Source organism: Callospermophilus lateralis, chromosome 13 (assembly GCF_048772815.1).
Source record: "Callospermophilus lateralis isolate mCalLat2 chromosome 13, mCalLat2.hap1, whole genome shotgun sequence".
In the NCBI taxonomy this organism is placed as follows: domain Eukaryota; kingdom Metazoa; phylum Chordata; class Mammalia; order Rodentia; family Sciuridae; genus Callospermophilus; species Callospermophilus lateralis.
Window position 1 is genome coordinate 55,312,791 of NC_135317.1, and position 139,802 is coordinate 55,452,592.

The 139,802-nt window shown below is 38.6% G+C and overlaps 2 protein-coding genes across 2 annotated transcripts; one reads left to right on the plus strand and one right to left on the minus strand.

Annotated features, from left to right (window-relative positions):
• The first annotated feature begins 688 nt into the window (after nucleotides 1-688).
• Desi2 (desumoylating isopeptidase 2) lies at nucleotides 689-50,596 on the plus strand. The gene is made up of 5 exons (XM_076831701.1): nucleotides 689-996; nucleotides 30,724-30,796; nucleotides 33,609-33,702; nucleotides 35,484-35,625; nucleotides 47,199-50,596. The coding sequence occupies exons 1-5, from the start codon at nucleotides 955-957 to the stop codon at nucleotides 47,430-47,432; spliced, it is 585 nt and encodes a 194-aa protein (XP_076687816.1). The 5' UTR covers nucleotides 689-954; the 3' UTR covers nucleotides 47,433-50,596.
• A 26,967-nt stretch (nucleotides 50,597-77,563) lies between these two features.
• Nucleotides 77,564-77,962, minus strand: C13H1orf202 (chromosome 13 C1orf202 homolog). The gene has a single exon (XM_076872904.1). The coding sequence runs from the start codon at nucleotides 77,960-77,962 to the stop codon at nucleotides 77,564-77,566; it is 399 nt and encodes a 132-aa protein (XP_076729019.1).
• Between the last annotated feature and the right edge of the window lie 61,840 nt (nucleotides 77,963-139,802).

Genomic DNA, 139,802 nt, shown 5'->3' on the forward strand with positions numbered 1-139,802 from the left:
TGCTGAATGAATGTACAAGCGCCTTCTGTTTCCTAGGATTCTGCTAATCTACGAATGCAGTACTATTCCCATTGGGCAGAGTAGTCTCACAAAACGTAAATTCCACCCTGAGAATTAACTGGATACGTGTCACACCCCACCCTACACCAGCAAATTGCCTCCTCTATTTCTTCACTCCTGCCCTGGGCGGGGGGAGGTGTTCGAAGGGATTTAGAAATTTTAGGATCATCACTTTAGTCTTTTGTCACATTCCGTTGACTTCATCAGACTCAATGCGACGTTAACAGGGGCAGAGGTAGCGCTTGAGAGCTTTAAGGCAGCAGAGTTCACCGCTCGTCAAGGACGAACAGCAAAAAAGGATCCGAAAGCAGATCCAAAGCAGTGCATGCTGGGATCTGTAGTTTCCCAGGGAGAGCTGCCAAGGCTCGGGACCCAGAAGCATGCTGGGAGTTGTAGTCGAGACTGTAAAGACTCCGCCTCTGTGCTTTCATAGCGAAGGGGGCATCCCGCTCTGCATGCTGGGAATTGTAGTCTCTCTGGGACCTCGCGCCTCCAGGGTGGAGAGGCTCCGAGGCTTGCCGCCATTTTAGGTCCCAAGGTGCAGCGACCAAGAACTAGAGCGCAGGCGGGCTCAGCCCCGGCGCCGGGCCGGCCCCGCCTCCGGGGCGCCTGGCGCCCGCCCCTCTCTCAAGCCCCGCCTTTCCCCACGTGTCTGTCGCCGAGGGGAGGTGCCTGAGCCCGAGCGGGCCGCCACCGGCCCGGCCCGGTCCTCGCACAAGAGTCGGCGGCGCCCGGGAGCGGCCCGGCTGCCCGATGCTTCAGCCCTGGCTGCGGCGGGCCGGGCTGTACGTTTAGTGCCCGGCGCAGGCCCCCTGAAGCGCCCGCGGGGGTGGGAGCGGCCTCCGCCCCGCGGAGACTGAGCGGCTCGAGGACGAGGCGGCGGCCGCGGGGAGGATGGGGGCTAACCAGTTAGTGGTGCTCAACGTGTACGACATGGTGAGTGCGGCCCCTGGCGGCCCCGGCCCAGCCTGGCGTCCTCTCGCGGGTCGGGTTCGGACCCCGGCCCCGGGTGCTTCCTCTCTGGCATCCCCGCCTCCAGCTTAGTTCTCAGGTGGGGGGGGGGAGGGGAGAGTAGTAATATTTTCTAATCCTTGCATTAGTCGACGCTCCTGTTAGTGCTGCCCGGTCAGCCGAGGGCTTCTGCCCAGGTACGGGAGGCTTAAACCGCTTGCTTCCCCTCAGCTTCCCTGGCCCTGGGCCCGACCCCTGGGCGTCTGAGCAGTGTCCTTTCCGCAAAGCTTCCGTCGTGCTTCCGACCTTTGTGCCACCTCCTGGCCCGCGGGATGCCCCAGTCCCGCGGTCTTGATCCGCCAGCGCATCCTGCTCCTCTGCTTCTGCGGAACCGTACATTCTAAATGCTCTCAAGTCTTCAAAAACTCCCGAGCCCCTCTAAGTCCAGAAAGTCGCAGCTGTCGATATCCCTGGTAGCTTCTCCCCAGGGGTGAACCAACACATCCTTGCCTCCAAGGCAACCTTATTAAAATTAATGAGGCTAAAATTTATCAAGAAAATAGCCCGGCTGAATTATTTAGAGATCACAGTGGGGCTCCTTTCCTAGATTCTGAAGACCACTTTCCAGGTGATGCAACAGGTGGATGACGTGACCACAGGAGAGGGAAGGGAAGAACTTGTTTATTAGGTTATCCAAGTTTGAAGTACTGTGAGCGTACAGACTTGAATGCAAGGACTGGTTCGCCTGATCATTGCTATTGAAGTACCTCCAAAAAAAAAAAAAGCATCCGGTAGACAATTATCTTTCCAGTTGGATGCATGCTTGGGTTTGTTGGCTTGCCTTTGGTTACTTAGTTTTTGTTTGTAAAGAATTACCTCCGCCAGCACCGTATAAAATTTCTTGTAAGTGGACTGACAGATGAAAAATTTCCCGTCATTATTTTTGTTGGCTTAAAGATCCAGAAAAGCAGAAACTCTGCAGTCGAGTCTTGATTCTTATTTACAGATCTAAACTTTTTATTCTCTCATGTTCTTGTGTTTCGAATGTAATATAGAAAGGGATTCTGCATGCCACATCTGGGAAGTATGTCAACGGGGCATAAGGTTTACCTCTTTAAGCCTGGAGGTGAAAAATAGTGGGTTAACATACTAAGAAAAATGAAGCGTGATAAGAAAATTAAAGAATAATCAAAAGATCCTAAAAGCATGGCACTTCGTAAGGTCTATAGCCTGTTGTTGCTTAAGAAATAAGTTTTAAGATTTAAACGTCTTGTGTTATCTGGATACCTTTCTTTATTAAAACTTTATATTACTCTTCTTTATTTTAGTGCTTCCCATCTGAATTTGGTTCCTTTTTTATTCATAAATACTATAGCAACTTGACCCTTTAGTATATATTCTACTCTTGAGAGTATATCTTGAGATATGTCTTATTTTTTTGTAAACAGTTCATCAGTGGTCAGAGACTACTGTTTCAGAGCCCAAATTCTGTGAACTTAGAGGGAGTATTGCTTTTTAAATAAAATTAATTATACTTTCCTTAGCATATATTGGGGTATTCTGTGAATCAGGAAAACAATAGCTAATTGTGGTAAACTGGGAAAGGCTAAAGAGTATATCCAAGTCTATTTTTTAGGGGAAAAGTGTTTCGAACAATGTTAAAATATCAACTTAATTTACAAAACTTTATTTCTCCATCACTTTTGTAAAGTAGGTAGGTAAACAGGAAGCAGGCAGAGAAAAGGGTGAGTTGGCCAGATAGCTAAAAATAGGATCTAGAATTTCCAGACTATAATCTTGATGCATTATTTTCTCTACTGAATAATTCTGGTGATTATTTTTTATATATTGCTTTTTCTATCAATTGGAAGAGACACTTAGTATGAATCAGAATGATAGATGAATTATTTGATTTTAAGAAAACCTGCCCTTATATGTTCCTTTCAGGAATTTTGGTCTGTTGAGTTTTTTATTTCACTAATTCAGCAACTTACCATTACTTATTTAATTTTGACCCTGAAGAAGCCATGGGATGAATTAGTTATTCATTCTTCTTTAAGGAGTTTTGAATATCATAAGGGTGCCACAATAATAATAACAGTTTAAGACACACTGACCTGATTTTGATAAGAGCAAAGGATACTGATAGATAGGTGGAGTGAAACTTGCTGAAGGGTTGGTAGGATCTCCAGGGGCAGAGAACAATCAGAATGAACAAAATGGCAAGAAAAGGGAAATATTATTTGATCCAGTATAACTAGAGTCAGTTTGGGATGCATGAAAGAAGACAAGCTGAAAGTTACACAAGAACTTTATTAGATGGTGGACTTGAGTGAAGGGCTGAGGGAGCTCTGTGAGCCAGGAAAAACCATTTTAAGGTTTTCCTGGATCAGTTTTGTTTTAGAATGAAGACCAATGGGTTGAGGTACAAATTTCTGTCTGTTATATTCATTTTGCTCAAATCTGTTTTCGTTTTTGATATAGTTTTGTTTGATGCCAAGGGCAAATTACTTACATCTTTGGATATAATTCCTATTCTTCATTGTGCATCAACCATGTGTTCCAAACTTAACATGAAAAGTTAACCATTGGTTTGCAGATATAATCATAGTTTATAGGGACCTGTTGCTGTGTAGCCTCATGCGTTTTTGTCAGATTGGAACCTCTTCAGCTATATTTTTCCTGTTCACTAGAGAGAATGTCTGTGGGTCAGACCTTTCTTCTCTAGCCTCCACATGTAAATGGTTGTGTTGGGGTCACCTGTATTAACTTCCTTCTCATGGTGGAAGAGTATAATCCTCAAAAGATTACTTAATCATGCATAGTGCTGCTAAATTATTACTTGTTCTGTTCTCAGTGATTATATTTCTGTGTACTTTGGAATAATCTACCATTAATAAAATACATACTGGAGTTATTTTCTGAGTCTTGGGAATGAGGTTATTCACCTATTCCCAGTTTAGTAACATACATAGCAAAGCAAGTGATTCAGATTAGTTTCAATTACTGGGACAAATCTCAGGTATAGTTGCTTTAACTTAAAGTCTTCATTTCTCATAGATTAGGATTTTGTGCATTTCATATTATTCTGGCAAGAAGTGAATTTCTTAAAAATACACAGGTGTTTGGTAATGTTTTTAAATTCATTCTATTAACAAGATTCCTCCTGTTTTTAAATAGTACCTATACATCTTCAGAATCTTAAAAGAATAGAAAAGAAAACACTCTCTAGGACTTTCAGGTAAGGACATTTTTACCTGGACTCCATTCTTTCAGCCTGCATGTCTCCATTAGGCTGCTCCAAGAGAGTGTGAGGTTATGTAGACACGATAGGTCTGATTTCTCATATATCCATAACTAAATTCAGACTTTGGAGCAAGTTCCAGATTCATACATGTAAATATTTTCATTACCTAAGTGATTCCACAATATCTCCAAATCTACATGGTCAGGAACAATCTTCTTCCCTCCTTTCCATACCTCATACTCTTGCTTCTCACCTCAGGCCACCCCCCCAAAAACACTTCCACTTTTGTTGTAATTTTATCTCGATAAATAGCACTTTGGTTTACTCAGTTTCCCAAATCAGAAACTTGGGAGTAAATCTAAATTTCTCTTTATTACCAACCCTTCACAGTCAGCAGGCCTGGGCTCTTTTAGTTTGGTTGATTTCTTGGCATATAGTGGGTAATCTGTGATCAGGAAATCATTGCAATTGTGGAAACTGGGAAAGGCTAGAGAGTATACTTAAGCCAATATTTTTTAAGAGAAGAAAGTTCTGAATGATATTAAAATATCACCTACTTAACAAAGCGTTATTCTTCTGATCACTTGTGTAAAGTAACAAAATTTTATAATCAGTGCCTTAAACCAGAAGTATGCTTAAACCCAGAGGTAAATTGTCCCAGGATTATTTCAGTAGTTCAGTTATGTCATTAAGAGCCAAGATTTTCCATGCTCCTACTCATGGATAACTATACTTATTGGTCCTTGTCCTTGGTTTGTCCCCTCATTGTTGTAAAATTATTACTGTAACACTGAACATGGTATCTTCATTCCACAGCACAATGTAAAGGAAGATAGAAAGGTGGAGCCTTTCTCTACATGTACCTCTCTCTTTTAACAGAAAGCAGAAGCCTTTGTCAGAATCATCCTTCCCCAAGAAATTGTCCAAAATTTAGTCACATGTAACTTCTCAAGCGAGTGAATATCTGGCTTTTCTGGCCTGTATGGTAAGTTGCAAGGAAGGAAGGAAGAAAGACTGTTGGAAATGACAGTAAGGATGTCTGTCACATATTTTACTTTATGAATATTCTTTAAATTGGTTATTCAAGTTTCACTGTTGCTTATCAAGTTCAGGCCCTTGTTATTGCTCTTTGTATAATGATGGCCTTCTGACTAGTTTCAATCTCTGGTATTGCTTTTTTTTTTTTTTTTTTTTTTTAATTTATCTTCCATTCTGTTACCAAAGCAGCCTTTCTGAAACACAAATGATTGTGCTATTCCTCTGCTTAAAATTCACCTATAAAATAAAATTTAATGCTTTTTATGTTGGGCCCCTACCTGACAATAAAGGCCCATCTTCTCTCCCTGTGTGTGTGTGTGTGTGTGTGTGTATACACACACTCTGTGCTCTCACAATGAAAGTTTTTAGTTATCCAAAAAGGATATCTTATGCCACTTCACACCTTGGTGTCTTGACACTGCTAGTCCTCTTGTCTGGAAATGTCTTGGTCCAGTATTGATGAGCTGTACCTCCTGCTCCTTCTGGCTATGGCTACATTGATCAGACTTGGGTGTATTTCTGTGCCCTAGTTGTCCTTTCTGCACGTCTCAATTGCTGCATGTATTATAATCCTGAGCATCCTATTATACTATAAATTCCTTGATAACATCATGATCACCACCAGTATCTGGAATAATGCTTGTCCTTAGAAGATGTTCTATAAATATTTGCCAAATAAATGGAAATTTAATTAGCCATTTTTTATCAGAATTGATAGTACTTAAATGGCATGAAAAAAATCACATGATCCTCCTCTTTATGCCAAATACTTATTTGTGGGGTGTTTTGATTTGTTTTGTTTTGTTTTTAATTGATTAATTTATTCTAATTAGGTATATATGACAGCAGTATGTATTTTGATTCATTGTACACAATTGTAGCACAACTTTTCGTTTCCCTGGTTGTACACTATGAAGCATTGCATCATATGTGCAGTCACACATGTACCTCAAATAATGACGTCCATCTCATTCCACCATGCCCCCATGCCCCCTTCCTTCCCTTTAATCCCCTTTGCCCAATCCCCCCATCATGGATCAGCATCTACTTGTCAGAGAAAATATTTGGCCTTTGGTTTTTTGGGATTGGCTTGCTTAGCTTAGCATAATATTATTCTCTTTCAATGTTGAGTAATATTTCATTGTGTACCTATATCACAGTTTATTTATCCATTCATCTATTGAAAGGCATCTAGATTGGTTCCTCAGTTTAGCTATTGTGAATTGAGCTGCTATAAATTGATATGGCTGCATTACTATAGTGTGCTGTTTTTAAGTCATTTGGATATAGACCAAGGAGTGGGATATCTGGGTCAAATGGAGGTTCCATTTCAAGTTTTCTGAGGAATCTCCATACTGCTTTCCAATTTGCAGTCCTACCAGCAATATGTGAATATCCTTTTCCCCCACATCCTTGCACATTCTTATTGTTGTTTGTATTCTTGATAACTGCCATTCTGACTGGTATGAGATGAAATGTTAGAGTAGTTTTGATTTGCATTTCTCTTATTACTAGAGATATTGAACATTTTTTTCATATATTTTTTGATAGATTGTCTTCTTCTGAGAAGTATCTGTTCAACTCCTTAGCCCTCTATTGATTGGGTTGTTTGTTTTTTGGTGTTAAGTTTTTTGAGTTCTTGATATATCCTGGAGATTAGTGCTCTATCTGATGTGCATGTGGCAAAAATTTACTCCCAAAATTTAGGCTCTCTATTCACTTCGATGTTTCTTTTGCTGAGAACCTTTTTAGTTTTAAGCCATCACAATTATTGATTCTTGATTTTATTTCTTACGATTTAGGTATCTTGTTAAGGGAGTTGGGGGCCTAAATCAACATGATGAAGATTTAGGCCTACTTTTTTCTCTATTAGGCACAGGGTCTCTTGCCACTGTCTGGCTGGGCACAAAATCACAAGCCACTCACAGCTTTGTAGATTCAAACAGCAATTCTTTATTCCCGAACTCACACCGGCCCTCTCCAAACACGTTCTGGGGAAATCCACGTTCTCTGCCCAAATCCACACCACCACTGGGCTTCTGTCTCCCAAAAATACTGTCTGAATCCCATGAGAACTCAAGAGGAACTCAGGCAGCAGGATACACCCTATTCCCAGCAAGAATAACCTTAAACCTGGAACCACCCTAAACCCGGATTGTCCTAAACCGGGAATGCCCTAAATCCAAGGAGAGCCTTAAACCCTGATCCGCCCTGGTCCTTGAGCAAGGTCACCTTACATGCAGTGTCACTGCAAAATGTCCAAGGCAGGTCCATTTTACCACGAGTCCTTCCTGTAAGCAACATGGGGTACGCTGGCAAGGAAATTGACATATCTACTTGGCTAATGGCTCTCAGCAGTCTCTGGTCTAATGCCTAGGTCTTTGATCCACTTTGAGTTGAGTTTTGTGTATGGTGAGCTATAGGGATTTAGTTTCATTTTGCTGCGTAGGGCTTTCCAGTTTTCCTAGCACCATTTGTTGAAGAGGCTATCTTTTCTCCAATGTATGTTTTTGGTGCCTTTGTCTAGTATGAGATAACTGTATTTATGTGGGTTTGTCTCTGTGTCTTTTATTCTGTACCATTGGTCTACATGCCTATTTTGGTGCCAGTATCATGCTGTTTTTGTTACTTTAGCTTTGTATTATAGTTTAAGGTCTGATATTGTGATATGTCGCCTGCTTTACCTTTCTTGCTAAGGATTGCTTTGGCAATTCTGGGTCTCTTATTTTTCCAGGTGAATTTCGTGATTGCTTTTTCTATTTTTATGAGGAATGACATTGGGATTTTAATTGGAATCACATTGAATCTGTATAGCGCTTTGGATAGTATGGCCATTTTGACAATATTAATTTTGCCTATCCAAGAGCATGAGAGATGTTTACATCTTCTAAGGTCTTCAATTTCTTTCTTTAATGTTCTGTAGTTTTCATTGTAGAAGTCTTTCACCTCTTTTGTTAAATTGATTCCCAAGTGTTTTATTTATTTATTTATTTATTTATTGAGGCTAATATGAATGGGGTAGTTTTCCTAATTTCTCTTTCAGAGGATTCATCATTGATGTATAGAAATGCATTTAATTTATGGGTATTGATTTTATATCCTTCTACTTTGCTGAATTCATTTATTCTAGAAGTTTTCTGGTAGAATTTTTTGATTCTCTAAGTATAGAATCGTGTCTTGTTAAGGAAGTTGGGGCCTAATCCTATATGATGAAGATTTGGGCCTACTTTTTCCTCTATCAGGCACAGGGTCTCTGGTCTAATGCCTAGATCTTTGGTAATAATGATAGTTTGAGTTCTTCTTTCCTGTTCTTATCCCTTTAATTTCTTTTGTTGTCTAATTGCTCTGGCTAGAGTTTCAAGGATTATGTTGAATGGTTTTAGGTTTTTTTTTTTTTAACCCTTGTATCTTTTCTTAGTATACTGCTAGACTTTAGCTTTGATTATGGGAAATGAAGGACCAAATGAAAGAATGAGGAAGAAAAATATTTGACAAAACATTTTGGTGGATTAAAAAACAACAATGGAAGTGGCACATACCTCTAATCCCAGCAACTCTGGAGGCTGAGGCAGGGGGATCACAAGTGTGAGGCTAGCCTGGACAACTTAGCAAGACCATATCTCAAAATAAAAAGGTCTGGGTATGGAGCTCCATGGTAGAGCACCCCTGACTTCAGTACTCCATACCACCAAAGGATGAGGGGTGGACTGAGGAAAAGGAAATGTTTTTAATCTGTTTATATTTTGAAGTTAGATCCTACTTAAAAGGTAACCTTTCTAAAAAATATATTGTTAGTTCTTGAATTTTAGCATAGATTAGTTCTTAGGAACTAGTCTTAATTTTCTTGTAGCAAGTATGTTTCTTGGACCAGTGCCATTTCCCATCACTTGCCATAGAAACAGTTACCAATTAGTCTAGCTAAGCAAAAAGGACAATAAGAAATCTGCCTGCTCTGCCTTCCTCTCGTATTCATGGCATCATGGCATTATCATTTTTCTTTTATTCTTTCTTTTTTGTAGTTTAGTATATGAGAAAAGGCTTTCAGTCTCCTTTTTTTTTTTTTTTTTTTTCCTTCTGCTACAGTTAAATTGACAGGAACTTAAGAGATTTAAGACAATACAAATTTGTTTAGCTCACACTTCTATAAGAAGTTCAGGTAGGCTAGATTGGTTTTTCTGTTTCAGACTTCACAGACCAAAATCAAGGTGTTAGACCTTTGCTGCTTCTAAGCTTCTTCAAAACGTTAATAGAAGTCAGTTGCTTTTAGTTTTAAGTCTTGGGTTCCATTCCTTGATGGCTGTCAGCTGATGAAGTGGCTCTGTCTTCAAACCAGCAATGGCATATTGAGTCCTCACACTTCAAGTATCTGTGACTTTTTCTGCCATCTCTCTTCTACCTGCAGCCAGAGAAAGTACTCTGCTTTTAAGAGCATATGGTAACAAATGGGACACAGCCCAATACTTCATTTTATTTACCTATTTTTAAAAATTAATTATATTTGCAAAGTCATTTTGCCATGTAATGTGACATATTCACAGATATGGATGTACTTTGGAGTCAGTCTTTCTACCATTCCAGATATGAAAGGTATATTATAAAACCAAAAATTTTAGTGTTCCCTTTTAGCAGTTACTTGACTTGGTAGAGGATAAATATTAACTAGTAACTTAAAATAGAAAATGCAAAGTATTGAAAAAGTATAAAAACTTTTATGGTTGGCAACTACTCAGATGTTAATAGGGTCCAAGCCTATGAGTAACTAAAGCATCAGTAGTATAGTGTATGTCATGTTTATGATAATGAATAAAATTAACAAAATAGAACTTTTAAAACTTGAAAATTCAGTGCCTCTAAAATACTAAATAGCCTTTTGTTTAGGTTAACTCTTTAATAGGTTTTCTTAAGACTCAACATTATACTTTCCATTTGCTGACTGTCAAAGATTACTTAAATTCATAGGAACATTATTGTTCAAGTGTCTCCAGCCAATTGGTAAATGGGATGTAAAAGGAAGACCTCCAAAATAATTTTATTAAACTAAAAGAAAAGCAGAATAACAATAAAAAGAAATGAGGAAATGGAATACATGAAAATAATTTCAACTCCCCATTCCCCCCTTTCTCTTAGCCCCTGATACCTACCATTTTACTTTGGCTCTCTATAAATTTAACTAGGTACCTCATATAAGTGGAATCATGCAGTATTTGCCCTTTTGTGACTGGCTTATTTTACTTAGCATAATGTCCTCAGATCTATCAGTGTCATAGCATGTGTCAGAATTTTGTTCTTTTTTAAGGTCAAATAGTATTTCATTATATGTATGTACCACATTTTGTTTATCCATTCATCCATTGATGTTACTTCCTTCTGCCTTTTGGATATGGTTAATAATTCTGCTATGAATATGGGTATACAAATATCTATTTGGATGTATGCTCAGAAGTCTGTAGGTTTTTAAAAATTGAACTTGGGCTAAACCAATAATTAATTTGAGAGGCATTGGCATTTTTATATCTTACTCCTTTTCCTCCCTGTTGATGAAAATGGGATTTTTGTTTTGAAATTTTAATCCAGAAAATACATGCAAAGAGTTAAACAAGTTTAATGTAAGCTCCCCTATCTAAGCCACCTGTTATAAAATAAAGCTAATAAATAAGTAAAAGACATGGTATATTAAGAAGCAATAAGTGCTGATGAGGAAACTGGGCAGGAAAAAAAGAGAGACAATGTAGGTAAGGCTAATATAGTTGTAATTTATCCTGCAGTTTTAAATAGAGTCAGAAGGACCTGACCAACAGGAAAGAAAGACAAAAGAGTGCATCATGTGGGTACCTAGGAAAAGAGCATTCTGTCAGGGGAAAGTGAGCTCAGAGGTACTCAGTCAGGTCACATGGTGCCTTGTAAGTATAAATGTACAGAAGAAATAAAAGTTTTTAGAGGAATTTCTGACTTGTATTCCCAAGTAGATTCATGAGGATCATTGAAAAAAGGGCAAGCAGTACCAAAGAGGGAAACAATCATAAATTAGATTTAGTAGATTCCACAAACAAAACGAACAAAAAAATTGCTCAATTTAAAACTAGTGGTAGTCTGTGAACAGCTATTCAGAACCAAAGAGAAACAGGATTTTAAAAGTTTCTTAGAACTCTGAGTAGAGGATGAAAAGGATTAAGCACTAGGCAGAATTTTTTTTTTAAGTTAGGAAAAGTAATTAAGACCTGATTTAATTTTCGGATTTCTAGAATAAAACAAAAAAGTTTATAAATACACAATGGCAAAAAAAAGTTATTATAAAGGGATTAAAACCAATCCAATTTTAAATTTCTTTTTCATGGTACCATAGCCTCAAAGTCTCTGATTATATTGACCAAACCTTGAGTGAGTGGGAAAATAAAAGCAATGAGCAACCCTGCAGAGGCAAAGGTTAGTCAACAAGTGATTCTTGTTGGTATTAGAAAATTATATTTGAGTATATGTGTAAATTTTTTTCACTAAAATATAAGTAGTGTTGGGATAAAATCAGACCAAGAAAGAGCATAGAAAACATTTTCATATGACAGAGAAAATATAAAATGAAGACAAGTAGGACCAAGCATTTAAATTATGAAATAACAATAATAAATTTAAATTCCCTATTAGATTGTACAATTATATTTATACTGTGTTAGTCTGCTTTTTGTTGCTGAGAAAACCTGAGAAAAATAACTTAAAGGAAGATTGATTAATTTTGATTCACAGTTTTAGAGGTTTCAGTTCATGATTGACTGGCTGCAAGGGAAAAACATCATAGTGGAAGGGAGCAGGTAAGAAAAGCTATCAGCTCATGACAGCCAGGAAGCACACACAGACTGAGAAGGAGAAGAAGCAAGCACATTGAGCATACATGGGAGGAGCCAGGGACAAGATATTGTCCCCAAATTCACACCTACAGTGACCTATTTCCTTCAACCATGCTCTGCGTGCTTGCAGTTTCCACCATTTCCACCACCTCCAGTAGTCCGTTCAGCTATCAGTATATTAATGCGCTAATGCGGTCAGAGCCCTCATGATTAGCTCTCTTCCCTAAAGCCCCACTTCTGAATATTGCTGCATTGGGGTCCAGCCTCGAACACATGAGCTTTTGGTGTACAAACCACAAGTATCCTCTGCATTACAGAAGTTTTAAAATGTATATGATCAAAACTCTTGGCCTTTTATGAGCTTTTAGCTTCTTGTCATCCGTAGGAAGATTATCTCTTATATAAAATTACAGAAATAATTTGTTTCCAAGTAGAACACCAATTATCCCAACAGTATATTGAATAATCCATACCTCCCTATATTAATTTGAGGCACAACTACATTTCTCCTATATTAATTACTGTGGATATATAGATCTATTTCAAGATTTTCTGTATTCTTTGTTAAGTTAGTTGCCTCTTTCTGAACTATTATTAGATGTTTAATTGCAGTAATCTTCTACAGTGTTTTGGTATCTGCTTATGTCAGTTTCTCTTACTTCCTTTCAGAATTGTCTTTATTTTTCTCATATTCACTTTTTCAAAATGAATTTAGAAGCAGTTTGTGGGGAGAAAAAGTGTAATAATAAGTGTAATAATACTACAGTTAGGAATAATTTGAGGGAATGAATTGATAGAATTATCATATTGAGTTGTCCTGTAATAACAGTTAACATTTTTTAATGTTTTCTGTTTGCCAGCCATTGTACTAGGATATTCCCTAATATTTTCATTCCTTTTTAAGACGATGAAACTGAGGCTTAGCTGAAAAACCTGCTCTTGACACTAAAACTGTACTCTTAACCACTATATTTCTCCTTCCTCATATCATCCCATCTCTTAAGAAAGTATTATTAGAGGGAATAGGGACGTAGCTCAGTGGTGGAGTGCTTACCTGACATGCATGAAGCCCTAGGTTCAAAACTCAGCACCTCAAAAAAAGAAAAAGGGAGAGTGCCTTTATTTGTCCTACCCTCACATCCTTTGAAATAATTTCTGCAGCACTCTTTGGAACTCATGGATAGACAGTGCAAAAACAGATAAGTCCTACATATCCTAAACCTTTTCTATGAATATTTCTGCTATAGTTGATGTAAGTGTCAACTTGTCTAGGGCATGTTACCCATGTCTGATGTTGCTGTGGAGGTATTTTTTTTGTATATATGATTAACATTTAAGTAAGTAGACTTTGAGTAAAGCAAATAATCTTCCATTATATGGGTCTCATCCAATCAGTTGAAGGTCTTAATAGAAAAGACTGAGATCCCCCAAGAAGGAATTCTGCTGTCAGATAAGTTGCAGTATCAACTCTTCCCTACAGATTGGAGACTTGCCAGTCCCCATATTCATGTGAGCCAGTTCCTTAAAATAGTGACACCCTTATTTTCCCCTCTTTATCTGGGTTAGATTCTAGGTCTACCATTATAATCAGTCCTTCTATCATATACTTATCTAGCAACTCTAGTTTAAAAGCAACTGTCCATTCTACACCCCAGCAGCTGGATGCAGCTAGAGAAAAACATACAAGCAATCCTAACTGATCTCACTTTAAAATTGTGACCACAAATCCTAAGAGGGCACTAAATGCTATCTGGCAATGCTTCTTTATTCCTGTGGTCAATTTACATTCCCACTCTCCAAAGCAACTACAATATTTTTCGTACCCTCTTCTCATTTCTTATACCTAACTTACTTTCAGAGATGACCTCAAAGTTTATTTCTTTGAAGAAGGAAAAAAAAAAAAGATAAATGAGAATTTTCTCATGCTTTCACCACCACTGTTTTATTATAATCTCCCTTTCCTCCTATGATATGGAATGAATTGTCCATGTTCCATGTGGGTGAAACCTTCCAGGAAGGTATCATAGATTCCATATCTTGCATATCTATGCAAGCATTTCTCAGAATTGTTAGCACTCTATCTGCCTTATCAGTTTTTCTTTTCTAGTATATCATCCCATTGGCAACTGAATATACTGTAGTATTTTCCAGTCCTCATCCCTTTAAACAGAATTAGTGGTATACTTTAGCATTACCTTTACTTACTATCCCCATATTGTAACATGCTTACATGGAGGTTTGTCTTTTTAAATCAACTTCCTCAAAAATGTTGAAAAAAGTTAAATGTTAGTCTTTATTTTAAAAAGACTAACAAAAAAGAGAAAGACCTGTTGTTGTTTCAATTCCATCTTTCCTAACCTGTTGTTCTTTATCTGTGGACACCAAACAATAATGTAGTAACAGATTTTTAAGTTTCTCACTCTGACCTTGAGGCAGATACTTACTGTTCTTTTTCTCCCTAGAAGCATAGTAATTGCTTTAAAAATGTTTGTTGCACTTGCTTGACTTTCCCTAGAACTTGTCATCCTGAAACAATTCCTTCCCCTACTGTGTCTTTCTGTTAGTCCCTTGGTGCTTCTGGGAGGCTGCTGTAGAAGTCTGCTGATGGGGATCATCAGTGGCTTATCTTCCCCCCCCCCCCCCCCAGCGCCTTTCTGGCTGACTCCTCACCGCTGGAGGCCTGCCCCTCTCTACTATAGTGTTTACATGTTTACTTTTTTTTTTTTTTTTTTGAGATTAGGTCTCTCCATGATCCCCCAGCTGGTCTCAAACTCCTGGGCTCAAGTAGTCCTCTTACCTCAGCCTCCCAAGCACATCACCACTAGCCTCTGCTGTTGTAATAAATCTTCTTACCCTGTCAGGTAGCAGATGATAGCCCTTAACCATCTGCATGGGTTCGGAGTAAGAGAACTAAAGAGGAATAAGGACTGAGGAAGGGACAGCAAGAGGCTATAGATGACCTTCTCACTCGTCAAATTTGCCCTCTGTTATCTGTTACAAGAGGTGTGGTATAATACAATTCTTAGTGGTATAACCTGGAATCAGGATGCATAAATTTTTATCCTACCTTCTGCTTTATAGCTTTGTGACCTTGGGAAAGTTAAATAGGAATAACAATTGTTTCTAACTCATAGGGTTATTGTAAGGATCATGTGAGTTAATTTAAGTAAAATACATGGAATGATAATTGACACATGATAAGCACTAGAAAGTGTTAGCTCTTGTTATCACTAGTGTTATTTACAGGATTATATAAAATAAGGGAGCTTTCATTTATATGCTTTAAACAGTTGCAACACTTAGTAACTTGATGTTTAGAATTTTCTCATTTAAAGGAGTGTTACACAACAGAGAATACTGCTACTCAAAATGAAGTGGTAAAATTAGGGTTGTTTTATGTTTGACATTAACTCTGAAATCTCCATAGTATGTAAAGTTAGGGTTAATTGGGATTTATAATTCTTTTGAATATTTGTGGATCTCGCAGAAACAAAACAAAAAGCATCCTGAGATTGGTTCATGTATACCGTGATATAATTTCTAGCTCTTTATTCAATAGTAAGTTAAAAGAACAACAGGTAATGTATTTAACATCTTTATTCTGTCTCAATATAATCTTTGTATTCTAATTTACTGAATAGAGTAAAAAAAGTTGTGCAGTTGAAGTATAGTTGAAGTTCTAGTTGCCAAAAGGAGCATATCTTCTAGATTTTCCTTCTCCTTTAAATTTGGAATTAAGTTACTGGAGTAGAGTTTCTACATTATTAAATTAGTGATAAAGTGAGCAGGTTATATGATATTTAGACAAATAGTAGGTGATAGCAATTTCTTTTTATTTCTGTGGTACATGAGGGGCCACCATAATTTTGCATTTCAGGGATGATGATGAATTAACTTTCATCTAATGTTGTTCGGGATATTTCTAGATCATACAAAGAAAATTAGGGTCATTTAAGGATTTCTATTAGAAAGTACAGCTGTATTATAGAAAATCAGTAAGAAAAAGCTAAGAATCCTGAGCTGTATTGTGACCACTCGTTATGTGACCTTGAGTAAGCTGTCCAAATATCCCTAGCATAATTTATATATTTTACATTGCCAAAAAAAAAAAAAAGTGAAACTACCTTTTAGAATGACATCCCGAAAATAAGTTGTCAGTTTACTGTATGTGTACATGCTTCTACTTTGTTACCAAATTGTGATTATTTATATTCTTAATGAGATCCTTATGGAAAAAGACTAACTTAATGATCCTTGTATCTCCACTCTCTCTGATACAATGTAGGAGGTATGTGTATATTTTGCTGAATCAAAGTTGCTTTGTTTATAACTTTGCTGGTAAGTAGACCTTTAAAATGAGATTTAAACTAAGATGCAGTATAGAGGACTCTTCTAGAACTGTTGTTTCTCAATTTTATCCTGAATCAACTAAGAAATACATTTTATATCACACACCCATTGTACATACTCATAACTAAAACCACAAGTTTAGAGAATGCCTTCTTGTTTGTCCTCAAGTTCTGTTCTATTATGTTTCTTTCATTTAAAATAATGCTGGTGCAGCCCACTGAAATAATTTCAGGATTCACTGATGAGTTGTGACCTGCAGTTTAAAAGATACCGCTCAAGAAAGTGAGCTCCATGAGAACAGGGACATTTTGTCATTTTCACTTTGTATTAATAGTGCTTGGTACATAGCAAGTATTCATTAAATATATGTTGAATGGGTCAAAAAGGGAGTTTTCTTTTCCATAGGTCACATTTAAGGACAAGGGGACTCAGGGTGCTCTCCAGTGGTACAGCATATGGTTAGCAGGCATATGACCCTATGTTGGATTCCTAGCACCACAAAAAAAAAGAGAGCGAGAGAAAGGACAACAAGGGGATATTACATCCTTCTTGCTAATTTCAAATCATTAGTATTTGAGTGGTCTACTAAGTATAATACAAAGCATTAAGCAATAAGGAGGATACAGAATTTAAATAAGGCTATCTCCAGCCTTCTGCAGTTTTCCACCTAATCCAAAGGATTAGGCCTTTAAAGAAATTTCAAGATTTTATCAAAAGATTTTACATCAACCCTAGACACAACCAAAGTGAGAAAGAGTTTCCAAGAACTTGGTTGACAATATCCTGCCCCACCTATTTCTCATTACTAGTAGAGTCAAATTATGAATTCCATCAAATAGATTTAGTCTTAAAAATAAGGGACACTTGATTTGCTGTTAACTAGATTTTTTTTTTATTTTAATTTTTTGCAGTAGTGGAGTTTGAACCCATTGGTTCTCTACCACTGAGCTACATCCCCACTTCTTTTTGTTTTTAATTTTAGGATCTTGCTAAGTTGTCTGGGCTGGCCTCAACTTGTGGTCCTCCTGCCTCCTGAATCACTGGATCACAGTCCGTACAACTGCACCTGGCTTCATTAGACCATTTAAAATCTGTTCTTTAACAGTTTACAATGATCCTGGGTCTGGTTTATTATAGGTCCTAAAAATTAGATTCTTTGACAAATATAATTGGTTTTTAAAAATTAATTTGCCTAATGACTAAAGAGAAGGAAACTCTACCCAAAATATACAGGAGCCCACTTCCTTAATTTTAGCCTATCATGTAAAAATAATGTGTCATTTTGTGTACTTCCCCTCATGAATTCAGAACAAGAGCTTTGGCACTATTAAGAGTCAAAGTTGAAAAATTTAAAAAAAAATTTTTTTTAAAGACTCAAAGTTAAGGTACAATTCTTAAGAAGACTGACTTCAAATTTGTCATCAGACTTGGGTCTTGAGAATAAAATAGGGTGCAGGCTGAATAATTATTCTAAAACAGGTGTAAATGGGGTTAGTCCCAGCAAATAAGGGATTATGATACACACACACACACACACACACACACACACCCACACACACCCACACACACCACACATTTGTAGTCTCAAAAGGAAAAAAAGAAATACCAGAGAACATTTGCAAAACTTAAAATAACATCAACTAAAAATTTACTGCAAATAATTTATAATCAGAAGTACAGCAAGTACTTTCAAACATTAAGGCGTTTTAGTACTGAAAGTTATCAATGATATATAAATAACAAATTAATGAGACTGGTTTTTGTTGTATATAAAGATTTTTCCCCAAAACTGATGGTCTTACTCAGTGATAGAGTACTTGCCTACACATTGCAATGTCCTAGGTTCAATCCCCAGTACCACAAAAACAACAAATTTTCACCTAAGACCTAGCAAGTGATGCACTTATTTTCAATAATATTCTTTGGTAATGAAAAAATTGGACATTTTCTTAGAAATAGTAATGATAGAATAGGATCTGCATGTGGTGTAAAGCAGGTTCATAGACATAGCCCTATGTGTTTATGATTTCATCTCAAAAAGGTACTAGTGAGTTTTTTATTAACTGATCTATGATTAGCCTTATGCTAAGACACCCTAGGTAACATTTTAACATGATTTACTATTTATTAAATAGCCTTTGCTGTAAGATTATCTTGGACTCAATCCAGTGGTACCAAAAAAGACCTCGTAAGGTAGATTAATAATGTGAACTTTAAGGACAGTTTAAATGAGACAGCAATGAAGTAATTAGCTCACAATCTCCATTATTCAAAATTTATTTGAGGTTTTTAAACTCAATAGTTGAAAATTATTAGCGAATGCCTTCTCATGTGTCCTCAAGTTCTGTTGAAAGTGTTCTGTCCCCTAAGTACCTTTTCAAAGATCAATCACATGCTTTAACCTACTTAGTATATAACATAAACACTGGTTCTAGTATTTTGAGGGAAATAAATCATACTTTTTACTTATTCAGATTATTTAAATACTGCCTTTTATATGAAATTAGGCCTAGGCCCTAAGTGGTTAGTATTTTAAGTTCCACACTAGGAAGATAGCATCATTATCACTTTCAAACTGGAAGCATAACATTTTTATAAATTGATACATCATTGACTAAAATGAAATTTAGTGAAAGTTCTCTATCCAAGAATAACATGATAGTAATATAACACAATCAATTTGCTTTTGTACACAGTGCTAAAAAAAAAAAAAAAAAAGAATAGGAATATTTAGGCCATTTTTTTCCATTGAGGCAAGACAGAGCCCAAAAGCAATTGTACTAATTTATGTTTTTCTTGCTTTCCCACATACTATCCCCATGAAGAGTTTCCTTTTTTTCCTATTGGATTAATAGTTTGGTAGAATACCTTTTTAAAACCTTCCAGACTTCAGTGACACTGGTTGGTATTAGAGGAGATGAAGTGTGTATGAGAGCTCAAGCTGCCAGTGTATAGTAAAATGTCTAAAATCTCTGTTTAGTGCTCCAAATTCTTTTTTTGGAAGGGAACTGGTAAACAGTATTCTGGGGCATTTGTAGGCCTGGGACTAAAGTCTCAAAAAGAATTTTATTCTAATTCGAAATCCTGGAGCCAGAACACCTTGGCTCAGATTGTGATTTCACCGTTTACTAGGCGTGTGATCTGAAGAGATTTATAGTAGGTTGCATGCCTGATGTATGGATTTTCTCAGATATTTTATGAGTATATTCTTTTACTTTACAAACAAGATCACTATAAGGGAAGTAGCCAGCTTCCCCTCTCTATTTCCTTCACTTTCACATTTTCTTTAGAGTCCTAGGCTCTACTGATTAAATGTTTAACCCAAAAGACAGATTGAGTACCTTAAAAAAGTTATCAAACATATGTAAAAACTACAGCAAGTTCAATGCTTATATTCATGTTCATTATAATATTAGATAATTTTTTAATCCAAGCAATAATCTTTGAGATTAATTCAAACGTTGTAGAAGAAATGCCCTTGTGATCTAAACAGGAGTGGAGAAACACTGTGGACTTCCCAGTTTGAGCACCAGGGAAACAGATCCTTAGATTAAACTGACCGTATGATAACCTCAGCTCAAATGGTTGAGATAGGTGGTTAACATGGGATAGAGTGGTGACTCCTTTGTTGTTTAGTGGTTTGAGAGAGACTATTTTGTGGTAGCCTCTGGCTGGTTCACTGTTTTTCCTTCGGTATGATGTTCAGAAGGGTTTGAGAAGAGTCAAACTGTAAACTAACTTTCATATGAAGATGTATGATTTCTCTTATTATATCTGAGGGTTTATATAGTTGCCAGTACTGGGTAAATATGTACATAGAACCTCTGTTAGTGGATCTGCCCCTAATGTTCTGTTTTTTGCACAGCACTGCCTTTTTTTTTTTTTTTAATGCTTCTTTATTTAAATAACCTCAAATTCTAAACCACTTAGAATTTGACTTTAGAGAACATTGCATTTCACTGCATGCAAAAGGAGAAACCAAGGTATAATCTGCAGTCCTGGGTTACTTCTCCCCACTGTGAGGCAGTTAATGTCTGTACAATGGTTAGGCAAAGCTGCTATGCCAGAGTGCCTCTTTGTTGCCAGACATATGCCAAATGAGTGGGCTGTGAACATTAGCACAGCCAGACAGCGCTGCCTTTGTGTAACCAATTTCTTCTGCAAGGCTGGCCCTTGATATTTCATGTAACTGTCACCCTTATTGTCATTATATATAACTCTTCATCCTATCTTCTACAGTTGTTTCAGAGCAATAGTCCTTAAAATAATCTATTAAACACTAATTGTACTCTTAAACTTGGACCACCACACTCTAGGAATAAAAGTGGTCATTCCCTGAAGTTAGCTTCTAGGCCTGTTGTTCTACCCCAGGGTTGCAAATGGCCTGAGAATACTGATTACTGATCCCAAAAAAAAGAACTTGAAAGACTTAACATTATATTTTTATTTTGTACATTTTATTACTCCTCAGCAACAGACCAGGATACAATGGAGGGCTGCACTGTACCTCCAAACAGCAGGAAAGTATATAAGATATTGTTGCGTGCACACTGCGCAGGTAGATTTCTTGCAGAGGTTTTATATTTTACTTTATAAAAAAAAGTCACTCTGTTTAGATCCTCACCTAAAGATTGGAGATGAGGGAAATTGGCCAGCTTCCCCTCTCCATTTCCTTCATTATGACATTGTTTAGAGACCTTCTTATCTCACTGCAAGCTTTCCTGGTCACTGATTAGTGTTTAATGCAACAACTGTATTTGGATAAAATATCCTAGATTATTTGTTTTTCCCCAAGTATGTATTTTTAAACTTTTGACATCTGTTACTATTGAGACAACAAAATAAAGACACTTCCAACACAAATTAACAGGAATCTTGCTAACATCCAGTCATAGCTACTTCAGTTTGTTTGTTTTTAGTGGATACATGTTCTTGGCCATGATTTCATTTTGCATATTTATAATATTTTCATATTTTCTGTTAGAAAAAATTGTTTGTAGTTTGTAAAATGGAGTTAAGCAGATTGGTGTTACATGGTGTTCTACAAAAACATGAATTTCCACATAGCAAATATGAGATGGCTCTTTGAGCTTTTTAGGGAAACAATTGCTCAAGAAGTGCTATGTGAAATGTTTTGATAAAGTAAAATAATTCATGAAATGACAAAGAATGGAAACAAGTTAGAGCATCATTGGAAAGCACTACTACTAATTTTCACAAATTTTAACGGTATAGCAATTACTTCGGTGTGAATAACTAGCAACAGTCATTATCCTAGGGGAGTTCTACAACTGGAATCATTCAATAAAAGCTTGGTCTTCATATGTTTTTTTTGTTTGTTTACTTAAAATAGGTACCATTCATGTTGTCTACATAGCCTTGGCAGGACTTAGAAGCATGCTGACCTTGAATTAAACTCATGTCTTCTGCAGGCAACCTGCCCAGTGTATAAAGATTGAGCCTTCCAGGCGTGTTCTCTAATAATAGATCTAGGAGCAGAAACATTTGGAGGGCATATCTTTATGTGACCAATTCTCCCTGAAGGGCTTACTCTTTTTTCTTAATCTGTCACATCAAATAAAAGCATCTAATTTACTCACTTCACAATGTAAATTCTAAAAATTTCTTCAGAAATGTGCTGCTATTCATGTATGAAAATGTGGCACACCAGAATATATATTTAGAATTGTTTTTTTCCTGCAATTGTTGAAGTGTTACTTTTTATTATATCCTGTTTTCCTTGTAACTAAAAGCAAAGGTTGAAGGCAGCTAGTTAGAATTGGAAACGCATTCTATAAGAAGTAATCTATCTAACGGCTTTTGACTGGGAATAGAGAATTCAAGAAACAACTTGTGGTTTTTCTTTCATTGTGTTTTTAAAATGTTTTAGGGTACCTAGTACTTTTGTTTTTTCACCTTTATTTTTTTTTTCTTGAGAGTTCCATGTCCATAATCTGCATATAGGCATACATTGTTTAACAAGGGAATACACAATTAATTGCCTGTTTGTATTATCAGGCATTTTTGTTGTGCAAACATCATAGAGTATACTTACACAAACCTAAATGGTTCAAGTCAGTCACTCAGTCACTGGCCTGTCTTTTGGAGGTTAAGGTGGAACCTAGGGCCTTACGTCTGATACAAACTAAGCAAGAGATGTATAAGACTCCTGTCCATGTAACAGGGGATCTGATTTTTTATAGTAAACCTTTTTTCTTTGAAAAATAGTAAACCCGGACTGGGGTTATAGCTCTGTGGTAGGGTGCTCACCTCACATGTGGAAGTCACTGGGTTCGATCCTCTGCACCACATAAAAATAAAATAAGGTATTGTGTCCATCTACAACTTAAAAAAAATTTAAAAAAGGGGTACACCCTAATATAATAGTAAAGAGTATAGTATAATAAAAATGTAAGCCAGTAACTTAAGCCAGAGTCATTTATCATCATTTATTTACAATGTAATAATTATATGTACTATGCTTAAATACAGCCAGCAACTCAGGTTTGTTTATACCAGCATCACAACAAGCATGTGAATAATCTGTTGCACTGTGACCTTAATATGGTTACGATGTCACTTGGTAATGGGAATTTTTCAGCTCTCATAAAATCTTTGGGATCACTATTATATATGAGGTCTGTCTTTGAAGCTTCGTTATGAAGCGCATGACTGTCCCCCTCATAGTAAAGTTTACATTGGAATGCATCTTATAATAAGAACAAGGAAATGGAAACTTTTTTCTTCATGACTTTCTTGGTTCCCATTTTGCTGAAAGTAGAAAAACCTAATTATGATGCCAAATTATTTTTTTAAGAATAAAGAATGTATTGTATAGGAAGGAAATTGTATCTTTGAAGGGACTTAGGATATACATAAAATACTTTTTGTTTAGTGAAATATATAGTTTGCCAGTTATAAAGCAAAAATGAAAATTAGTAAATCCTTTACTTCAATAAACTAATGTTGCTTTTTATTAACTTCTTTATTAGTTCATATAGCATTCATATACCAGTGGATTTTAGTATATTCAGAATTGTGGAGCCATTATCACCAGAATTTTAGAAAATTTTCATCACCCAGGAAGAAAAATGCATACCCATTAGCAGTCACTCCTTGTATCTCCCTCTCCTGCCCCACAAACTTTCAGTCATAAGTAACCGCAAATCTGTATTGATTTATCTATTTTGGGTATTTCATATACATAGAATTACAATATGTGGTCTTTGATAATTAGCTCATATTGTAGTATACATCAATACTTCATTTTTTTTTAAAGAGAGAGTGAGAGGAGGAGAGAGAGAGAGAGAATTTTAATATTTATTTTTTAGTTATCAGCGGATACAACATCTTTGTTTTTTGTATGTGGTGCTGAGGATCGAACCCAGGCTGCACGCATGCCAGGCGAGTGCGCTACCGCTTGAGCCACATCCCCAGCCCCAATACTTCATTTTATTGAGAAATGGTACTGTATTGTATAGATGTGTCACATTTATTATTTCCACTTTTGGACTGTTATAAATAAATGTTTTTGTAAACATTGGTTGCAAATTTTCATGTGACTATTTATTTTCATTTCTCTTGCATATATACAAAGAAGTAAAATTGCTAGATGACATGGTAATTCTAAGTACAGTTTTTTAACAAATTGCCAAACCATTTTCCAAAGCAACTGTACCATCTTACATTCCAACCAGTACAGTGTAAGGGTTCTCATTTCTTAACATCCTTGCTAACATTTTTTTATTACTTGCCCTTTAAAAAATTATACTCTTCTGAATGCATGTGAAATGATACCTAATTGTATTTTTGATTTGGGTGTCTTCTTTGGAGAAATGCTTATTTAGATCTTTTGCCCATTTTATTTTAGCAGTCCCTTATCAGAGATATGATTTGTCAATGTTTTCTCTCAATTTGTGCATACCTTTTCACTTTTTTGTTGTTTTGTACTAGAGATTTAATCCAGGGGCACTCTACCACTGAGTTACACTCCCAACCCTTTATTATTTTATTTTTAGACAGGATCTAACTAAGTTGCTGAGGCTGGCCTTGAATTTACAATCCTCCTGCCTCAACCTCCCCAGTTACTGGGAATATGGGTGTGCGCTATCAACGCACCTAGGTTGCCTTTTCACTTTCTTGATAGCAACATTGAAAAAAAGTAAATTTTGCTGGCATCCAGTTTAACTACTTTTTCTTTTGTTGCTTGTGCTTTTAGTACCAGAGCTAAGAAGCCACTGCATAATCCAGTATCATGAGGATATGCTTATGTTTCTTCTGTTTTAGTTTTTACATTTAGGCCTTTGATCCATTTTTAGTTAATTTTTGTATATTGTGTTAGTGTAGGACTCCAACTTCATTCATTTGATGTAGGTATCCAATTCTCCCAGTTCCATTTGTTGAAAAGACTGTTCTTCCACCCACTGAATTGTCTTGGTAGCCTTTATAAAGATAATCTATAAATGTAAGAATTTATTTCTGAACTGTGAATTCCATTCTGTTGATCTATATGTCTCTCTTCATGTCAATAACATACTGTCTTGATTACTATAATTCTGTGCCAAGTTTTAAAATCAGAAAGTGAGAGTTTCCAGTATTTTCAAGATTATTTGGCTATTCTTAGTCCTTTGAATTTCCACATGAATTTTAAGATTAGTTTGTTAATTTCTGGGGGGGAAAAAAAGACAGCTGGGATTTTGATTAAGATGGCAGTGAATCGTCAGCTCATTTGGGGGAATATTGCCAGTATTAAGCCTTCTGGTACATGCACATAGGTTATTTTTCCATTTAATTCTTTAATTTCTTTTGATAATGTTTTATAGTTTGGGGTACAAGTTATATAAATTTATTCAACTTTGGTTTTTGATACAACTATAAATGGAATAACTGTTAATTTTATTTTTGGGTTATTTGCTAATATATAGAAATAGTTCGATTTTTTTTTTTTTAAAGAGAGAGAAAGAGAGAATTTAATATTTATTTTTTAGTTTTCGGCGGACACAACATCTTTATTTGTATGTGGTGCTAAGGATCGAACCCAGCGCCACACGCATGCCAGGCGAGCGCGCTACCGCTTGAGCCACATCCCCAGCCCTGATTTTTTAATATTGATCTTGTGTTACAACCTTGTTGAACTTGTTTTATTACTTGTGCTACAACCTTGTTGAACTTGTTTTATTAGTTTTAATAGTTTTTCAGTGGATCTCTCTCTTTTCTTGTACATAAGATGTCATCTGCAAAGATAAGTAAAATTTTACTTCATTTTTCCCATCCTTCTGCCTTTTACTTTTTCTTTTCTAATTGCCCTGGCTAGAATCGCCAGCACATGTCTAATAAACTTGGCAAGAACAGGCATCCTTCCTAATCTTAAAAGGAAAGTATCCAGTGTTTCACTGTTAAGTATGATGTTCTGCATCTGTTGAGATGTGGGCTATTACATTGGTTTCTTTTTTTTTTTTTTTTAATGTTAAATCCTTCATTCTTGGGATAAATCCCATTTGTCAAATCCAGGTTTGATTTGCTAGCATTTTGCTGAATGTTTTTAAATCTATTTTTATAAGAGTTATTTGTGTTGTGATATCTTTGCTTCAATATCAACTTAATGTTGGCTTCAGAATGAATTGTGAAGCATTCGCTTCTATATTTTAGAAGTTTGTGAAGAAATGGTATTCATTCTTATTAATCTGATAGAATTTGCCAATGAAATCATCTGGTCCTGGCCTTTTCTTTATGGGTAGTTTTTAAATTACTAGCTCATTTTTCTCATTTGAAGTCTTTTCAGATTTTCTGTTTCTTCTCAATTTAGTTTTGGTAGTTTGTGTCTTTCCAGGAAATTTGCCCATTTTGTTCATTATATAATTTCTTGGCATTCCATTGTTTATAGTATTCCTTATAATTCTTTATATTTGTTAGGCTAGTAGAGCTATCTCTTCATAGAGATGGTTAATTCCAACCAGTAAGTAAATAGTTACTTTAACCTCACAAAGAAATTACCTCTTGGGCTGAGGTTGCAGCTCAGTGGTAGAGTGCTTGCCTAGCAAGTGTGAGACATTGGGTTCAATTCTCAGCACCACATACAAATAAATAAAATAAAGGTACATTGACAACTAAAAATATTTTTTAAAAAAAGATTACCTCTTAAAATTTAGAGGCCTTGCTAGAGATAGAAAATTCAAAGAAAATGTGAAAAAACAAAGAACTATTATTGCTACTAGTGAATAAGTAACATTATTAATTTCTGCCTAGCCCAGAGTATTGAAAGAGCCATCAAAAAAGAAAAATCTAGATGTGGGCAGTGTACATCATAGGTCTTTAATTCTACCCAAAGGATTATCTGGGTTAAAAATACTTTCTTATCAACTTGTAGGCTTTCTATAACCTTGGACAAAATAGTTGGCCTGATTGTGCAGCTTTCTATCTGAAAATGGAGAAAATACTACTACTTGCAAAGCTATTCATTTCTTATTGTACTTTTTTTGTACTGTACTTTATTGTACAGTTCATTTTTTAAATTGTACTGACTCAGAAATTCTTTAGCAACTTTATATAGGCCAGAGCTAATTATAGTAAATTGAAAGTACTGACCAAATTTAGGGAGATACCTTCTTTCTTGTGCATAAGTTTCTTCCATTTAACAGAAAGATGTGTCAACACATACCATGTTTTTAGAATGCAGAGTCCTTTTTTTTCTTTTTTTTCTTTTATGCAGTCCTGAGAATTGAACCCAGAACCCCACACTCACAACAAAAGTGCTCTACCACTGAGTTGTATTCTTCCAACCTGAATGTGAGGTCTTGAATGCAAGGAAATTTCCAACTGAAGTCGTATAGTACCCAGGCAACATTTAGGGAATTCTAAGCGTAGGATCCCTGAGAAGAGAATAGAGGAAACTAATTTGTAAAAAAAAGAAGAAAATAAAAATTTTGTGAGTTCACGGTCCCCATTCTGACAAGAGCGTTTCCATCTAATCAACTCTTGCCAAAAGTCACCATTTTTTCCCATGAAAATCTTTAAAAAAACATTTTAGATTCCCTGTATCCCTGTATAGAAATATGTTATAAAGCACTTTTAGAAACTGTATACTGCTTAATTAAAAGATTGTTAAAATTAAGTGATTCTAAACAGTAAATGGAAATGGAGTTTGAAACCTTTCAATTATTGCATGCAAACCATTATGTATATATCTCTTTTAGGGGGAAATATTCTGTATTTGAAGAAGCACATATGAAAAAAAGAGGAAAAGCTACTTTAAAATAGAGCTGTCTCCTCCCAGAACAAAAATCCTGTTAGTGTTATTGTTAAGGAAGGCAGTAGCAAAGTATTGGTTGCAAGGTGTATAAACAATGGGATTTCTCCATGGTGGGGGCTGGAGGGATATGAGTCCTAGAAGCTGACTGCCAAGGAAACCACTGACAAGAGGGAACCAGGCTAATTCTTTGTGGTATTTTCTGCTCTCTTAATTTGAAATGGGGGAGAAAATAGGAAGATAGTGAGAAACTTAGAAAGTTATCTCTTCTATTTTAAGGAAACAAAGGACTAAATTATTCTCATTAGTCTCCCCCTTTTTATTTTGAAAATTTTTAAACCTACAGAAGTGAAAGAAAAGCACAACCTATATGCCTTTCACTTTGATGGATTAGTGTTTAACATTTTGTTGTATTCGTTTTCTTATACATATACATAGAAGGGAGTCATATAGAAAGTAAATCACAAACACAGTAATTCTCTAACTACTTTAGCATGTGTTTTCTGAGAAGACAATCTATGCCTAAACACAGTACTTTTATCACACCCAGGAAATTTTTAATTACTGCAATATTATCTACTATATAGCTTATATTCTTCTTTCCCCCAGTTGTCCCAATAATGGTCTCCTTAGTTTGCTTTTTTTTTTTTTTTAAATATAGGATCCAGTCAAGGTTTATTCATTGCATTTAGTTGTCTTAATAGTCACCAGGCTAGGTCTGATAGTGCATGCCTGTAATCCCAGCAACTCACTCAGGAGGCTGAGGCAGAAGGATTGCAAGTTTGAGGCCATCCTCAACAATTTAGAGAAGCCCAAAGCAACTTAGCAAGACCCTGTCTCAAAAATAAAAAATAAAAATTTAAGGACTGGGAGTATGACTCAGTAGTTAGGTGCCGCTGGTTCAATCCTGGACACTGAAAAAAAAATGTAAAAAAAGAATAGGGGCTGGGGATGTGGCTCAAGCGGGAGCGTGCTCACCTGGCATGCGCATACACCACTGTGCCCAGCTTTTTGTGGATCTTTATTTTTCAACATCCATATATATTATTACTTTATTCCTTCTGGTAATTGTATGATAGATACATTTAGATATGATAAATATTTAGATTATTTCTACTTTCTTAGTATTATAGGCAACTACAGTTAATATTCTAGAAGATGTCTTTGCATGTTGATCTATAGAATAGATCCCAAGAAGTGAAATGGTTAAATAGCCCTTACTGATTTGCACTTGTGCAAGGTCTTCCTCATGTCTTTACCAACACCATTAACATTTTTAATGTTTTTCTGTTTACTAGTAAGATTGTTACTTCGTTTTGGTTGACTACTAATTTCTTCTAAGATTGCTCACATCTGTAGGAGTTATTTTTTTCTAGTTGAGGTTTTATTTACAGGTATATTTGGCTGTCTGAACTTTTACTGCCCAAATTCTGGTATTAAATATGTTTGGGTAAATGTTTTATGAAATTTCTTCCTATATGCATTAGTGATATACTCCCTTTAAAATTGCTTTGATTCACTTTCCTAACTTGCTTTTCAAATTCTGACTGTCTAAAATCAGGAATCCAATAGGTTCACATAGGGAAGAACACTTTGAAGTCTCATATTAATCTTTGTTACATGTATTAAATTTTTCCCCTTCTATGTTTTGATATTATATGTATAGTTTTACACAATAAAAAGTTGTGCATTTTATATTAAATGTCTTTTGATGTTTTTCCCTATAAGTTCTAGGTTTTTTCGCTTTATTTAGGTTGGCCTTTCTTATCTAGCATTTTTTTCTAATCTTTTATTCTAGTGTATGGTTATTTGTAGATACACTAAAATCTTTTGGATACATGAAGTTCATTTTTACTCATCAGTTTTGTCAATACATTTTTAATAATTTATCCTTTGTCATTAATTTTAAATACTGTATTATACACCATGTTTTTATATATATACAAGGATTGTTTGAGGATGTTCTTGCAATAGACCATATTGTTGAAATGAATATTTTGATATCTAGTTGGGAAAGTCCCTTATTGTTTGTCAAATATTTCTAATCATGTAATTTTATTCCCATTTAAAAGGGGGAAAAATCAACTTTTCCATTTATGCTTCCTCCAACAATATGAGAATGTATAGTTTTCCAGACCTGGGAGAAACTTGCTAGAATATAGAGCCAAGGTTAAGTAAGACTTGAATAAACTTATAAAAATTAAAGATGTGTTATCTATCTGCTAAACCAGAAGAAATCAAATAGGTTTTTAATATTGTTGAAGTGTTACCCTCTTGTTTAATGAGCTGTTAACTACTACCCCTTCTAGTTTTAATCCTGTCTGGTAATTTGGAATCGTATTACCTATATACATTTCCTTTCCCCTTCCAGCTTCCTAGCATTTCTTTTTCCTCTTCCCCTACCCAATCCATCCAGTTTTCTGTTTAGAGAAATCTCATTTGTTCCTGAAGACCCAGTTTGGATAGTGCCTTTTCTAGGAAGTTTTTCTTTATGCCAATGATAGGAAGATTGTTCTAACCTCTGTGCTTCATATTATTTATTCCTGTTCTTTATCAATGTCAAAGTTTAGGCCAGGTCAGGATATATGACACATGCCATAAAGTGATTGTTGAAAAGAATAAAATATCCCTGCCTTCAGAGAGCTCATTAGAGAATGAAACTAAAAGCTTAGAATTAAAGAAAAATAGATAACAAAAGCAGACATTATATATTTTTAAAAAGCACTGACAGATGAGATTTTATGTAAAATTTTTGCCGACCTGAACCAGGTTTATATTTTATTGCTTATGTCCGAAGCTTTAGATAAGGAAGGCCTTCCAGATGAGATGTGGCACAAACCTTAAAGACATGCATGGGTCCAAATGAGTTGTTATCGTGGGAGTTTCAGAGTTGTAAAGGAAAATACTAAGAAATGAGATTACATGCTTCTTATAATGTGTAGTTGAGTTGTAAATGAATGGATATTTGGAATCTTTTCTGTTTTTTTTCTTAGTACTGGATGAATGAATACACCTCATCTATTGGAATTGGAGTTTTTCATTCAGGAATTGAAGTATATGGAAGAGGTATGTGTACACACAGTTTAAATACTTTTCTGAATATTTTGTCCTTTAAAAAATTGCAAAATCATAATTATAACTTTTTTCTTTTTTTTTTAAACCACTCCCATATGTTATTGCAGAAAGTGAAGTGAGGGTGGAGGGAACATCCCCATATTTGTTTGTACTGTTGTGGAAAATTTTCCAAAACAGAATGTATCTAGGGAGAAAGTTCTCAAAATACAGAGGTGTACATTCATTTTATCATCTTTTATTCTAAATACTATGTGTTAACAAAATACTTCCCTGTTGAGATCATTTTACTATGATAGTTTGTTTTGCTCTAATGTGTATTGTTAAGAGTCCCTAAGAAACTTTGCATTATGAAAACAATCATTTTGTCTGGAACAAAGTGTTGTGTTAGACAATGTCAAATTTGAAATACCAATTTCCTGAGGGAATTTCAGTAATAAATTTGGTTTTGTAAACCTATAAATACACATCTATAAAGTCTAAAGACTTTGCTGAGCAAATCCTGCTTTAGATTACATCTAGATTTTGCTCAAGAATGATGGCCTTTGTCATAAACTCAGCCTTTTTCATTCTTGTTACCTTTATTATGCTTCATTATGATAAACATGACAGGAGCTATTTAAACCAAGCAGCTGTGTTTTCAACAGCTTTTTTCTTTGTTCTGGTTCCCACTCTCGGTAAAAGATGATCTATTTCGGTAAAAGATGATCTATTCCTGATCAGGTTGTAACTGGTAACTAGTAATGATCTGTCCTTAAGATAGATCACATTGCCCACTTCATGAGGGTTATGATAATATACCAGTTTGAAGCATAAACTTAATCTACAGCAGAAATGCCCGTATTTACATCAGCGAAACAGTCTTTATAAACTCTAAGAATGTTATTATGGCTTTCTCAGAGTTACTCCTGAGATTACATGTCAGCTTTAGCTAAAATAAATAATGACCCATTTTCTTAAATGTACCAATCCGTTTGTTTTTTGTTTTGTTTTGTTTTGATGGTGAGGATGGAACTCGGCCTGGTCCATGCTAAGCAGGTGCTCTAGCACACAGCTATATCCCCAGCCCTGCCCCCTTTTTTATTCCACATTAGCTTCCTCTAGATACAGTTTAGCATATTAAATCTGAGCTATAAAGATCTTCTATTTAAGCTCCATTTTATTTGAAAGGCTGCACCTACAAATAATCCCAAGAAACAATGAGATGTTTGGGCTGAAAGTTTTAATGATTAGAGTATTGCTATAGGTGCTATCATGGTGTGTGCATTTGTTCTCTTGATTTGTGTGGCTTTCACCAAAATTGTACTTGTATTCCTTCTTGATTGAAATTTTGGTTCATATGCTACAGTTAAAGTGCCATCAAGTTTTGAACCACATGAACTACTGTGCAGTAGTTGATGGCATGTAGCATTTTCTGTTTTTCAGATGAAGTAACTGAGGCTCAAACCTGCTGAAAGAATTTGAAAATTTGAACCCAAATGTTCTTATATGCTGGGCCATTGTTCTGTTACCTGCATAATTATTGTTCCTCTTCATAAAATGATTTAGGAATAATTAGAAGCATGATTCAAAACATGTCCATGTAAACATAGCAAAACTATGACCAAATATATTCTTGAAAGTGGATGATTGCTTCTTTTATAAAAGAATAAGTGGATCTTTGTCTTTCCTTACTATAATTGAAAGAGTTAAATCTAGATGTGATTTTCTTATGTCCAATCTGATTATCTACAATATCTCTATAAAATTCTATCATTAAAAAGTGTGAAATTTGGGGCTGAGGTTGTGGCTCAGCAGTAGAGCACACACCTAGCATATGCAGGACCATGGGTTCAATCCTGAGCACCACATAAAAATAATAAATAAATAAAGATATTGTGATCAACTACAACTAAAAAATAAATATTTTTAAAAATTTAAAATTTATATTTCAGAATTGAATGCTAAATACTTTCTCATCTATGTAATTTTTTTCTGAAAGATCTAAATCCAGAGTATACTTAGTATCTGCCTTGTTCTTTCCTATGCTTTGATCTAAGACCATTTAAGATTATATTTAATAAATCTTAAGTGATGAGATTAATTTAAATATTGTTTGGAATTCTTTGTATCTACTAAGACTTAACCACTTAAAAATCTGCCTGAGAAAATAGAACTGTGGTCAGAAATTTTTCCTCCTTTCTGATTTGAAACTATTCTCTGCTTTTGTTCTAGAGGAGAATTTATATCTGATGAGGTGGTCATACATGCAGTGTCCTCCTAGCTAAAAGATTATTGTGCAGAGTGTGACTGTATGAGGGGTGGGTGTATATGTTAATTTTGATAGCTTATTTTTGGAACAAGGGGAATTAAATTCACTGTTTTAGGTTTGATGTTTCACCTTTACTCCAGCATAAATCCAGTCTTGATCCCAGGAACCATGAAAACTCATGCCATTAGACAGTTTCTCCACTCAAGTGTAAATTTGAAAAGTGACAAAACACTGAGCTGACCATCTACTTAGTTTGGCATGATGCTTTTGCAGAGAGACTATTCACTTTTGAGTGTTAGTCACGCTCCTTTTTTGTGAGTACAAAGTAAATATAATAGTCAAGATTACCTTTGAGTATCTTTTATTATTCAAGTTTCAGATCTTTGTGACAACTGTTTGTCTACCAGTAATAGTTAAATGAGATGATCATGAAAGCATTTAATAAACTGAAAAATATTTAGATGTTATTATCCTCATCATTGATTAAAGCTAATTGAGCATTCTGGTTAAATTTTATGTAATAAATACTAAAAATCATGAGTTTTCTCTTTGCAGAATTTGCTTATGGTGGCCATCCATATCCTTTTTCTGGAATATTTGAAATTTCCCCAGGAAATGCTTCTGAACTAGGAGAAACATTTAAATTTAAGTAAGTAGGGAGGATAATTTTCATTACACTGTCTTAGGAACCAAAGCTTGTTCTTTAGGCATATAGAATTCATTCTTTAAAATTGAAACCTAAAAAGTTAAAATGTTTCTTTGTTTTATTTGCTGACATAATATATGTGTATGTATTTATTTAAGTTGTTTTGCAAAGGTGAAAATTAGTCAAATAAAGTGTCTAAAATAAACTTCTATTGGTTTTCTTCAGGACCTATATAGGTTATTCTGTCTGGTTTTTAAATATTTGTGTCTTGTATAACCCAGGTTCTGCCTCAGAAAACTCCTACCCAATTATCAGTCCCCATCTCCTAAAACGGGAAAAGTTTTATTGTGACCTACCTATCATTATTTAAAATACCTTCATCTTCCCAATGAAAGTAACACTATACATTTGAAATAACTAAACATCTGATTAGCCTGGAAACTATAATTAAGATACAGGTGTCACGTATAATGATAAACCTCAAACATGTGGATGTATGTAATCCCATCAGCTCGGGAGCCTGAGGTAGAAGGATCCCAAGTTCAAAGCCAGCCTCTGCAACTTAGCAAGGCCCTAAGCAACTTAGTGAAACTCTGTTTCTACATATAAACTGGAATGGGAATGTGACTTAAGTGGTTAAGCGCCCCTGGGTTCAAGCCCCATTTGAAAAATAAATAAATAAATAAGTGTTCTCCAGAGCCTTACAAGTGATAAACAGCAATGAAAATGTAAATACTAATAATCAAATTTTCTATTTCTTAATTAAAGAGAAATAATTTATACTAATATTTAGAATCTTAGTTTCAAGAACCTTTAAAGAAACTTGTGGACCAACTACAGTAATCCCAGTGACTCAGACAGCTAAGGCAGGAAGATCACAAGTTCAAAACCAGCCTCAGCAACTTTATGAGGCCCTAAGCAACCTAGCAAGACTCTGACTCAAATTTTTAAAAAGGACAGGGATGTGGCTCAGAGGTTCAATCCTGGTACCCAAGGAAAAGAAAAGAAACTTGTGGGCCTATGATAGTTAACTTGCCCAGTGAAAAATAATAACAAAATGAGGTTGTAACATACAGAAGTTCAGTACAGGGCTTACTGCAAGGTTGTAACTCTTAGCTTACCACTGAATCAAACCATTTAGGTATAGAAGTGCTATAATGTATCTTGAATCCATTCCTTAGGTCTCCTTTAAGCAAAACTGCTTGATAATAAAACAACTTTCTAATTATTTTCAGCTTTCTTTGACACCTTGTATCTGACTAGAATTCTGCCTTTTACTGAATGAATAATGTCTGTTGCATTTTCCAGGGTAGTACTTTCTGGTTATTTTTGTTTCATATTTTTTATAATGCTTTTAAAAACGTAGTCAGGTTTGACAGTTCATCTCACTGCATAGTGGCAGCAGATAAGTTAAAAGATTATTTCTAAGTGAAAATATGGCCAGCCCTTTGCTGATGAGTATAATTAAGCAAGAATATTTTTAGCATGGAACTCGTTCTCTAATGACATATATTGTTTCATAAAGAAGACAACTTGTATATTTGTATAATATAGAAAATATTGTACTTCAAGCTTGTTGCGGAAAAGTTGGAGCTAAAATAATTGAAATTTTAAAAATATTTCATTTACCTTTAGTCTTATTGATCCTGATTTATTACTTCAATCATAACATTCCTGGAAATAAACAAGCTTTTAAATATGCTTATAAATAACTGAACCTCACACAGCTATGTTCTCTTTTTCTTCCATTTTTTCATTTTTATCTTTTCTTTCTGTTCTTTAAGAGAAGCTGTTGTTTTAGGGAGCACTGACTTCCTAGAAGATGATATAGAAAAAATTGTAGAAGAACTGGGAAAAGAATATAAAGGCAATGCATATCATTTGATGCATAAAAACTGCAATCACTTTTCTTCAGCTTTATCAGAGGTAAATTAAATTTTATTCTAAAAGTTCTTTGGATAAATAATAATAATAATATACTTGCTGTCCCACTATATTCAATCTTGTTTCATTTCTTTTTCTGATTACCTTGTTGTATGAAAAATAGTATTTGTATTTCTTTCTCTTGTATGATCTTTTCTGAGTTGGCAACTTCAGAGTTAGTACATCTTTAAATGGTAATTCTTTTCATTCCATTACCATCAGGACAGGGTACAAGTAGTTGTCTCTTATTCTTACTCATTTTATTGCAATATCATGTTAATGTTCCTTGGAAGTGACACATATCCAAGAAAAACAACTTTAAAATAGGAAAGGTTTATTTTGGCTCATGGTTTCAGTCCATGGTAGGTCAGCCCTTTTGGTTTTGGGCCTATGGCAGCATAGCACATCATGACAGGGAACATGTAGTGGATTGAGCTGTTTATCTCATAGTGGCCAGAAAGCAGAGAGAGAAAAAGAGGGCCAGGTCCTATGTCCTCTTCAAGAACATACCCCCAATGACCTGATAACCTACTAATAGGACCCACATCTTAAAAGATTCTGCCACCTCCCAATAGCACCTCACACTGGTGACCAAACACATGAACCTTTGGATATTTAAGATCCAAACATATCTTACCTGAAATTTTCACTTTAAAAAAAGAAATGCTGGCCAGATGCAGTGGCACATGCCTATAATCCCAGAGGCTGAGACAGGGAGAGTCACAAGTTCGAAGCCAGCTTTAGCAACAGCGAGGTGCCAAGCAACTCAGTGAGACCCTGTCTCTAAATGAAATACAAAATAGATCTGAGATCTCAGGGTCGATTGCTCCTGAGTTCAATCCCCAGTACTTTAAAAAAAAAAAAAAAAAAAAAAATGCCGGGCTAGAGTTGTAGCTCATTAATAATGTGCTTGCCTGGCATGTGTGAGGCACTGGGTTTGATCCTCAGCACCACATAATAAATAAGTAAATAAATAAATAAATAAAACAAAGGTATTGTGGCCATCTACAACTAAAAAATAAATAATAAAAAGAAATGCCAAGACTTCTGTTTCTTAGCTACTAGGGTTTTGCTGAATTTCACTTGCCAAGTGAAGAATAAATTTTAAAATGAGGTTATAATATAGAAATTCAGTATAGGGCTTAAAATTTTGCTAAATTTTAGTTGCCAACATGAATTTTTTTTTCCTGGCTCTTATTAACAAGAATTCATTTCTCCTATCTTGATTTTATTCTGCAAACCTATGATAGGCACTTGCCTTTCCAATCCTTGAATCCCAAGCAGAAGACCAAAACTATATAAAATTAAAGGACCATAAAGAGAAGGTGGAGGGAAGGAATAAAGAAGATTATAAAATAAGATCTAGAGAATTAAACAGCACTTGAGATGGCACTCCAACTTTATCTCTCAGATCATTACAGTGACAGCATCAAGGTAACACAGAAATTGTGGAAGGTGTAAAGGAGAAAATGAGCTGCTATTTCAGTGACCCTCTCTACTGAAATGCTTGGCTCCTGGCCTTTTTCACTTGCCTCATGGCTTCTATAGCCTTGCTTTCGAAGAGGGCTATAGGGATCTGTAACTGTGCAAGCCAAAGTATGTGTCATTAGCTAGCAGTATTACCCATGACTTTGAAACGTGGTATCCTTGCCCCACTATGAATGTACTAATCCAGGTCTTATTTTAACAAAATCCTCAGATGACTCACATGAAAATAAAAGTTTGAGAAGCACTACCAATAATCTAGTACTTGTATTAATACCGTAGAGGTGACCTAGTTGATTTTCAGGAAAGGGAGGGCAGGTGGATCTGAGCTGCTTTTTTTCTCCTTCCCAGTACTGGGGATTAAACCCACAGGTACTTTACCACTGAACTACATCCTCAATCTTTATTTTAAGAGAAGATTTCATTAAGCTGCTGAGGCTGGCCTCAAACTTAAAATCCTCCTGTCTCAGCCTCCGTAGTCACATCACAGTTGTAAGCTTTTTTTACTTCAGATATTACATTTTTAGGGAATGCATTCAAAGATTCATAGGATGTTAAAATGGGCAGAGATAATAGCATCTAATTCATTGTTCTCCTTTTATAGGCAAGGAAATGGGCTCCAATTAGAAAAAGACATATCAAAGATTGTTATGAAGAACTCATTAGATCCTGACTTCTTATTCAAGTGCTTGTTGGGCTTTATTATTACTTCCTCTGATTCTGATTTGTTCTCTCTCCCAAATAAATTGGTAACTTTATTGAACACCTATACTACCACCTCAGCCAGCCCTGACTTGCCCCTGAAACCATGTTAAGGTTGGGAGCCATCGTTGTAGGCCACAGTTTTCATGTTTTCTTTATGAAGAAAGTTAAGTGATTTAACCAAGGCCACCCAACTTGTTTCTGGCAGTGCTGAAATTAGAACTCAAATGGGAAGAGATATAAGAAGCTATTTTAGTGAACCCCATATAAATGGAAGCAAACAAATTTAATATTAGGGCCTTTAAAGACAGGTAATAAAACTGTTGTGCTTTTACATTATTAACAACATAGTTGAGGAGGTGTGTGTCATATAACCAGTTGCAGAGAGACAAAATCATCGGCAATTATATTTGATTGTTTATATGTGTACTTTTAGGTAGACGTTCCAAAAATTCTAAGCATGATCACCATTTAAATACAATGTTAGCAGTAAAGGTACTTTCTGTCCACAGGGATTAGCAAACTATTACAGCCTGCTAGCCAATACCAGCCTGCCATTTATGTTTGTGCAGCCTATGAACTAAGGTGGTTTTTACATTTTTCAGTTATTGACAGATCAAAACAGGGATATTCAAATAATGACACATATAGAATATGTGAAGTTCAAATTTCAGTATCTATAAAGTTAACTGAAATACAACCATGTTCATTCATTTCCCTGTTACCTTGACAGCTCTCATGCTGCAATGGGAATTGAGTAGTTACAACAAAGACTTTATGGCATTAAATGTAGAACATGTATTGTTTGGGCCTTTACAAAAAAAGTTTGCCAACCTTTAGTCAATAACTGAGATCCATTTTAATCTGATTTAGATTGGCTTAAACATAGAGGAAACATTTTATCTCCCAAAACACGAAGTCCAGAATACGACAGGCTTCCTGTCAATACGGTCACTGTCTCAATTTTAATGTGACAAGAGGCCCCTAATGTCTTTCCATCTCTTGAAACTGCAATCCTTAGACCACTGACTCTGCTCTCAGGCTGTGGCTCCCCTTACAGTTTTCAGGTAGCTGTAGTAATATTAGGCACAACATCCAGTGAATGAAAAAAACTGTCTCTTCCTTTGGTTCTCTCTCAGAAACAGTGAAACTCCACCCCCAACCCTGTTTATCCTCCTCTTCCAAAAACAGGCCATATTTCCTGAAATTGGGGTGAATGGCCAATTCTAAAATAGTCATTAGCATTACCATAACTAAATGCCACTGGCCTAATCTATTTTACTTTTAAATATATATAAAAGTAGGATAGTATAATAATGAGTCCTATATGCCTGTTATTGCTTCAAAAATTATTACTTATGGCTAACTTTGTTTCATCTATGAGCTCCCCACTCCAGAATACCAGGACCAACCTCAGATTTTGAGAAAAATCCCAAATATTGTTTTATTTCAGTTATAAATATTCACTCATAACTCTCTAAAAGATGATTATTTTTAACATCAAAATGTTAGTTATTGGACCTAAAAAAAAAATGTTCATTCCTTAATACTATCCAATTATACAATGTTCAAATTTCCCCAGTTGTCATGATTTTTTAATAGTTAAGTTTGAATCAGAATCTAAACAAAGTTCATTCAACTGCACTGTGAGTGAGGTATAGTCCACATAGAAAAAACAGGATAGATCTTTGTTTCTTTTTCTTTACTTATTAGTTTTCAAAAAATAAGTTGGGAAGTGGAGGGAAAGAAGTACTAGGGACTGAAATGGAACAAATTTTATTCCGTGCATGTGTGATTATGTCAGAATGAACCCCATATTATCTGTAACTATAATGCACTAATAAAAAATAATAAATTAAAAAGGAAAAAAAAGTCAGTTTCTATGCAGGAGTGAATTAACATCCCAGACTACTGTCCTTAGAAAGGCCTGCCTATAATGTTGACCCCCCCAGTCTGGAAACTTGGATTTCAGGAGGGTTCTCAGTTTCTAGAACTGGTGGAAGTAACTTCATTGCACCTAAGCTATTTACACAAATCACTTGGTTTATGGTATATACTTGCTTTTTATCTAGGAATCTAGAATTTTGTTCTAGATTCTGTCCACAGGGATTAGCAAAGTATATGACCAGGACCCTACAAAAACCTTAGGCACTAGTCTGGAGGAGGGAACAAAAAACCAAACATATCGCCTGGGGTGATGGTGCACACCTATAATTCCAGCTACTCAAGAGACTGAGGCAGAAAGATCGAAAGTTCTGGGCCTGCCTCAGCAACTTAGAAAGACTTAGGGTAGAGTATTCAATCCCCAATACCAGAAAAAGAACTAGCAACATGTTCCATCAACCTAGCTGCTGCTGAGATCCACATGCACACCCACCCACACAATTTCATGTAGAATTTCCCAAAGCAGCTATGTTAAACCTGTAAATACTAAATTTACTGTTAGAGGTTTGAATACATTTGCAATGGAAAAAAAAAGTAGGGAAGTTTTGTTTTTGTTTTTGTTTTTTTTAATGGTTTTGTATTTTGTGGTTTATTGAATCATGAATATATGATAGAAATTGATGTAAAATGTTTCATGCTTATAATTTTACAAGTGCTAGAGGGATTTTCTCACCAAGGAATATTGCAAAGCGAAAGTGTTAGTAGGACAACTTCCTTGTTTGCTGCTGTAGGGTAGATGGAAGTTAAATCCTTTGAGTATTAAAAGCAAAAAATGTCTGCATGACCCATGATTTTTACTGGATGCGGGGGGGGGGGATTCTTTTGTTATTGTTTTGTTTTGTTTGCCTATTGGAGCAACTGGGAAAAGAAAGAACATGAAAATAGAGACACTCTCCAGATGTAAATATTATTAAAAGTTTTTAAAAGCAGTTTTCAGTTGTTAATAAACTTATAAAATCTAATGGTGATTGACCATCCCAATATGCCTATGATGTGCCTATGTTTTAGTAGATTTTAAAAAGGGCTTAGGAAAACCTTATTTAATCACTTGAACTTAGAAACTTGGCTGTGTAGCCCTCTCACATCTTTTGGCAGCTTTTTTGTTTGTTTGGTATCCTGAATTCACAGATCCTAATTGCCTAGACTTGGTTCTTAAACTAAAACCTGACATTGATTGTTATATTGTTTTGGCCTCAGCACAAGCTGAATTAAACTGAAAGGTACAGACTCAGGGAACAAACTTCTATTTGGAAATCACTGTAGATTTAGAACACCCTTCTGTGAGGCTCTAACATGAATGTTGGCTGAACCATCTGGGCCATTTGCAGGTGTCCATAGGAAAGGCCTTCCCTGGTGAAATCAAGCTGTTAATTAGCTGGGTATTTCTAGTACAGGGACTAATTGCCTTTCTGACTTTTGATTATTGCCCAAAGTTACAAGGAATAGGGAAATCCCACATCACCAGAACTGTGACCCCTGCACCCACTCCTCACATGGATGTTTCACTGCAGTCTAATCTAAGGACTTTCTAGATTAATTGCTGTGTACTGATAGCTAGCTTTCTTCCTTCACCTCTACCTTTCTCCTGGTACATATACCTTAGTAAGATGATTACTAAATGTAACTTCCCCAGAAACAGAATAATCTTCTATTGGCTATTCAGTGAATATATTTATCAGGAAGAAAGTGGAGCAGACGATTCTATAAACCCATTTTGAAATTTTCTGAAAATTCAGGATTTAATTCTGACCCATCCCTAATGGGTCAGAATGATAGATGGATCTTTTCTGATTATAGTACATAAAAATATTTTCCTATAAAAGCTTTTACCTCTTTAATATGTCCCTTTCAGACAAAAGGTCTCAATGAAAGTAAAGAGACCATTTTTAAGATGTGAAGTTATAATGTTCAATGAGACATACTGATTTTTGTAACAACATCAAAAAACCAAAACCCTGGTACCTGAGGAGGCTCTAAGGAAGAAGACTTGTCTTTCAATACTGAGTCTTTGTCTTTCAATATGCTTCTTCCTAAAGAAAACCTTTCCATGCTGCCTTTATAAATTCTACATGACTTGGAATTCATACAGACTGCTGACCCTGTGCACACACCTTGCTGCTCACTGCAAGACAGCAGGGTGGCTTCAGCTCCTGCACTTCCCACACAACACCTATACATGTCATCCACACTCTGAAGGGTATTAATCTAACAGATGGAACTGGAACTCACTGCCTTTGAGTAGTCCATCTGAAAAAAAAAAAAAAATTCAACCTGTTTTTCTATCTGAAACAAAGACTCAACCAATTTTTCAACTTGATTGGAAACCTAGAGGCTTCTCCAGGCTTTACCCATGTTCCTTTTCCTTGCTAATTTTGTTTTATGTTCTTTTATATCCTTTCACTGTCATGCTGTAATTACAACTACATGCTGAGTCTTAACGTATCTTAGCATATCAAATACTCTTAGCATATCATCAAAACTAAAGGTAGTTTTTAGGAACAGTTCCCTCCCTAGAATTCTCCAAAGGTTACCAGTTTTATTCTTGACCCATCTTTGATCAATGGGATCCTCTTTGAGAAGGCTCCTGGTTTGTTCTAAATAATCTTTGATTACCTTTTTGTTTCCTAGTATAACAAGATATTCCAGGCTTATTTCTGATAAGAAATACTTAGAAACTTTAATCTGCTCATTACTACTAAATTGCTAGTAGGTTCTAGATTTCTTTTTTCCCCTAGTAGATAGAAGGTAGGACTTTTTGTAGATTCATGGTAATGTTTTTACCACAAATTCAGGCCATAGGGCTTTAACTTAACCTCATCAGTATAATATCTGTGTGTTCTCTATCTCAAGTCAAAAAATCCAAGTTGTCAGCAACAAGAACATAATTACTCATTTTGTTTTATCTTTCCATACCTAAAGCAGCTTTAGAATAATAGCATCACCACTGCAGCCAACAACAATATCATTTCTAGAAAGTTATAGGTTTGGGGAGTTTATTCAGTCCTTAAGAGTATAACTTATTAAAGACATACAAATTTATGTTTCACAGTAAATTAGAATCATTTCTCTCTTTGGTTTCACCACCAACTCAACTCAGTAATGAATTAATCTCCTTTGTTCTGTTACCCCTTTGTTTTTTTGCAGATCAAACCCAAGATTTACACACGCTAGCCAAGTGCTTTACCACTGAGCTGCAGATTTATCTGTTTATCTTTTTTTAAGAAATAGGGTTTTAAAGTTTAATTTTGTTTTATATAAATTCTTTCCATGGTTCCAATGTCAGATCTAAAAAATGTGGTAGTATATTCATGGAAATCTAACTTCCATTTCACTCCCCTGTACCCTTCTTTGACTTCCAGAACTTTAATTTATTTATGGTATTTTTTTTTTATTTGTCACATTTTAATCTACCAAGTTTCTGTAATTTGTTAAAGCAGCCATAGGGTGCTAGTACAAATGTCAGTACCTGGAAGTATAGGGTGCTATAATAAAAAATACCTAAAAACATACAAATAATTTTAGAATTATTAAGGGAGATATAAAGGCTGGAGTTTGAAGTGTTTGACAGAAAAAAGCCTAACCTTGTATAGACTATTAATAGAAACATGGATATTAAAGGTGCTGCTAGTCAAGGCTCAGAAGGAAATGAGGAACATGCTATTGAAAACTGGACAAAAGGGTATCCTTGATACATGGTGGCAGAAAGCTTAACTGAATTTTTCCTTATAGTTGTATGAAAAGCAGAACTTGTTAGCAGTAAACTCAGATATTTAGCTGAGATTTCCAAGCAAAATATAGAAGTGCTACCTATTTTCTTTTTTTTTAATATTTTTTAGTTGTAGATGGACACAGTACTTATTTATTTAGTTATTTTTATGTGGTGCTGAGGATTGAACCCCAGTGCCTCACATATGCGAGGCACAATCCCAGCCCCCTACTTTCTTCTTAATGCTTATATTAAACCATGAAAAGATGGATAAGTTGGGAAAACTGGTAAGCAAAAAAAGGAATCATTACTTGATGATTTGGGAATCCTCATCCTATGCAGATTGCAAAAGATGCTAAAATCTAGAACTTTACTGTTAGGAAAGCATGCTATAGAAAGAAGTCTAAGGTTATACTGAACTGCCTTTCCAGCTGCTACAGGGATTAAATGTATAATTCATGGATCCTTTCAACCATCTCAGCAGAAACCAAAAATAGCGATGAATTATCCAGAAAAGATCTGCAAAGGGATTCTCTTGTCTAATGGAGGCGATCCCATGACAAACAGGAGGTCTGCTGGGCACAGTGGCACATGCCTGTAATCCCAGCAGCTCAGGAGGCCAAGGCAGGAGGATTACATGTACAAAGCCAGCCTCAACAATTTAGCAAGGCCCTGAACAACTTAGTGTTCTCAAAATAATTAGTTAATTAATTAAATAGGTCTGGGGGCTACTGGTGGCTCAGTGGTTAAGACCCCTGGGTTGAATCCCTGGTACTCCCATCTCGTCCACCCCACCCCACCCCAAAACAACAACACACAAGAGACCTATTACATTTATATTAACAGGAACACTGGCAGCTTGGACTGAAAGTATAGAGGGAGGACAAAATGAAAACAAGACTCGAGACTCTGAAAATTCTAGACATAAAATAGACCAGAGAAAGTTTGACTCCAGGGACAGGATCAGGGGCCAAAAGGGCAGAGTGAGAAACCTATGGAGGTTATGCAGTTGGACTTCAAAATTATTTGGAACAAATGACTCCTTTATTCCTTTCCTTTTCTCTCTTTTTGATTTAGAATGTCAGTTATTGTTCTTCTGTCCCAACATTATATTTTGGGAGCATCATAGTCACAGTTTTCTTCACTTTTTTTTTTTTTTTTTTTTTTAACTTAGCAATACAGCAATACCCCATTTTCCAAGGGAGATACATTCCCAGAGCCTCAGTGCATGCCTGGAACCACAGATAGTAACAATTCCTCTACTAGTTTTCCATATGATCAAGTTTGGTTTATAAATTAGGCATAGTAAGGGATTAACAATACAAATAAAATAGAACATTTGGGATAGTATACCATAATAAAAGTTAGGTAAACATGGCCTCAAGACATATGTTAATATTTTCAGACCTCAGTTGACCACAGATAACTGAAACTGTGGAAAGTAAAACTATGGATAAGGAAGGACTCCTAAACAGCCTAGATTCATTCTGCAACAGAGAAATTTCTCATTTCTTTTCTCAGCTGAATAGTCCTATGTGGATGTACCACAATTTATTCAACCAATTCCCATTAATGTTACTTAGGTTATTTTAGTCTTTTTCTATTGCAGAGAGTGCTGTAATGAATATCTTATGCATAACTCTTTATTTTTGCCAGTATATCTCTGAAATGGATTCCTAGAAAAGAGATTTCTGGATTGAAACTTAAAAGCAAAAGTGGTCATGTTGTTTAAAACAAATACTTTTTGAATCCTAGCCATATAAGAAGTAAATTTTATATTATGACTCAGTTTATACATATAATATCAGTTTCATCACTATCAACAACAGTTTTTGTTTTGTTTTAAAAATTCAGGTTGTAATGCTAAGTGACCTACTAATAGATCTTGACTCAAAGCTTTCAAAACTTGACCCAGGTGTTGTCACTTTTTTTTTTTTAAGAGCCAGATAGTAAATATTTTAGGCTTATAGATGAACTGTTGTTCATGGTCTCAACTCTGCCTCTGCCTTAATAGTCCAAGAATCAGAAGCAGTACCTAAATGAGTTAGACATGGCTATTCCAATAAAATTTCATCTAGAAAATAGGTGGCTGTATATTACGTAACTGTTTCAGGCTAATCAAGCCAAAGATTGGGATGAAGTCAGCTTTGCCTGTAACACATGGAAAAATATGAAAGAATAAAATTCACACTCAAAAAGATGAATGATGAGGGAAATGACTTAAACAGCAGTGGCTAACACATTAAATATTTTTAGTCACAAATTGATTAATCTCAAGGTATGTAGATATCCCTAAATACCTTTCAGGTTTACCACTGCTTTTAAGAATAGACAGATGTCACAAGGCCCTAGTTTCAATTCCTAACACCACATTAAAAAAAAAAAAAAAGAGTAGATAAGGCTAGGATTGTAGCTCATTGATAAAGCCCTTGCCTAGCATGTGTGAGGCACTGGGTTCGATTTTTAGCACCACATATAAATAAATTAATAAACAAAATAAAGTTCCATCAACAATTTAAAAAAATTTTTTTTAAAAAAAAGAGTAGACAGGAATGGTATCATATAAGGTTGTTTCCCCTTTTCTCCCAGATCTAGTCCGTGTACACATTCTTCAGACATTTTAAATACTGTCTGCCTCTCTGTACTCTCAGGCACTGGGATGGGTGTTAAATAATCAAAAATTAGCAGAACACATTCCCTTCCCTCAAGTGAAATTATCTCACTTTTCCTATTCAAAATACCTGTAGTGACCATTAAGGGGTACAGCTAAATCTCTGGTGGGGTGGTGGGATAATGTTGCATAATTACTGATGCCCATCTTTTTTCTAAGTTTTAACTCATTTTTGGACATAGATATTTTGAAACTCCTTTGCAAGGTCATTAACTAAAGATACACAGATATTTAAGATGGCAATTTCAGATCACATGATCATAATCTTTGGCATGACTGGAGGCAAAAGCACCAAAGTGGAAGTGGAACCAGGGACTCAATTAGGGTTGTGTGCAAGAGGGAGAGGATAATAAAAAGTAAATTTAGCATTATAAAAAACCTAGCTTACTGTTTGAAGTGAGGGGAAAGGGCTCTAGGTGCACTGAAGACAAGAGAAAGATGATAAATGGGCAAAGAGATGTAGCAGATCATCAGGTGAAAGAGATTCCTCCTGGCACTAGAGCTTTAAGACAAACCATGGCTTATTCTGACCATAATATTCACTGGGGACATTTCTTTATGGAATAGTATGAGCTTCTTTCAAACAAGTGGGTCAGGCACAGAAGTAAATGGGCTGGGGAAAATGGGGTGATACAGGCTGGAGGAATGTAGTAAAGAATCTATGAAAAAGGAAAATACCCAAGATTAACTCTTCCAACTGCCTGGAGCTTTAATTGCTCTAATAATATCTTGTATTAACGAGTGTCTCTTCTGTGTTGTTCAAAGTACTTTTAAAGAAAGAAAGGAAGAAAGGAAGCAGCCCAGTGGAATTAACTAGATTTTACAGACGTAAAAAGTAAGCAGCTTGACAAGGCTCTTCAGAAAGGAAGGAGTGGAATTGACAGAAGGGACCCCAAGCTCCTGAGTTAAGGAGCTGCTTCTCATCAAAAGCCAGGAGTGACAGCACTGAAGGCTGGTCTGCAGTGGCTTTTCTGTACATTCACCTTCTTCCTCTCCTCTGCTTCCTTGGCAGTTGACCAGATAACCTTGACCTCTCTTACCTAATACAGAACTCTTTCTCCTCGGTAGATTCTTTGTGGCAAAGAGATTCCGCGCTGGATCAATCGACTTGCCTACTTCAGCTCCTGTATACCCTTTCTACAGAGTTGCCTCCCAAAGGAGTGGCTCACTCCTGCAGCCCTGCAGTCTAGTGTCAGCCAAGAGCTCCAGGATGAACTGGAAGAAGCAGAAGATGCTGCAGCATCTGCTGCCATGGCAAGTGCTACAGCAGGCTCCAGACCCGGGCGCCACACTAAACTATAAATGTCTCCAAAGTCACACCTTCAGAACTGTCACTGGCAGTTGAATATCACTAGAGAAAAGTAAACAGAGTAAGCATCCTTTGGATATTTCGTATGCAAAGATGGCTCTCCCCCAAATCCCAGTTTTTCAGCTCAGGATTATATTTGTAATCAAAAACAAATCACTTGGCGCAGGAGGGAGAACTTTGTATGAAGCTGCCCTCAGTTTTTTTTACCCACTTGTAAATTTGGAGTTACTTCTTGTTTTATACAAGCTCTGTTAAGTTATGTTTACAGTATTTTGTATTGCTGTTTACAAATCTTGCATGGACTTCTGCCACCGTGAAAGAAGAAAATCTTCGTCTTCAAAAATTAGGCAGGTAATCTTTGTACACTTCCTGATAAATACCAGAGCTACAGCATAAATTTTAGGCACACAAAAAGGTACTTACACAATTATAGTTACCATCACCTGCTTAAGAATTGTCTTTTAGACTTGTTTTTGTTTTATTAACATTTTTGGCACCAGGATGCAGAGAACCAAACTGGCCTGATATGAAGGAGCACATACAGCCCCGAGGGCTCGGGACCCTGGGTCAGTTCCTTTTTACACTCCTCCCACTCTGAGTAGCACAGTTCCCAAGGTGCCCATGGAACCATTGGTTTCATCCCAAATATCCATCCGCCTGGGCAGGGTGGAGTTCTTGTGTCTGTCTGGCTTTGATGCCTCTGATTCTATAATTAAGATGTTTTTGTTGAAGATAGTCTTCTTGTAACTGACAAGTGTTTTTGCACATGTGTTGGGGGAGGGGCTTCACTTTCATTTTAATACATTATAATTTCCTCCCCACACAGGTTTTTGTTGATGGGGTAGGAATATCCTAAGTGGTAGCCTTCGAGTAGCAGTTTGAGTTGACATTCAACTGCTCTTAACTATTCAGGCTGCCTTTTATACTAGACCTTGAAAACTAGAGTCTAAAGAAACACACCCCAAAAAAGGTAATTCTTTGATATTTCATACTTTTTTATGTACTATATCAGAAAGGGTATGTCATAGTTTGTTAGTTTGTCTTGGGAGTAGTTTCACCTCATAATAGAATGCCTGTTCTCATTGACCTCTTACTAAAACCATATTTGTATGTCTCAAATCTATGTTCTTTCAAATGTCTGTCTCTTACCTAACATACTCTAAGAATGAAACTGTTGCCACAGACAAATCCTCATTAGCAAGGAAGAGCTGTCTGCTCGAGTCTACTCCCAGTTTGACCCTTGGATGTAAGAAGCAAGTCATTACATGTCAAATTCAATTTTTCTGCCTTAAGAATGAATGTCCTAGGTAAAATATTGGATGTAGTATATAAATGATCCAAGGCAGTGACTTCAGCTTTATATATATTGTTCGTTTTGAAGTTATTTACATTTATTTAAACTTTCAGATTCGATTATTTACTATTGCTCTATGTGACGATACATAGCTTTCAGTAAACTACATTTTTAACTTTTACATAAGCTAATTTTGATTGATTTTTATCAACTTAAGCACACCCTCTTAATAGGGAAAATAAACCTTGGGTTATAAGCATTGGCCTGAGGAAAATGAAGCCACTCTACTTTTTGACTGTTCTGTTTCCAGAGAGGAAAGTCTTTACAAATTACTCTCAGTAATTTAAGCACCTCTTTCAAAGATGTGATAGAAAGAAGAAATATATGATCTTTATGAAGTGTTGACTTGAAAAAACATTAAAGCTCTAACAGGAAGTTGTTCACTGAAAGTACCAAAACCCATGTTAGTAAGAAATGTTTGATGCAGTTGGCTTGGGATTTTTATAACAATGCGGATTACAGTTTTCTAATCTATTCAAATGTACATGTTTTAAACCTGGGTACTGACCCACAGGACTAGGCATTAGTTGGATACCTCTTGGTGAACAGACAGAAACATCCCATCTGTGTTTATCCATATTTCAGCAACACAGCACACAAATGAATTTATTGTTATTTTGTTGTATTTACTTTCATCTGCATCTGCAGCATTTGGAGTTTAAAAATAGTATAAAGGGTCATTGTAGAAATAATTAGTGGTCTTGGGCCACACTATCAGCAGATAAAATTCTGGACCTGAGGTTCCTTGCAATCTAATTGTACTTGAGTTTGAGAGAAAGAAATATATGTTACTTCAGAAAATCTCTGAAGGTCCTTCTCTACAGTTCAAATTGAGAATGAATTTAATTAATTTAACCTACTTTTCCTCACCCTTAGAGGAAACAAATCTTGTTCTCAATCTGATCTCTAAGAAGAAATCTCATGTCAAAAATCTAGTTATTAATATACATGCAATCAGTTTAGTGGAATATACTTTTTGTTGTAACCAAGTGAAACATATCTCTCCTGGTGGGTTAGACGGTAATAATAGTATTAGGTCAAAAGTTTCTGGTTTCTGCTGTTTGTTTTAAATACCCTATGGGTTCTTTAACCCTAAGAAGGGAGCATCAGCTTTGGAAAGTGTGACTTGTGGAAGTGTAGAAGGCGGTGTACAATCCTAGAGCGCCTCCACTTGACGCCTGAACTCCAGCCAACTATTGCTCTGACCCACAGCAATAGCATAAGTTACCCATCACCAGCATTTGTACAGAGCAGGGAATTCTGGTTTTAGTCAATTGATAGCATTGTGTGTATGGGGAGATTCAGCACCACAGACAGCTGCAGGACTATTTCCATGGCTTCTTCCATCACAAAACGGGTAGAAACACATTCGCTGCTTCAGGGTTCTAATCTGTATGTCTTATGGCTCCATTTCTGTAAAATACCCTTTAATTTTGATACATGCTATATTTTCATTAAATGACTAAGTTTAAAAGATTTCAGATTTATTCAACAAGTTGGCCATCTGCCATTGTATCCTCTTTTCTTCAGTATGTTTTAAGAATGCAGCTCAATTGTTAGACTTTAATTGTCTACTCGGTCCATACACATACATCTTTACTATCAAAAGGTGTTACAGCTGTCAAAGAATCTTCATAGACCTGAAGATAATTTCTTGTGAAGTTGAATGCAAACGTACTGTCATTCATAGTGTTTATATAAAAATACCAGGAATCTTCACTTTTGCTACCTTGATATAGCATTGGGCTATCATGTTACAACATTGAAATACATCAATTTATTAAAAAATACTTTTATAAGAAATGTTTTATTGTGCTTTCTTACTTACAAGAGACTACACTGTTGTGTATTTGTGTTGGGGGTGGAGTGGAGGTTATTTCTAAAATCCAAGAATCCTATCTACAGGAACATGGCCACCCCCTCTCCATCATGTTTTCCTACTCTATTTATTCACATATATTCCTCTTGCTCTCCCTCAAGCCCAAGGGGCCATCACCCTAACTTTCAAAGAGCACATAGCCACACCTGCTCACAAGCCACAGATGCCTGCTCAGACTTCTTGAGGAGTAGAGGCAAGTGGGCAGGCTGGGACTCCCCAAGAACACAAGGAGAGACCTACAGAGGAAGAGCCCTACACACTCACCCATCTTAAAGTAGCAACTGAGTAGGAGCCTGGGTGACTTTCCTGTGAACCTGTTGTGCTTGACCCCTCCAACCTGACTCTCTTCCTTTCTCCCCCACTGACTTTTGTACTAGCTGTCTCCACTAATTTAAAAACTTCCTTTGAACTAAGTATTGTTAAGTAAACAAATAGCAGTCTTGTGGTCTGTCAATGCTCATCCATTCTTTGCTAGGTAAGAATGAGTTTCAATTCATCAATTCTCCCCTCAGGAAGAAGAACTAAAGGGGACCTGTCACCCTAGTCTAATATAGTTTTTTAAAAGACTGCAATAAGGTTACCAACTCAGATCTGGTAAAGCAACTTCAGTATCTTGCCTTCAGAAATGATGTCAAGAATACTGAGGAACAATAGCCTTCCCCTGCCCCCATTATTATGTTTCTGAAGTTCTTCTTATCACCCAGGTATTAACTTTGTTCAAACCTTGCAGAAGTGTGTACTAGTAAAAATTAATGACTTCTTGCTATACTTTGCAAAAGGTAAGTTGGTGACAAACAACTACTTATTTCTTTATAGATTCAGAATCCAGAGAAATACGAAACCTTCTCAAGTCTGTCCACTTTAATCTCTTCCTCAAAGGAAGAGTCTTTCCAGAGAGGATCATAACTCAAAACTACACTGGCAATTTGAATAGTTACCCTCCTGTCAAGGCCAAAGGGAACATGAAAGAAATGTTAGGAACCTCCTCTCAACCAGGTCAGGGAGTCAATTCATTTTCCAGAGACCCTATGAGCCCACCAGTACTCTGCAGCCTTGTCCTGATCTGGAAAGATTTCAAGGTCCCAATAAGAATTTACCCACTCCTATACTGTTGGATGGAGTAGGTAGGGCTGCCATCTTTAAGATCCCCTTTTTCAGGAACCGTTGCATGGTTCTACATACATTCACTCCAACCCCCTTAGCAGCCCTTATTGGGGAAGTCATTGGCTGCCATGTTGTTTCTATAAAAACATCCCAAACTCCCAGGTGGTCTGTGGGATTTATTACCTGGAAAATCTTCAGGTGCACCAGCCATAGCTATACATTAGGCTGTCCTTAGCACCTTATAAACATGTAGACTCAGGAATAAAATTATCAGTCACAAAGCCAGACTTCTCAAGTGGCATGAGTGAGGCCTGCTTTACTCATTCTGCACTGGAAGAGTACTGCTCCATAGGAATGAAGAACAAATCAGGAAAAGTAATTTTCGTCTAGGTGCAAACGGATATCCAAACAATTTGGAACTTTTGTACTGCAAAGCTAGAATGATGTCTTAAAGAGAAGCAGGCCTTCCATGCTTGCTCTAACCAAGGTAGAAGAAAATTCATGTCTTTCTCTTCTGCCAGATCAGTGAGTGCGTGCCACAGAAATGCCTTGGCATTGTCCCCTGGCAGGCAGTTGATAATCCACAAAAGGCTGATGTCCCCACAAATATAGAAAGGTCATCATCTCAAGTTTAGAAACAGCTGGTTTTGAGGACAAAGGAGAAAAAAAAAATTGTCTGGACTGTATTGTGCTATCTATGTGCTTGGGGCTTTGCTGGGTCCTTCATATCATTAATTGGCACAACAGCTTCTGACATTATCCCTGCTTTACACAAAGAAAGTTGGAGATTATTAGTGCAAGACCCTCTAGATGGCATAGAAAGAGTCCATATATTTAAACCTAGCAATTCTTTTTTTAAAAATATTTTTTAGTTGTACACAATACCTTTATTTATTTTGTTTTTATGTGGTGCTGAGAATCAAACCCAGGTCCTCACACGTGCTAGGCGAGCGCTCTACCTCTGAGCCACAACCCTAGCCCCTAAATCTAGCAATTCTAAAGCTTTATATTCGAGCATACTACTCTTTCGAAATGGAGACTGGCTCACTGCAAGCCTAGTGAATTCAAATCAGCATCTTAGCAAGATCCCTGAGTGACTTGTGTGTACATAATCCAAGCAGTGCTGCTTTGTTCCATAAGACTTGATTCTATATGACTTAAGCCAACTCTGCCCAGAGAGAATTTCCTGGATGAAGTGACTGTCAGGCAATTTGGACAGGAGAATATCTGAAGGACCTTATAGTTGGTTCCTCTCCAAATTTCAGTAGAAGTGTGGTTAAATTCTCTAAATCTCTACTGGGTTTAACTCAACCCATAAAAAATTCTTAAAAGAAGTAACAACCCCAATAACAAAGCATGAACTTGAACCCTCTTGAGTTGCTACAAAAAAAATAGTTACTGGTCCCTGACCCATGCTCTAAGGTTTCTGGACTATTGTTTCAATTGATAGTCACCTTCCTTCCTGTGAAAGACGTCATGTACCCAATCCTCTTTACCTCAGTCAACACTGAAGAAGCCTGAGGGAGGCCTGCTTTACTCACTCTGCACTGCAAGAGTACTACTCCATAGGAATGAAGAACAAGTTAGGAAAAGTAATTTTGGTCTGGGTGCGAATGACTATCCAAACAGGCCATCCTGCCCTGAACCCATGTGCCCACCTATTCTGTACATGCCCTCATGTGGCCAGCACTCTATTCATTCTTTACTGTCCCATTTTCCACTGTGCCCCAGAAGCTAAATCCGCGACAGGCAATACCCCCACTGATAATCACTTTTTTAAATGCTTCAAAAAACATTCTGCTGTATCTGAAACCTGGCTATCCTCCAAGCAGCGCTCTCCCTCGGCACCTGTGCCCTCCGTCTCCATCGCAGCTTCCATAGCATTGCCCTCTCCCTCAAAATCTCCAGGCCCACTGAAACCGTGCTGTCCCATTCTTCCAGCTGCTCCTCCCACCCCTACCATTGTTGTCACCTGCTGCTCCCCGTCTTCCTGCTCTTATGCCTTCTTCTCCAGCCTTTTTCTGTCACCGTTCCTCAGTGACTGCATTCACACAGATGGCTCACCCAACCCTCTAGCTTGGTGTTTCTCAACTGGGCTCTCAGATGGCAGGACAGTTTGTAGTAGGCAGTCCTGCACATGACAAGACTTCTTGTCTTCTCTACACCCTGTCCTTCAGTTACCAGCATTTCACTTCCTCCACAGTCATTGCCATAGTGAATGTCCCCTTTACCCCTTTCACACATCCCCAGGGGGAGGCAGTCCTGTCCTCAGTTGAGAACCACTGTCAATGTCCCAGTCTATCTTCTCAAGTGGTGCACTGAAAATTTCAACTAGTCAAGTTCTAAACCACTTCCGAAATTTTAGTTTCAAGCATTTTGCTCCACTAATTTCCTAGTTCGCCCCAGCACCCTACGTTGGTCTTTGACCTTATCAAGATCCCAAATTCATTAAATCCAGCACTTTACTAACATCGCCTCTCTCCCCACCCCCATTATTTTTCTTCTCCCCCAGACTCAATTTCATGATCAATGTGTTAGTCACATTTTTGTCACTGACTAAAATACCTGGTAAGAACATAGTGGAGGAGGAAATGTTTACTTTGGCTTACAGTTTCAGAAGTCTCAGTCCGTGTCAGCCAATTCCATTGCTCTGAGCCCAAGGTGAGGCAGAACATCATCACAAAAGGGTGTGAAGGAGGAAAGCTATCAGTCATGGCAGCTGGGAAGCCAAAAGAGAGACAGGAGAGAGAGGAGGAGCTGGGACAAGATCCTTCCAGGGCTTCCTTCTACTTCCTCCATTGTTGAGAGCTGAGTCGGAATGGCCCCTGGCATTTTGCCAGAAGTAATGGTTGAGAGGTGATGCCAGTGAGCCATTAAGATGATGATAATTAAGTTAAGCTGTGTATAATTGCTGTGACTGGATGATGCTGGATTGAAACAGTCTGTGTATTTAGTTGTATATTAGACCCCTGCTGTCCGGCAATATGGCGGCTCCTGCTGCCTCAGGTGCCCGCTACTTTTGAGTTCTCGCAGAGTTCCCGTTGTTGAGTTCCGGTTGAGCTCTCGCGGGGGATTCCTGGAGAGATCGCAGTTGGTTGGTGGAGTTCTGGTGGAGGGAGTTCCGGTTGGTGTGTGGTGTTCCTGGAAGGGCCACGTTGGTGGTGTTCACGGGAGTTCGGAAATAAAGTTTGTTCCTGTTTGAGTGGCTCGTGATTTGTGCCCAGCCAGACTGCAGCACTCCATCTGGGCCCATCTCCCACTATATTATTCAGCTATCAGTGGGTTCATCCACTGACGAGGGACGAGCCCTCATGATCCCATCACTGACTCAAAGCCCCACCTCTGAACCTTAGTGCACTTGGGACCAAGCTTTCAATACGTGAACTTCTGAGGAACATTCCAGTCCAAACTGCAGCAGTCAATAATCAAATCATTTCCTTCTCGGGACCCTCCATCTACATCAGCACCCCTTTGTAAATTATAGTGGCAGGCTCTGCATCTAAGGCGGATGAGCTGAAAGTTGCTAGAGGAAAATCACACAACGGGGCTGACTGTCTTAATTTGAACAAGCTTCAAATGGGCACTCAACACCATGGTTTACTCCAGCTCCCTGGTAGGGCTGCCTTCCCATTCCCCTGGATGTCAATCAGACCTCTCTCTCCAAGTCTCACACATGTTCCACACATACCTTTTAGTTGAGAACCTCACTTTATACCTCCATAAAAATATAGAGATAATTTAGGCAGTTGACCTCCAGTCTCCCAATCTACAAATTCACCAGACTTTACCTCGAGTCACTAGGCATGTTTCCATGGGAGAAGCTTCCGACTGCTGTCAAGCCAGCCCCTTCCTGCCCCTGGATCACCTCTCCTCCAGGCCTTGGTTTCAACAGTTATTTCTTCTGTCCTTTGAACATCTGATTTCTTCTCTCCACTAGATCATTCCTATCAGCATTAAACATGTTATATGGTAAAGCATTCGCCTAGCATGCCCAAGGACCTGGGTTTGACCACCAGCACCACACACACACACACACACACACACACACACACACACATAGACACACACACACACACACAAAAAAAAGAATGTGGGCTGGGGTTGTGACTCAGTGGTAGAGCGCTCGCCTAGCATGTGTGAGGCACTGAGTTCAATCCTCAACACTACATTAAAAAGAAAATTAGAGGTATTGTGTTCACCTACAACTAAAAAAAAAAATTTTTTAAATACAGAATGTGTATGTACAATTTCACAATGATAAAATGAGCACTTCTCAGAATGTTATGAGCTAACCGCATGTTAGCAGGAACCTGTAGAGTGCACCTAAGGCACCCAGGGACTTCCTCTTCCCTCCACCAGAAGAATGACCCCTATCCTGAAGTTTGTGTTAGTCCTTCCCACATACGCATGCCTAGATAATAAATGACTATTTTTGAACTTATAAATGGAATCATATTGTATATATTCTCCCATGATTTGAAAATTCTTTATTTTTGTAATTCATGCATATGAGTATGATAATTATAATTCATTTTCACTGCTATATCATATTCTGTTGTATAAATACTCCACAATTTTTATTTATGTTTTACCTCTAATGGACATTTGGAATATTGTCATGTTTTATCCCAATGATGAGCAGTTGTTCTATAAACATCATACTGTATGTCTCCTGCTACAGATGTGAGGATCTTTCTAGGAAATGGAGCTGCTAGGGTGGGAAATATGCATGTTCAACTTTATTAATGTAGAAAAACAATATACTCTCATGACACTTTTATTAAATAAAATCCCATTCAGTCCTCTCTCTATCTGCTAACCAAACAGAGCTCCAAAGCTAGTTATTCCCCTGTAATGTCATATAATGAAATTTCTCAGACTTGCCTTAAAAATATTTTTTCATAATTAACTAAAAAAATCAAAGAGATGAAAACCATGCCAACCTCCCACACAGCCACCGGGAAAGATAACATTCAACAACAATGAGCAGTCTTTAAAAATCTGAATGTCTTGTTTTTCAATGTAGAGTGGACACCCAGGTGAATGCTTGTTATTATTTTCAACTCTACCTGAACAACAGAGTCTGTTTAGCCTCCTAAAACTTTAGGAAATAAAAGTAATAAATAAAAAATAATTGTGAATATAACCTCCAAAAGGAACCTCCATTTGACTGCTTATCTTCTGTGATAATTCACTGCCTTGGTTATAACGTTGTAAATGACATCTGGAAAGTTAAACCTACTTGCAAGCCTTCTCCCACAGATCAGAAGAGGGCTGCACACTTTTCTTCCATACACATGATGTAAAAATCAAAGCCCTTGACACTCTACAAGATGTATTATTTATCACATCATCTGAGAACCTGTGTTTCATCTGATCCACACTAGGTAATCTAATCGTTCTTCAAAGTAGCTGTAACACTCCCACCAGCAAATTTTAGTCCCCATTACTCCATAACCTCACCACCTGATATTGGCTGAGTCTTTAATATTTGCCAGTCTGGTAAGCATAAATTGGTATCTAGCTGTGCTTTTGATTTACATTTTCCTGCTTATTAATAAGGTTGCAAGTCTGGGCTACTTAAATGTTTTCTGTGAAATGTGTCTCCTGTCTCCTAATAGATTATTTATCTTTTTTGTACAGATTTGTAGGGATTCTTCACTGGCTACCACTCTTTAACAATTCTGTACCTACAAATACCTTCTTCCCAATTTTGAGGCTTGTATTTTTAGTGTCTTCAAGGTGTTTTGATAAACAGAAGTTTCATTTAAAGTAGTCAAAATATCAATATTTTCTCTATGAGAAATAACTTTTGTATCTTAAGAAATCTCTCTCTGGGGAAACTGAGGCAGGAAGATCACCAGTTCAAGGCCAGCCTGGGAAACTTAGCAAGACCCCATCTCAAGATAAAAATTAAAAAGGGGTATGAATGTAGCTCAATGGTAAAGTGCCCCTGAGTTCAATCCCCAGTACCAAAAAGAGAAAGAGAGAGAGAGAGAGAGGGAGAGAGAGAGAGAGAGAGAGAGAGAGAGAGAGAGAGAAATCTATCTCCTTCTAAGTCATAAGTCTCCTATAATTTCTTCTAAATATTTAAATGTTTTATTTTGGATTTAAGTCTCAAATCTGATCAAAATTGGTGGGGTCAGGGGGTAGGTATATAACCTACTTGTTTTTTTCCAAATGGATAACTATTTGTCCTAACATAATGCACTGAAGTCTGTACTTTACCCACTAATCTAAATTTCTGTTTTTCCATTAGTCAGATTTCCGTGTATGTGTGACTGTTTTCAGAGCTGTCTGTACTCCTTCTGATCTATTTACTATCTCCAGATCACTGACACACTATCATTAATTTTTAAAGCTTTTTAAATGTCAATATGATGCAAGAAATGATAGTGCACACCTGTAGTCCCAGCTACTCCAGAGCTTGAGGCACTAGGATCGTGAGTTCAAGGCCAGCCTGGGCAACTAAGCAAATCCCTGTCTCAAAACAAAAAAAGTCTCGACATATCATAGATCAAGTCCCCTAAATTTCTTCAGGGTGCCTTTGACATTCTTGGCCTTTTATTCTCCCATACAAATTATTTATTTATTTATTTATTTATTTATTTATTTATTTATTTATTTATTTAATATATGACAGCGGAATGCATTACAATTCATATTACACATATACATACAAATTTTGAATCAGCTTCTCAAGTTAAACACACACCCTATTAGAACTGCACTGAATGTATAGATCAACGTGCAAACAATCAACTTCTTCATGGTATCACATCTTTATCCAACAACATGATGCATATTGGTATCACTCCACATAAACTGATTTTCATGTGATGTGTGATGATGGGGTTCAAACTGAGGGCCATGCACATGCTAGGCAAGCACTCCACCACTGAGCTACACCCCCCAGCCCAGGAAACTTATATTTAATGTCTTTCAATAAAGTTTTATAAGTTTCTCTATAAAAGAGCTTTCATGTATTTTATTAGCTTTATCCGTAAGTCTCTTATATTTTTTGTTGCTAGTGTAAATAGTACTTTTGATTTCTTAATTATATTTTCTAGCTGTCCCTTATATGTAAAGAGTGCAGTTGATATTGTTTTCTTAAAAAAAAAAAAATAGTCCAGATCTAGGTCTATAGAAAAGTTGAGCAGATAGTATAGAGTTCTTGTATGCCACCTCTCCCCTGCACACAATTTCCACCATTGACATCTAGCATGAACCAATATTAATACATTATTTTTTACTAACATCCATAGTTTACATTAAATTATTTGTGTTATGGAGTGCTATAGATTTTGCCAAATACATAGTATATTCACCATACAGAACAGTTTCACTGCCCGAAAAATGCCCTCTGCTCCACCCATTCATGCCTCCTCTACTCCCAATCTCTGGCAACCACTGATGTTTTTACCGTTTATACAGGTTTGCTTTTCCTAAAATGTCACATTGTTGAAATCATACAGTGTATAGCTTTTCCAGACTGGCTTTCTGGGAGCAATAGGCACTTAAAGTTCCCCCATGTTTATTTCTGCCTTGGTAACTCATTTCTCTTTATCACTGCTTGATATTCCATTGTATGGATGAGCCACAGGTTGTTTTCACCAGCCACCTGTGGAAGGACATCAAGCCACTATAAACGTTTATTTGCAAGTGTTTGTGTTTATGTATGTCTTCAACTTATTTGGATAAACACCAAGGAGTTCAGTTGCCAGTTCAGGTGGGTCTAAGGTAAAGGCACAGTCAGCCCTCTGCACTCACAGGTTCTATATCCATGGTTCTATATCCCAAGCCATAGATGGCTGGCTCCATTCCTTGGATCTCAAGTGAGGCAGAAAATCATGGCAGAAGAATGTGGAAGAAAGTGGCCCAGGACATCACACCAGGAGGCAGAAAGAGGCTAAGCTCAGCTCACCCCAGGGACCCACCTCCTCCAGGCACACCCTAGCAGCCTACAGTCACCACTCAGTTAATCCCTGTCAGGGCATTAATGTACTGATTGGGTTACGACTCTCATAACCCAATCATTTCACTTGTAAACCTTCTCGCATTGTCTCATACATGAGCTTGGATTAGGTAGAGATAACAACATATAGAGGAAGATGTACATAGTTTAATTGCAAGTGCTCTAACATTTTCTATGAGGGACTAAGCATCCACAGATTTTGATGTCCTGGGATTTCAGTGTCCTGGAAGCAATCCATCATGGAGACAAAAGGACAGTGGTATGTTTAGTTCTGTTAGAAATTGCCAAACTGACTTCCAGTATGGCTGTACTATTTTGAATTCCTACTAGCAATCAATGAAAGTTCTTGCTACCCCACATCCTCACTGGCATTTAGTGTTGTGTTTTGTATTTTAGACATATTCCTAGGTGTGTAGCGTTTTATTTTACAATTCCCTAAGTACACATGATATTGAGCATCTTTTTATATATTTTGTGTTTTGTAAATCTCCTTTAATGAGTTATCTGTTCAGATCTTTTGCCAACTTTTTAATTTGGAGTGTTTTGAGTTCTTTATACATTTGATATAAGTCCTTTACAAGATACATGTTTTGCAAATACTTCTCTCAGTCTGTGGCTGCAGTTGACTTTTATAAATAGTTTTCTGTTAGATTAGTAATCCAAGATTCTCTGGAGTTTTCTATTTAATTTTATCATCTGCAAATAAGGGCAGTGCTATTTCAATCCCTATACCTTTAAAAAATATTATGTACTTTTATATTCATTATTATTTTAATCTATGCCTTGAGTTAAGACCTCTAAAACAATACTGGCTTCATCTTAAAAGGGGAACATTTTCAACATTCAACTTTTTGTCAATTTTTTTGACATTTTGAAGCTCTGTTGTTGGGTACTTACACATTTAGAATTTTATCTTCTTAATAAAGTGACCCTTTCATTATTATGAAAATCTACATGTTTATCTCTGGTTATATTCCTTGTTCTTAATTCTATCTTATATATATATATGTATCTCCACACTAGCTTCATTTCTTTCTTTTTTTTTTTCATTCTTTATTTTCAATCTATGAGGGCCACTGTATGTTAACGGGGTATTTTTGTGTACAACACATTTGAATATTGTATTTTTATTCCATTCTGACCATCTCTGCCCTTTAGTTGCAGTCTTTAGACATTTACATTGAATGTAGTTACCAATATAGTTGAATCTAAATATATCATACTTGATAATTATGGTCCTATATTTCCTTTGTTCTTCTTTTCCTGCCTTATTTTTGGTTAATTCAATATTCTTTTATTGGTTCCTTAACAGTAGAATCCATTTTGACATAATTATAAAAGCATAAAATACCTGGGTACAGTGGCACACCACCGTAATCCCAGCAGAAGGATCTCAAGTTCAAAGCCAGCCTGAGCAACAGCAAGGCACTAAACAACTCAGTGAGATCCCATCTCTAAATAAAATACAATATAGGACTGGGGATGTGGCTCAGTGGTCAAGTGCCCCTGAGTTCAATCCTCAATACCCGCCCCCCAAAAAAAGCATAAAATGTATCTTGTTCTAATTCACTCCTCACTACCTGTCCTTCCCTTGCCCTCCCTGACCCCTTCTCCTTGCTCTCTACTGATCTTTCTGCCATTTACTCAGTTATTTTTTAATTAATTTCTTGTGTATGTACACAATGGTGAGATTCACTGTAGTATACCCATATACATACATCGGAAAGTTATGTCAGATTCATTCCATCGTCTTTCCTTTGTCTATCCTTCCTTCCCTCCTTTCATTCCCCTTTGTCTGCTCCACCGAACTTCTTCAATGCGTTTTAGTCTTCCATTGCATCTACTTTATTAGCTAAAAGTCTCTTTGTTTTAGTGGCTGCCCGTGTTTTTCAGTGTACATCTTTAGCTTATCACTGTGCTTTCAAACACTCTCATACTCTTCATGGATACTGTTAGGTCCTTAAAATGGTGTCCTTCAGGTCCTCTCCTCCAGTCTTTATGCCATTTTTATACATTTGACTTCTACGTAAGTTAGAAGCCACACAGTGCTTTTCCTTGTTTTGGCTCTAGTCAACCATCTTTTAAAGACATTTTCAAATTTTCAAGCAAATTTTGTTCAAAAAACAAAAAAAATATGTCCTTCCTACCTTCCCACATATTTACCATGTCCAGTGTTCTCTATCCAGTTCTTTTTCTGCCCAGTTCCACTCCGCCCGCCTCCCCTCTCCTGAAACTCCAGTTTCAAATAAATTAGAGTATTTGATACCACCTCAAGATTCATGGCTCACGGATGCTCTCTTTTCTTTTTCTCAATCTCTTTTTTTTCTTTGTGTATGGATACTTTCTATTACTTGTCACAATGATGACTGATAAATTCTTCTGCATGTTTCATCTTGTATAAATTCCATCCAATGAAACTAAAAAGAACAAATAATTTTTTTTAAATCCCATACAATGAATTTTTTATTTAAAACATTATAGATTTTTATCTCTGAAATTCTTCCATTTGTCTTCCTATTCTGTTCCTGTTTTCTTTTGAATCTTTAAGCATATTTACAATAATCATCTTGAAGTTCTTATTTGCTAATTCTATCACACTTTTCATTTCTGGATCTATTTTAACAACTGATTCCTTTTCTGATTATGGGTTGTGTTTTCCTGCTGATTGGCATATAGAACGATTTTGATTGGATGGTGTGTGTGTGTGTGTGTGTGTGTGTGTGTGTGTGTGTGTTGGTACTAGGGATTGAACCCAGGGGCAACTCAACCACTGAGCCACATTCCCAGCCCTTTAAAAAAAATATTTTATATTGAGACAGGGTCTCACTAAGTTGCTTAGGGCCTCACTAAATTGCTGAGGCTGGCTTTGAATTCCCATCCTCCTGCCTTAGCCTCCTGAGCCATGGGATTACAGGGATGTGCTACAGCACCAAGCTGAAGGCTATATATTACAGAGGATCTGTTGGGATATTTTCTGATTGTCAGTTAAATTATTGTAGCCCAGCTTTATCCTAAGACCTTTTTTTTGTGGGGGGGGGGGGGAGGGGTACTAGAAATGAAACCCAGAGGTGCTCTGAGCTACATCCCCAGCCCTTTTTTTTTTTTTTTTTTTGGAGATAGGGTTTTGTTCAATTATGGAGATGGCCTCAAACTTGGATCCTGAATAACTGGGATTACAGGCCTGCATTGTGCCCCAGTCCTTCTTCAGCTTTTTAAAGCTTTATTGAAGCAGGTTCACAGTAGCCTTTGCCCTAAGAACTGGTTTAGCCTGCTGTCCAGATATGACCCTTCAGAGGTTACTGTTGAAAGCCCCGGACAATTAGCAAGGCCTTTCTAGTCTGGCTGTTCATCTCAGTCCTGTGGAGCTCTGGGGATTATTCATCTTAAAACTTTCAGCTCATTCTCTTCCTGGAGTCACCAAGCTTCACCCTACTCCTTTGTCCCGTAGTATTAACAGTCTCAGGGGGACTCCTTATGGAGACTGTTGCTCCTCTATTTTTATGTGGCTTTCTCAAGTTGTCTGGGATTCTGCCTCACAGTTTGTAGCATTCTCTGCTACATTCAGAGCTTGGTTTTCTACTGTCACCTCAATAATACCACCAATCTCTGCTTGGGTCCCTTCTCCTTGCACATGGGCCAGAATGCACTTGGCAGGAGTCCAAGACAAATATAGGGTTCACCTCACATTTCCTCCCCTCTCTCAGGGATTACAGTCCTGCACTGAGTAATTTTCCAACGTCTGAAAACAGGTTTTCACAGACTTTGACCCGTGTGTCAGTTGTTTACAACAGAAGAGCAAGTTAGGACTCACTATTCCATAATGTCCTGAATCAGACACTCTTTAATGTCTTAATATGGTGAATCATATTATTTGATTTTCTAAATAATTGATTTTCAACTCACATTTCTTGCGTACCTGACATAAACCCAATTTCCAACTTGGTCGCAATATATTAACATAGTACTACTTTAAGACACATGGAGGTGTCTACAGATATTCTATAGTCTGAGTGAAACTGGCCTGTGATATTCTTTGTCTAGTTTTGGATTTAAGCTTGTGCTAGCCTTATAAAATTAATTTTCTAGAAAAGTGTGTGTATGACTGGAATGTGTTCCTTAAATTTAGTTTTGTAGAACCAGACTGTCCAGCTGACTAAACCTGATGATTTTTTTTTTTTTTTTTTTTTTTTTTTTTTGGTGGTGGTGGTGGTGTGGGCATTGAACCCAGGGCCTTGTGCATGCGAGGCAAGAACTCTACCAACTGATTCAACTTCATTAATAATTATGAGATTATTCAGACATTCCATTTGTTTCTCAAGCATTTTTTTATTTTTTATTTTTTTAGTTGTAGATGGACATAGTATCTTTTATTTTATTTCTTTGTATGTGCTGCTGAGGATAGAACCCAGTGCCTCACACATACTAGGCCCTTTGCCACTGAGCTACACCTCAGCCCCTCTCAAGTATATTTTTATAAGTTACATTGTGTAGGAATACATCCATTTTACCTTATTTTTCAAATACAGACTGAGAATCTATTCTGAAAATCTGAAACCCAAAATTTGACACATTGCTCAAAATATGTCAGGGTTTGGAGCATTGTGGATTTGGGATTTGGGGCATAGGGCTGCTCAACCAGTAAAGTCTATGCAAATAGTCCAAATTCAGAACCCTCCAAAATATGAAATGCTTCTGGTCTCATGCATTTTGATAAGAGATACTCAACCTGCATATTGAATAAAACTAACAATATTCTTTTGTTACCACTTTAATTTCTGCTAGATATATAGTTATATCCTATTTTCACTATTTATTTATATTATTTATATTCACAATGTATTTGTGTTTGGGTGTAAACATGCTCTCTGTTGCTCTCTCCTGACAGAGTTTGGTTGGTTTTACTAGGGGTTTTTTCCCCAAATAATTAGCATTTGGTTTTATTTGCACTCTATTGTTAGATTATTTTCTTTCTTTCTTTCTTTTTTAATTAGACACCATACCTTTATTTGTTTATTTTTCTGTGGTGCTGAGGATCCAACCCAGCAACTTGCACATGCTAGGTGAGCACTCTACCGCTGAACCACAACCCCAGCCTCATAGATTATTTTCTTTGTCATTAATGTTTAATTGATTTTTCATTTAGTCATATCATAGCCCAATAATGTTGACTACATACCAATTCTTGAAAATTGTTAAGATTTATGAACCAGGTACAGTGAGACATACTGTAATCCCAGTGACTCAGAAGACCAAGACAGGAGGGTCACAAGTTCGAAGCCAGCTTCAGCAACTTAGAGAGGCCCTAAGCAATTTAGCGAGACCCTGTCACAAAATAAAAAATGAAAAGGGGCTGGGGCTCAGTGGTTAAGCGCCCTATTCAATCCTTATACCAAATATGTATATATACAATCTACACACACACACACACACACACACACACACATATTCTTAAATGTTCCACATGTATTTACTCCCTAATTGTTGGGTACATTTTCCTCTACATGTCAATTAGATTAGGTTTGTTAAATGTGCTGGTCAAATCTGCTGTAAATTTACTGAATTTTTTTACCTACTCAGTTAATTACTAGAATAGATGTCTTTAAGATCCCCCATTATTTTGATGGTTTTTTAAACCTTTTCTGCCAGATTTTGCTTTATATATTTGGAAATGTTATTAAGCACCATGCATACTTAGAATTTTTATAACTTTCTGGTGAAATACACCCTTCATCAATAGGCGGATTGTTTCTACATAATACTCTGTTTCTTTCTTATGAAGTTTCTTTGCTTGAAAGTCTACACTGGCAGATGCAGTAGCACACACCTGTAATCCCAGCTACTCAGGAGACTGAGGCAGGATGACCATGAGTTTGAGACCACCCTGGACAATTTAGTGAGACCCTGTCTCAAAATACAATTAAAAAGCCTGGGGATGTAGCTCAGTAGCAGAGCACTTTCATAGCATACACAAGACCCTGGGTTCAGTCTCCAACCTCTTCTCCCAAAACACACACACACATACACACACACACACACACACACACACACACACACACACACCAGGCTTCTTTTGGGGTAGTATTTGCCTGGTGTTGGAAGTTGCCGCATAGGAGCTCGGCGCCCCCTAGCTTTGAGCGTTGGAAATGTGGAGAGTGGCTTCCCTGGCCGGGAAGCAGGTGAATCCCCATCTCTGCTCAGCAGGGGAGCAAAGCTTTGGGAGTGGGCTGCCCCTTATAACATTGCCCCTCTGCCTTATATGGATGGAATGTTCTTTCAAACAGCCTCCCCCAATAAAACCAGGGTTTGAGGCGTGCTCTCTTTCTTTACAACGGACCCCTAAGGTCGCAGAGCCATCCCAGATTTTGAAAAGGTTTGCTTGTGTGCTGTCTTTGCCATTTTCTAAAGTTATTGGAGTAGTCAGATTTTGTGAAGCGAGCATAGATCACCAGCTCAGATAGTTGGCGATAACCTGGCACATCCTTTTCAATACTTTGACTTTCATCTCTCCCATTTTCCCCTTTATAGAAGTGTCTCGTGTAGTTCGATTGTCGGGTTTTGTTTTTAATCCTGAATCTTTGTCTTTTAGCAAAGTTTAATACATTTTTTGTGATGACACATAATTTATTATATGTCATCCTTTTATTTTGTGCTTTTTTTCTTTCCCCCAGTTGTTAAAGTTTCCCCCTTTCTTTGTTCTCCTCTGCTTTACTAGGTTTCTGTTGAAAAATCAACCATCAGTGTAATTAATTGCTTTTCCTCTGTAGGCAATTGATTGACTCATTCATTCTTTGCATCCATGAGCATATACCCCATGCCAGTCACTCTTCTAGCTGTATATCACAAACAGAAAAGGCAAAACCCCTGTCTGCATGGAGTTGACATTCTATTGGTGGTGGCCACTTTCTGGCTGACAGATCTTTGGTGTCCTGCAGCATCACTACAGTGTGTCTAGGTAGAGAGTTCTCTTTCCAAATCTGAAGAGCAATGTCTTTCAACATTTCTGAAAAAAATCCTCAGCTATAATCCCTTTGAATATTTCTTCTTATCTCTTCTTAGAATTCTAATTAGACTTCTGTTTGGACCCTATTCTCTGTATTTCTTAACTTTTTAAATATTTTCCTACTTCTTTAGCTCTCTGTTCTTCATTCAGATTATTTTACTTGAGTCTGTCTTTAGGTTTACTATCTCTATTTTTAATTGGTTCCAATCTGCTACTTAATCCATTGAGTTTTTAATTTCAGTTATTAGGTTTTCATTCAGGGATTTCTATTTGGTCCTTCCACATGTGTTTGATCATTCTTTATCATCTTGCTTATATTTTCAACCTCTTCAAATTTTTTTCTTTAAACATAGTAAACATTTTTTTTATTCCCTATCTAACCATTTAAGTGTTTAAAATCTCTTTGTGCTTGTTGCTGTCGGCCCTTTCTTCATTCTCTTTCATAGCTCCTGGTTTGTTTGTGTAGTTTATAATCTTTTTTTTTCCTTTTCAAACCCAGGAACTTGCACATAACTAAGCACATACTCTTACCAAAAAGCCATACACTACACTTACACTACCAAAAAGCCACACACCCCCAACCCTGTATTTTTTTAATTTTTAAGTTTATGCTTGTTTATTTGTATTGAGAATTGAACCCAGGAGCACTCTACCACTGAGCTAAGTTCCCTGTCCTTGATATTTTTTGAGACAAGGTCTCACTGAGTTGTGGACTGGCTTTGAACTTGAGATCCTCCTGCCACAACCTCCCAAGTCACTGGGATTACAGACACACACCACCATGCTTAGCTAAGTTTATGTTTCCTTTTACCTATAGAGATTCTTTCAGGCCCAGAAGAAACTGTGCTGCTCCCCTAGAGCATTTGTATGCAATTCTGTCAGTTGCCTGTGGGAACAACCCATTCAGGATCACTTTTTGCCACTGACCTAACATTCTCCACCTGATTTTTTTTTTAATTCACACTGCTGCATTAGATACAAAAGTATCACAGAGTGGCCAGCACCTGCCAGGGCAGTTTCCTGATCAGGAAGTAATAAGTCACCTGAAAAAAAAAATGAAAGTCTGAAATATTTAGTAAATATTTAGACAGAGCCAGAATTTAGATTTAAAAGAGAGAGCAGAGCTTCTGATAGATTCTCCAGTCCCTGGAGGAGTTGGAACAGAACCAACTAGAAAAAAGACTCCAATCCTTTATTTAAGGGAGAGTGCATCAAAGGCAAGGATAACTTTTCAGAGGGTGGAGTCTTGCTTCATGGTATTTTGATTGGCATCTTGGCAAGCCACACCAATCTCTGAGAGGCTGTGTGGCTTTGTGGCTCCAGAAGGTCACCCCATCTCTGGTGCTGTGCAAAACCATGGCAGAGTTAGGTAGGACATCATGTGTACTGGGTGATCTCAAACCAGCATGAGTGACCCTGTGAGTTCCCAGATACCAGACTTTCCTACCCAATGGCTTCCATGTCGATTGGGTTCACGCACATTTCACACATGGCTTCCATCACAAAAGTATTTAGAAATATGAAGGCTCAGGGAGCAGAGGCAAAGGTAAGAAGGGAGGAATAGAAAAATTTAAGGAGTAGTTTTTTAAGGCATTTTATTACGATTATAAAAAGAAAAAAAATAGATCTTCAAATATAGTTAATAAAGTATCTGAAGGGTTCATAGATCATGACCCAGTCACTACTTCCTCAAAGTTAATTCTGAACCTACAGTAACAAAATTTTTGTGTAATATTATCCACAGGTGCAGATCATTTGGGAGGAAGTGGCAATGTCATCCTCTGGTATAAAAGAAAGACCCATTTCCCTCCTAAAGACACAAATTAAAAGAGGGAGGAGGAAGGGACACCTACTCCACCAGCCACTGTGGCTAACCGGCACATGTTGCCATTTCCCACTTCTCAGCTTTTCATCTGTAACACAGGCATGATAATGGCATCTCACTTAAAGGGCCATGGTGAACATTCAATTGACTTAAGTTACAAAAGTGCTAGGACCTCCTGATGTGTCAGGTAAATGCCAACCAGTGTTGTGAATGTTGCACAATCTGGAATAAAGCTTCTCAAACTGTGTCCCCATGTTCTTTAAAGAAGCACTGCTGCTTTTGTGTGATCATAGTCCAGAAAATTGTGTTATGTGATATCATGATATAACAAAAAATGTACATTTGGCTTCTGCTTCCTGGTCTCTGACACAGTACTCCTAAGACTGTTTGATTTTTTTTTTTTTTTGGAGTAATAGGAATATCTGATACAGAGCCCTAGGAGTTTCCTAGCAGGATAGGAGCATCTTTCATTTTACTGAAACAAATCTTGGTGGACTCCTATATGCCTCAGGACGGGGCTGGTTCCCATAGAAACTCCCTACAAGATCAGAGAATTAGAACTTTCAATCCCATCCCCAATTTCTGGGGAAAAGAGAGGGCTGAAGATTGAGTTGGTCACCAATGGCCATGGATAGAGTCTTTGATGCCAATGTAATGAATCCTCCATGAATATCCAAAAGGACAGGTCTCGGATTGCTGAACACAAGTTGGTTCATGGAAGGTGGTAGGCCCAGAGAGGGCATGGAACTCTGCACCTCTTCTCCCATACCTTGCCTCCGCATCTCTTCCATCCGGCTGTTCATGTGTATCCTTTGTAATATACTTCATAATAAACCAGAGAACATAAGTGTTTCCTTGAGTCCAGGTAGGGAGTCATGGAAAGTGAATATATGGCTCCAAGCACAAGCCGCAGCCTAGGGCTTGCAATTGTCATCTGAATTGAGAGACAGTCTTGTGGGACTGAGCCCTGAACCTCTACTTTCCTCAGGTAGACAGTATCAGAATTGAGTTGAATTAGAGGATTCCCAGCTGGTATTTGCCAGAGAATCACTTAGCAGTCTCAGAGTGTGGAATGGAGAGGAGAGAGTAGGAAAAACAATTCAGGTTTGTTTTTTCATATAATTATTTCATATAATTACTTCATATGATTATTTCATATAATTATTTGTTATTTGTGTTCATTCAAATTGCAGCAAATGAGTGTAATAACACGGGTTACTTTGTATTCGTTGAAAGTCCTTGATCATCAATGCCCTTGATTAGTAAAATGAGGAAATTAACCTTAGTTGAATATTTTTAAATATGAAAGAGCAAATGAATAAATACAGCCAGGTAGATTAAAGGCTTTGAAATAGAGTCCACAGGAGAAAATATTTAAAGTAACTCTTGGTGATAGTTCCATTGAGAATCAGGAGGTTCATGTTGGTGGATCTGACCTTGTCACAACTATGAGTAGAAAGTTTACCATACACGAGGACTCTAATCCTCCTGACAACTTAGTAAGGGATTCTGTTACTCCATTTCATACGTGACCTTGCAGAGCACAGTTCTTGTCCAAAGTTCTGTGTCCACCTGGCCACCTCCAGATCACAATGCTCACTGGCCCCAAAGGATTCGTTTCTATTTATTTTACTGCAATTTGAGAGATTTCCCTTCCTCAGACTTGTGCTTTCTCCTCATAAATGTGTGTCCTTATGACAAGCTCTGGTCCATCTTATAGGAAAGAACAGTCAAAGTCTATTGACAAGAAGGATTTACCTTAAGGAAAGAAAGAACCAGGTTGACTGATGAACCCAGCCTAATTCCATCTTAAGACTGGGAGCCATCTCATCACAAAGTCACGAAAAGTTAATTTCTGTTTTACTATAAATTACTGAGATTTCTAAATTTGTTTGGCATTCCTACCCATGCTCTGAACTCACCCATGTCTGGCTCTCCTTGACCAGATAACAACCCTCTCTAAAAACCTCAGTGGTACCTCATAAATCCTGGCTCCCCCTGAGCAGATAACAACCCTCTTTGAAACCTCAGCAGCACCTCATAAATTCTGATGTTGGGATCTAAATTTATTCCTTACCTTGAAATATCATGCCACGCAGATCATTAATCTGATATCTGCTCTTGTATTATGTTTTCCATAACCCTGTTAGTTAAGTTCCCAAGACACCCCAACTATAACTTTTTGTGTTATAAAAACCTTCTCTTCCCTGAGAGTTGAGCTGATCTCTAGCCCAGTTTTGGGAGAGACAGTTGCTGGTGGCCAGCTCTTGTGTACATAATACAAACTTGCTTTAATTTGATTTAAAATTGGAGTCAATGTTCTTTTCTTTGAGTCATGGTTCAATAAAACCAGTTTGACTTAGCAATTTAATGAGACCTCCAGCAACCAGACCCTATCTCAAAAATGTAAAATATATTAAATAAAATCAAATAAATATCTGGGGATGTGGCTCAGTTGTAAAGCATCTGGATTCAATTCCCAATGCAAGAAAGAAAAGCACAATCAAGGAGACATTTGTACACTCATCATATTTATAGCAACATTGTTCACAAGAGCCAAAAGGCGGAAGCAATCCATGTGTCCATCAATATATTTAAAATGGAAAAGTATCAACCTTGAAAAGGAAATTCTAACATGCTATAAGATGGATGAACATCGGGCACATTATGCTGAATCAAATAAGCCAATCAGAAAAGGTCAAATATTGTACAATTTCACTCACAAGTCACCTATAGGAGTCAAATTCACAGAAGACAGGAAGTAGAATGTTGGGTGCAGGGGCTGAAGGGGGAATAGAGTTATTTAACAGGTGTGAAGCTTGAGTTTGGGAAGTCAAAGAGTTCTGGAGGTGGGTGGTGGGGACAGTGCTAAGGGATAGGAGAGTGGCTCAGTGGTAGAGGGCTTGCCTAGCACACACAAGGCCCTGGGTTCACAAAACAAAGCCAAAACAGTGTGAAGGAACACAATGCCATTGCCCTGCATGCTTAAAATGACTAAGATGGTGAATTTTATGTTGCATGTATTTTACCACAACTAAAAATATTTTATTGGTGCATTATAATTGTACAAAATAGTGGAATTCATTGTGATATTTTCCTACATACACATAATTTGGTAAATTCATTGCCCAGTACCTTTCCTTCCCGTTTCCTCTTCTCAACTTCATTCCCATCTTCTGTTGGTCTTCCTTCTATAAAAATATATTTTTAAAAAATGATCCAAGTTACATAGTAGTTACCAGGAGTATAGTGTTATATAAAGTCAAGCCTACTTATACCTGTAAAATCAAATTTGGAGGATATCTTAAATTTTGCCTCTCTTCCCTGGTGGCAGAAGCTCCCTTACTGCTGGGACCTGGTCCCAAGTCCATACCCAGGCGCACATGGCAGAGCAACCAGGTTGACCTAAGGGAAGAGCCAAGGCTCCCCCTCATCAGTGGTGACACAGATGGATCACCTCCCTTCCTTTCTCTTCAGAGGACAGTGCCCTCTCTCACAAAGGTTATCTCCTGAATTCTCTTCTCCAAGAAGAACCCTCAGCATCATGGAGCTTCCCCTATTATTCCCACTCCCACATGAGTTGCCCCAACTGCTGGCAGTCACCACCCTCATTTCAGGGTAACCGAAACGCTGATGTCCTTCTCTCTGGAGACAATAAGGGGGTGAAGTGGGACAGGCCTCCCTCATCAACCCCTTCTTTGGGCCCCCAAGACTACCACACCAGACTATGTGGGTCCCATGGTCAGGTAGGCGCTAGAATCCTGCTAAGACAGGGCTCTTTTATTTATACACAGAGGCTCATGGCATCTATTTAATAAAGCACAGATAGCACTTTCATTTTTTTCCTTTAAGATGAAAAAATCTAAGCCATATTGAAAAGGGAAGTAATTCTTCACATACCAATTTGCCTCACTTTGTCTCTGGAGTCAATGTGCTTCCAAAACTGTGGACCCTTACACAATGTCTTCCCTGCTCTAAGTGTAATAGAGAGAGCTTCCTTCTCAATTGGCAAGTGGCAGCTCTGTTACTTGAGAAAAAGCTCTGATGTTGATGACATTCTCCCTTCAGGAAAGGGAGCTTTCCACAGGGAAGAAGGCCTATCATTTTCCCCAGGATTCTGTCATTTCTTGATTCACACAATAGGCACACCTACCATGCGCAGGTAACTCAGACATAAAATTTTCTAGTTACAAAGCTTTCCAGCATTGCAGCATTCTTGATCTATAAATTGCACTGGACTTAAAATAAAAAAATACATCTAAATCCCTGCAACCTCTCTCAGCGGTGTAGTTCTTGTTTTAAAATACAGTAACTCTCTCTCTCCTGCTAAATTCACAAGATTATGTTCACCTGAGAATTAGAAAAGAACATGAAAGTAATGTTGTCACTGCTAAAGATTTATTGTTGGGACTTGGGATGCAGAGCACTTACTTAGCATGCTTGAGCCCTGGGCTCCACCCAGCATCATATATATATATATATATATATATATACACACACACACACATACATACTTTCCTTACAACCAGCATTTCTGCCTTTAAAGTGGCTTGAAGCTTAGTGGGAATCTAAGACTAGATACAAAAGTCTCTGAAATATACATAGTGTTAGATAGAAAGTGAGAAGTGACAAAGCAGGACAGAAAGGCACAGGATGCAGAATTGATAAGGTTATCCTCCCTCCACTCTAGGTGTCCACCTCAGGACTTAAACACAATGACAACCATGAATTTTATTAATACAAACTGGACATGTCTATCAGGGTCCCTGCCTGACCCAACAGTCTGTTCTAACAAAAACTATGCAGCCCCCAACCCACCCTCACTGTCTTTTAATTTTTAAAAAATTTTTAAGTGATATATAAAAATTGTACCTGTTATTTGGTATATCATGTGATGTTTCCATACATGTATACATTGCTTAATCTTTAAATATATATCCTCAAAATTTTTTAAAACTATATCCTCAAACTTGTATCATTTCTTTAGGGTAAAATCATTTCTCTGGTTTTTTTAAATACACAGTACATGATCATTGCCTGTAGTCACGCTATTGCACTGTGTACACCAAAATTTCTTACTCCCATCTCACTGTCACTTGGCACCCTTTGATCAACCTCTCCCCAACTTTTTCAAAGAAGCAATTTTCTGCATCTTTTATTTATTTTTTAAATTTTGGAATTCCATGTTTATTCTTTTTTTCTTTATTTTTATTGGTTCTTTTTAGTGATACATGATACTAGAATTCATTCAGATACCATTATACAAGCATGAAGTATATCTTATTCTAATTAGGACTCCATTCTTATGGATGCTGGTGGGACTGCAAATTGGTACAACCACTTTGAAAAGCACTATGGAGATTCCTCAAAAAACTAAGAATGGAACCACCATCTAGGCATCTTTTAACCAGTGGCTCAGACCAAAAATATGGTCCTGATCTAAAGGCAGCTAAATTCCAAGCTAGCTATCTACCCATGAAGTAACCTGGCTTCACCAGCAGGAATGGTGATAATTATCTAAGGCCATCAGACCAAGTACTTCAGTTCTAGACAGGAGAATACAGAGTGACTGGCTATGTACAACATAGTCCACACACAGCCCACACATGGCTCATGACAACTGGCTACACACAATGAAAGAGGAAGAGGACAGACCTGAACGTGGGTAACCCAGAAGACTCAATGGAGTCAGTGGGAAGAGCCCATTCCAGAGCTGCCTCAGGGCCTGTCTTCTGGCTCTATTTTCCAGTACAGGATTTCCTTACAACCAGCATTTCTGCCTTTAAAGTGGCTTGAAGCTTAGTGGTAATCCAAGACTAGATACAAAAGTCTCTGAAAAATTCAACCTGACTTACCTCCTCTGGCCATGAGATGTGTTTCTGGAATATCTACACTCAACCAAAAATGGCTAAATAATGAGGCACTGCGTTGAAAAAATATTTTTAATTGACTTTCTGCTAAAAAGAAGATGGGTATAGGAGAAAGAACAAGTTGCATGCTGATACTATCCCTGGAAGATGGAAATACTGACAATTCCTAGAATTGAGGGAGTAGGGAGAAGAGAAGGGAACAACAGCAGGTACTCAGTCCCAACAGCCTGATGCAGCCTCTGCACCCAAAATCCATGTTTCTGCTGAACTGGGGCTTCAGTGGGAGACAATTAACAGTGTAACAAACCAGAGCTAGTAGAAGCCACCATTTCTGAGAGGGATCCATTATAATCAATAGGAGGAACTGATGGAAGGCTGGCAGCAGTACCAAAAATGTAAGGCTTTATGTGGATAGCTAATAGGGAACCAGGAAGTCAGAGGACATACATCAAGTTACCATCGTAGGCCAGGCATGGTTCTGCACACATGAAATCCCAGTGACTAGACTGACACAGGAAGATAGAAAGTTCAAGACTAACGTGGACAACTTATCAAGACCCTGTCTCAAAACAAAAAGGGCTGGAGACATAGCACAGTGGTAGCACCCCTGGGTTCAATCCCTAGAACAACAACAACAAAAAAAAAAAGTTAACATAATAGGATAATAGGTCCTCTCAATAAGTTAAGCATTGTGTTATGGTGTGTGTGTGTGTGTGTGTGTGTGTGTGTGTGTGTGTGTGTGTGTTAGATGAATCCACACAGACTGAGACTCGGTCTTGGCAAATTTCTTTACTCAGGGAAGAGGAAGTACTATGAAGTCCCTGAAATAGTCAAAATTAAAAGGCACAGGTGTATTCAAATCAAGTGTCAGAGAATTAGCTGTGATTTAGTTTGGCTTTTTCCTTTCAGAAAGAAATAAATCCAGAAAATATTAAATAGTTGGAATTTGTTAATATTATTCAATAACACTTCCTTTCTGTTACTTGAGGATTTAGAATTTGGTATTTTTCTAGTGGTCTCTTCTTTTTGGGCCTCTTAGATTCAACATCTCTAACAGAGGATTCAATTAATCAAGCTATTGCCTATACAATATTTTTGTTTGTTTTCTTTCTTGGTTTTTTTTTTTTTTTTTTTTTTTTTTTTGGTACTGGCAATTCAACCCAGAACCTCCTACATGGTAGGTAAGCATGCTAACCGTTACTGAGCTACATCTTCAGCCCCCAGAACAGTTTTTAATTCAGGCATCACAATATTCCTGGCCTGATCAGCTATAGGTAAGATAATAAGATTGGTTTCTTTATAAGAATGGGATTTAATGGCTTTTCTGATAAAAATGTCTTTCCCTATCACTGCCTTATAGAATAATTTAGGCTATCTGGACATTAGCAAAAAATAACAGAAATGCAAAAGACACTACTCAACCCCAAGTCACAGAATTACAAAGAATTCTTCCCTTGAGGGCTTTGGTTCATGGACCCAGATTTCCAGCCTATGCCTTCCTTTCTCTCTCTCTCTCTCTCTCTCTCTCTCTCTCTCTCTCTCTCTCTCTCTCTCTCTTCTATTTTCTTTTTATTTTCTGTATTTCTCAGTTTTCTAGGTTTCTTGTCCAGGAAGCTCCTGTTAAACAAACAAAAAAAAAAAAAATTATTTGAGGCTAAGCTCATGCACTAGTCCCCAAAGGCCAGATCAAAAATAAAAACAGAGTCACTTATTCTAAAATTCAGTGCCACCAAAGCAAAACTATCACTTGACCTTTTGAAAAAACAGGAGAATAGCCCAAATTTCCCAAACAGGCCTATTTCAATCAAGCATGATAATGAAGTTCCCCCTGCTTTAATTCTTATTAAAAAAAAAATAATCTGATGTTAACCAATTTTTTTTTTAAGTTTTGTCTTCCTTCTCTAACAACCAGAGTAACCTTGAAATGACCAATCTTCTTTCTGCTCTTTCTTTCTTCAGCTCTTTTCTATATATAAAACCAAATTTCTTTGCTGAGCTCATGGAACACTTATTCTGTTTTTGGAATGAAGTGTTGTCTGATTCCAGTATAGAAAATAAAGCCAATTAAATTCTTTAAACTAAACATGTTGTAATTTTGTCGTTGACACTCCCCTACAACTGCACTCGCCCCTCCACAGTGTAGGATCCAGCATCATGATCCTCCCATTCCCCAAAGACTGACTCTCTAGGTCAAGGGGGTTGACCCCTGCTGGGAAGGCTTCAGGAACTCCAAGGCCAGTGGACACTGGTAGCAGCAACATGAGGCAGAAAATTTCTCAGCCCCTTGATCAGCCTGATTAGCCTGCTAGCACAAAGGGCAGTCCAGGTCAGGTAGGGTAGTAAGAAAGAAGGTAGGTGTGGATTGGGAGCAGCCCCAGCAATGATCATTTAACAGCTTAATAAATACTTCTAAGGCATACAGCCCTTTCAGGGTACTTAGCACACTTTCACTTCTAAGATTTTACTTTCATCCTGACAGGTGTGTGGAGAGCCGGAGTATCATTAGCAGGTTTTTATTGATGAGGAAAAGGAAGACGTTAAAAGAACGCACCCATGTCTCCTGGAATCCTCTCCTTTTGCTTTTATCTCTATTTTTAGCCCACCCCCCCACCCCCACATACACCACCATTGCACCCAAAGCCTTGGTTCTGATGTTCTTTTAGTAGTTTACTGCTTCCTATATGCCTGTAAACAAAGATAAAAGAATTAGCTCACATAGATAGGGGTTGAGGAGCTCCTAGTTCTGCATTAAAAAGAAAAAAAGACCTGAGGGCATTGCAGGGACTGAAAACTACAGCTCCCACCCTCTTCTCTGGAGTGTTTGGAAAAAATCTAGGCCTGTCCACTGAGCTCTGTTCCTTCTGGCAATAACTGACCCACAACACCCACAGGAGGGTCCTGGCCGGGGCCACTGCATGGAGGCGCTCAGATGGGAAGAAGGGCGGAATGGGGAGGAGGCCAGTTCACCTCATCCCAGACAACGCGACACCCTGGGTTCCTCGTGCACGGTCCCCAATGATCCACGTTCTTTTGTTCATACCGTGTTGGGTTTATTTTCATTTCTTGCTTTTGTTTACAAAACAAAACCAACCCTTAGGTCTGCGGCCCGGCCGCGGCCTAGTCACGGTTCTGCGCGCGATCCAGCACCAGCAGCGGGATCTCCTCCAGCCTCTCAGGCCGCTCCCTGCGCCGCAGGTAGCGCCGCCTCCACGACGCCAGCCTCTGGAGCAGCCTCTGCAGGCTCGGGTGGCCCCACAGGCCGCGCTCTGAGGTCGCCTTGCCCGGCCGCGCGTACTTGCTCTTCTTCCTGCGCGGGCCGCGCGCCGCTGAGATCCGGAAGAGCCGCCGCCAGCACCAGCATCCGGAGCAGGCGCCGCCGTCGCTGGAGGATGCACGCCGCCCCGTCGCCTCGGCCTCCCCGCGCTGCGGGCCGCTCCGCTTGGGGCGCACTATCTTCTGCAGCAGCTCGTGTTGCAGGCCGCCGCGCAGAGGGCCGCTGGGACCCTCGTCCGCCATGCTGGGCCTCGACCTCTCCGCGGAGCGCGCTGGGCGGGCGGCCAGGGCCCAAGTCTCGGGAGCTGATGAGCTGGGCAACTCTGCGGCGGCCTCGGGGCACGAAAGGGCCCTTTGCGTCCTCTTCCAAGGCCTCCCGACAGGTTGTGCCCCGCGGCCGCTCCCTCGGGTTTAGGTTGCCAAGGAGACTGGAACGGTGACCCCACAATGCCCAGCAAAGGCCAGCCCAGGCCTGGGACCCACCCTCAGCCACCGAAGGAGTCACCAGAATCCAGACACCCAAATAATGCCCCAGGCCACACGTAAGTGGGCAGTGCTCAATGTCAAGTGACTTTCAGACTTGGCCTAGGTAGGCAGAGGGTCTTGGATTTCCTAGGGGCCGACCTCCCCCTTGCTAATGTACTAAGCATCGACTGCAGAGGTGGCTGCAATAAACAGCATCTTCATCAAGACTTGAATTTCAGCCCCAGGCTTGCACTGCCCCAGAGATTTATATATATATTCAGATACTCTGTACTTCGTTTGTTCGCTAACAGGGAAGTCAAATTTCAGGCTAAATCCCCAAACCTGATTTTCTTTATCTGGCCTCACCCTCCTAAGATCTCTTCCGTAGGATTGTGATTTTTCAAATTATTTTTTCCTGATTACAAGTATAAGATTTTGTGGAAATTTTGAAAAACACTCACACAAAGAAGAAAGAAAACACCTTTTTTCTTCTTTATATACTTTTTTTTTCCAACACAGGGCCTCCTGCATGCTAATCATCAGTTCTACCAATTGAGGTACACCCAACCAATGTACCATCTTTGCACTTGACAATTTTCTCAAATTCAAAGTTAAAATAATGATAGCTACTATGTGTCATGCTTATTGTGTGTTAAATATTCTACTTACCATTTTGCCTAATGTTTCTCCCTAATTTTGTAGCCCACTGACAAGTGAGCAGGCCCTGGCACAAGTCTTCCTGAGCTTGAATTCTGGCTCCAACAGTTACTAGATTTAATGTTAGACAAGTTACTTAAACTGTCAGTGCCTCAGTTTATTCAGCTATAAAACTGAAATACTCTACTTCAGAGGGTTGTTGTGATGATTAAATGAGATAATATGTGCAAAGTAATAGCATATGTTTAGCACATAGTAATATATTATTATGCAGTCCTCACAACACAAATGAAGTGGTTCTCAAGTAAAGTAATAGTCCCAATTGGCCAATTGGGAAAACTGAAACCTAAGGAGAGTAAATTATTCACCTGAGAGAGTGTAACTTGTCAGTTAATGATGAGGTTCAGAATGTCATCCCAAAATATGCACCTGAGTTTTCAGACACCCGTCAGCATCCACAGCTGCTCAAACTAGTCCTAGAGGACCCTGTGTCCAAGATTTCCAGATAAAATACAGGATGCACAGTTGAATCTGAATGTCAAACAATACATACTGTTTTAGTATAGCTATATCTCAAATATTGCATAGGTATTTTTCTTGGTCAATTTTCTGTTGCTCAAATAGAATGAGAAATTGATAAGGATAGAGGTTCATTTTTGCTTAAGGTTTTGAGGACCAGGAAGTCCAAGAGCATCACATAAGCATCTACTCAGCTTCTGGTGAGGATCCCATGCTGCTTCAACTGATGGAAGAAATCAGAAGGGCAAGTGGCACTTGCAAATGACAGATAATGCAAGAGGAAACCTTGTGTTAGACACAGGAGAAAGAAATTAATCCCTCTTGATGACCTAATCACCTCTTAAGGCCCTACCTCCCAACACCACCACAATGGCAAATCTCTAAACCAGGTCTCCAGCTCTATCTGAGGTTGCCCAGACTTTCACTGTTAGACTGGGGACAAAGTGGGCTGCAAGCATCCGCAGATGTACAAGCCTGGCAGGAGGTACACCGAGAGTACCCACAGAAGGAGTTTTGGCTTAGAGAAACCTGAACACTGTGCCAAGAAAGTGCCTTCTGGTGTCTTGAGAATGGAGTGATCTAGGACTGAGAGAGGGTTATGAGGCAAAATAAGCTAGGAGGCAAATTAGATATGTAATGCAATATTTTATTTATATATATACACACTCACCTGAAGTTCAAATTTAACTGGACATCAGGTATTTTTATTTGTGATCCTACCAACATTACAGGGAGCTTCAGTGTGTGAAAGCACTTGGGGGAGCTTTCCTCCAGGTTCCTTGGAGGATCACCTGGGCTAAAAGCTGTCCAGAAGTTGGAGAACTCTCCACATCCCCTAATTCTTAGCAGAAGCAGATTTCCCAGCCCACCTTGTCCCAACCAAAGAACCCAAAACAGCACCAGAGACCTAGAGTCTTGAAAGTTGAGAAGAACTTGCCCTATAAAATAATGGTGATGGGAACCCCATTCTTCCTTCTCAGAATTTTAAGCAGATTTGAACATGGCACCCCCAAATCCAGAAAAAGAAGCAGGATAGTTGCTGGGAGCCATCAAACAAGTAGGTATGACAATTTCCTTGCCCGCGTACCCCCATGTTTCTTTAGTGGAAGGACTCATGGAAATAGGACATTTTGCAGGACATTGCATGTAAGGTGACCTTGCTCAAGGACCAGGGCGGATCCGTGTTTAGGGTGTTCCCCCTTTAGAATAGGGCGGTTTAGCATAATAGGAGATTAGGGTGTTCCCCCTTTAGAATAGGGCATATCCTGCTGCTGAGTTCCTCTTGAGTTCTTAGGGTCAGACAGTATATTTGGGAGACAGAAGCCCAGGAGTAGTGGATTTGGGGCAGAGAACGTGGATTCCCCCAGAACGTGTTTGTACACTGCCGGTGTGAGATCGGGAATAAAGAACTGCTGTTTGAATCTACAAGCTGTGTGGAGACTCGTGATTTGTGCCCAGCCAGAGACTGAGGCAGATAGTATAATCAAGAGCATAAGTTTCAGGATCAAACCGACCTGTTCTAAATTAACCAGTGATGGAGTGAGTCGTGGACCCTTTGTAAACTTCAGTTGTTTCATCAGAGAATGGGATTGCTATTCCCACTTACAGTATTATAGTGAGGAGCAAAAAAGACCAGGCAAACACGGGTTTAAAACATTGGCACAAGGCAAATGCTGGACAGATGGTGGTCACTGTGGCTATGGAATACTCTCCATTTTTGCCTGCTCGCATCTCCTGTCCCAAACAGTCCCCAGCCCATTTAGGGTCTCATGAGTCCCAGCAGTGCCTGGAGCTAATGACAAGCTCTGTGATCTGAAACTCCTGGAAACTCTCCCAGGAAACTTGGAATGCAGAGATAAGTGACAGAAGAAAACAGATGGCTTCCGGCTTTTTGTGGTCTGAATGGTGAAAGATCAGTGAGCTCCGTGGGAGAAAGCCCAGTGCCAATGGGATCTGATTCTGGAGGCAGCCTTCCCCACCTCTACGGGCAATCCCTGCCCCTGTCTCAGGCACCTGCTGACCCTTCTATCAGGTGCAGCAGCAACAATCATGCCATTGGATTAGGAGATTCAGTCAGTGCTGGGTCCCAGCAAGATGGGGTCAGTGACATCATTCCTATATGAACAGGGACACATTTGTAAGCAGAGACATGAGGTGAGAGAGGAGAGCACCTACAGTGATACCTATCATTACTCAAATATCTGGGCCAGAAGAGGGGCATGGAACTGGAACAAAAGAGAACAGATTTTTGCCTCTGCTCTTTACAGATATTGCCTTCATTCTAGTATACAGACTTTGCAAGGGGAACATTTTATAATTGCTCTTTGTTATAAGAATCTGTCTTCTTCAGAAATTTTTAGATAAAATGTTGAGGAAATTAATGTGTCCTAGAAAAATCTCGGTTACTATATTAGGAAAGTGAATTCTGTATCCAAGGGCATTGGTGACTATATTCTTAAATGTTTGTTTGTTATTGTAGTGATCTTGAGGGAACCAGATTCCCTCCCTTTTACTGCATAGGTAGATACCTTCATCAGTATTTCAAGGTTACTGAATTGTCATGTCAGCAGAGCCTTCCTCTAGAATACGCTGGTATGGCCTGTGGAAATCCAACATATTTCCAAAGAAAGAAATCTAAAGATTTATGCAAATCCTGTTCTCCTAATCCCTCTTTTTATATGTACTTCTCTCTTTGCCCCACTTCACTCTAACATTCTCAAAATCCCTCCTATATAAAACACAAAACATTTTGAAATCAGTAGACTTTAATGGAGGCTAGAAGGGAGGGAAAAGAATGGATCAGAGACCTCACAATACAAAAATACCAACAACTTCCAGAAGAACACTAAAAATCACAGTTCTCGAGGTGTCCTCCCTCTCCCTCTCCCTCTCCCCCTCCCTCCCCCTCTCTCTCTCTCTCTCTCTCTCTCTCTCTCTCTCTCTCTCTCTCTCACCTTGGCAAACTTCCCTGATCAAACCCCAGACTTTCTCACTCTCCCTGGCTCCTTTCAACTTTGGCACTCTCCTCTGCCTCCTATTTCTCTTTTCTTCCTGTTATGGTTTGGATAAACATCTCATAAAGGCCCATGTGTAAAGGGCTTTGGAGGGTGGTTCCTTTAAGAGATGGAGCCTAGCGGGAAGAAGTCGGCTCACTGGGGATATGCCCTTGAAGGGGGTATTGGAACCCCAGCCCCTTCCCCTTTTTTCTCTTCACTTTCTAGCTGCCATAAGGTGAGCAGTCTCTTCCATCACATACTCCTGGTAAAAAGTACTGAGCTACTATAGATCCAAAGCAATGGAACAAACGACCATGGACTGGAACCTCTGACACTGTGAGCCAAAATAGCCTTTCCTCCTTATAAACTGGTTATCAACAGTATTTGTTGCAGTATCAGGAAGCTGACATTCTTTTTTTTTTTCTTTTTTCCTTTTTTTTGCAGTGCTGGGGATGGAACCCAGAACCATGTGCCCACTAGGCAAACACTCTATCAGTGACTATAGCCCTGAGAACTTTTTATTTTTATTTTGAGACAAGATCTCATTAAGTTGCCAAGGATAATATTGAACGATGATCCTCTGCCTCAGTCTCTCAAGTAGCTGGGATTACAGGAGTGTGCCATTGTACCTGGCCACACTCCTTTTTTTAAGAAGGAAAATATATATTCCCCCCCTTCTTCATGGCAAAGGAGTTTTCCTATTTCACTGATTATCTTGACACTTGTAGACAACAGACTCCAGGAGTTTGTCCATCTCAAGCATGCTTCATGTTTTCTTTGCAATAAATATTTCTACCTAACAGAAATTCTCTTTTACCTCTTTATGTTTTCTTGTTATAATATACATGTTTTCTGTTGCAATGACAAAATTCCTGAGACTTTGTTATTTAAAGAATAGAAGAATTGGTGCTGGGGTTGTGGCTCAGTGGTAGAGCACTTGCCTGGCATGTGTGAGGCTCTGGGTTTGATCTTCAGCACCACATAAAAATAAATAAATAAATAAATAAAATAAAGGTATTGGGTCCATCTACAACAAAAAAAGAAAGAAAGAATAGAAGAATTTCAGGATTCTGGAAGCTGAGAAGTTCAAGATAATGGTGCCAGCATCAGATTAGCATCTGGTGAAGGCCTTATGCTGCATCATAACATGGTAGAGGGCATTGCATGGATCAGCAGAATAAGTGAAGCAGAGAAAGCTCAATTTTATAAAAAAGTGACTCCTGTAATAGTCTATTAATCTTGAATGGATTAACCTGTTTAATTGACTCAATCACCTCCCAAAGGTTTAACTTTCCAAATACCAATAATATATGACTTTAGAGGAGGTGGAGAGTGTGGCTCAGTGGCATTGCACTTGTCTGGCATGTGTGAGGCACCACATAAAAATAAATAAATGAAGTAAAAGTATGTATCCATCTACAACTAAAAAATATACATATGATTTTGGGAATTAAGTTTCCAACACAAGAAATTTGGGGGAACACAAATTTAGAACACAAACTATAGCAGTAGACCTTTGCAGGATTACTTCCATGTAAGGTCAGATAGTAGGTGGATAAGTGGGGAGAATTTCTTGAGTGGGCATCATCAGTATCATCAGCATTACCGCCTCCACCACCACCATCAGCGTTGCTACCATTCATTGACTCTTGCCACTTTATGTAGTATGACAGCATTAAATGGAGGATCTCATTTCAGCCTTACAGCAAGTCTGTGACTGAGTTAGCTTCCATCACTGTGACAAAATGATAAGAGCAACTTAAAGAAAGAATAGTTTGTTTGGGCTTATTGTTTTAGAGGTTTCAGTTCATGATCTTTGGTCCTATTGCTATGAGTCTGTGGTGAGGCAGTACATACATCATGGCAGAAGGATATGGAAGAGCAAAGTTGTTCACCTCATGGCATCTGGGAAGCAGAGAGAGAGAGAGAGAGAGAGAGAGAGGAACAATATACCCTTCAAGGACAGGTCCACCTCCTCTGACTAGGCCCCATCTCCTAATAATCCATTCAGTTATGAACTCATTGATAGACTAATCCATGAATGAGGGCTAGAGGCATAATTCAGTGATAGAGCACTTGCCTAACAAATGGGAGCTCTGGAAGGAAGGAAAGAAGGAAGGAAGGAAGGGAGGGAGGGAGGGAGGGAGGGAGGGAGGGAGGGAAAAAGAAAAAAACCTAACCTATAGATGAGGTTAGCCCCCTCATCATCCAATCACTTCCCAAAAGCCCTATCTCTGAACACCACTGCACTGGGGGACATTTGAAATACATGAGCCTTTGGGGGACATTTGAAATCCAAACTATAACAATGGCATAAACTGCAACAGATGCCCATTTCATAGATGAGGACACTAAGCTATGAATTGCCACTGAATGTTTCACAACTAAGAAAAGATGACAGACTAGGCCAAGATAAGTCCTCCCTTATGAATCAGTTGAGAGTTTGACTTGTTCTCCCAGATGAAAAGCCATAAATTCCCAGGGAGGGGAAGAGGGATGTCAGGATGATTTGAATCAGGCAAAAATATGGGATTTTTATGAGGAAAGTTCTTGTATTGTTCTTAGGGAAGGGTGAGAGGCACAGTTAGATGTTGTCTTGTGTTGGGAAAAGGAAGGCTCTGGCCACATGGAGACAGGTAGCTAGAAGGAAGGAAACCCAGACAAAGTTGAATCAGGTTCCTGGAAATAGAAAATAGCTCTTAAACCAGGGTGTGCAAAGAATACTCCTCTGTTAGCTTACTAATCATATTAGCTATTGTAGGGTCAATAACTGGTTTGTGAACATGATGTTGTACACTCTGAGTTCTTTTCTGTAGCTTATTATTTTTTATTTTTCTTTTGATGTCCATAATGTTCTTTAAATGATGCCAGCTACTTCATTTATAATAAGGAAGACATGAAAAGGGAGGAGACTTTTCTATAGCTATGGACACAAATATTTAAATGGGAACTGTGGGTAACTTGTATCCAGATAAAGTAATGGCAGAGGGAATCCACAGAGAATTTCTTTTTTTTTTTTAATATTCATTTTTTAGTTGTACATAATACCTTTGATTATTTACTTATTTTTATGTGGTGCTGAGGATAGAACCCAGGGCCTCGCGCGTGCTAGGCACACGCTCTACCTTTGAGCCACAACTCCAGCCCAAGAATTTCTTTTTTAAAAAGGAAAAACTCATTGAGAAAGAGGTAGCCACACTCCTCTGCCCTCTGGCCTCTGTTCTCCTATTCAAGACTTCAAGGTTATACAACGCATATAATGAATAGGTCTTGTTGGGATCCAATTTAAATAAATGGACTGTAAAGGGGAAATTTTTGAACAGGGACTTGGTATAGATTGCACTAAGGAACTATTCTTATTTGTTGGTTTGGGAGTGGTCAACACTGAGATGTATTTTTCAGAGATGCAGCAAAGCAGTAGTTGTTCGCTAGTGTTCAAAATTCCAATGTCTCTGCCTCTCCCACAAAGCTTTGTGAACCTAGGGCTCCAGCCCTCTAGTCCTCATGTTCCAGATGGTTCTTATGGCAGGAAACCTGGGATCAGTGTGCCAACATGCTTGAATCCTTGGTGAGGACCCTCCTCCTAGTTCCCAGATGGTTGTCTTCTCATTGTAACTTCACATGGCAGAGCACGTGAGGGGGACAGGAAACCATCTTTCTTGTGTTTCTTTGGAATTATGGCAGCTGAGAAGTTCCATGACAGGTCATCTACAGGCTGGGATGCTAGTAGCATGGCTAGTATTATTGTTAATTTTGGAATAATGTCATTATAACTTTCCCCAAGAAAGGGTTTTTTTTTTTTTTTTTAGAAGCATACTGAAGAATTTAAACATGAAACATCACAATGTCTAGAATTATAACTATTCAGGGCAAAAAGGAAAAGGGATGGATAGATGAACCAAGCCTGACAGAATGCTAATGATTGTTGAAGCTGAGGTGATGTTAAGCATATTTGGAAACTTTCCAAAAACAAGAGAGTTTGGAGAGCAAAAAGAGTTTATCCTTATGTCCATCTAGTGCAGAGTGAAGGGGAAATAGACACATTTATCCCAGTGATTTGACATAAGGTTGAAACTACCTACCTTAACTTTGAGCCATTTCAGGAGAAAGAGATTTGCCTAGGCTATTAACCTAAGTCAATTTTCCACCTAATTTGGCAGAATCTGCAGCCCAGAGGAAATTCCAAGAGGCAAAATTTCAGAAGAGGAATAGTATCCTCCACATTTTACCACAGGAGGGCCACAGGTCATGAGGGCTGAGCCAGCCTACTTCCAGAAATCCAGCAAATGACAAAATAAAAATTATTATTATAAAGTCACATTACTTTCTCTTGGTGTCTCATTTTCCACATCTTGTGGGGGGATTGGGGGGAGTGACGTAACAACCGAAATGGGAATAAACAAATTTGCTCTCTTCCAAGGACAGCAGCAAATCTCCCAGTCATAGCCATGATTCCAAAGCAGCAAACTGGAAAATGATGCCCAGTCACATGACAGCCCAGCTGCCTCCCCCGTGGCCATTGGTGCCTTTTGGGACAGTTAGATCAAAGTCTTTGCTGCCAAAGTCAAGTGGGCCATTTGCTGCACGGGTCTGTCAGCACCCCTGAGCTGTCTGCACAGAATGTCTAGGTGATCCCAATAAGATAAGAAACTCCATTCCAACTGCTTTTTTGAAAGAATTTTGACCAAAGGATGCATTTATTTTGGCAAATGTTTTATTTGAGAGAACCTGAAACATTTGTTTCAGTCAACAAATTCCATATTGAATAAGCCACAGTCAACACAACTTCAAAAGAAAATATTTGGTGGATACTTAGTATTGTTTCTGTAAAGAAACCAAGGCTTCCATCTCTGTGTTTTAGATGGTGGCCCCTAAAATGCTAGGAGTCTCCCACCCGTGGAGGTGTGGAGAGGCAAGAGACTCTGGAGGGCACCTTCTTACCACTTCGTTTGCCTCTAAAAGCCCTGTTCTCTCAGCTGAGGAGGTGAGTGACTTGAAATTACTGCAGGCCTCCATAGACCAACAGCCCCCCAGCAGGAGGGAGTCAATTTGGTTCTTATTCAACCCATTCTCCCTCCTCAAAGAATTACCCCACGTCCTCAGCCTTCATCTAAATAACCTGCTTCTCCCAGACCAGAGGACAGAACCCAAACTGCAACAGAGAAATGTTCTGTCTCAGACACCAGGAATTAGGATATAGACAAGTGGAAATGCAGAAGCTGAGGGTCATGTTGATTCAAAGGTGAGGACACCTTCGCACTCACCATTAGACCCCCCATTATAGCCAACCTTCACACATGTGAGGGTAACTAGAATAACAGAGGTTTTCATCCCTTAAATGTACTCAAGACCTTTTCAAGCAAAAAATATTCATCATGTTGGGTAGAACAGACAGAGGGGTGTATATATATATATATATATATATATATATATATATATATATATATATATATATGTTTGTGTGTGTGTGCGTGTGTGCGTGTGTGTAAAACAATTTTCAAGGTCATATAATGATACACTAGAAATTTAACTGGAATTTAGCTTTGTCAAATCAAAGGCAGCTTATACTCTATGAATGAGATTTTTCTTCCTCCCTTGGAATGCCACATATACAGCTGACCCTCTATATCCATGGCTTAGATCCATGGATTCCATCTCCTGTGGATTTAAATTTTTTCCTGATTGCATCTGTACTGAACATGTACAGACTTCTTTTCTTGGCATTACTCCCTAAATAATCCAGTGTAACAACTATTCACAGAACATGTACATTGTATAAGGCATCATAAGTAATCTAGAAATAACTTAGAGTATATGGAAGGATATAAATAACTGATAGAAATAAACAAATAACTGATAGAAGCTATATGCAAATACTGTGCCATTTTACATAAGGGTTTTGAGCATTCATGCAGGGGTCCTGGAACCAATCCTCTGAGGATACTGAGGGACTACGGCATTTGGTCTCAACCACTAAGATAAGATATGAGTTAAAATGCTTGACAGTGTCATGTGCTAAGCAGCACTGTAACCTGAAAGATCTAGAGGATCATTAAAATAGCTAGCATTCAGCAGAAAATCTCCAGCCCTTGAAATCACTGTACCCAGCAGACCTTCACAATTTTGTATATTTTAAGTGATGGATGTTATTTCATCTCTATTTTTAGCTTTCCAATCCTGCAAAAGCATTTGCAAGAACAGAGAAAACCTCCGTGATAGAATCTATTAAGTGTGAACTGCTCACCTGGTATTTCAGTGACAGGGTTGGTACAGTTTCTAGGATTGCACTTTCTTTTTTCTAGAAGGCAACAAAATTGATTTTTAAATTTTTTACTTCATAGTAGAATACATAGCACTCTTTGTAACTGGAACATTCCTCAAGGTCTGCAATTAAATCATTAACACTTAGTCTTTTTATAGGTCTGATCTTGTTGAGACAACCAAAAAATTGAATTTAGTTTTCCTGAACATCCAAACTTTAAAAACACCACAGAATCATGTTTGTAACAAGGTTCAAGTTGGCAACTTAGATTTCTTTAAGTACATTTGTCTTAGTATCTCTATGTAATGTGATTGAATCTGTCTTACTACTGGGCAAATCACTTGAGAATTTCCATAAATTCAGATGTCCCAAGCTGAATTAATCCTCTTCTATTTCAGCCACATCAACACAGATAATCAGTCTATAGAAGTCAACCACTGTTTCAGGGAAATTAAAATAGCAATTAGAAGGTTAATTGAGAGGCAAAAATGAATTGAATGATATTATTAGTCAGTGTCCTGTCACTACAACAAAATAACTGAGATAATATAATCAACATATAAAGAGGAAAGGTTTTTGTTGGCTCACAATTTTGGAGTTCCAGCCCATGATCAACTGGTCCTGTTGCTTTGTGGCAAGACAGTAAGCATAACATAGCAAAGCGTGTAGCAGAGCAAAACCACTCTCCTCGTGGCCGGAAAATAAGGAGAGAAAAGACTGAGATTCCCCAATTCCCTTCAAGGGCATTCCCTCAATCATCTAAGGATCCTCTACAAGGCTGAACTTCCTAAGTGTTCCTCTTCTTCTCAATAGTGTCACCCTAGGGGTCAAGCTTTTAACATATGAGCCTTTGGGGACATTTAAGATCTAAACTATAGCAGAGAGTCAAATAAAATATTTTCCCCAGACTGAAGTAGGCCCAGAGAAATGTATCTCTTCCACTATGATATACCTCTCTGGAGGCTGTGCTACCTCCCCAGATCCTAAAGTGCCAACAGAGTTAGTAATTTCACACTACATATTGAGGATTCATTCTTCAGAGTTCTTCATGAGTTTCTCCAAATTCCCAGGTGGTTGTCTCCGTCACATGTGACCTCTGGGCTACTCTGATGTGGCTTAACTAAGAAAGTTGGGGCCCTGACAAAGCCACAAACCACACCTGTACCCAACCACTACCTGGGGTAAGCCAATAACATGGGCACCAGAGAAACTGGTCCCAGCAGCAGGTGAGAGGGGTTGTCCCCACACCAAGGCATGGCACAAGTCCCCAAACTCACAGAAGCAGCACATGGGGTTCACTTTCAAGGCCAGGTTCTGCCATGAGCCATGGACATGTTTCTTCCCTTTCTGAGCCTTAGCTTCTTCATTTGTAAAACAGGGGTTATTTAACAACTTCAGAGGTGTGAGAATTAAATTACAAGTGTAAAAGTACTTTGTTAGCTGAAATGAAAAGTGAGATTGTACGAATTCATGAGGAAACTGAGGCTCATCATGATATTTTTTGCACCAAGCACATGCCCTTTAAATAGGAAATAAATAAATATTTTAAGCCAAGGAGGGTTGTTACAACTCTTCCAAAGTGTGCTGATCCCCCTGATGTGGGGTGGGAAGAGTGCCTTCTGACTTCTGTCTAGGCTGGAGATTCCAAAGGGTGGTCTTTTGAGGTATGTGACAGCAAGAAGCCTACCTTATCCTTATATCGGCATTGCACAGATGCTTTCTTTTCCTTTAAAAAAAAAAAAAAGTAATAATCTCATTGGGCTTCAGTTTCCAGGCAACCATACTCCATTGAGTCCCATGTTTTGACAGTTCTTTGATGAGTGAGTCATATTTACAGTGTATTGCAGAAACTCCATGCAAAGGAACACAGTTTAGATCAAATTGATGAGAACCTAGTGGGTTTCTTAACCTTCTTTGGTAGTCTGGTGAAGTCTACAGACCTTCTCACCACTATTATGTTGCCCAGGCTGGCATTGAACTCCTGGGCTCAAGGGAACCTCCTGCCTCAGCTTCCTGAGTAGCGGGGGCTAAAGCACATGTCACTACATCTGCCTATATGCCTCTTAAGGATGCTTCTATATGAATTAAAAGTAAAATACATATAGAATTAGAAGGGAAAAAATATGTTTTAAATTTTTGTATTTAATTAACACATTAAGTAACAAGATTGTGCATCAGTTCTAATATAACTATGGGTATTATAAAGGAGCAATGAGTGCAAAGGATAATTCAGGGTATCAAAAAAAAAAAAACTAATGTGACAGAAACATCTGTGATGTCTACTAGTGACAAAGTCACAGAGACTGATAATGCTAGAAGTTAGTACATTTCCTAAGTCTATAGACCTCCTGAAATCCATCCCTGCTTCCTGGTTAAAAAATCCCTTTCTTACCCTAGGGACATGGATGACTGCACATAGGGTGCAATGCTACATCGTGTACAACCAGAGAAATGAAAAGTTGTGCTGCAGGTGTGTACAATGAATCAAAATGCATTCTGCTGTCATATATACCTAATTGAAATAAATTCATTAATTATTTTTAAAATCCCTTTCTTAGGCTGGAGACGTGGCTCAGTAGTGGATGGAGTACTTGCCTAGCATGCATGGGCCCGGGTTTCAATCCCCAGCACTGTAAAATTTTAAAATCCCAGCACAAGCAGCACACACCTGTAGTCTCAGCTCCGTGGAAGGCTGAGTCAGGGGGATCCCTTGAGCCCAGGAGTTCAAGATCAAACCAGAAAGGAAGAAAGAGAGAAGGAAGAAGGGAGGGAGGTGAATCCTTTCTTTAGAGCAAACAACTGTAGGTTCTCCATAACACAGAGAGGATTTCCTTCCCAGTATGACACAGGCTCAAGTCACTTATTTATCCTCAGTATTACCAGGAGCCCTTCAGCCCTTGTCTAGGCAGAGCTTCAGGGGGCCATACGGCTGGTGGTGTGTAGAGGTTATGGTAAGAATGAACTCAGAAGATAACAATAGGAGGGCAAGAGAGGAACTCAGAGGAAAAGATGAATACCTCAATAAAGAAGCACATTAAACCCACCCAGGGCCCACCTCACTAAGGTCGTGCCCCTTTTCTTCGTTCCTGCAACCTACTAGACATTGAGTTTGACAATGCCTCCTTTTCTCTCGGGGTTGCCTTTTAATCTCCCTGCTTGCTATAGTTTGGATCTGCAGTGTCTCCCAAATGCCCATGTAACGAGAAGCTTGGCCCCCAACTTGGCACTATTGGGAGGTAGTGGAACCTTTCAGAAATGGGGCCTAGTGGGAGATCTTCCGTCACAGTGACCGTGTCTGTGACTGAGGTAGAGGCACCCATGCTCCGTCTCCCTCCCCTTTTTCCACTTCCAAGATGTGAGGTGTGAGGTGAATGGCTTTGTTCTGTCACTTATTCCTACCATGACATGCTGCCACATGCCCCAGGCAAAAGAAGCAATTGATCATGTCCCCCTCCAAAACTTCAAACTTCCAAAACTGTGAGCCAAAACAAAACTTTTCTCTCTAATTAGCTGATTTGCCTCAGATATTTGTTAAGTAATGACTGTCATTCTTGGAACATGTCCCTTTTCTTCACTCCTGCAGTCAACTGAAGGTCGAGTGTGACAATGCTTCTCTTTTTCCCCAAACTTGGCTTGTCATCTGCAGAGGTTCCTCCTGATCCATCTGCTTGGCTGATGGGCTGTGGCAGCCTCCCTGTCCCTCCAGGGCATCATGCACAGCTGTCCCAAGGCCTCCAGATGTGGTTTCCTGCATGTACTTTTCTGCTCAGAGAATCTGCTCAGGAAACCTCCATTATCGCTGGCCCCAGGGTCCACATCTCTCTGGCTTTTGGTGTCCTTCCTAATTTCACCCCTGGGTTCAATCCCTAGTACCAAAAAAAAAAAAAAAGAGGGAGGATAAGAGTGAGACCTTTCAGGGTATTCTCATTTCTAACACCAGGAAAATAATTTATAGGGCTTCTAAGAAAAAAGAGAAAGCAAAAAGGGAATGAGGATGAGACAAGATTGCTGTGCACGATATTACAATGAGCCACCACCTTTACCCCAAACCTTCAGTGAAATTCTATTAAAACTCACAAACACCTGGCATAGGTGGTTTTCTGGTGGGAACTAGTGAAGAGGCCAAGTTCTGTGTCAAGGATAGTGTGAGGTTTTGAGACATTATATGTATGCAGGGACAGATGGACAGGGAGGTCTTGGCTGGCATTTGGATTGTAATTCAGTAAATGATTGATTAGTTGATTAGTGTGGGGAATTATCATGGAAATGCCTGTGGTGGCCTAGCAGCCCCAGATGTATTTCCCTCCTGCCTCCTCCACCCCACTCCTATTTGAGGAAGGATTAAACTGAAGCTGGACCTTACAGGATGACAGGGAGTCACAAAGTCTTTATTTGATAAAACTCATTTCAAATTTGTTCTATAAGTAGGTTAATCATCCACTCCAAAGGTGTACCTCTGGCTATTAGCTTGGATTCAGGGTGCCGCTCCAGGTCTATTCAGGGTATTTGTAGAATCTGGCATTCCCTGGTTCAGTCATTTGTAATCATCCTCATGTGTGAAGGTGTAGATTCTGTCATCTCAACTCAGCTTGATTGAAAAATGGAATGCATAGTCTATAGAGGCTTTGATTTTCAGCAATATTATAATTCTAGGAAAAATAAATATTTTATTTATAAGACATGCCAGATACCAGCTAAGTACTCCAGATACCATAGATGCAGTGGGAGGCCATCCTCGCACATGATTTGAGTTACCTCCCTGGCTGATTGAGAGGCGCTTAGACACAGCTGTGTTAGAGCCTTCCCCACCCTTTTCCAGGTCTGAGTGCTTGTCCGTGCAGAGGCGTGCCTGGCCACTGCCCTGAAGACCCAATCATCGCCCCTGACCTTGGGATGCTGCCCCCCTTAACCTTCATGAATGGGATTTTCCCTGGAATTTTTTTGTTCCCCAATAAAAACCCACTCCCTGGCGTGTTCTCCCTCTCTTGCTAGTCTCTTCTGTAAACCTCGCCACCGCATTAGGTGGCTGGAGGTGGGAGCTAGGAGAAGCCATCCCGGAGCTGGTATTAAAGGTAATTAGAGTCTTGTCTCTTTAATTTAAAACTCCCTAGCAATTAATAATGAACTGAACCTTCTTTCATGAAGCCAGCGCTGGTCACGTGGCAGAAGATGCTCTGTTCAATGTCTGTTAATTTGCACAGACTTTGTTCATTACATTAAATAAAAATACAGTCATGTGCCACATACTTGTCATTCAACAAAGGACCACAGATATGATGGTGATTCCATGAGATTACAATAGAACTATGAAAATTCGCATCATCTAGTGATGTTGTAGCTGTTGTCTCTTGATAGCACAAAACATTACTCACACATTTGTGTTGATGATGGATGTGTAAACAAGCCCACAGGGCTTCCAGAGTACATAAAATTGTATGCAGTAAATAACACTTAATAATAAGCAACTACATTATTGGTTTTTGTTTTTCCTATATTATATCTTTTATTGTTATTTTGGAATGTACTGCTTTTACTTATTTAAAAAAAATGTTTACATAAAACAGCCTGCCGTGTTACACCAGCAGCAACCTTGTGATCAACTCATCTTTTGGATGTATCAAGAGGCTACATTAAGTCATGCATGATGTCACATGCTCGTAATCCCATTGACTTGGGAGGCTGAGACAGGAGGATCGCAGGTTTAAGAACAAACTCAGCAACTTAATGAAACCCTTAGCAACTTAGTGAGAACTTGTCTGAAAATTTTTTAAAAGCCTGGGGATGTAGCTCAGTGATAAAGTACCCCTGAGTTTAATCCCCAGAACCAAAAGAAAAGAGGCCACATCAATTGACCTGTACCATCCAGGTTTGTGTGAGTACCTTCTAGCATGCTCATCATTAAGTGACTCCTGGCTGTACTGCAAAAGCAAGCAGGTATATATGAAAGTTCTCCAAAGGGACAGAACCAACAAGGCATGGATATAGATGTAGATATAGCTATAGAAAAATATTTATTATAAGCAATTCTTTTTTTTTGCATTTTATTTTTTTTAAATTTTTATTGTTGGTTGTTCAAAACATTACATAGTTCTTGACATATCATATTTCACACTTTGATTCAAGTGGGTTATGAACTCCCATTTTTACCCCATATACAGATTGCAGAATCACATCTGTTACACATCCATTGATTCACCTATTGCCATACTAGTGTCTATTGTATTCTGCTGCCTTTCCTATACTTTACTATCCCCCCTCCCCTCCCCTCCCCTCTTCTCTCTCTACCCCATCTGCTGTAATTCATTTCTCCCCCTTGTTTTTCTTTTCCCTTTCCCCTCACTTCCTCTTGTATGTAATTTTGTAAAACCTGAGGGTCTCCTTCCATTTCCATGCAATTTCCCTTCTCTCTCCCTATCCCTCCCACCTCTCATCCCTGTTTAATGTTAATCTTCTTCTCATGCTCTTCATCCCTACTCTGTTCTTAGTTACTCTCCTTATATCAAAGAAGACATTTGGCATTTGTTTTTTAGGGATTGGCTAGCTTCACTTAGCATAATCTGTTCTAATGCCATCCATTTCCCTGCAAATTCTATGATTTTGTCATTTTTTAATGCAGAGTAATACTCCATTGTGTATAAATGCCACATTTTTTTTTATCCATTCATCTATTGAAGGGCATTTAGGTTGGTTCCACAGTCTAGCTATTGTGAATTGTGCTGCTATGAACATGGATGTAGCAGTGTCCCTGTAGCATGCTCTTTTTAGGTCTTTAGGGAATAGACTGAGAAGGGGAATAGCTGGGTCAAATGGTGGTTCCATTCCCAGCTTTCCCAGGAATCTCCATACTGCTTTCCAAATTGGCTGCACCAATTTGCAGTCCCACCAGCAATGTACAAGTGTACCCTTTTCCCCACATCCTCACCAGCACTTGTTGTTGTTTGACTTCCTAATGGCTGCCAATCTTACTGGAGTGAGATGGTATCTTAGGGTGGTTTTGATTTGCATTTCTCTGACTGCTAGAGATGGTGAGCATTTTTTCATGTACTTGTTGATTGATTGTATGTCCTCCTCTGAGAAGTGTCTGTTCAGGTCCTTGGCCCATTTGTTGATTGGGTTATTTGTTTTCTTATTGTTTAATTTTTTGAGTTCTTTGTATACTCTGGATATTAGGGCTCTATCTGAAGTGTGAGGAGTAAAAATTTGTTCCCAGGATGTAGGCTCCCTATTTACCTCTCTTATTGTTTCTTTTGCTGAGAAAAAAAACTTTTTAGTTTGAGTAAGTCCCATTTGTTGATTCTAGTTATTAACTCTTGTGCTATGGGTGTCCTATTGAGGAATTTGGAGCCCGACCCCACAGTATGTAGATCGTAGCCAACTTTTTCTTCTATCAGACGCCGTGTCTCTGATTTGATATCAAGCTCCTTGATCCATTTTGAGTTAACTTTTGTGCATGGCGAGAGAAAAGGATTCAGTTTCATTTTGTTGCATATGGATTTCCAGTTTTCCCAGCACCATTTGTTGAAGATGCTATCCTTCCTCCATTGCATGCTTTTAGCCCCTTTATCAAATATAAGATAGTTGTAATATTGTGGATTGGTTTCTGTGTCCTCTATTCTGTACCATTGGTCCACCCGCCTGTTTTGGTACCAGTACCATGCTGTTTTTATTACTATTGCTCTGTAGTATAGTTTGAAGTCTGGTATTGCTATACCGCCTGATTCACACTTCCTGCTTAGAGTTGTTTTTGGTATTCTGGGTCTTTTATTTTTCCATATAAACTTCATGATTGCTTTATCTATTTCTACAAGAAATGCCATTGGGATTTTGATTGGCATTGCATTAAACCTATAGAGAACTTTTGGTAATATCGCCATTTTGATGATATTAGTTCTGCCTATCCATGAACAGGGTATATTTTTCCATCTTCTAAGATCTTCTTCTATTTCTCTCTTTAGGGTTCTGTAGTTTTCATTGTATAAGTCTTTCACCTCTTTTGTTAGGTTGATTCCCAAGTATTTTATTTTTGGGGGGATATTGTGAATGGAGTGGTTGTCCTCATTTCCATTTCAGAGGATTTGTTGCTGATATACAGGAATGCCTTTGATTTATGCGTGTTGATTTTATATCGTGCCACTTTGCTGAATTTGTTTATTAGCTCTAATAGTTTCTTTGTAGACCCTTTTGGGTCTGCTAGGTATAGAATCATGTCATCTGCAAATAGTGATAATTTAAGTTCTTCTTTTCCTATTTTTATGCCTTTAATTTCTTTCATCTGTCTAATTGTTCTGGCCAGTGTTTCAAGAACTATGTTGAACAGAAGTGGTGATAGAGGGCATCCCTGTCTTGTTCCAGATTTTAGAGGGAATGCCTTCAATTTTTCTCCATTCAGAATGATGCTAGCCTGAGGCTTAGCATAGATAGCTTTTACAATATTGAGGTATGTTCCTGTTATCCCTAGTTTTTCTAGTGTTTTGAACATAAAGGGATGCTGTACTCTGTCAAATGCTTTTTCTGCATCTATCGAGATGATCATATTGTTCTTATCTTTAAGTCTATTGATGTGGTGAATAACATTTATTGATTTCCGTATATTGAACCAGCCTTGCATCCCAGGGATGAATCCTACTTGATCGTGGTGCACAATTTTTTTTATATGTTTTTGTATCCGATTTGCCAGAATTTTATTGAGGATTTTTGCATCTAGATTCACTAGAGATATTTGTCTGTAGTTTTCTTTCTTTGAATTGTCTTTGTCTGGTTTAGGAATCAGGGTGATGTTGGCCTCGTAGAATGAATTTGGAAGTTCTCCCTCTTTTTCTATTTCCTGGAATAGCTTGAAAAGTATTGGTATTAGTTCTTCTTTAAAGGTTTTGTAAAACTCTGCTGTATACCCATCCGGTCCTGGGCTTTTCTTAGTTGGTAGTCTTTTGATGGTTTCTTCTATTTCCTCAATTGATATTGGTCTGTTTAGGTTGTCTATATCCTTCTGACTTAATCTGGGTAGATCATATGACTTAAGAAATTTATCGATGCCTTCACTATCTTCTATTTTATTGGAGTATAAGGATTCAAAATAATTTCTAATTATCTTCTGTATTTCTGAATTGTCTGTTGTGATATTGCCTTTTTCATCCCATATGCTAGTAATTTGAGTTCTCTCTCTTCTTCTCTTCATTAACATGGCTAAGGGTCTGTTGATCTTATTTATTTTTTCAAAGAACCAACTTTTAGTTTTGTCAATTTTTTCAATTGTTTCTTTTGTTTCGATTTCATTAATTTCAGCTCTGATTTTAATTATTTCTTGCCTTCTACTTCTTTTGCTGTTGTTTTGCTCTTCTTTTTCTAGGATTTTGAGATGAAGTGTGAGATCATTTATTTGTTGGTTTTTCCTTTTTTTAAGGAATGAACTCCAGGCAATGAATTTTCCTCTTAGCACTGCTTTCATTGTGTCCTATAGATTCCGATATGTTGTGTCTGTGTTTTCATTTATCTCTAAGAATTTTTTAATTTCCTCCTTGATGTCTTCTATAACCCATTGATCATTTAGTAACCTATTGTTCATTCTCCAAGTGATGCGTGATTTTTCTTTCCTTCTTTTATTGTTGATTTCCAGTTTCATTCCATTATGATCAGATAAGATGCATGGTATTATCTCTACTCCTTTATAATGTCTAAGAGTTGCCCTGTGACATAATATATGATCTATTTTGGAGAAGGATCCATGTGCTGCTGAGAAAAAAGTGTAACTGCATGATGTTGGGTGGTATATTCTATATATGTCAATTAAGTCTAGGTTGTTAATTGTATTATTGAGTTCTATAGTTTCTTTATTCAACTTTTGTTTGGAAGATCTGTCCAGTGGTGAGAGAGGTGTGTTGAAGTCTCCCATAATTATTGTATGGTGGTCTATCAGACTCTTGAACTTGAGAAGAGTTTGTTTGATGAACATAGCCGCACCATTGTTTGGAGCATATATATTTACGATTGTTATGTCTTATTGGTGTATGGTTCCCTTGAGCAGTATGTAGTGTCCCTCTTTATCCCTTTTGATTAACTTTGGCTTGAAATCTATTTTATTTGATATGAGTATGGACACTCCTGCTTGTTTCCGAAGTCCATATGAGTGATATGATTTTTCCCAACCTTTCACCTTCAGTCTATGTATGTCTTTTCCTATCAAATGCATCTCCTGTAGGCAGCATATTGTTGGATCTTTTTTTTTTTTTTGATCCATTCTACTAGCCTGTGTCTCTTAATTGGTGAGTTAAAGCCATTAACATTTAGGGTTATTATTGAGATATGGATTGTTCTTCCAACCATATTTGTTTATTTATGTTACTTAACATGGTTTGTTTTTCCTCTTTGATTATTTTTTCCCTTTACGGTACTACTTCCCACTGTTGGTTTTCATTGTTATTTTCCATTTCCTCTTCCTGTAATGTTTTGCCGAGGATGCTTTGAAGAGATGGTTTTCTAGCTGCAAATTCTTTTAAGTTTTGTTTATCATGGAAGGTTTTAATTTCATCTTCCATCCTGAAGCTTAATTTCGCTGGATACACAATTCTTGGTTGGAACCCATTTTCTTTCAGCGTTTGAAATATGTTATTCCAGGATCTTCTAGCTTTCAGAGTCTGTGTTGAAAGATCAGCTGTTATCCTGATTGGTTTACCCCTAAATGTAATCTGCTTCCTTTCTCTTGAAGCTTTTAAAATTCTCTCCTTATTCTGTATGTTGGGCATCTTCATTATAATTGTCTAGGTGTGGGTCTCTTATGATTTTGCACATTCGGCATCCTGTAGGCTTCTAATATTTGGGATTCTGTCTCATTCTTCAAGTCTGGGAAGTTTTCTCGTATTATTTCGTTGAACAGATTGCTCATTCCTTTGGTTTGGACCTCTATACCTTCCTGTATCCCAATGACTCTTAAGTTTGGTCTCTTTATGTTATCCCATATTTCTTGGATGTTCTGCTCATGGTTTCTTAAGAGTCTCGCTGAGCTGTCTATGTTCTTTTCAAGTTGAAATACTTTGTCTTCATTGTCTGATGTTCTATCTTCTAAGTGTTCTACTCTGCTGGTAGTATTCTCAATTGAGTTTTTAAGTTGGTTTATTGCTTCCTGCATTTCTAGGATTTCTGTTTGTTTTTTATAACCTCTATCTCCCTGTTTAGTTGATCTTTTGCTTCTTGGATTTGTTTATGTAATTCATTGTCGAAGTGATCTTTCATTGTCTGATTTTGCTGTCTAATGTCTTCCTTGAGACTCCAGATCATCTGAAGCATGTAAATCCTGAATTCTTTATCTGACATTCCATCTGCTGCAGCTATTACCTCTTCTAAAGTTGAGTTGACCTGCATTGCTTGTGGTCCTTTCTTTCCTTGTCTTTTCATACTGCTCACATTTCTTTCTCTTGGTGAAACTGTTGTGTTATTGAATTTTCCCCCTATATATTTATATTGCTCTTGTATAGTTGCAAAGTCTCCCTTGCAGGGGCGGGCAGCAGCTGTGCTCCTCCTCCAATTGGGGTGATCTGTCTATCACACTGGCGGGCCGCTGGGCCCCTTCTCCAGGTCGCGTGGTCTGCCTACTTTGCAGGCAATGGCTGGGCCCCTCCTCCAATAGGGGTGATCTGTCTACCATGCTGGCGGTCCACTGGGCCTGTTCTCCAGGTTGCAGGTTTGCCTATCTTGCAGGCGCGGGCGGCGGCTGTGCCCCTCCTCCAATTTGGGTGATCTTTCAACTAGGCCAGCCGGCCGCTGGGCCCCTTCTCTGGGACTCATGGTCTGCCTACCTTGTGGGCGGCAGCTGGGCCCTTCCTCCAATTGGGGTGATGTGTCTACCATGCCAGCAGGCCACTGGGTCTGTTCTCCCTGTCGGTTGCAAGTCTGCCTACCTTGCAGGTGCAGGTGGCGGCTCTTCCCCTCCTCCAATTGGGGTGGTGTGTCTACCACACCAGCGGGCCGCTGGGCCTGTTCTGCCGGTCAGACGCAGGTCTGCCTACCTTGCAGGAGCAGGCGGTGGCTCTGCTCTGCCCCTCCTCCAATTGGGGTGACGTGTCTACCATGCCAGGGGGCCGCTGGGCCTGTTCTGGTCAGTCGCAGGTCTGCCTACCTGCGGGCGGTGGCTCTGCTCTGCTCCTCCTCCAATTGGGGTGACGTGTCTACCACGCCGGCGGGCCACTGGGCCTGTTCCGGGTGCGGGCGGTGGCTCTGCTCTGCCCCTCCTCCAATTGGGGTGATGTGTCTACCACGCCGAGGGGCTACTGGACCTGTTCTGGTTGGTCGCAGGTCTGCCTACCTTGCGGGCGCGTGTGGCGGCTCTGCTCTGCTCCTACTCCAATTGGGGTGATGTGTCTACCACGCCGGCGGGCCGCTGGGCCTCTATTATAAGCAATTCATTCATGCAATTATGGAGGCTAAAAAGTACCAAGATCTGTGGTTGGAAAGTTGGGGATCTAGAAGAGCTGATGGTGTTTTCTAGTCCAAAAGGCAGTAAGCTCAAGACCCAGAAAGAGCTGATATTTTATTTCAAACCCAAAGGCAGTGGGGGGTGGGGGGTGACAGGGGACCTACATCCCAGTGCTAAGGCAGTTAGCCAGGATGATTCTCTTTTGCCCCCAGGAGGATCCGCCTGTTCTACACAGGCCTTCAACTTCACCACAATGGGGAGGCAACCTGCTTTACTCAATCTACAGATTCAAATATTCTCATCCAGAAACATCACTACAGATACACTAGAATAATGTTTCATCAAATATCTGGGCATCCTGTATCCAAGTTAAGTGGACACATAAAATTAACAATTGCAAGGGCAACACAGTATTCCAATTACATGAAGAGAGCCTGCAGAATGGGAGAAAAACCTTCTCCACCTGCACCTCAGGGCACTAATCTCCAGGATATATAAAGAACTCAAAAAACTTAACACCCTCCAAAAAAATCCCCCAATAACCCAATCAATATATGGGCAAAGGAAATAAACAGACACTTCAAAGAAGAAGAAATATCATTGGTCAACAAATATATGAAAAAATGTTTAACATCTCTAGCAGTTAGAGATATGCAAATTGAAAGTGTACTGAGATTCCATCTCACTCCAGTCAGAATGGCAATTATCAAGAATTCAAGTAACAATAACTGTTGTTGAGGATGTGGGGGAAAAGGTACACTCACACATTGCTGGCAGGACTGCAAATTGGTGCAACCACTCTGGGAAGCAATATAGAGATTACTCAGAAAACTTGGAATGGAACCACCATTTGACCCAGTTATCCCACTCCTTAGTTTATACCCAAAAGATTTAAAATCAGCACACTACAGTGAAGCAACCTCATCAATGTTTAGAGCAGCTCAATTCACAATAGCTAAACTGAGAATCAGTCTAGGTGCCCTTCAACAAATGAATAGACAAAGAAAATATGGTACATTTACACAATGGAATACTACTCAACCATAAAGAGAAATAAAATTATGGAGTTTGAGGGTAAATGGATGGAACTGGAGACTATCATGCTAAGTGAAATAAGCCCATCCCAAAGAATCAAAGGCCGAATGTTTTCTCTGATGTGTGGATGCTACATCACAATAAATGGGGGGTGGGAGGAGATTAGAAGTACTTTGGATTAGACAAAGTGAAATATAGGGAAGGGAAGGGGGAATGGGAATAGGAAAGACAGTAGAATGAATCAGACATTACTTTCCTATGTGCATAGATGAATATACAACTAATGTAATTCCACATCATGTACAACCAGAAGAATGGGAAGTTATACTCCTTATATGTATAATATGTCAAAATACATTCTACTGTCATGTATAATTAATAAGAACAAGGTTTTTTTAAAAAAGAAGCAACATGAATCTTTCTGTAACAAAGTCAGAGAGTGGCTACCCTGGAGGGAAGGTAGAGTTAGTGGTATTGTCTTGTTTCCTGCTTTCGCATTGGTTACACAGGTGTGTCTACATTGTGAAAACTTATTGAGCTGCACAATTGGGATTATACCCTTTTCTGAATTTATTGAAAACCCACCATATTTTACATTTTACATGAAGTATTTAATATGTTTTAGAGAAGAATGAGTACTTGGTTTATTAAAAACTTCTGTTGAAATCTCTTAGAAGACAGTGCTACCATAAATTCCTTCCAAGAAACTAAGATTTTCTTGGCAATTGCCCTTCAGTTCTCAGAATTCCTGCATAGGGAATCAAATCAAATGGCTTCTGCACTGGTTCCATTAAATTAAAACCCAGTTTGGTTTCAGGGCACCTCTTTTGCTTCCAGGAGTCCCTTACAGGAAGGACAATGGCAAGTGTCCAGGCTATGGACACTTGCGTCACTGTCAAAAGCACAGGAGTCCAGGCCAACCACAGTAGAAGCTGTGACTGGGAAATCTAGGAAGAGCTGACCCAGTGGAGGTGACATCATGTGAGGACCTTACAATCGAGCTTTCCCATTTTTGTTGCTGCCCATTTGCAGTCTCCTTCCAAATGTTGTTCTTGGAAATTTCCAGGTGGAGAGAAATTGATTCAGGGCCTGATTCATATCTGACACTGAGAGAGAGCCACAATCCAAAAGGGCTCTTTGAATATTTTTTTGAAATTGTGTTGTTCAAAGGAACTTTTTTTTCCCTTCCAAGTGCATGTTCTTTAAAACCCAAATCCATAGGTACCCAGTGAAATAGAAATTGACTGGTTAGGTTAATCAAGACAGAATGCCAATCTAAATGATTGAGGTTCCAAATTAAAATTTTGGCCCCAGTTGAATGTCTTCTTAAAACCCTTCCAATTAAGCTTTTTGGTGGAATATTTATTTAGGTGTCATATCATAAGTTGGAAAGAAATCAGACTCGTCAGTCATCTACTAAGTGACCTGTAGCATGTCATTTAACCTTTTTGAGGCTGTTTCCTCAAACTTGCCATATCTTAGAATGGATTTCAAGTGCATATAACCACTGTGAATAACCACTGTATTTCCTTGGATAAGTATACATTCATTCTCTTCCTCCTCCTCATATGTGTGAAGTCAATGTAGATCTGGCCTAATGAAGTCAAGACAGTTGAACTAAAAATGTGCATGAATTCCTTCATTCTTCAGGAAGTTCACAGTTTACATTCAACAGGAGACATACAGAGAATCTTACAAGGTTCAAATCACTAACAGGTTTTGAATCTACCAGATTAGAATATGTATGAGTACATAAGCTTAAGTTTTCAACAAAATGGAATAGATGAAATGTACTTTAAAGTAATTTAATATGATTGGCTTAATGTATTATATTTGTTTGATCCTTTTGGAACATGAAAAGAGTGGGAGGAAAATAGTGTATTGTGTTTCAATGAATTGGCTGATTTTTTAAATTGACAGAGTTAGGAGTACAGCTTGGTGGTAGAGTACTTGCCTAGCAAGTGCAGGGTCCTAGGATCAATGCCAGGAAAAAAAAATCTTGTTTTTTCAATACTAGGAAAAAAACCTGATAGATGTAATTCAAAATAACAAATATAATTTTAATTTTAAAATATATAATAAATATGTTTTAGAATTACTATTGACAATAATGAAATCTTTGGAGATGAGTGCTCATATCAATTTTGATTTTTTCCTAGCCTTAGAAAAATTAATTTCTTACATGGTAGTTTATAAAGCATAATCACAAAAGTACTGAAGTTGGTGCTGTGGGTATAGCTCAACTGGTAGAGAACTTACCACTTACATAGCATGCACGTGGCTCTGGGCTCCATCTCTAACACCAGGAGGGGAAAATATGTACTAAGGTTAACAAGCATTTTGGAAATGTAATTTCTGAAGAAAGCAAGGAGATTTTTTTTTCTTTGCAAGGGGTGAGAAACTTTCTCTTCCTGAAATTATTGTGTCAAATAAACCCAAAGTATCAGCTGAAATAAAAAATAATTATGCAATCTCTCTCCTTCATCTTATTTCCTTTTTAAGGAATATAAACTATTAGTAATATATTAGAGAGAATTGTAACATGTGAGTCATAGTCTGTGAATCATGGCAACACATCAAAAGACTCTTGATAGGAAAAACAGAATTATATTCCTTTTCCTGCACTAAAAAAAATACCCACCCTCCCACAGAGGTTAAACAAAAAACATGGTTTTTCAGCAATGAACTTTAACTTCTTTTCTTTATTTCTTCCCATTTTGATTTTTATGGGAATCTGGTCTAGAATGGCTGGCTCCTCTAAGAATTACACTATTAAATAGAGTCCCTTCCCACCCCACTCTCTCTCATCTTTCTTGAACTCATTTGTACCTCTACTATGATAACAAAAAGTAATAAGTACCATACTTTAGAGCTTTACAGTTTACAAAGCACTTTCATAAATATCTCATTTGAGCATTTTAACCACTTCAAAAAATATATAAATAATTTTCATTTCTACACACCAGGAAATTCAGGGTCAAGAGAGGTTAGACTATGACCCATTCATCTAAGATCTAACACCCCATTGTACCCCATAAAGTAAATCAAATCCCTGGACAGCTTGATGCTCACCAGTCGACTTGGCAGAAAGGGATGGGAGAAAGGGATGGGAAAACACACACACACACACACACACACACACACACACACACACACAGTGAGAGTACAGTTTTTTTTTTCCTGGCAAAGAAACTTAAGAGATGATCACATACTGCAGAAAACAACACACCCAACTCCCAAGAAGAGCTAGGAGCTGCGTAGGTCTGCAGGTTCCCAGGGAGGGACAGCCATGGAGGACATCTGTTATTTTAGTAAGTTTTTCATCACTGTGACCAAAAGATCTGATAAGAACAATTAGAGGAGGGAAGGTTTATTTGGCTCTCACAGTTTCAGAGGTATCAGTCCATAGACAGATGACTCCATTGCTTTGGGCTTGAGATGATGCAGAACATCATGGCAGTAGAGTGTGGCAGAGGAAAATGGTTCAGGACATGGTAAGCAGGAAGCACAGAGAGTTCTGCTCATCAGGGTCAAAATATAAACCTCAAAGTGGCCTACTTCCTCTAGTCACTCCCCACTTGCCTCCAGTTACTGTCCAGTTAATCCTGTCAATGGATTAACGCACCGATTAGATTAAAGCTTTCATGACCCGATTATTTCACCTCTAAACTGTTTTTGATTTGGTTTGGGGGAACCAGGGGCATTTAATCCTGATCCATGTCCCCAGCCCTTTTTTATTTTTTATTTTGAGACAGGGTCTCAGTAAGTTGTTTAGGCCCTCGCTAAATTACTGAGACTGGCTTTGAACTTGAGATCCTCCTATCTCAGCCTCCCAAGCCACTAGGATTACAGGCATGCACCATGGGCCCAACTTACCTTAAAACCTTCTTGTATTCTCTTACACATGAGCTTTTGGGGGTGGGGACACCTCATATCTAAACCATAACACTCTTGCAAAGTGAAGGTTTCAAGAGACACAAGCTCACCTCAGCTATCCTTACAGAGTAGGGTGGGGCTATTCCTGTCTATTCCTGTCCTAGAAGGGCACACAGGCATGCTTCCCTCCCCGGCCTTGTCTGTCTATAGGGAACAGAATAAATACCTCTGTGTTTCCACCTGCAATTTACCAGTGCTAAACAAAGTCCCATGAAGTCAAATAAAGGGAAAATTCATTTGACAGTCACAGTGTCCTTCAGCAGGCCCTGGCCTCAAGACTGGCTATGGCTTCAAGGTTGCACACTCACACAAAATATCTGATTGAGTAGAGCAATCATTCCATATTGCTGATGACTGTACAGTGGGAGATAGAATTAAACAGTCAAAATTCAAAGTTCAATGTGAAACAAGGTTCTTTGTTCTTCTCCCTTCTCTTCTCATCCTTTATGTCCCCATGGAGCCCCTTCCCCGGGCAAAGCTGCCAGCACCTGTACCTGGACAACATAATGCTTACTAGATGCTCTGTGAGGACCAAGGGTCCAGTCTGATCTATAGGAGCACTGGCTAGCTTGGCCTGGGCAGCCGGGACCTCCTCTCCTCCTTCCTCAGCTGCCTTTGGAGTCATGCCTTTAACCTTAAGGTCATGCCTTTAACCTTAAATTCAAATCATTACCAACACCTGCAGCTCCTCCATACCCCACTTTGGGTTTTTTGTTTGTTTGTTTTATTTTTTGGTTCTGGGAAATAAACTCTGGGCCTGGCGTATGCTAGAAAAACCCTCCGCTGCTGGCCCCATGCCCACTCTGGAGCCACTCTCAGACCATATCCTCTGTCTAGCTCACTCCCCCAGAACCCCAATTCCAACAACTCTATGACCCCCTGAGACCCACAGTCCTATAGAGTAGATCCCTCACCATCTTGTGTCCCCTCCTCCCTTCTTGTGTTCTTTACTCCACAGCCAATCTCCACGAGCACTCGTTGGTGGATACCTTTGACTCTCTTGTCCCTTTCTCACTTTGAGGCTCTCTCCCAGTGACACTACAACCCTGGTTAAATCTGACTCTCCATCTGCTCTGTCCTGTATCTCATCATGGTTAGAGAAAAACAAAAAACACCCAATCCCACTCTCTCTAGTGTTTCTGTTCTCTCCCCAAAACTGGAAAACAGCCCCCAACTTTCCCTCCCAGTGGCCACATCTCTTACCTCACCAAGAACATCAAAGAGATGATCAGAAAGGGACTACATGCTCCTACCACCACTTCCATGCATCTCTAAGCATCTGTGTCCCTGGCCCTGGCCAACTCTGCTGGGCAAGTGCCCTGCCCTGCCAAAGCCAACCCTGTCATGGGATAGCAGCCCCCAAACCCCATGATTCCAGCAGCTCTGTCTTCTGACTCTTGCACCTTCACATTCACTCTTTCTATTGAATTAGTCATATCAACTTATAAGCATACTATGCTCCCATCTTAGAAAGAAAAAGTCTCCACTTCCCTCTCCAACTACTACTATTTTCCTCTTTTTTTTGAAAAAAAAATAAATCAAAAGTATTGGACTCTGTATATCAGTGACAAATCCTCTGAAATGGAAATGAGGAAAACTACCCCATTCACAATATCCTCAAAAAAAAAAAAAAAAAAAAAAAAAAAACTTGGGAATCAACTTAACAAAAGAGGTGAAAAATCTATACAATGAAAACTATAGAATTTTAAAGAGAGAATTAGAAGAAGACCTTAGAAGATGGAAAGATATATCTTGCTCATGGATAGGCAGAATTAATATAATTAAAATGGCCATATTACCAAAAGCACTTTACAGATTCAATGCAATTCTGATCAAAATCCCATTGGCATTCCTTACAGAAATAGAAAAAGCAATTATGAAATTCTTCTGGAAAAATAAGAGACCCAGAATAGCTAAAGCAATTCTAAGCAGGAAGAGTGAAATTGGTGGTATCGCTATACCAGATCTTAAACTATACTACAGAGCAATAGTAACAAAAAACAGCATGATCCTGACACCAAAACAGGCTGGTAGACCAATGGTACAGAATAGAGGACACAGAGACCAACCCACAAAATTACAACTACCTTATATTAGACAAAGGTGCTAAAAGCATGCAATGGAGAAAGAACAGCATTGTTAGAGTCTGTAAACAAGTCTGGATGGCGCCTGGCAAAATGACAGAGGGAGTGGTTTGTAAAGTAACAAAAGCGAGCCATTAAGTGTGGAGATTCCTGATTGGTTGACTGCTGTATCTAGTTTATGCTAATTAAGATAAGCTGTGCAAAATGTATAAATACCTCTGTTATCCTACAATAAACGGCTCCTATTCCTGCTGCATCAACGTACACAAGTAGTTCGTCGCCCCCCTGGCACAGCATCTTCAACAAATGGTGCTGGGAAAACTGGAAATCCATATGCAACAAAATGAAATTGAATCCTCATCTCTCACCATGCACAAAAGTTAACTCAAAATGGATCAAGGATCTAGGAATCAAACCAGAGACTCTGCGCCTAATAGAAGAAAAAGTTGGCCCTAATTTCCATCACGTGGGGTTAGACCACAATTTCCTTAATAAGACACCTATAGCATAAGAATTAAAAACAAGAATCAACAAATGGGACGAATTCAAACTAAAAAGTTTTTTTCTCAGCAAGAGAAATAATAAGTGAGGTGAATAGGGAGCCTACATCCTGGGAACAAATTTTTACCCCTCACACATCAGATAGAGCTCTAATCTCTAGGGTATACAAAGAACTAAAAAAAAATTAAATACCAAAAAAACAAATAACCCAATCAACAAATGGGCCAAGGACCTGAACAGACACTTCTCAGAAGAGGATGTAAAATCAATCAACAAATACACGAAAAAATGCTCACCATCTCTAGCAATCAGAGAAATGCAAATTAAAACTACTCTAAGATACCATCTCACTCCAATAAGAATGGCAGCCATTATGAAGTCAAACAACAACAAGCGCTAGCAAGGATGTGGGGAAAAAGGTACACTCATACATTGCTGGTGGGACTGCAAATTGGTGCAGCCAATTTGGAAAGCAGTATGGAGATTCCTTGGAAAGCTGGGAATGGAACCACCATTTGACCCAGCTGTCCCTCTTCTTGGTCTATACCCAAAGGACCTAAAAACAGCATACTACAGGGACACAGCCACATCAATGTTTATAGCAGCACAATTCACAATAGCTAGACTATGGAGCCAACCTAGATGTCCTTCAATGGATGAATAGATTTTAAAAATGTGGCATTTATACACAATGGAATATTACTCAACACTAAAAAATAACAAGATCATGGCATTTGCAGGGAAATGGATGACATTAGAGCAGATTATATTAAGTGAAGTTAGCCAATCCCAAAAAAGCAAATACTGAATGTCTCTCTGATATAAGGGGGGTGACTCAAAATGGGGTAGGGAGGAAGAGAATGGGAAGAAGATTACCTCTGGATAGGGAAGAGAGGTGGGAGGGAAAAGGAGGGAGAAGGGGAATTGCATGGAAGATAGAAGGAGACCCTCATGGTTATACAAAATACATGTATGAAGATGTGAGGGGAAAAAAGAGAATAGCATTACCATAGATTGGGTAGAGAGAAGTGAAGGGAGGGGAGGGGAGGGGATGGGGGAAAGGAAGGACAGAAGAATGAAATAGACATTATTATTGCTGTGTGTATATATGTGACTACATGACCAATGTGATTCTGCAACCTGTACACTCAGAAAAATGAGAAATTATATCCCATCTGATTCAAATGTATGATATGTCAAGGTCATTGTACTGTCATGTGTAACTAATTAAAACAAATAAATTTTTTTTAAAAAAAGTATTGGGCTGGAGGTGTAGCTCAGTGGTAGAGCACTTGCCTAGCAATGCAAAAAATAAATATTATCAGAAGCACTAATTTCATTGTTGGAAGAAGGTACATTCATTCTCTGAGTTCAGAATGAGTCTTGGCAATTTGACCTCTATATAAATGATGATTTGAATTTACAAAGTATCAAATACACACAGCAGTATAGCAAGAAGATTAAGTGGTAGAAATAATTACTCAACAAGTAATAGGACCATCATTTCAAAGATTTTCTATACATAAAGAATCAGAAAATATTGTAGGATTTTACAACACAGAGAATCAATACTAGTTTGTTACTATTATGCTGCTTTCCTCTTCATTAGGAGCAGACCCATGAAATGACCTGTCAATTTACCTGTCCATTCTGTGAACCATGGAAGGCAGAAAACTCTCCCAGTGCCAACACTATAATAAGCTGCTGTAGCACAGCACAAATCCCTAATGTTTATTTCATTTGCCATTTTGGGGTCTTCCTTTTGTATTTTGAGATTAATCAATCTGTCCTTCTGTGGTTTTTCCTGGAGACAAATGAACAAAGTGCAAGATAGCCAACTAGAGCCAATAACACCAAGCAAGACTTGAAGCCATTCTAAAACTTTTTGCTGAGCCAGCAAACGGAGAACAATGTCTGGACCTGGGAGCCACTTAAGGTAAGCAGGTAGATATATCTTCATGATGTGGCCATGCTTTCTAGTGCCATCCTGGCCGGGGCTCAGCTTCTCTCCTGAGCCCCCTCCACTGACAGAGGGATTGGGGCTGGAGTTCAGTATAAAACATCTGCCTACTGAGCCCTGGTGCATCCCCACCACCCAAAGAACAAACACCTTTAAAGAATGTTCTCCCTCTGCCACCTCCAATTTCTCTTCCTTATTCTTGCTTGAATTTACCACAACCAGGATTTTGCCTGCAACACTCTACTAAAGAGTTCTTCTCAAGGTCATCAGAGAATGCCATGGTTACCTCTTCTTGCTCGACACGTGTCTTGGCACAACTGTGTCCTCTCCTTCTTGAACTGCTTTCTTCTTGTGGCTTCCAGAACACCCTTCTCCTGGCTCCCATCCTACCTTCCTAGCCACCCTTTCTCAAGCTCTTTTGTTGGTTCTTTTTAATATCCTTGGTCTCTAAACAGCAGTGTGCTCCACGTCTCAATATTTGGATGTTTTCTCTTTCATATCTATATTCAATTCTAAGGAAATTCTCATCCAGTCCATGGCTTTTGGATACTATGTGTATGGCAGGTATATATGTAGATGACATGTTTGATGATGATTCCTAAATATTTATTTTCAGCAAGAACTTTTCCACTGAGCTCCACACCCATATACCCAACGGCTACCCCACCTTTACTTGACTGATTCCTGGGCGTCTCGGGCTTGGCTGAGCTTCCAATTTTTTTTTAATTTTAATTTTTTAGTTATAGGTGGACACAATATCCTTATTTTTTATGTGGTGCTGAGGATGGAACCCATTGCTTCACGCATGCCAGGTGAGCGCTCTAACTCTGAGCCACAACCCCAGCCTGAGCTTCCATTTCTCTAGCCCTTTGGTCGTCTTCCTCATTTTAGTTCAAGAAAACTCTGTTCTTCTAGTTTCTCAGATCAAAGACATTGCTACTGGCCTTGATTCTTTTCCACTCATCCCAACACAGACAGTTCATTAGTAAATCTTGTTGCCTATTCCTTCAAAATGTGTTCAAAACCCACTTGCTTTTTTCTGTTATTTTAAATGTTTTTGGTTAACATGTGTTATGGTTTAGGTATGAGGCGTCCTCCCAAAGCTTATGTATGAGACAATGCAAGGAAGCTTAGAAGTGAAAGGATTGGGTTATGAGAGCCTTAATCCTAATCACAGCATTAATCCTCTGATAGAGAGTAGCTGGGCGGTACCGGTAGGCAGGTAGGGGGTGGCTGGAGGAGGTGGGTCATTGGGAGTGTGCCTCTGGGGTCTATATTTTTTCCATGGTGAAGGGAGCCCTTCTCTCTGCTCTTGGTGGCCATGGCCTCAGCTGTTCTCCCCTACCACACTCTTCTGTCATGATGTGCTGCCACACCGCAGGCACAGAACAATGGAACCTGCTGCCTAGAGGCTAAGACCTCTGAATCTGTGAGCCCCAAATAAACTTTTACTACTCTATAATTGTCAGGTCTTTTGTTCCCCCCAATGAAAAAGCTAACTAAAACAACATGTAGTACTTATACATTCTTATGGGATACAGTGTGATCTTTCAACATGTGTACAGAATATAAAATCAGGGTGGTTAACATTACCATCTCCTTATCATTTCTTTATGGTTGGAGCTATTGAGATCCTCTCTCCTAGTTCTTGATAAAATATATAATATGTAGGCAAAAGGCCCTGGGTTTAATTCCAGAACTGCAAAAAATAAATGAATAATACTAGGTTATTGTGAACTAGTCAGCTCACAGTGCTGTGGAACACCAGAACTTATTCCTTCTGTGTTTTGGTACTCATTACCCAACCTCCTTCTATTGCCTCTTCTCCCCTCCCTTCCCAGCCTCTAGCAATCACTGTTGTACATTTAGATCAACTTTTTTTTTCACTCTCATATATGAGAGAGAACCTGCTGTGTCTGGCTTATTTCACCTAACACAATGTCCTCCAGTTCCATCCATTTTGCTGCAAATGAAAAAAAAAAAAAAAAAAAATCACGGGGTGGGGTTGTGGCTCAGACCACCAGTCCTAGCATATGTGAGGCCCTGGGTTTGAGTCTCAACACTGCAAATAAATTTTTTTTTTTAAAAAAAAGGTCTATTGACAACTAAAAATATCACAATTTTATAGAGGAATAGTTACGCTGTTTCTGGTTTCATTTCATTTGGATATACAACCAGGAGAGGGTGAACTCTGAATTATATGGTACACTTATTTTTAGTTGCTTTTTTTTTTTTTTTTTTTTTTTTGGTCAAGGGAGTGTTTGGGTTCTTGTTTTTTGTGGTGCTGGAGATAAAGCCTAGGATTTCCTGCATGCTAAAGAGTGCTCTACCACTAAGCTACACCCCCAGTCCCTATTTTTAGGTTTGTTTGTTTTAAGAAAACTTGTACTATTTCCTATAATGGCTGTATTGTATTAATTTACCTTCCATTAAAAGTACATCTGAACGCCCCTTTCTCCACAATCTCACCAGCATTTGATATTTTTGTCATTTTGATAACAGCCATTCTAAATGGGGAGAGACAAAAATCTCATTTGTGGGTTTGATTTGCATTTCTCTGTTGATCATATTTTCATATATTTTTCAGCCATTTGTATTTCTTCTTTTTGAGAAATATCTATTCATATTCACTTGCCCATTTTTTAAACTGGATTTTTTTCCCCCAGTACTGGGGATTAAACCAGGGATGTTAGGCATTGTGCCACTGAACTGAGCTACATTCACAGTCCTTTATTTATTTATTTGTTTGTTTGTTTGTTTGTTTGTTTTTCTTGAGACCAGGTCTTGCTAAGTTGTCAACCCTCCAACTTGTGATCTTCCTGCTGCCTCAGCCTCCCAAGCCGCTGAGATTACAAGTGTGTGCCACAATGGCTAGCTGATTGTTTATTCTTCCTCCTTCTTCATGGTAGTTTAATTTTTTTTTTACTTTCTTATACATTTGAATATTTTTTAAAATATTTATTTTTTAGTTATAGTTGGACACAATATCTTTACTTATTTTTATGTGGTGCTGAGGATTGAACCCAGGGCCTCACACATGCTAGGCAAGCGCTCTACCGCTGAGCCACAGCCCCAGCCCCAGCCCCATACATTTGAATATTAATTCTTTGTCTGATGAATAATTCGCAAATATTTTCTCCCATTCCACTGGTTGTCTCTTCACTCTGTTCAATGTTTCCTTGGCTGTGCAGAAGCTTCTCTGTTTGATGTATTCCATTTGTCTGTGCGTTGGGGATTTTATAAAAAAAAAAAAAATTATTGGCAATAGTAATGTCTTGAAGTGTTTCCCTATGTTTTTGTCTCGTAGCGAAACTCAATTACTTTTTATCTCCCACACTGCCACCACTGTCATCACTCACCTGGGTCGTTGCAATCGCCTAACAGGTCTCGCGGTTGTGTCTTTGTCCCTTTTCAATCTACTCTCACCACAGGTCTCAGAATGATCTGGTTAAACTCTTGTCACTCCACTGCTCAAAACCTTTCCCATGCATTTCCATTTCATTTAGATAAAAGCCATGGACATCAACACAGACCAGCAGTCTCCACCTGACCTTGCCCCTTAACTCTCTCCCCTTCTGCTGCAGCCATGCTGGCCTCCCTGACCACTCACAGGCATTTGCTTCTGGACTGATACTTCTTACCCCCTTGGCCTGGGTTCCTGACACAACCCATTTTTCCCCCAGCACAGATGATTCTACTTAGGGGCACCACTAAGCCCCATCCCAGCCCTTTTTATTTTTAATTTTGAGACAGTGCCTCTTTAAGTTGCTGAGTCTGGCTCTGAACTTGAGATCCTCCTGCCTCAGTTTCCTGAGTCACTGGGATCACAGGTATGCACCATAGTGCCTAAATCAAGATTTTACTGATGACAATACCATTTTATTAATACTGTGTGTTTCATGAGACTACTGATGGATTAAATGAAGCAGTCTGTGACTTTGTACAGTGCCTTACCCATAGCAGTCTTTGGGATTAGGAAAGTTACAGGAATTACAGGTGTTGGCTAGGAAATAATATTATTTATGGTCAAAAAGCAGCTTATTTGTTACTGAAAGGATACAGACTCATTGCTCACAATCTCCATAGATGCTACAACAGGGAGAGATATGATTTAACTACAACAGGGAAGGGTCAAGTCTAACCTATAGAGCATTTGTCCAATTAGGAAGAGTAACCATGGATGCAGGCTTATCCAAAGACACAGTCACATCTCACTGATTCAGATCTTTAAAGAAAGGTATATCCTGGTTTATCACAGACTCCTAATGCCTGGTGAAAGAAACCTCACAAGATGAGAAAAGCTAAAAGTGGAGAAAGTAAATGCTCTTCTGCATCATAAACCACCCTTGCAAACATTATTTCTAGCAAATGAGCTGATAAAATCCTGGGATTTCAGCAATTATTTTAAAAAGTCTTTAAAATATCTGGAATACTGATTAACAATAGGGAAGGGTCAAGTCCAACCTAGGGAGCATTTGTCCAATTAGGAGAAGTAACCATGGAGGTAGCCTTATCCAAAGACACTGTCACATCTCAATGATACAGATCTTTAAAGAATGGTGTATCGTGGGCTGGGGATGTGGCTCAAGCAGTAGCGCACTCGCCTGGCATGCGTGCGGCCCGGGTTCAATCCTCAGCACCACATGCAAACAAAGATGTTGTGTCCGCTGATAACTAAAAAATAAATATTAAAAAAAATTCTCTCTCTTTCTCCCTCCCTCCCTCTCTCACTCTCTCTTTAAAAAAAAAAAAAAAAAAAATGGTGTATCCTGGTTTATTACAGACTTCCTGGAATTTTCTGGATTGTAAATCCAGGACAGGCATACAGCCACTACAATGGCACCTCCACAAAGGGACTGCAAACTCCATAATGAAATAGGGCAGCTGACCAAATCTCTGTGAACTAACAGGGCTAACACTGCAATTGCAAAATATTGCAAGCTCCATACTCCATTTTTTAATACTCCTCTCTGCTCCCCCCCCACACACTTTTTTACATCCATATTTTGAGTTTTCAGTTTCTTGGCTTATTCTCATCTCCCCACCTCCAATGCTCACTGATGGAATTCAAGTCTTTAGCCTCAAAAACTATAGGCTCTTCTAATGCCTGGTGAAAGCAATCGCAAAAGACAAGGTGAAAGCAGAGAAAGTAAATGCTCTTCTGCATCATAAACCACCCTTGCAAATATTATTTCTAGCAAAGGAGCTGATAAAATCCTGGGATTTGGGCAATTGTTTTAAAAAGTCTTTAAAATGTCTGGAATACTGATTAACTCATTTAATTTGTTCCTTGGTTATAATACCATTAAAATTTCCATCTCACTTTCTAAACACTTGTGAGTCTTGTGTTCAGCAAGATTACTTTCCCCACCCCCATCCCCATCCCCCACACACAAGGAGTAAAATAAAACTCTGGACTATCTGGATTTTTAGTTAAGAGTTTGAGAGTCTGTATCTCACTTGAATCAATACCAGGAGAAGATTGGGATAACCAGATTCTTGGCTTTGCCTCACAGGTCAGTGATTCTCAACCCTGGCTGCATATTAGAATCTCCTGGTAGTGATTAGGTAGATTTGTGATTAGAATCACCCAGGAAATTTGAACTGGCCCCAGTCTGAACCAATTAAAATTAAATCCAAATTCTTAAGGATGGGACCCAGGTACCAGTGTTTTATTAGAAGACACCCAGGGCTGTTTCTCCCTCTGGAGATGTCCCACATTCTCTCTTGAATGTGTATCTGCTTTCCTAAATAAGTCTGTTTCTGAAAGAAAAAAAAAAAAAAAAACACAGGTATGGCAGGGGGTGTGACTCAGTGACAAAACATTTGTTTAGTATGGACAAGGCCCTGGGTTCAATACTGAACACCCCCTCAAAAAAGATACTCAGATGATTCTAATTTGCTGCCAGGGCTGGGAACCACCTGTGTGCCCAATCTGACATTTCCAAGCATTTGGAACTGAGTGTCACCATTTCCTTTATCAGGGAAAAGGCAAAAGGCTCCATTGGCAAGAAAGAGACTATTAGATTAATTCAAACTCTTACATTATTGTAAGACATAATTACATTATTTCAAGCCACTTGAAACTATAATTCTTCTTAATATTATTTCTATATTCCCTTTTTTGGTGTTAAATTTTTGTTTCATCAAATCCTATTTTTAGAAAACAATTTAAAACTTCAGATTTTTCATTTAAACACTCTGAACTTCCTTTGCAATGAGACTTTTGTTTGGTATTTAAAATTGGTTAAAGTAACTGACATTCTTTCTTTATAAAAGCAAATGCAGAAAAGGCTTTTTTTTCCCCATGATGCTGAGGATGGAACTCAGGGGTCATGCATGCTGGGCAACACTCCACCCCTGATCCTCAGCTTACTCCCCCATCCTCAGCTTACTTTAATTTATTTAGATCTAAGATAATACTGTCTTTTATTGCAGCACTTTCCCCAGGAGAAGAGGTATCTGTGATGTGGGTGGCCTTCAGAGTCTGTTTCTATTTTCTATATAGAGCTATGCTGTCCAACACTTTAGCCATTGGCCACACATGACTCTTTAAATTAATTCAAATTAAATTAAAAATTAAGTCTCTCAGTCTGACTAGCCACATTTCAAGCTCTCAGCAGCCACATGTGGTCAGTGGCAACTGTATTAGATGGTGCATATATAAAACATTTCCATTACTGCAGAAAGTAATGGCACTAGATGGAAGAGCATGGCTTAATTTGCACAACTACATATTGCTTTACTCCTGGATGTCAATGGAAAACAGAGGGCCAACATACCACCTGTCTGTAGAAGGCCCTATTGCAGGGGAGCAAAGTGCTGTACACAGAGCGTGGTACTTAAGGTGGAAGCAACTGTTTTAGAGGGTGACTCCCCTAGTTACTAGCTGTGCAAACTCTTAGGACCTGAGGAATAAATGAGGTGATGATGGAAGTGAAGGGCCTTTCTTTTTCCCCAAGTGCTAGTAATGTTATTCTATGAATCTGTCAGATAAAAATTCCACCTCTCTGTCAGTGTGCAGATTGCAATATGATCAGGAGAGCTGCAGAGATTGGCCAGGAAAATAAACTCTTACAATGGACAGTAAGAAAAAAAGCATAGCTGACCCTCTAATCTCTCCTCATAACTAAATGCTACTGCGCTTGATGACCCAGCACGGAACAGGCATGGTGGCACACCCCTGTAATCCCAGCTACTCAAGAGGCTGAGGCAGGAGGATCACAAATTTGAGGCCAGCCTGGGCAACTTAGTGAGACTATGACTGTCTCAAGTAAACAAGTAAATAAACAAAACGAAAGGGCTGGGGTGTATCCCTAGGTTCAATCTCTAACAGAGCAAAAAAAAAGAACCCAACTTGGTGCAGTTGATGGATATTTAACTTAACTACTTTGTGCCATGTGTTAAAATTCAGTGACACTGATCTGAATTCTGTTTGTCCATCAAGCTGGATGCAAAGAAGTTCACTGCTCACCAAAACAATTGTCAGTGCCAGAAAATTACCACCTTTGGTATATTCCTTGCTGCTCTGCTGAAGAGCAAGATTCCCAAATAGTGAAGGGGTAGGTGCCACCTGATCTGCTCTGCCCTGTCTTCCTCCCGAGGGCAGCACAACTCTGAGCCCCACTGCTTGCTCTGCTCATGGGTAGCCCAGGAAAGCAGGCACACAGGCTGACAGACCATTGCTCAGGAAATCCACCCTCCAGGCTTGGGCCCTCTGCCCACACATCACAGCAGCAAGTCCTGTGCAGAAGGCTTCAAAATGAGAGAGGAAACAATCCCTAGCCCTTCCCATTACAATCACAGAGGGTTTCTGCTCCCTGTCAGCAGAAAACCCAGCCAACTTTGTGTACCTATGTACCTGCGTGTGTTCACGTGCATTTTTGAGACTGCTGCATTTTGATTTAATAGTCTTTCAAAGGTTCAGGTATTAAAGATTTGGTCCCTAGCTCGGATCGATTGGTGGTGGTGGTGGGGAACCTTTAAGAGGTAGGCCCAGTCAGAGGTCTCTGGGGGCCCTTGAAGGAGGTAGTAAGACTCCCAGTTCCTCCTCTTCCTCTGTTTTTCTCTCCCTGCTATAAAGAAGGCAGCTTTACCACAGGCTACCACCCAACGTGCTGCCCCACTACAGATCCCAAAGAAATGGAGCCAGTGACTGTGAACTGAACCCTCCAAACTGTGACCCAAATCAACCTTTTCTCTTATGAAGCTGATGATCTCAAGTACTTGTTATGGTGATAGAAAGCTGACTAGCACCATTGCTCTGATCCTACATCTTTCCTGCAAGTTAAGAATTCCCTTACTATAAAAAGTTTTAAAACTGTCCAAATGTCTTTTAGGTATTCAGAGAAAAGGAGCTTGGTCCTGTGCAAACTGTTGGATGGCAGGGATTAGCAAAGACTGTTGAAAAGAAGACTGAGAGATGGCTAAAGGCCATCACAGATGGAGAGACCCTCAAAAAGGAACTAGGTGGGGCAGGAGGCTTTGGGGTTTACAGGTGTGAGACCTTCTACTTGATGAAAGACAATTCAAATTTCTCCTCCACAGAAGCATTAATTAGAAGAACTTGGAAGAAAAACTGATACTGCCACTTTAATAAAAGCCAATAGATTATTAAAAGAGAAGTTCTGCTCAGCCAGAAGCCCAAACCTCTGTCCGTAATTGAAAACATGGACCAATCAAGGTGATAAAAACAGCTCTAAAAATTGGCCATAAGCGCAATCAAGCAAGAAGAAAGAAATAAATGGCATCTGATTGGTAGGAAAAAGCAAAATTATCTCTACTGGAGGATGACATCATCTTGCAGATAGAAAGTCTTCAGGAATCTACTAAAATAACTGTTAGACAAAAATCAATTGTATTTCTATACACTAGCAAAGAACAGTATAAACATGAAATTAAGAAAACAATTCCACACTCGAGGTTGATGAGCCCTTCTACCTAGCCCAAACCTTTCTGCCTCACAATCTACCTTCTACTCACAACCAATGAGTGAGTAGAATTTTGATTAGCTGAATTATATGTCAGTGTGTGAAAAGAGCCTACCACTTAAAGTTGCTCTTCTGTTAACGATGAGTTTTACTGGAGCATCACTCGGTAATTTATCTTTTGTGCTGACACAGGTCTTCATCAGTTCATTTTGTTGAAAATACAGAACACCTGCAGTAGAACACTTTTCTCTGAATTTGTGACTAAAAATCAAAATTCTCTTCCCAGAAATACTGAAATGTCTTTCGTTCTTTTTTTTTTTTTTCTTTTTGGTACCAGGGATGGAATCCAGGGGTGCTTTATCACCGAGCCATGTCCCCCGACACTTGAAAATGGTTATAGGGCTGGAGATGTAACTCAGCAGTAGAATGCTGCCTAGTACACTCAAGGCTCTGGGTTCAATCCCCAATACCACAAACACACACACACAAAGACACACACCCAGGACTATAATGATAAATGTTACATTGTGTGTCTTTTAACACAACTGAAAGTAAAAATAAGCAGGGAATGATGATAATCCCAAGCAACCCAGGAGGCTGAGGCAAAAGTATCAAAAGTTTGAGGCCAGCCTGTGCAATTTAACAAGACCCTCAGCAACTTAGCAAGACCCTGTCTCAAAATAAAAATAAATAAATAAAAAGGGCTGGGAATGTGGCTCAGTGGTAAAGTATCCCTGGGTTCAATCCCCCATACCAAGAAAAAAAATAAAGTAAAAATTAGTAGGTAAATAATGAAACTCACTTGAAAAATGTACTACCAACTGCACTCTGGTTCAATCCACAGTACTGTGAAACAAAACAAAAACAAAAAAGAATTCCAACAAATCAATAAGAAGCTATAAAAAGGATTGGGACTAAAACAAAATTGCTGGGCTGGGGGTATAGATCAGTGGTAGAGAATCTGAATGACCCTGGAGTCCATTCCCAGAACTGTAAAAACAAAAACAAACAAGCAAATATATATATATATAATACATGTATATTAATGAGTATATTTAATAAGACTAATGAATATATTTAATGAAATACATTTAATCTATTATTTATATACTTATTAGTATGCTTCATATATAAATAAATATACTAATAAATCAATATAACAAAATGACCATTTAAAGCAAAATATTTTTTGCCTCAAACAGCCATTTTATACTAGCTCATCATTTTGTGAGTCTGGAATTCAGGCAGGGCCATCTGGCAATGCTGCTGCATGTGGTACTGACTGAGCTCCCTCAGTGGCGTTCAGCTGGTACACAGGCTGATCTGAGGGGCCAAGGCAGCTTCTCTCACATGCCTGGCATTGTGACAAGGACAGTGGGAAGGCTGGACTCAGCTGTCCACAATGAGCCTACACGTGGCTTCTTCAGCACTGTCGCCTCAGAGTCTATTGTGGTCGTCTAGGGCTCCCAGAGTGTTCCAAAAGAGAGACAGGAAGTGAGAATTGTGTTTCTTAAATCCTGGACCCAGAAACTGACACAGCACACTCAACATATTTTTTTTTTCCGTACCTAGGATTGAACCCAGGGGTACTTAACAACTGAGACACATCCCCAGCCCTTTTTAATTTTTATTTTGAAACAGAGTCTCACTAAGTTACATAGGACCTTGCTAAGTTGCTGAGACTGACTTTGAACTTGCAGTTCTCCTGCCTCAAACTCCGAAGTCGATGGGAGTACAGGCATGCGCCACTGCATCCAGCTCCCACTGTATTTTATTGGTCAAAACAGGCAAAGCCTCTACAAATTCAAGGAGGGGGATATGGCCTTCCCTTCTTGGTGGGAGAATTATTAAAGAATTAGTGACTCTTCAATCTTCTCCAAATATAAATCTCTTTGAGTGAAAAAAAAAGTACTAAAGATTGTCTCCACGGGGTTCCCTTTTTATGAAATTACACAGTGCAAGTTGGAGTGCCACATACCTGTCTGCCCAGCTAACTCAGGAGACTGAGGAAGGGAGATCACTTGAGCCCAGGAGTTTGAGGACCCCTTCTCAAAAATAAAAAATAAAAATAAATGAGAACAAAGAATTACCTGGGCTGGGAATGTAGTTCAGTGGGTAGAGCATTTGTCTAGCACACACAAGGCCGTAGTTCAATCCTCAGTATGGGAGGTGGGGAGACTTTTAGGATTACATAAACATAGAAAGGAAACTAAGGGAACAGTGAGTATAAGATTTAGAAGAGTAGTTTCCTAAATTGAGGGGAAGGGAGAGGGAAGCTGGGGAGCAGCAAGGCAATGTCAGGAACCCAGCTTTGGTGTTGGGAGGTGTTTTCACAGATGTTAAGTCATAAATAAACTAATGTGTGTATGAGGAAGAGTCTTGCATGAACCAATGGCTAAAGTATGCCAAGAACACGGGTCTATTAAACCATGTCTGGTTGCTTGCTGCTTTCTTTGTTTTTGTGATGCTAGGGTGGAACCCAGGGCCCCCGGCACACTGGCAGGCATTGCTGTACCACTGAGCTACACCCTCATCCTTATCATTAAACGTTAGAATATATTATTTTCACAACAAATTTTAAAATAAAAAAGAAGCTATAATTGTTTACGGTTCATCTTTGCCTTCTCCAGGGAGTGCATGCTCACCAAGAGGGGTATCTGTGACTGTAATCTAAACCCACTCAGCAGGAACCATGGCTACTTCTAAGACCACTGCAACCTCTAAGAGGGTACTGAGTCAACACAATTTGAGTGGGGAAGACACAGCAAACGTAATACCGTTTACCTGTTATGTGTCAGCAGTGGGCATGGGACCTCAGGAAACTAGTAAGAAACCAGAGATCCAGCTGGACAGCTTGTTTCTGGGGACTGGTTTGTTACAGAGTTAGATTTATTTAATGAGTTAGTAATAAAATAAGCCATTGAGGATAGGACAGACAGCCAGAGACACAAACTGTGTGAGTTTCTTCTCTTCTTCCCAACTCAATCCATTTTTTCAATGTCTACATAATGAGCAAAACAGGAGGGGTCCACTGAGAACATGTGCTCCTCTTCAGTCAGCCTCCTCAAACACTTCCTGCCTATGCCTGCTACGGTCTCCCTGCACCTGACCCTCCCCCTTGGAATGCTTCCCCTCCTATTTAATACCTCTACACCTGTGAGCTTCCCCTTCATCCTGCCCACATGGCTCCCTCCTTTCTGTGATAATTTCTTACAGCCAGTTGGGGACACTGTGATGCCCCAACCCAGTCTCCCTGCTCTGGGACTCAGCAACTGAGAGTCTCCTAAACCAAGGTGAAAAATTCCCAAGGAAAGGTGCCTCTGTCCTTACAAGGATGGTGCTTGAAACGGTTAACATGCACCCTAGACTTCTAGAAAAGGGGTTTCCAGGTCAAAAGTTTAGAGATCAGGCAAGTTGGGCTTCTGTTTTGACATTTGGCCCAAATCTGCTAACTGGTTTTGGTTTGATCTTCATCTTTGAAAAACAAATAGAACTTCCTTGTCATTTATGTCTACGGTATCCATAAACTGGGGACTAATCAATGATCCCATGACCCTTCATCTAGCAATAATACTCAAGGCATTTCAATTGAATATTACTATTTCAATATTCACCCATTTTCTGGGGTGGCCCACAATCCTGACTGATTATGTGGCAGTATAAAGGTCCCGCCATCTCGACCCAACTGAAGACAACTCTGAAGGGTCATTCTAGTTCCAGAGCTCCCTGTTAGGTTGGCCAAGGCCACCATGGACCTATGTCACAGCTTGGCTTCTTCCTCTGCCCACCCTAGCTTCTGTCCCCTTCCTCCATGGTTGGTGACCCCAAGGGCAATACTTAAACATCCTGCATGTCAAATTCCATCTCAGAGGCTGCAACAGACCTTATAATCAGAAGTCACTTGGTCCTCAACCCTAAACTGCCTTGCAGACCTTATTTACACAGGGTGTTCTTATCTCCACAAGTAGACTGGTCCAAACTGTCTCCTACCTCTCTGTATCTAGACGCCCACACTCTATCTCAGGACTCTTCCTAATTAAACTCAAGTAGTTCAGGAATCCAAAAGAAACGTTTCAAGGGCTTTAAAATGTTTTAAATGAATAGCATTTGAAAATCACAATGGGGACTCTGCTTGGCAAAAAATATCATGGCAAAGAAAGTCAAGAGTCAGCCTTCCTGGTGAGGTGGGGAGACATTCCCCTTTCTACAGTAGCTATATCAGTTGTCTTCTCATAACATGATCTCTTCACCTTTTAAATCCTCATCATGCTCTTGGGCTGTTTCAAGTTCCATGATACACTTTCTTAAAATTAGTCAAAATACCAATTCTTGTAGCATTTAGTAAATTAGGAAATTCACCAATGGAAGAAATCCGTAAGTGTGCTATAGCGACACCTTGTGGTAAAATATGCAATAACACCATGAGCCTTCTGCTATGGCTGATTGCTGGTTTATCCCTAGAAAAAAAATTAAATAACATAAAAATTTTAAGAAACATTCCAAAGTTAGAAACAACAATTAGAGGACATATGCATTGACATTTGTGTGCATGTGTGTCTGTTTGGCCTTGTGCATTAAGGATGGAAATGATCCAAGACACAATCAACAAAGATGAGAATGTAGTTCTGCTAATCACCCCCCTTCTGAGCTCATACAAGGTATTTAACCACTCTGGACCTCAGCTTTCTCATCTATAAAATAGGAACATTTAGTTCATTAAATAATATAAGTTAAGAGTCTTTTGTGAAAGGTATGCATGAGTATTATGTTTTACAAAAGTTCACTGTTATTATAACAGAGATAATCGGTAAAAGTTTAGCTCAGTGGTAGAGTGCTTACCTACCATGCATGAGGCACTGGATTTGATCCTCAGCACTGCATATAAATAAATAAAATAAAGGTCCATTGACAACTAAAAAAAAAAGTATTTTAAAACATAATAATAAAAAAATGTTAGTTCTCAGCCACACTTTCTTTTCAATGAATTTTAATATTGGCCAAAGATGAGACAGCATTAGTCTGTACTTTGTACCTTACAAGTCTCTTATACTCAGGAATTAACTACTTTAAATTACAAGGTACCCAATTCAGTGGCTCTCAACCAGGGGTAATTTTGTCCCCAGGGAATATTTGGCATTATCTAAAATAATTTTTGGTTGCCACCAACCAACATCTAGTGGTTAGAAGCCAGGGATGTGGCTAAATTCTATTAGGCATAGACATTACCCCCACAAAAAAGAACTATGCAGCCCCAAATGTCAGTGCTGAGGTCAAGAAACCCTAGTCTAGAGTAACAGAAGAAAGAAGTCAGCCTTCTCGTTCCTTCCTACATTTCTCACCAGCACAGCCAACATAGGATCGTGGGTCATAAGTGTGACATTGTTCAATAAACACAGGCAGGCAAATTCACAGAGTCTGCAGTTCGAATTTAATTAAGTAGATCTCATTTTTAATTAAGTACTTCTTTTAATTAAGTACATCTCATTTTTTCCTGAGAGATGGGGTCTCACTCTGTTGCCGAGGCTGGTCTCCAACTCCTGGGCTCAAGCCATTCTGCCATCTCAGCCTCCCTGTGAGCCAGAACAGCAGGCACACCACCAGCCTCCACAGATGCCAACATTTTTCAAATAGTTTGATCTGCTGTAGGTTGAATCCAAGGATGCAGAATTCATGAATGGGGGTGAAGGACTATACACACAATCTCCCAAAAATAGGCCCAGGAACAAACTCCTGTTTGGAAAAAAAAAAAATTATTTTCCTCAAAAGGCCCAGAAACAAAACAATGACTAACCACAGGAATAGTGAATGAAAGTCTTTAGAATCTAGATTTTTGTCCTGAAATACCATCACCTTCAAAGAAACCAAGACTTCTTGAAGAAATGACTGCTATCTGGTTTGGGGCAGAAAAATGTACAGGTTAACCCTTGTCATGTCATCTTGTCATACCTGTCTTCCTGGTGGAAGATCCCTGGGGTCATGTAAAAAGGATTCAGGAGCCCACGGAAAGGGGCATCCATTTGCCCAAGATGGGGCTGTCATTCCAAGGGATTGAAAATATGTATCGTTAAATCCGTAAATTCTAATTATATGTATCTTGCAATTTAAATTAGCACATTTGAAGAATGGTAGGGAAGCAATTCTTTATCTTGAAAAATGGTGAATAATAGAAAAGAATCAAGCATCTCAAATCAGAGAATGTATAAAAGCACTTCGAGTAGTTAGGTATAGTAAGTGCTCATTAAATAAATGTTATATATTTCAAATTTTCGTGTTTTCAAATAAAAGAGAGATTGATAATAGAACATTTTTTAAAAGCACTTTTCCAGCCTTTCCTATGGGGATTGCACCACTGAATAACTAAATGGCAGATGAGAGGAGACATCACTTTATAAAAAAGTGATGCAACTAATAAATAAAAAAGATTAACAATAGACTATTACCATTTCATAATTCCAAGTGAATAAATAAATTTAGGTATTTGGCATCCATAGCTGCTAACATTAAAAAAAAAAAACGTTAATCAGATGTTTTGTGCTTCCTGATTCAAGATCAGATTTTGACCTATAGTCTTGCCAAAGGAATTGAACATAAGCCTCATTAAACTTTGGGGCCCAACTACTGAACCATAGGAATCTGGAAACACACTGACTTGCACCAAGAGTATTTGGTCAGCAACATCCAGACTATGGGAAATCTCACATGTCAAAGGATTTGATTTTTCAACAGATAAGGACGAAAGAGGATTGAGGGGAAAGTTATTGATTCACAGATTTAAAATCATATCAGTTTTGTTGGTTTGGTTCTAGGGATGGAACACAGGTTCTGCAAATGTCCTGCTACTGAATTCCACCCCAGCCCTCGAGTTTTTAAGTGGACAACTATATAGATCCAAGTGTTCATTTGGATGAAAAAAAAAAAAAAAAACACAAATAAGTGATTGTCTTAATGGTTCCTTGAGGGGTGGGAGGAGGATATGATTGGGTGGGACACGTGGAGGTCTTCTCAGTGGCTGGCAACATTGCCTTTCATGAGCTGGATGGTAATTAAAAAGGCATTTTCCTATGATTCATTAAGCTGTGCATTTTGTTTAGTGCAATTCTCTGTATCTGTGTTTGAGCTAGTTTTAAACAAAAATTTAAAAATAATATAAGAGAACTACCTATTATCTATAGGCCTAAAATAATTCCCATAAGAATAACACAAGTTAGCCTGAAGGCGGGACTTTTCTGACCCTTTCACAGACCAAAATCTGGAACTCAGGAAGATGAGGATAATTCCCCCAACCATAAAACCTGTAAGAAAAGATAACAATTAAACTGATCAGCATGGGCCAAAGTGACCTAGTGTGGTCATGGTAGCAAGGACTTGAAAGTCTGATGTCATTCTTCTGTCAGTCAAAAGTCAAGTGGTGGACCTGATGGGAGTCTCTGGAAACTTTCCTGGGACCCCCAGTGATACTGAAGGACAGAAAAGGCATGCTGTCCCTCTCCTCTCTGAGAGGACTCACTCTCTCCCTTTAAAGCCTTCCCTTACCCTCTTCCCATCCCTCCCAATACACTCATGCATTTTGCTCTAAATAATAATAATATTAGAAAATCAGCTGGCAAAAATCTATGAAATCTTCTCACAGCAACAAGTACAGTGGGTTTTTTAAACTGGTTTTACACCTACCTTTTCAATTAATATTCTAATAAGAAGTACTTGTATTGGCCACCAGGGAGCGCAATTTGCTGCCCACTGCATATGTGCTCCTGCTGATCAAAGCGGGATTTTCAATCCTTATGTGATGCCACCTACTAGCAGCATAAAGCAAGATTTTTCATTGCCCTTTGTCAGGATCTTCATAAGTGAGTAACAATGCTGGCAAATTTTATTTGGTATATGTGTTTCCAAAGCAAACTGACAAATTTTGTTTGGAAAGTTGGATGGAACATGTAAATACAATGCAGTAGATGAAAATACCATAGCTTTCTCCTTCTTTAAAATTAGTTTTGGTCCTAGGAATGTAGCTTATTGGTAGAGCAAGTGCTGAGCATACATGAGTCCCTGGATTCCATCCCTGACACCAAAATTAATTAATTAATAAAAATAAGTTCTAATTTATTTAATAAGTGATAATAAAATTTCATAAACCATCATTTTAAAAAACCCTCTGGACTTAAAGTGTGGAAAATGGAAGGTAGAAAGTGTAAGAAGTGTTCTTATAATAAGACAGGGTAGCCCACTACTGTGGAGCTATTCAGATTCTCTCCTCAAACATGTCACTCTGCACAGTGGATGGCCTGACTTTGAGGAAGACTGACAGATGTTCTTTGAAGAGCCCAGGTTTGGAGCAATAGTAACATCAGGGGGCTGGGGGTTGTGGCTCAGCAGTAGAGTGCTCGCCTAGCACGTGCAAGGCCCTGGGTTTGATCCTCAGCACATTAAAATAAAGGCATTGTGTTCAACTACAACTAAAAAATATTTTTTGTTGTTTTAACAGTTTTTTTTAATTTTTAATTTATTTATTTTTGCATTACAATTCTTTTTTTTTTTTAAAGAAAGAGTGAGACAGAGTGAGAAAGAGGGAGAGAGAGAGAGAATTTCAATATTTATTTTTTAGTATTTGGCGGACACAACATTTTTGTCTGTATGTGGTGCTGAGGATCGAACCCGGGCCGCACGCATGCCAGGCGAGCGCGCTACCGCTTGAGCCACATCCCCAGCCCACATTACAATTCTTAATACACCATTAAACCATAATTTATCATATCTCTGATTATATATAAGGTATGTTGACACCAGCTATTCCTCTTTTTGGACTATACCCAAAGGACCTAAAAACAGCATACTACAGGGACACAGCCACATCAATGTTTATAGCAGCAAAAATAAATATTTTTTTTAAAGTGAGACCAGTTGTGACTGCTAATGTAAGTAACATCATTCCTTACAGATAGTGTGGGGGTGGGGGATGTTCCCAGAATTGTACTGATATCACTTAGGCTAAGCTTGATGGATCTATATTCTAGGTGAGAAAGCAGCTTTCCGCAGGTATGGTGGTATAAACCTGTAATTCCAGCAATTCAGAAGTCTGAGGCAGGAGGATTGCAAGTTCAAGGCCAGCCTCTGCAATTTAGCAAGACCATGTCTCAAAATAAAAAGGGAGCTGGGGATGTAGCTCAGTGGTTAAAGTCCCTGGGTTCAATCCCCAGTACGGGGGGAAGGGGAGGTGCCTCTCCTACAGGTTATCTTTTCTCAAATGGGAAGAACAGGCAATCAAGTCTTCCTGCTAATAAATCATGGGTCTCAGATGCTTTGTTTTGCTAAGGAAATAAGAAGATTATGAATTGTTCACAGGCTGAGAAAAATATATCTTGATGTGTTAAGTCAGCTTTCTGTCAGTGTGACAAAATACCATCAAAAAGAAGAAAGATTTCTTTTGGCTCAAGTTTCAGAGCTTCCAATCCATGGTTGGGTTGGTCTTGTTGCTTTAGGGCCTATGCCGAGGTAGCACCTCATGGAGGAAGTGTGTGATAGAGCAAAGCCACTTAACTCATGGCAACTGTGAAGCAAAGAAATAAGAGACCATGACCTCTGGCATGGCCCCCATGACCTGAAGACCTCCCAGTAGGCCCCACCTCCCTCCAATACCACAGGCTGGACAAGCCTTTGGGGGACATTTAATATTCAAACTATAGCAGATGAGTTTTAAAATTTTTCCACAAGTCTGCAATCTTAAACTTTAGCCCTAAAGTGTGATACCATGTCCATGTGAATACATGTGTGTACATTAGTTAAAATAAATTAACATTACTCACCCTGGTTATTTTTTGGAATTTCACATATTCATTCATGAGAGACTCCCTGGAATTCCCTCCATTTGTGCAGAGGTAGAATGCTGACTGATTGTGAAGGAAGGAAGGAGGAGTAATCGGAACCACTTTTGGAGGGTCTCAGCTAAAGAATCCCCTTCGCTGTACACACCATGCCAAACCTCCAGAGCCAAAATCCAGGCTGTCGCATTCAAAGATATTCCCGGGGGTTTTGGGAATGCATTTTGTTCTGGGCCTGCCACTGATTCAAGTTCCTCACGGTTTCCCCAACTTCTAAACCTCTTCCTGCCTCTGACAGACTCACATCCCAGAGTCTCACTCCTGTGTCAGGATACCCCCACCTCCAATGCACATGCAGTAGTTAGGCAAAAGGGCTCTGGTCTTCTAGAGAATTGAGTTTAAGTCCCAGTTCAGCCTCTTTCATGTAACTGCAGACAAATTTTCTAACCTAAGCATCTGTTTTCTTTTCTATTAAACATGGATGATGAACATAACAATGCTGGCTTCCTTATATTGTTGAGAGTTAGTTAAGAAAAGGTGTGTAAAGTTCAGTGTCATTCCTGGCCAGTAAATGCTAAAAGGTAGCTCTGACCTTTTCTCTAGATTTTAGTAACACTATTCCTTTTGATGTGTTAAGTGGCATCATGGGAGACAGCACTGTACATATGGTAAGGAAATCACAGAGAAATTAGATTCTTAATAAATGCTGATAAACAAATGGGTAAAGGAGAGAATGTGATGGTCATGTCTCCATGAAGGTGATTATAGAAATAATTAAATACAAGCTACTAGAAGAGAGAAACCATTTTTTAACCCTTTTACAGAGCCCTCCATGTCTAACTGATGTCTCAAATATAGATCATGATAATGTAATAATTTAGTCAGTTGTTTATTAATAACAATTACTATTAATTGCCTCATATTTATGATCCCCCTGCCTTAGCCTCCCAAGTAAAAAGTAAATCTTTAATGAAGTATACATACAGAAAAGTATACAAATCACAACTGTGCAAATAGGTCTTTTGTTTTGTGTTCTTTTTTTACAAAGTGAATATGCCTATGTCACCAACATCATGTAATAACGTACTGATGCCCAGCTCTGTTTTGCCCTTTCCCATTCAACTCCTCAGTCATATATCTGCCTGTTTTAGAACTTAATAAAAATGGTAACCTACAGAGTAGAGATGGTTTTTCTTTTTGTGCCTGGGATCAAACCCAGGCCACACACATAGTAGGCAAGCACTCTACCACGGAGCCACGCCCCCAACCCAGTATGCACTTTTATGTTTATTTGTTTTGTTTTGTTTTGGTTTTTTTGCTTACATTTTTATGTCTAAGATTCACCCACATTGTCACATTAAGTTCTAGAGTTAACTGTCATACATGTGTATAGGGTTATCATTGACAACATGGAAGAATGAAAAAGAATATGGTTTTAGACAGACAGTTGTGATTAGATTCTGAATTTTCAACTGACAATTGTGTGACTTGGGGAGTCACTTAACCTCTTTGAGAATCTGTTTTGTCTTCAAGATAGTAATAAAGTTATCAATCTCTCAGGGGAGTAAAGGTGGTTACACATTGGTGGGGGGTGGGGGGCGTGTCTGCAAAGGCCTCAGCACAGTGCCTGGGACAAGTGAGCACTCGGGAAAGGTGAGTTTACACATGCCCTCATAGCATTTTAGGAGCAGAAGAAGAGAACAGGTGAAAAAGAAGAAGTCTCTTCTCTCCTGGATGATTTACTCAACATATTTATTCAAACACATCCTCTAGAAATGTTTTTATTATAAAATAGCAAAGGGTAGAGAAAAAAATTAATTTCAAAATGTTTGATCAATTGAAACAAATGAATCTAACTGCATATTCAGTTGGTAGCATAGTCAGAGAAAAACTAAAACACAGTATGGATTACACACCCCTAGTAAGCAAGGTATACTCTACCGGGGAAAAAAGCAGACAGTAGGTAGGTAGGTAGCTAGCTAGGTAGATAGATAAACAGATATAGACACAGAGATAATTAGATACATAGGTATGAATAAAGCAAATAATGAACCAAGGTTTTCAGCATAAAAGAGACAGAAGTATAAAATCCAGAAAAGCAAAAACCCTGAAACCCATTAATATGCATTGTACTTTATTTAGTAGACAGTTAATTCTGTCTATTGAAAAGACCAAGAAGCAGAAACAAACAAACAAAAAAAAAAGAATACAAGAAACAATAAATGTTGGCAGTATGGGGGAGAAAGGTACTCTCATACATTGCTGGTGGGACTACAAATTGGTGCAACCACTGTGGAAAGCAGTAGAGAGATTCCTCAGAAAACTTAGAATGGAACTACCATTTGATCCAGTTATCCCACTCCTCCGCATATACCCAAAAGACTTAAAATCAGAATACTATAGCAATACAGCCACATCAATATTCACAGCAGATCAATTCACAATAGCTAAGATGTGGAACCAACCTAGGTTCCATTCAACAGATGAATGGATAAAGAAAATGTGCCATATATACACAATGGAATATTACTCAGCCATAAAGAATGAAATTGTGGGGGCTGGGCTCCATTGGTAGAGTGCATCTCCTGAGTTCAATCCCAGAAAGAAAAGAAAAGAAAAGAAAAGAAAAGAAAAGAAAAGAAAAGAAAAGAAAGAAAGAAAGAAAGAAAGAAATCTTTAATGAAGTATACATACAGAAAAGTATACAAATCAAAAATGTGCAAATAGGTCATTTTTTTTTTACAAAGTGAATATACCTATGTCACCAACGAAAGAAAGAAAGAAAGAAAGAAAGAAAGAAAGAATGAATGAATTATGGCATTTGTCAGTAAATGATGGAACTGGACACTATCATGCTAAGTCAAATAAGCCACCCTTGAAAAACCAAAAGCTGGATGTTCTCTCTGATATGCATATGCCAACTCACAGTGGAGGGGCTGGGTAGAGGTTCATCAGATTGGACAGGGAGCAATGGGGGAAAAGAGGAGGAAGGGGAATGGGAAAGACAGTAGAATGAATCAGACATAACTTTCCTATGTTCATATATGAATACACGACCAGTGTAACTCCATATAATGTACAACCACAAGAATAGTAATTTATACTCCATGTATGTATGATATGTCAAAGAACATTCTACTGTCATGTATAACTAAAAAAAAAAACACATAATTTTTTTTAAAGGGCTAGGGAGGGGCTGGGGTTGTACACTTGCCTAGAATGTGTGAGGCACTGAATTCAATCCTTAGCACCATATAAAAATCAACAAAGACATTCTGTCCATTTTTGTACAACTACAAAAAAAAAATTTTAAAGGCAGCGGGTGGCTGGGGATGTGGCTCAGTGGTTCAGCACCCCTGGGTTCAATCCCTGGTATAAATAAATAAAGTATTATAAAAAAAAAAAAGAAGAAAAGAGAGAAAGAAAAACCAAGAAGATATTGCACAATGAATATTCCTAGTACTAGCATCACATATATCCTAATTTGAATATTAATACGAATTCATGATTTAAAAGTACTTTTTCTTTTTGCCTCTGCCCACCTGAAAGAGACTAAAATCAATAGCACCCTGGTATTGGAGAACTTTCCTAGCAATCAGTACTTGGTTTCTAAATACTGTATACACTAGTAAAAATCTAGGACTATGGAGAAATGGTAGAGTCCAAGTTCACAGCAGAAAACGAACAAGATGTTAGGGACATTGTATGTGTCAGAAAGTAAGGAAACTATCAAAGACCTCTGGAATCTTATCAAACATACAGGAACCAGTGTGAGGCCAAAATTAGAACTATTTGAGTGTCAAAAAAGAATGACTACAGGGCCAGGTGATATAGTTCAGTGGCCCTAAGTTCCATGCCAGTATCAGGGGTGAGGGGTGAGTACAATAGAAACAACAAAATTATAAAAATTATTAAAAATCCAAGCATTCATAGTAATATAACCCCACCCCCAGAAAAACCCTCATTGCTTTTCTCTGGAAGCTGCTAAAGTGACAACATGTTATGCTGAAAACTGACAAATGAAGGGAGAGAATCAAGCATTTATCCTCTCTTCCTAAACTTCAGGTTTGAGGAAGGGGAGCTCTTCTTTACAGAATTCTAGTTAGCAAAACCAGAAGGAATGGTAGTAACTAATGAAATAATGGATTTAAGCAACAGTCATCAACAGCAGAATCATCAAGTAAAATGTCAATGAGGAACTTTGTGATGGAGGATCAGGCTGACACCAGGCGTCTGCAAAGGCCCTTACAACTACCCATCAACTTCAAAAAAACAGAAAGTACATAGCACACTCTGAAGTATTCTCCCCAAGAAAATTAAATCTGAATCTAATCAGGCCTCTGGAGCTTCTTACGAGAAATAAAAAGAGTGGAGGAGCAAGTTAAATGACACAACAGAAATCAATCAGCCAAATCCAATGTAGGGGAAATTCTATATGCAAATGACCTGAGTTCTTCAACAAATAAATGACATGGGGAAAATGGAAGTTAAGGAGAGTGATTAAGATAGACTTATAAGTTGTAGAGAGCTTTCCTAACACTTGATAGGCCCTGGATTCAATCAGTGCAACAAAAAATAAAAATTAAAAAATATAAGAAATTTAAACCAAAGATAGTTCGTTATTTGCATCACGATTTGAACAAAAGAATTGTAAAAGATATACTTTTGAGATTTCAGGGAAATGTGAACATGGATTGGTTCTCGTTGATATTATCAATAATTTTATTAGGTGTGACAATGCCATTGAAGTTATTTTCTTGAAATGCCCTCTCTCTCAAAGATAGCTACCAAAGTATTTTCCCCAAAAATGATACAATGTCTGTGATTTGCTTTGAAATACTCTAGTAAAATAAGAATGGAGGAAGATAGAGTTAATAAAATAAGCAATTTGCATTGATTGTTGAAGCTACCTGAAGGAGACATGAAAGTTCATTATGTTGTTCCCTGAATTTAGAGGAATATTTGAAAATTTCAAAAAAAAATTTATCCAGAATTTAAATGTCTGGCACTGGTATAAATCACATGAAAATCTCATTAATTTTGGCTAATGGAAATGAAGGCCAGGCTATCTTTTTAAATTACATTTCTACTTTTATTTCTTTTTATTTATTTATTTTTGGGTGCTGAGATTAAACCAAGGACCTCATGAGTGCTAAGCACTTACCAGTGAACTACACACACACAACTACTATTTTTCTAAATTTAGAATAGTTATGTTTTGTTTTAACAGATAATATTTTATTATTATAAGTTCATAAAAGGTACTTGGATTTAGAAATTTTATATAACTTGCAAGTAAATTATCAATTATTATATCCAGATATTAGATATAAGCCGTTTCATTGTCAAAGTTTCAGCTAGGGTGTAAACGTCAAATAGTAAACAACAGGTGCCAAGCTACTCCATTCTGTCCACTGAGACACTACTGACTAGACCATCTCTGGTGCCATATGTGGACCCCACAATAGGTCACTGCCTGGAGCCACCTAAGGACTCCATCTAAGAGCATTGTCTAGACTAGCAAAGGGACCCCATGAGAGCAGGAGGATTAGATGGTGGTTGATAACCATCCCAGACCACCATTTTCAGATTACAATCAGGATGGTCATGCGAAATAGTGTTTTTTTCTCTTAACTACTATGCCTCTGTATCCAAGGGATTCAAATCATTCAAATATCAAAAAGATTTTTAAAAATCTGAGCTGGGCATGGTGGTACATGCCTGTGAAACTCAGGAGGCTGAGGCAGGAGGATCAAGTTCAAAACCAGGCCTTGGCAATTTAACAAGGCTCTAAGCAATGTAGGGAGAGCCTGTCTCAAAATAAAACCTAAAAAGGGCTTGGATGTGGCTCAGTGGTTATGCACCCCTAGGTTCAATCCCCAGTACCAAAAAATAAAAAATATATAAAAATAAAAATCAATTAAAAAAATAAAAATTGCATTTGTGGAGCCAGGTGTAGTAGAATACACCCATAATCCAAGCAACTTGGGAGGCTGAGACAGGACAATTGCAAGTTCAAGGGCAGCCTCAGCAACTCAGCAAGGCCCTAAGCAATTTAATGAGGAGGAGGCAGGAGGATCAACTGAGGCAGGAGGATCAAGTTCAAAACCAGGGCCTGGCAATTTAATAGAAGATTAAAAGGGGGGCCTATCTCAAAATAAAAATAAAAATGAAAAAAAAGGGCTGGGAATGTAGCTTGGTGGTAAAGTTCCTGGGTTCAATCCCCAACGCAAAAAAAAAAAAAAAAAAAAAAAATTGCATTTGTGCTGTACATGTACAGACTTTTTCTTTCTTGTCACTACTCCCTAAATAAAAATCATTTACATAGTGTTATGGTTTGAATCTTAAATATCCCCCCCAAAAGTTCATGTGTTGACAGTTTGCTCCCTAATTAGCAGTTCTCCCTCTCTCCCTTTATTTTTTTTTCTCTCTCTCCCTCCCTCCCTCTCCCCTCCTTTCTGGCAGCCCTGATGTGAGCATGTGAGCACTTTTCTCTACCATGCATTTCCACCATTATGTTCCAATCGACTGAAACTGTGAGTCAAAATAAACATTTCCTCCCTTTAATTTGTTTATTTCAGGTATTTTGTCCAGCACAGAAAGTTGACTAATGAGCATAGCATTCACATTGTACTAGGTATTATACATAGTCTAGAAATAATTTAAAATATATGTGAAAATGTGTATGCATTACATGTAAATACTACACCATTTTATATAAAGGACTTAAGCATCAGAAGGTTTTGGTCTTTCAGGTAAAGGGTAGTTCTGGAAACAATTACCCCAGATGCCAAAGGATAACTGTGTTTTGTTGGGCCTAACCCCAAAAGGCTCAGAAGAAGCTGCTAGTTTCCAAATGTGACATAGGCCCAAGCTTGGAAAGGTGGCAAGTATAGAATTTAAATAAAGCTGGAGTTTTGAGGTAATCTCTATGAAACTAAACATTTTCTGAGATGAGGCTATTTAAATGACAGAAACTAAAAAAGCTACGGGACATGTTCATTTTATCCAGGAGAAAAAGAATGGGTCCACAGAATGAGATTTAACAATTAAGATTTCTTTTATACTTAACTACCAACTTTTTCAACAGATCACTTATTTTTGAAAGCTTAGAGAGTCAGGGATAAATGGCCTGGATAAGATAGAAGAATTAGGTAAGACCAGGTACCCAGGGCCTTGCTAAGGATTTTAGTCTCTATCCTACAAAAAATGAAAAGCCACCAAAAGGTTTTCAGTGGTGGATTACATGATAGAATTTGTGGGGATATACTGGGGATTGAACCCCAGGGCCTCATGCATGCTAAACAGTGCTCTACCATAGAGCTATAACCCCAGCCCCTGTGATAGGTTTTTTTTTAAGTTGTAGTTGGACACAATACCTTTATTTATTTATTTATTTATTTTACGTGGTGCCGAGTATTGAACCCAGGGCCTCACACATGATAGGTGAGCGCTCTACTGCTGAGCCACAACCCTAGCCCCCTGTGATAGGATTTTAATGTTGTGGCTGCAGTGAGGCAAAGGTTTACAGTGGGATGAACTGAGGGTGGAAGCAGGAAACTACTTAGGAAACTGCTGTAATCCAACAAAAGGTAATACTGTTGGCATTAGTGAAGATGAAAAGAAGTTAGGCTTACATAAACCTAAAAATCTAAATAGATGGATTCAATAATGAAATCTGTAGAAGCTTGTTGATGATTAGCAGTGGGAAGAAGTGATGGGGAGAGATGAGAAAAAATAGAAATGATTCCTAGGTTTCTGGACTGAGAACCTGTGTGGGCATTGTGCCTTTTAATAAGAAATAAAACGGCAGAGGAAGAGAAGTGGGGAAGATGACAAACTCAGTTTCAACTTTGTCAAGCTGAAGTACCTTAAGAGATGTAAGGAGAGTCATCTAGAGACCAGAAAAAAGGATAGAGTGCCAGGCTTCTGCTGGAAGCACAGCCTTGGAAAGAGAGAGGCCAGCTGGGCAGTATGTGAAGTGAGACCAGAGCCCTGCAAAGTCCCAAAGAAAATGGAGGGCTAATCCATGAGAAAAAGGTAACAAAGAAAATTTCAGAATTGGAGAACAACCAAGAAGAGTAAGAAAAAAAAAATGGTGCCACCAAAATTTGAGGAGAAAAATGTTTCAAGGGAGGAATGACTCATACTGTTAAATGTTGATCATTCAAAAATAATCTGGGGGGGCTAGGGTTGGGGCTCAGTGGTAGAGCACTTTCTAGCACAGGTGAGGTCCTGGGTTCAATCCTCAGCACCACTTAATTAATTAGTTAATTAATTAAAGGTTAAATTTTTAAAAAGACTGAAACATGACTTTTGAGTTCTTATATTTTTGAAAAATATAGTGAAATATTTGGGTAGAATATCTGGAATTTACTTCCAAATAATCCTGGAATGTGGTGAGAGGAAGCAGTTGGAGCTAACAAGATTGGCCATCCTGGTGATTGTGAGAACCTGTGAGCAGAGATTACTTGAGAGTTCACTGTTCTTCTTTCTCCTATGCATTTGTTCAAAATGTCCCAGAATGGAAAATTTTTATTATTCTCCCATAATACAAAGTGGTCTGTGGATTTATCCCCACAGAGATCACCTTTGCCAGTTTGGGTAGACTATGAATACAGAATCATACTGAATGGAGTAAGGAGTAAATAGAGATTAGGCAAGAACCAATGAATATAGACAATAAAAAAACTTGTTCAAGAAATTTACCTGTGGGGCTGGGGATGTGGCTCAGTGGTAAAGCACTTGCCTAGCACGTGTGAGGGCCTGGGTTCCATCCCCAGCATCACAAGAAGAACAAAAAACTACAGTGTTACAAATATACAATTGGACCAGGCATGGTAGTACACATCAATAATCCCAGCAACTCTGGAGACTGAGACAAGAGGATTACAAGGTCAAGGCCAGCCTCAGAAATTGACCAAGGCCCTAAGCAACTTGGTGTGACCCTGTCTCAAAATAAAAAATAAAAAGGACTGGGGATGTAGATCAATGGTAAATTGCCCCTAGGTTAAATCTCCAGTACCAAAAAAGAAAAACAGGGCTATAATGGGGGTTGACAGCCAGCTTCTCATTGGGGGGTTCTTCTTCCTGTCCAGGAGAATCTAAGCCACCCTAAAAGTGTCAAATAATTAGTGAATAACAAAATACAAATACTCAGAAATATATTTACAAAAGGCGAAGCCCCTGATAGATCTGGTCCACATGGATTCTGGAACTAGACGAAGAAAAGATGGCTCCAGTGGTTTATTTAAGGGGGTACATCAAAGGAAGGAATAAGATTCCAAGGGTGAGTATTACTTTGTGATGTCTTGCAGTCAGCAGATTGATTGATATCTTGGCAGGTCACACCCATCTCAAGTGCTGTGTGGGCCACAGCAGAGTGGGATAGAAATTCACATTATCCCTGGGCAATTAACCAGAGGAAATTTCCACTGGTCATTTCCAGACACCAGATGTCTCCATCCACTAGGCTTCCATGAGTGGTGACCCACATGCAACTCATGAACAGATCCTGGCAGGGCTAGGGTTGTAGCTTAGTGGTAGAGTGCTTGCCTGGCACAGAGGAGGCACTGGGTTCTATCCTCAGCACCACATAAAAATAAATAAACAAATAAAGGTATGTGTCCATCTACAACTTCATATATAAAAAATTAAAAAACAAAAACAAATATACAGTAGGGTTTCATTATTCACAGTTATGTTCTATAAAGTTGTTACAAACAGATTTAAAAAATACTGAACCACTGCTCACAGAAGTTCTTGTGAGCTTCTGGTCACAACACTGGTCAACCAGTCAATACATAAAAACACCTTATTTTGGGCTGGGGATGTGGCTCAAGCAGTAGCGCGCTCGTCTGGCATGCGTGCGGCCCAGGTTCGATCCTCAGCACCACATACCAACAAAGATGTTGTATCTGCCGATAACTAAAAAAATAATAATAATAAAGAAATATTTTTTTAAAAAAACCACCTTATTTAACATTCATTGTTGGTTCATTAACATTAAACTCACAGTCAACAGTGCTATAATTCATGCTTTACCATATTTCTCTGTAAGGCACAGCATAGCCTTTCTAACATATACGAACACTAGGTGCCATTTCAGCTTGAAGCCATTTTAAACAGAAAAACCACCACCAAAAGCACAAAAATGGGGGGGGGGGGGGAAATAGTAGTAAAAAGACCAAAAGGACCAGAGTTTCTGAGCTCAACTTGGTTTATTTTCTGATGAAAACTGACATTTTTTTTTCCTTTGTTGAATATTACAGCAGAAGTAGTATTACTTGTTTGTAGTATTAAAACTAAGTACGAGAAGGCCAAGCATTGCCTTTTCAGCTTCAGCTGAGAAGGTACAAATTGGGTAGCTCATATTGTTGCTACTCTGTGCATATCTGCAAAGGATCATAAAAGTGTGCTGAGTATTGATTTGGAGGTATTAAACACATTTTAGTGAGTAGGCAAATTCACAAGACAGAATCTGAAAATGATCAGAGTAGACTGTACATACTTGAAAT

Excerpts from the sequence above, each read along its gene's own strand:
- C13H1orf202 (XM_076872904.1), bottom strand. The coding sequence starts at position 77,962 with ATGGCGGACGAGGGTCCCAGCGGCCCTCTGCGCGGCGGCCTGCAACAC.
- Desi2 (XM_076831701.1), top strand. The coding sequence starts at position 955 with ATGGGGGCTAACCAGTTAGTGGTGCTCAACGTGTACGACATG. Across the intron at positions 997-30,723 it reads TGCTCAACGTGTACGACATG|TACTGGATGAATGAATACAC; the intron begins GTGAGTGCGGCC and ends TTTTTTTCTTAG. Across the intron at positions 33,703-35,483 it reads GGAGAAACATTTAAATTTAA|AGAAGCTGTTGTTTTAGGGA; the intron begins GTAAGTAGGGAG and ends CTGTTCTTTAAG.